We start from the raw sequence: 144,179 nt of genomic DNA on the forward strand, positions 1-144,179 counted from the left end.
TGCATAATTGGCCTGTGGGATTTTTAAAAAGAGGTAGGGAACAAGGAAGTAGTGTTGACTTAATGATGGGTTCCATGTCAGGTGTTGAATCTGACTCTTTCTGGTTGATTTCTGACTCTTAGCCTGGGAACAAGAGCTCCTGGCTTCTGTCCCCTGACCATCCCATTTACTCGCTGAAGCTTTTCTGAGTGGATTCAAGCCAGTGGTGTTCTGGCGCCAGCTCTCACCAGCTTGCGAGAGGCAACTGGACACATCTCTCACTGACTCCACACTCAGGGGCAACCCATCAGTAGTTTGAGATCGGCCATGTTGGGGATATTTACATAACAGAAATTGCTACAAATCAGGAATTTTTCTTTCTTCCCAGGGAGCCAGTTATTACACAGTTATCACTGTACAGCGTGGTTCAAACCCAAGTGCCTCGAGGGGCTAGAAAAGTCCTCTGAGTGACGAGGACAGGTCTTCCGGTAACAACAGGAACACAGTTGGGAGCGATGGGCACCGTGACAATTGGTGAGCACACATACTGTGTTAAGAGCAGCAGTAAATACTCTTCTTCCAGCCTATGTTACAGGGCAGAGAGGTCAGCCCCACACTGCCAGCAATTCCAATTTTTCAAGAGGAACTGGAGATCAAGGTCTTTGTGTGAAATCTCCAAATGATGAAGATTAAAGATAGTTTGGAACCAATTCAAGATTTGGAAAAAAAAAAAAATCCCTCTTCAATCCAGGCAAAACCTGCGGGCTGGCTCTCCTGGACCTTGGGGTCAGCAGTTTGCCATCTTGGCTCTCTGGACCCTCTGTTTCCTGCTCTTATTCCCTGGGTTAGATCTCTGATGCTGAGGGGCCAGTATCCCATCTGAATGAAAAGCAAACTTGCATTCCTCGTGAACTGAAAGAACAAGGGAATTTCAGATCTGAGAGTATCCAGGTGGCTTCCTGTGATTCTACTCTGACTCCTGTCTTGTTTCTAGTCCACGTGCCATGAAGCTAGAGAAGAGGATGTCAGGCCCAAATGTGCTTCTAACGTTTTACGATATTTTCCTGGCACGTTTTATGACAATACCCAGCGCTCGTGCACCTGTGTGTGAGGAGAGCATGTCTTCCATTTTGGCATCAGCCTCTTAACTGTTCCACTGGAAGGCATGTTGGCACTCTACTCTACAACTCACTCCCTGCCTAGAATAGGGTGGGAAATTGGGCTAATTATTGGTTTTCTCTTCCTGTTTTTATCCCCACTCTCTTCTACAGACAGGCAAACTGAAGCTTGAGTAGCTAATAAAAGATTTTACTGAATGGGGAATAACTCTCACGTTTGGACTCAGTGGATGGGGGCGGGGAGGGAAGAGTGAGGATGGAAACAACTAATGAGTGCCTACTGTATGTCAGGCATCATGTCAGGCACTGAATCTCCATCGCAACGTTCTTGTCCTCCCCTTTTTACATATAAGGAAGCGACTCCAAAGAGGTAGATGACTTGGTGGGATTCAAATTCAGGTACGCTTGATTCTAAAAGCTTTGGTTCTTTTGAGTGCATCATGCCACCTCCCCGAGGAGAGCTAGATGCTGTGGTCAAGACAACGAGATAATCACTTCTGTTTGTTCTCGTGAAAAAATACTAGTGGATAGTTCTGCTACCTTGCTTTAGAATAAAGACAGATAACCTGGGATGTTCCTGGTGGTTCTAGGGAGCTGTGGGGGACCTGGGGGGATCCTACAGTAAGCTCTCTCAGCCAAGGCAGTCTAAAGCGATTAAAGTTTCCATAGCAATAGAGCTTCCAAAAAGGCAGCTTCTATCCCACCATGTTGCATTTTTCTATGCACAATATAACACTTGGACATATTATATCTCCAGTTTGTTTTAATGACATCCCCGGTTAACAAGTTTTACACACCTTTTTAAGACTACTCAAAAATGTAGTTACACGATATGAAACAAATCTTTGATCAGAAGTGGGATGCTCTGTCCTTTTGACTCATTCATCGTAATTGTGGGCACCCTACAATTTTGGATGAAGGAATGCACCCCTTTTTGTTTTTTGGATATTTACTATAATCCTGCACACTATGATGAGCTTACCTTGGGTTTTAAAATAAATATGTTCCATGAAATTTTCTATAAGCCAAATCTTGCCTTTTTGATGGCCTTTATGATAAACCTGGAAGTGTGTTCCTTGGAAGTGTTTCACTTAAAATATTTCCACGAATACCTTAAAATCACTTAAAAGGAAAATCATTTCTATAAAAACATTGTCAGATACAATACAAAGCACCAATAAAAAAATACCTTGGGTTCTTTTTGTGGGATACAAGCATAAATGGAAAATGACAGCTTAACTAACAATAATACACTGAACCAAAAAAAAAAAAACCCATAACTACTTCTATTAACTCGGTTTCTGAGATTCTATAAAGCTACTCTCTCTGTTCGCTTCTGTGGTTTTCTAAAATTCTAGGAAACAGAATTGTTTTTACTGGTGGTATCATTCAGGATTGGCCAGGTTATGCTGCAAAAATAAGCAACCTTCAAATCCCAGAAGCTTAATTCACAAAGTTCCATTTTTTTAAAGATTTTTATTTATTTATTCATGAGAGGCAGAGGCAGAAGGAGAAGTACGCTCCCAGTGGAGCAGGGAGCCCGATGCAGGACTCGATCCCAGGACCCTGGGATCACAGCCTGAGCTGAAGGCAGATGCTTAACCGACTGAGCCACCCAGGCGTCCAACATAAAGTTCCATTTATTACTCACTTCAGATATCCAAAGTGAGTCCGTTGCGGGCTGTATTCATCTTAGTCACTCAAAAACCCGGGCTTCATTTGAATACATGTATTCAGGATTCCTGTGGTGGTGGGAAAGGAATGGGGTACATCATGCATTGGCTCTTAAAGTTTCCACCCAGAAGTGACACATCACTTTTGCTAAGATTTCAATGGCCAAAGCAAATCAGATGGCCACACTTAACCCCGAATAGGGAAGAGGGGTAAAGTTCGACCATGAACCTGAAAGGAGGAAAGCTGGAAATATCAGATGAACCACACCAATGACAACCAATTTTGTATTCTAGCACTTTTTAGAAATGACTAGCAGAAAGAAAATACAATACAGAGACAAAAATTTAGTAACAAACAAGCATATAGGCAAGTAATAAAGAGGCTCATATTAAAATATGGCTTAAGGGCCCTAAAAGGTTTGTAGAGTGATTTGTCAACTTTTAAACATTGAAATAAGTATCCAATTAATACAAACTCTAGGTCAGTCTGATTTTCTGTATAAAGACACAAACCTATACCATAATACACTTCTCATCAATCTTTATGGGTCTTGCCATTGTTTGGAAAGGTAATCAAATAACCTGAGTTTTCCAAGTTCAAATGGGACAAGAAGCATTTAAAAGGCTAAAATTTGTATTATCAGAACAGTGTTCAGTATTCATCATTCTGAATACCTCTACTTTCACATTCATTTCTGCCATTTGTGACAACACGGATGGACCTTGAGGGCATTATGCTAAGTGAAATAAGTCAGAGAGAGAAAGAAAAATACTGTATAATCTCAATTCTATGTGGAATCTAAAAAAAAAGCCAAATTCAGAAACAGAGTAGAATGGTGGTTGCCAGGGACCTATGGGTGGGGGAAATGGGGAGATGTTGGTTAAAGGGTACAAACTTCCAGTTATAAGATGAACAAGTTCTGGGGGTGTATTGTACAACATGGTGACTCTAGTTAATAATATTGTATGATATACTTGAAAGTTGCTAAGAGAGCTCTTAAATGTTCTTACCACATACAAAATTTGAGATTATGTGAGCTGATGGATGTGTTAACTAACCTTATTATGATAATCATTTCACAGTATATAAATATATCAAATTCTCATGTTGCCCACCTTAAACTTATACAGTGTTATATGTCAGTTATATCTCAATAAAGCTGGAAAAAAATAAAATGAGTATGAGTTCTTCAATACACAGTATTGTGACACACGCTAGCAACAAACACTGGAAACCAAAATCAAAAACACAATAACATTATGTTGTACACCTGGAAATAATGTGACATTGTATGTCAACTATACTTCAATCAATAAATTAAAAAAAAATCACAATAACATTTACAGTTACTCCAAAGAAAATAAGATATGTAGGTATGAACCGAACAAAACACGTATAGGATCTATAAGCCGGAAACTACAAAGCATGATGAATGAAATTAAAGAAGACCTAAGAAATGGAGAGACACTGTGTTCATGGATTGGAAAGATGGAACACATGAAAATTGACAATTCTCGCCAAATTCATCTATAAATATAAAACAATTTTGATCCAAAGATGAGCACGTTTTTTATAGACATAGATAAGCTTATACAAAAATTATACAGGAAGGTACAGGACCCAGAAGAGCTAAAACAGTCTTCACAAAGAAGAAAAAAGTGGGAGGAACCACTCTACTTGATATTAAAGCCTCTATGTGACTACAGTAATTAAGGACATGTGTTGTTGGTGGAGCACAGACACATAGATCAATGGAACAGAATAGAGAAACCAGAAATAGAGCCACACCAATATGCCAATCTGATATTTGACTAAGGTGTAAAAGCAATTCAATGGCAGGAAGATATTTTTTCAACAAATCATGCTGGAGCAATTGGTATCCATAGGCAAAAAAAAGTGAACCTTGATCTAAGTCTCACACCTGTGTAAAAATTAACACAAAATGGTTCATAGATTTAAATGTAAAACTTAAGGGGCACCTGGCTGGCTCAGGCAGAAGAGCGTGTGCCTCTTGACCTGGGGGTCGTGAGTTTGAGCCCCACATTGAGTGTAGAGAGTAAAGGAATAAACTTTTTTTTTAAATGTAAAACCTAAAACTATAACACTTTTAGAAGAAAAATATTTTTGTATCTGACATAGGGCTAGGCAAATAGTTCTTAGACTTAACATAAAAACACTATTCATAGAAAGAAAAATTAATAAATTGAACCTCATCGAAATTAAAACCTTCTGTTCTGTGAAAGCCCATATGAAGAGGATGAGAAAAGAAACTGCAGACTGGGAGAAAATATTTGCAAATCACGTATGCAACAAAGGACTAATATCTAGAATATATAAAGAACTCTCAAAATTCAACTGTGAGAAAACATTCCAAAGAAAAAATGCGCAAAAGCCAATGAAGAGACAGTTCCCAGAAGAGGATACATAGATGTCAAATAAATACATGAAAAGATGGGAGATACCATTAGATATTAGGACAATGTAAAATACAACCACAATGAGCTATCTCAATACACCTATCCGAATGGCTAAAATTAAAAAATAATGGCAACAGTGAATGTTGACAAGAATGCAGAAAAACTGGATTTCTCATGCATTGCTGGTGGGAATATCAATAGTACGGCCACTTTGAAAAGCATTTGGCAGTCCTTAACGAAACTAAACATGCACTCACCATACAACCCAGGAACGGCACTGTTGGGCCTTTATCCCTGGGAAATGAAAAGTTATGTTCGTGCAAAATCTGGAGACCTATGTGCACAGCAGCTTGATCTGTAACTGCCCCAATCTGGAATGAACCCAGATGCCTTGCAGTCGGTGAATGGTTGAACAGGCTATGGTATGTCCGTACCGAGGAATATTAATTAGCCATAAAAAAGGAATGAATTATTAACATATGCCACAACTTGGATGGGTCTCCAGAGAATTATGATGAATTAAAAAGAAGCCAGTCTCAGAAGGTTACATACCCCGCATGATTCCGTGTAATACTCCTAAATGACAAGATTACAGAGATGGAGAACAGCTTAGGGGTTGCCAGGGAGTAGGAAGACAGGGAGAGAAGCTAGGTGGGACTATAAAAGAGGAACACTGGGAATCTTTGTGGTGCTGGCGTTGTTCAGTACTTTGACTGTGGCAGTGGCCACATGAACCAACACGTGATAAAATTTCATAGAACTATACACACCGGCAAATGGGTGCATGTAAAACTGGTAAAATTGGAAGAAAGTGGATGGATTGTATCGATATTATACTACAGCTATGAGACATGTTACCACTGGGGGGTGAAGGGTATTTGGGAATTCCTCCAAATTATTTCTTACAATTGTAAATCTACAATTATCTCCAAATAAAAAAAGAAGGGAGTATGACATGATCCGTGCTCTAATCCCCATTTAATAGGAAGAAATAAGGCATGGAAATAATCCTCAGTTTAGTTTAAATAAGGCCTGGTAGGAAGTGGAGGTTTGGCCTCACCCAAATTAGAGTTCCCAATTCAGAAATCAAGACCAACTAATACAAGGACCACCATCATTTACATGAGTGAAGAACCTTTCAGAAAATCCCAGCAGCTCCCTTATATAGTTGCCAAGTGTATAAGAGATCCTGAGCAAAAACTGCCCAGTTCAAAAGAACCATTTGATCACAGCAAATTGTTTTAAGCTTTTTTTTAATTGTTTTAAGCTTTTAAGCCACTAGGTTTTGGGATGGTTTATTATGCGGTAATCAGAATATTACATCAGGCAGGGGAGCGAGTGGTAGTAGCCAAATACATGAGTTGTAAATTTCAGTGAGTCTACTCATTTTCAATGCTAGGATCCATGTTCGTCCCAGGCTGTTGTTCCTGGAACCCATTTTCCTGAATACATACTCTCTAGGCAAGTTGGCAGTGATGATGGGGACTGGGGAACGCAGATACAAAGGAAATTGAACAACCAGTTCTTGCCTTGAAGAACTCACAGTCTTGCGAGACAAAACATCAGCACATTAAATGGCATGAGAACAGTTATAAGGCAACAAATCAGCAAGTTCAAACTAATATACTACAGCACAAATTGAATGCATGTGGCAGTGTATGGCTACCCAAACAGCGGAATGGAGCTAGACATTTTGGACCCTGAAGGCAACACTTTAGAAGGGCCCCTTTTCCTTCCTTAACGGTGAAATAAACATCTCCAGCAATGCAGGGGCTAGTTGGTTGATATTAACACTTCTGAAGAAAGAAGAAGGAGGTAATTTCCAGAGACAGTTATTCTTGTTTTACTTTTCCTTTGTTCTGTGTTCCCGATACGATACGTGATTTTGGGGCAAGCTACAATTTCCCTGAGCATCAATTTCCTCATCTCTAGGCTGGAGGTAACAATCAGAGAGTAGTGGGTTGAAAGTCAGGAAACCTGACATGGAATCTCAAATCTGTCATTTACTACCTGCATGACCTTGGATACATCACCTCCCTCCACCCCATCCATTTCCTCTTCTGTGACATGAAGATGTTGAGCTCCATGGTCCAGAAGATCCCTACCGACTGACTCTAACACTTGAGGCCACAGATAGTTCATAGTTGGTGGTGAGGGGTTAAAACAGTAATGATGATGTATACGAAAGTAATCCATAAGCCATAAAGATATATAGGTGTTAGAAATAACAATATGATACAGTTCCGTGTTAAAAAAAAAAAAAATCCCTGTAGCTCTCCTCCAAATTTAGGGGCTTAAAATATAAATAGGTACTGTATGTCAAGGCAGCATTTTGGGGCCCTTAGAGGATTTTGAGAATTCTTTGTAACTACCTCTCATCAAATAAACACAACTTTGCACTAGTCTGTCTCAGGCTCACCAAGGCATCCCCAGGGCTATTGTGATTTCAAGGCTGGGTTCTTGGCCCAACTCAGAATCCTAGGGACTGCTAGAACAGTAATAGCTGTGGTGGGCCACTCCAAATTTTCTTCAAGACCCTGAACAGTTAGTAAAGGCCCCTTGCATGAGGCGCGGGGGCCCTCTCTGTGGGAGAAAGCAGATTTCTAAATCGTCCCCTCTCCCTCCACACAGACACCCGTCTCCACCCTGCCTTTAAGGACACCAACACTTTGCCACTTTTCCAGCCGCGGTGGGGATTGGGAAACGCCCCGAAATGATAAGCAGCTTGCTGGGGCGTAATTTGCGAGGCCAGCTCCTCCAGCGTCCCGCGCACGGGCTCAGGGCCGGACCAGGTGCACCCAGAGGGCCCCTGTGCCGGAGGACAGGGGTTGCGGGCTTCCAGATAGCGAGGTCGGAGGGTAGCCGGGGTCTCCAGGGCCCGCGCGAGTGGTGGGGAGCTCCTAGGTGCATTCCAGCGCAGAGGGGGAGGAGGGGCCGGAGGAGAGGTGCGGTCCCTTTAAGACCCCAACGCTGGCTTAGCCAGAGGAGGGGGGGTGCAGTGGGGGCGCTGCGTGATGGGAAAGTCGCCGGCTGAGCCTCACACTTTCTCCCGATTTCTTAACTTTCGGGCCCGCGGAGCAGGAGTAAAGGCGCTGTGCCGGGGCGGAGACCCGGCTGCGGGCTTGCGGCGGCTGCGCGCCCGTGGACTTCCCGCCTGCGCCGGGCGGCCGGCCTCTCGGGCCAAGTGGGGAGCGGGCGGCGGGCGGGCAGGTGGCCCCGGGCCGCCGCGCCCGCGCCTTGGCTCTGCCCCCGGGAGCCGAGCGAGCCGCTGTTCCCTCGTGGTGTGAGGGCGGTGATGTTTTTCCTCCCACCCACTTTGGAGTCCCCCCTCCCCCTTCGCGCGCACTCTAGCTCTCGCCACAACCTGCGAGCCCCAGACCTCGGAGGAGCGCCCCGGGGAGCTCGGAGCGCGTGCACGCGTGGAAGACGGAGCAGGCCAGTGGCCAGGTCAGTGAGCAGTGCCCGATGCCCGCTCCCTCTACCTTCCTTTCCAGCCTTTGCACAGGTGGGGTGTCTTCTGTTGGCCCGAGCCGCCCCTGGACGGTCCCCCGGGGCGCCCCGAACTCCCCCGACCTGCCACCCCAACTTGCTCTCGGGTCCAGCAGCCAGCGGCCGGGCTGGAGGTGGGCTCCCAGGCGCAGGACCCCGGGCAGGTTAGGGACCTCGGATTCGAACTCACCACTTGCCACTCCCCGCTTGGCCTGCTTATCTCCAGGCTCTGGCGCCTGGGGAAGGCCACTTGGCCAGCCACCTAACGGCTTCTGCAGTCCCCTTCCTTACTGCCTGTGTCCCGAGAGCCTTTTTTTCTCGCTTGCTGCAGCGCCCTGGACCGGCGGGAGATTAATATGGGCTAAAGTTAATGAAACAGGGTGGACGGGGGCGAGAGGCTCCTCTAGCCCCTGGACATCTGTCTCATTTTCCGGCCCAGACCACTGGGGTCAGAGCCTGAGACGCTAGGCTCAGGAAGCAACGCAGCACTGCCAGAGCTTAGGGCCTGGAAAGCCTGCCTTCCAGAAGCTCCCGGGCCGGCCCTGCCACTAACTCTATGGGAATGGGCTGTTGAGTCCTCTGGGCTCCAGGGGGCCCATTTTGAAGGTGGAGTTGCTGTGGGGAATAAAATGAAATGATGGCTAGCAAGGTGTTTTGAAAGCCAAATGCAAAGCATTGTTTCTCAGTCATAAGCAGTAGTGAAGGCATTGCCTCTGACGAGAGACACCCTGGGCTAGAACTGCCAGTTTTTTGGTGGCTTCCCACCACCGGTGAACTGAGCTTTTCTTGTTGGGTGGTGGAGTGGGGAGAGGATCTCAGTGGATGGACGCGGTCACTGAGACCCCCAGTGTCTTCTTGTTGTTTGTCCCAAAGAGAAGCACTACCCTCCCCCCGGGGTGGGGGGCTGTCCCACAGAAGACAGTGAATGTGAGTTTACAAGGTCAGTCAAGCCTCTCGGGAGGAATAAAGAGACACTGTGGGCCGTGAAGCACTGGCTGACATGCTCATCCCTTAGCCTGCCTTTGGGAAAGTCTCTCTGGTTCTCTTCTACCCAGGAGACGTCTTCTGAGAAGGTCTGGACTTCTGACACTTGATGACCCAGATTGCCTTGTGGTTCCGACGGGCAAGGAGCCTTCGGTCCCTTTGCTAGATGCAAATGAACTGTGAATGTTTGTTTCATGGAGGCACCTGAATGGATACACTTCTTTAGGTTCTGACATGTTTCTTGTTCTTTTGTTTTTTTTTTTTTTTAAAGATTTTATTTATTTTTTTGACAGAGAGAGACACAGCGAAAGAGGGAACACAAGCAGGGGGAGTGGGAGAGGGAGAAGCAGGCTTCCCGTGGAGCAGGGAGCCCGATGCAGGGCTCAATCCCAAGACCCTGGGATCATGACCTGAGCCGAAGGCAGACACTTAAAAACTGAGCCACCCAGGCGCCCCTTCTTGTTCTCTTGTAAACCGCCCCCTCCCCAGGGTTGCAGGATTTTGTGTTCTTACTTGCTTTCTTGGGGGTGGGGAGCCTGGATCCCCCCAGACAGGTCTGTGGCTACATTTCTAAGTAACCTGTAGGAGAGTCAGTGCAAGTTCAATGGCACAACAGCCCGAGTGAAGCAGAGAGTTAATGCAGAAATAACTCCAGTTAACTGGGTCAAAGTATAATTTGAAAAATTAAGGACAGTTTGGCTCTTTGCAAGTATAAGAGTCGGCATGTTTGCTGAGCAATGCTCACTTAGGTTTATTGCTGCAGTCCCAACAAATGTCTTGAAACCACCTCCCTCCCCCAAAAGAAAAAGTTAAAGGGATCAGGCAACATTGAACCGGGAGGAGTCCTGGGGAGGGAATTCTTCTCAGTTTATATTTCTGCACAGAATACAAAGACAGGACTTCAGATCTTGTAAATCAAAAGTGAATATTTATAAAGCGATTCATTTTCTGATGTTCTCCATCACAGCCTGGGAGGCCACACAGATGACAGGAACGCCAAAAGAGATTAATTGCTCTCTCGTCACCAACTTTTCTATTTGCTCATAACATTAGTTGGGACCCAAGAAAAGCAAAAAAAATTCTGAGAGCCGTTTTCTTGCCAGCTTGAGTTATGAAGCAATGCTACTGTTCACCGAATCGCCCAACCATTGTACAAGAAAAACAACCCTGTTGGTTCTTGCATGGGGAGACCCAAAAACTGTGGTTTCAGAAATACCCCCTGAGATCCATATGTGATTGTGATAAATTGGATTTCAGCGGTTAGAAAATCTTTCTCATTCGAAGGCTTGGGGGATAAGCTTATTAAAGTAGGCTCAGAAAGAACCTCCTGGGGTGGGCAGCTGTGTTAAACCGTTCATGGAAATGATTTGCTTCAAGGGGGACCTGGTAGCTCTCAGAGGACAGAGACGTGCTGAGTGATTGAAGCTGGACCACAAGCTCACAGAGGGGACCAAGATGTCAGAACCAAGGCCTTTGGGAGGCTAGGAACATGTCCTATGAGAATTTGGCCCTTGTTTAAGGAGCAGGAAGGGGCTCCTGGGTGGCTCAGTCGGTTAAGCGACTGCCTTCAGCTCGGGTCATGATCCCAGGGTCTTGGGATCGAGCCCCACATCGGGCTCCCAGCTCAGCGGGGAGCCTGCTTCTCCCTCTCCCCTTGCTCCAACCCCCTGCTCATGCTCTCTCTCTGTCAAATAAGTAAATAAAATCTTAAAAAAAATACGGAGCAGGAAGGAGGTAGAGAAGGCAGACGGGTGCTGCAAATCATGGCACAAGTTATTCTGTATTTTCTACTTCGGTTACATAGCCATAATTTCAAACAATGGCTTTCAATTTGTCTGGATAAGTTCATAGCATTTCAAGTAGGAGCTGTGGCATCCCCATCGCGGCCCAAAGACAGTTCAGTTCTCCAGAATGATCATCTTGCATTTCTGCCAGCTCTTTATACTCAGTATTTAGGTTGGCCCCTCAGAAAAGATCAATGCATTTAATTCCCATTGGGGTTAACCCCGGATTGAAAGGTGGTGTTTCTCAGACATTTACATACTTTCAAATCATCCACTGGAAGGGTTTTATGGACTCTAAAATCTATGGAAATGACCCGTGGCTGGACCTGAGCAAGCTTTCTGTGTTTTAAGGCTCAAAAGGTTTAAGATTTCCACCCCTTAGACTAGAAATGCAAGTCTCATACTTTGAAGAATTGTAGTTGCTTTGATGGTCTTCTGCATGGTGGTGCAGTGTGAACACATTATCTATTTAAATTGGCCTAATGTCCCTCAAAAATGGCCCACTAGAAGTTTCTGTTTCGCAGTGGACTTCACATGAGAGCAATATGTCTGAACCGTTAAGGTGTTTACTTGTGTCCATTTGCTAATTATATCCATCTTTTCCAACATAAGTAACCCAACTGCACATCTTTATAGATCTCATAGAAGACACAGGAGAAACATTGACCAATTTACGCCTCATCCCTGAAGGATTAATAAATAGCAGTAGTCTTGAAGCTAAGATGAGTTAACTTGCATTTCAGAAATTGTTTGGGTCCCATGCCTATTATTTTTATCTTGGTTGCCAGAGGAGTCGTTTTGCAAACCCATTTCCCTTTTCTCCCAAAGAAAATCTCTTGGGAAATCAACTCTAATTCTGTTAGAAGGGATGATTTCAAAATTTATTTTTATTTTCCTATTACTTGCCTGTAAGGATTTTAGCCTTAGCATTGGATAGGAATGCATGTTCATCTGCTTGAATTTTCCCCCTTAATCTTTGCAAGACAGGAGAGGCAAGTGCTCTTTCTTACACAGGAAAGCAGTGCTTACCCTTACGTAAATCCTCTAGCATTTTTCCCCCCTGACAAGTTAAAAGCGTAAGCATCGGTGATCTCCCATCAGTTTCAGACGACCTAAGTCTTTTCTCCTGCTTTCTTCCCAGCAGCTTGAATACACCGGGCCCTGAAAGTTTTGAGCAGCCTTTTGCAGCGGTGAAGATGAGAAAAAAGTGGAAAATGGGAGGCATGAAATATATCTTCTCCTTGTTGCTGTTCTTTCTTTTCCTAGAAGGAAGCAAAACAGAACAAGTAAAACGTAAGTGTCTTGAGTTTAACAAACAAGATACTTTCTTGTAATTTCTTTGAAAATGTGGTTATAATCCGTAGGGATTGTGATTTAGCCCAAATGTGGCCATACCATTATTCTAAGAGAAGAAAGTGAATGTTACTGGTTTATGCATGAGTTGATAAAAGAATGAGTGCTCTGAATCGGGCCAACTAAATTTGGGGCTGTTTTTCTGATTATCATATAGTTTTCATCTCCTAGAACACATGACACATTAGCCTATTTTCCTTTTCCTGTTCTAAGCTGTACAAATCTCATTCCATTTTACGTAACTCTAGAAATATCTGACAGATGAGCTGGATTTTTTCCCAAATTTCAGACTCTTCAGCAAAGGTTTTCAGTTTATGTAAAAGAATAACACAGAAAAGAAAAAAAGAAAACGAAAAAGAAAAAGTAAGGCAGGCTCTGCCTATTCCCTTATGCCGCAAAACGAAGAAAGAGAAAAACCTTCACATGAACTGGATTCAGATGAAAAATCCTTTGAGGAAATTGAGATTCCAGGGACCGTGAGCAAATCGGATGCCGTTTATTGAAAGAACGTCCCCGCAAAGCCAGGGAATATTTCTAGAAAGTCAGCGATCCGTGTGATGGGCTAACACATTGGAGAAAGCCGAGTGGCAGGAAGGGGGTATAATTAACCCTCCTGGCTGCCACGTTTGGGAGATTTATGCGTAACCATTGACATCGCTGCTCTTGTTAGGGGCTTTCTGCTGAAAGTCCGAGCCTCACCTTCTTGGGGCCACTTGCAGCCCTCTCTGGGGTAGACGCTTGCTCTAAATTGGAAGGAGAAACCACTGCTTTGGTTCCCGTCTTTGGCTGCATCAAAAGAAGCACAAAATGGAGCTGGGCCAAGAGGGGCATTCTCTGCTCCACTGAACTTATTCATGAGAAGGAACTGTGAAAATCTTCCTGGTAGGGGCTGCCGCAGCACATGAAGCCCATCACCGCAACATTTATCTCCTTTATCAGCGCAAGTTGACTATAGCCGGCATGAGGCTTGCTGACAGGGAAAACGGTGCCAAATCCATTCCACCATGACGTGTATTTCTGTCCCACTACACTTTTCATAGTCCTCTCTGTCTTCTTCCCGGGAGAAGGGGTGCTTTTGATTAGGCTTCTGAGCGTGAGTGACCTGTGGTGTTATCTAGCATGATGGGGACACGTGAGGAAGTTTGGCGGGGCCCAGGTATCGGCTAGGAAACTCTGCATCAGTTTCTCTCTTGTCAGAAAGCTCTCCTTTAAGTGGCCGTGATAGAAAAGTTGTCCATTCATCTTCAGCTCTGCTTACAACCCAGCTGGGCCTAAGATCCTTGCTCTCTTATGACCTGTTAACTGATGGCGTCATAGGGGAAGCTTGCAACTCTTGGAAGGCCATCTCTTCTGGGAAGTCTTCCATATGTATGAAGACTTGAGGAATACTGTCCGTGTAACCTTGAGCTTACTTGACAAACCAAAGAAAAATCAGACTTCAAAAATATTTATAGGCCCCACACTATCACTTTCTAATGGGTTCTGCTGCCTATGAATTTGTCCCAAGCCCTTTTGATACTCAGTTGGTGTCAAAATGATTACATAATAGATGGCTTAGGGCCCCAGTTCTCTTCTCGTGTTTCAGCTTTACAGTCAGATGATGCGGCTAAGGGCATGGTCATCCCCTGAATGAGCCGCTCAGGATCATTCTGTGTGGCCACGCCCAAGCTAACTGTCTCGAGGACATGGGCTAAGTTATCTCCACTAAAGGGGAAATCTCAGAGCATGTGCCCTCTGTACATTGCCTTGATACACACACACACACACACACACACACACACACACACACACACACACACGCACAATGCATGCAAGGAGATTTGTACTGTAGCTCTAACAATGAGAAGTCAGAAGCAGTGGAAACGTCAGTCCATTGGGGGAATGGTTACATAAACGATCTGTGTAATGTACTATCATGCTACCATTAAAAACATTGCATATTACAAATCTGAGAGCCCTGTGAAATGCTTACCTCCTTTTTAAACTTCATAAATTTTAAAATTAGTAATAGTCATCATACAAAACAATCTGAAAGTATCTGGGCTTTATAAGAATGTGTGTCCCTCAGCTACCAACCCCCTTCCCAGGGGAAGCTATTACTAATAGTTTGCTATGTGTTCTTCCAAACTCTTCCCTCTGTGTCCTAAAAACACACATACATGTTTGTAAGTTTTTTTTTCTTTTACGAAGATGGAGTATGATATGTATTTTTCTGTAACTTTTATTCAGATAGGTGTCTGGGACATCCTTCCATGTCAGAGCCTTGCCATATAACGGTACCATATTCTTTCTCATGCCTGGGTAGTTTCCGGTCATATAAGCATGCCATGGTTTAATTAACCAGTCGCGAGTTGTATATATTGAGGTTGCTTCCAGTTTTTGCTGTTACAACTAAGGCATTGATGAACACCTTCGGGCACTTAGGCAAGTATTTGTGAGGAATCGTTTGGTCAGTGTGGATGTTCACTTTTCACCTTGGTAAGCACTGTCAAATTATCCTTCAAAATGAGTTGTGTTCATTTCTACTTCCACTGGCTATGTATGAGTGTCCTTCTCTAACTCCTTCACCAAAAATATAATTAATCTTTGTATCTGGGGCCCATTTAATAGTGGGAATCATATTTCAGTTTTGCTGTGATATTTTCCTATTACCGGCGTATCTCTGCCATTCGTTTTCAAGCCAATTGTATTTCTTCAGTGACTGGCCTATTTTGCAGTTAGGTTGCTTGTCTTGGTGGTCGGTACAAACTTACCTATTAACATTTTGTTATTTTGAACCTTGTTAGTGACCTTTTGTGTTTAAAATATTATTTTCCCCGTCTGCCAGTTCCTTTAAACTTTAAGTTGGATTTGCCCATAGAGAGGTTTTAAATGTTGGTGTCATCAGATCTGTTATTTATTTCCTTTATGACTTCTGAATTTCTTCTTCTTCCTAAGGAGGTCCTTATCACTCACTCTGTTATATTTTCTTCTGCTTCCATTATGTCAGGTTTTACCCATAGTTCTTTATTCCATCTGAAATTTATAGTCGTGTGTGGTGTGCAGTGGGGAGCTAATTTTTTTTAATCTGTGGGTGGTAGGCTCATGACTTCTTTTTGCTCATCTCTGTGCCTCTGTTTATTCGGGAGTTTCCACAATTGGCAAGTATGACTCTTAAAACAGGGATAAAAATCTGGGAAAACTCCGGGTAACGTGTTAAATGTAAAGGTAATAAACCCTCCTGTCTCTCCTTGCTGCCTGATGCCATTTTACACAAGGCAGCCAAGGGTTTTGACCCTTCATGGGTTGGTTTCAGTATAAGCTCCTTTGTCAATGCAGACCCTCTGTAGCCTGCTTGCTCTCCTGTCTTGGGCGTCAGGGTGGAAGGAGGGGGCATCATGCCCTTTGGTCAAAGATGCTCACTCAATTGATGTAGAATCGGAAGAGTTCTGGAGAAAAGGCCATATTTGCAAAAAGCCGTTTTCACAAGGAAAAGGAGGGCTGGATGCTGCCACTCGCTAGTAGCTAATTAGCCATAGTTATGTTGCTCTCTCAGGAGACAAGACAGGTTCTGGAACCCAGGAAATCCTGATGGCTCATTGCAATGGATGACGGAGCTGTGTGTGGCTTATAGAAAAGTCTGTTACTGTCCAGAATCAGCAAGGTTTGAGGTCCATAGTGGGGGGAGGGGGAGTCTTTCTGTAACTCCATTATGCTCTGTTGTTAAAGTTGTAGTCAAAGAGGCCAGGAAGCTCTTTTGAAGTTCAAAGGAGCGTAACATTCAGCGCATGATAATTCATGCAAATATGGGACAGGCAAACTGAAGAGTTTGCCTCTTTTGGCAGTTCTAACGTGGGTAATGAACGATCCATCAAAGTGAGGTGGAAGGAATGAGATGTGGGGAATATTCAGTTATGTATTTCCAAAGGACCAGCCTGGGCCAGGTCTGGCAGAGGTTCTGGGGAGAGGGATTGTCCATGTATTTCATGGAGTCCATTCCTCCTGTATAAGGCGAGTTAGCTGGATCTTCTAAGGGACTAGAATCTCACTCATTTTGTCTCTTCAGGAGAAAAGCTTCCGGTGTTCATATCTGGCTGAAAATGAGCCTGTTATGGAGCCTACCGTGAGCTTCTCTATTGTGAAAACCAACCAGAGAGGCTTGAGTTTTCCTCTTCTAGGTTCTCGCTTGGACATTTGATGTGATTATTGGATGGTAGAAAGAAGCAAGCAAAAGAGTAGATCTCTTCTCTTAGAGGCTCTTAATAGGTGGAAGTTGACAAAAGGGAGAACATCTTAACTTTGGATACCTTAATGCTTTGCAAAGTACATTCTTTTTTTTAAGATTTTATTTATTTGAGAGAGAGAGCACATATGAATGGGGAGAGGGGCAGAGGCAGAGGGAGAAACAGATTCCCCGCTGAGCAGGGAGCCTGATGCAGGACTCGATCCCAGGACCCTGAGATCATGACCTGAGCTGAAGGCAGACACTTAACCCACTGAGCCACTCAGGCACCCCCCCCAAAAGTACATTCTTATTTTTTATGTTGGGGGTGCCAGTGGGGTTGGGTGTGGAGGCTCTGGAGTCAGCTTAGATCCAAACCCCAGGTCTTCAAATTCAATGTTCTGTTCACGACCCGTTTGCTTCTAGCAATTCTCTGGGGGGAAGCCAGTTCATACTCTTGAATAGAAGCCCATTCCTTTGCTCATGGCAGCCACTTACCACATAAGGGGTGATCCAAGTGAGTGAATAAAGAACTTTGTAACCAGAATTCCTAAGAGAGGCAGTATACTATTGGGGAGTTAAAAGGGACTAACACCAACATTATTCAGGAACCTGAAGAAGCTAAGCCAAAGGAAATTTGTGAGGAAGGTTAAAAATATGTGCCTCTATGTCCATGCTTCTTAGATTTCCCTGACTTCTCAGTGGGAGTGGAATGTCCTCAGAGTCTAATGGAAAGAGGACTGTGCTTTAAGTCAGGCGACCTGGTTTCTGATCAGTTCTGTTGCTTGCTGTGTGGTATTGGTTGAGTCATTCATGCTCTCTGAGCAAAGGATTCTCTACTTATAAGCTGAGAATTCTTGCTTTCTGGATGGCAAAGTAAAGGACACTGGAGTAGGCACCGAGGATGTGGGAGGAGAGAAAATGAGGCTCTGGCTTTGGGTACTTGGAGCACACCTGGACTTTTATCACTGTCCCAAGGTCATTGCAAAGAGCATTTATTCCTTTAAGATTTATAGCCTGCCTGCTTGAAAAACAAACTGAGGGTTCTAGAGGGGAGGGGGTGGGGGGGATGGGTTAGCCTGGTGATGGGTATTAAAGAGGGCACGTTCTGCGTGGAGCACTGGGTGTTATGCACAAACAATGAATCTTGGAACACTACACCAAAACAAATGATGTAATATATGGTGATTAACATAACAATAAAAAATTTTAAAAAAAAGATTAGATACAGGTTACATATGAAAGAATAGCTGCAAGCTAACATTTTTAAAGATGAAATAAAATAGAGCACCTCTGAAGAAAGTGGGAAGTGTAGATGTTTTTAACACCTGGTTTGGTGCGCTATAGCATTCACACTCTAAATTTGGCTTGCGCTTCCGAAAAGACAAAAAGAGGGAGTTTGGGGTGGCTGGCGAGAGAAAATTACAGTTTCATCTACAGAGATTATTCCTACCTCCCACCCATTCAGGCAGTATTGATCATGGGATGTTTGAATAAGGCACATTTGGGAAGTACAAGGATACCATCTGTAACCTTGGTTTCAGAGAAGAAAGAAGAATGGCCTTTCTTTATTGACTCTGTAAAGGAAGAGGGCAAGTAGTAAATTATAACTCAATAAAAGTCTTTCCATAAGTGTGAGGGCACTGTGGTCCAGATCCTTTTAACTTCGGATGATCTAGACGTAGACTAGATTGTCGGTTATCAGACACCCTAAGCAAGCTTTATATTAACATGATGGGTTTTTTTTTCTGATTTTAAAATAGATGCTAAAATAAAAAGCTAAGTCACCTCCAAAAAATAATAATAAAATAAAATAGATGCTCATTGTTAAACATTCAGAAGACCCAGAAAAACATAACAAAAACACAGGCGCCTGGGTGGCTCCATTGGTGAAGCATCTGCCTTCGGCTCAGGTCATGATCCCAGGGTCCTGGGATCGAGCCCCGCATCAGGCTCCCTGCTCGGCCGGGAGCCTGCTTCTCCCTCTCTCTCTGCCCCTCCCCCTGCTCATGCTCACTAGTCTTTTTTTCCATGCTCAGCTATACATACATGTTATCATACATATACATTATTTTACAAAAATGAAGCCCTGCCTTAGAACCAATTTGGTTCACAATTGATTCTCGAAAATGCACCTGCAATGGTGATGGATCCCATGTTGTTTGAAGCAAAAGCTGGATTTTTTTCGATATCTGTTGCAGGGCATGCAAAGTTGATCCTGCTGTGAAAAAAGTTCAAGAGCACATCTTGAACTCTTGACCAAATGGAAAGCAAACCTCCTTTAGCAGAGACTTGCGCCGCCGAGGTGCTGATAGGAAGAACAACTTGTTTGTTCAAACAAGAGCTTTGATTTTTACCCAAAGTCCTGTGCCAGATGACATGTAAGAGATGATTTTAGCCAGAAAAATACTCAGGCCAAGCAGCCTTTCTGTGAAAGGATCTCCACGTGGCCTCATGGTAAGGACTGAGGAGAATACTGCCAACTCCCAGTTATCCATGCTAGTGGGGCGGGGGGGCTAGAAGAGCGCAATAAATTGAGATTTCATGGAAAATCTTCAGTTCTTATCTGAGCCAATGGTGTGGCCTTGCTCATTGTCAAACCTCTTTGAAATATGGACTCTTTTCTTCTCGTTGAGTTTGCCCACCTGCTGGTAGAAAATTGACACAGCCACGAGGTGCAGATAGTGGGAGGGTCATGATGGGTAGAGGCTGCTCAATATATATGAATTTGAATTAATTTGAGGCAAATGATCTAAATAGGAATAAGGCAAATCAACTCCAGATACACAGGAATAAGCTGGTTATACAGGCTGGGGAATTGGACTTCTTCCTGGCATCCATAACCTGGAAATGAAGTCTTGAAGCCCTGAGGAAATCTGATAGAGACTTCAATCCCAGGAACCCAATTGCCAGAGAAATAGGAGACTTTTTCTTCTGTAACTATATCTTGTCTTGCCCTTCTTCCGCTCCGCTTCAAGTTTGATAAACGACAGAAGTATTTATGCTTTCATTTTTTCTGCCTTATTATAGTCCATAATAGCCTTTTAAAAAATAATTAAAAAGGAACTCGTGTACTTGATTTGTCTGCTCATATAATGAACAGCAAAGATTCATCGCTCTTTTCACTGACTGTATGTGTTATAATAAAGTAAATATTATTGTAATACTTGCATGATGATGTGTCTACAGTAATAGCTCTTATCAAAAACAGTTCCTAAGAATGTTTTCTTGCTTTTAGACTGGCGATGAAGTTATTGACCTTTTGACCTAGTCCTGGGTGCTAGACAGTAACAATCAGGGAAAACATTGATGGCATAGTGACGCATCTCTGTTTACTTTTAATCATCATTATTTCTGTTAACAGGGGCCCCTAAAGTAGCAGGGATCGCCACGTCTAATTAGGGCCAGCCGCACCATTTGAAGATTAGCTATGACAATGCAGGTTGAAGCTCCATCTCAAATGTTAGTTGCAGTTCCTTTGGGACCAAGTTCTGCTCGCAGATACCATTAGTTAGTGGTAAGTCATGCATTCTCCAGCTGGTATCTGTCAGCTACTGGCAAGTGATAAGCTTACTTTTCCTTGCCTGTATCTTCTAGAAGTTGGCGAGTCATCGTTGTTTTAATAAAATCAGCTCACATGTGCTTCTTGTCCAAGTGATATACTGGGACTTTAGGTGTGGTCAATTATGCTGTGCAACTCATTAAATTCTCCCCTGGGTTAATGCCAAAAACTTTGTAAAATTGAGACTTCTAAGCATGTGCTGAAATTGACTTTACCACAGCTTCTTAAAATTGATCATTGTTCAGTGTACTCATCGAGAAATCCACGGTAATTGTGCCAACCACTCAATCCTAGACACCCGTGGTAAAACATGTCTTAAGGATTATAGCGTTTGCTTCCATTATGTGTTTGAAAAAAAATCAGAGTCGGTAATTGCAGAAGCTTTGTTTAGTAACTCCGGTGGCATCACAGTTTCACTCCGTGTCTGCCTCCATTTCCTGAGTTTGCTTCTTCCAAGAGTTTGTGGATATCTAGCTGGGGCATAATTGGCCAAATCCTATATTGCTGAGATGATGAAACACTATTATGTTTGCAGTTAGGACCACGTTTCTATCAGAAGTTAGTGTTTGAGTAAGATTTTCATCAAGAAGCATAGTTTGCCAGCCACTGGTACCATAATATGGAAGAAAGGCCATGTGAGTATTATCAGGTTTTGAGAGAATGAAAAAGAACTTCCAGCTCGGCTAATCTGTCTTCCCAACTAGATTTCAAACCCATTGACAGCATGGGTACTATTTTTTTTTTTTTTGCCTTGTAAACACATTTAAAAAATTATTTTTTTTAGAGATTTTACTTATTTATTTGTCAGAGAGACAGAGAGTGAGAGGGAAAGAGGCAAGCAGAAGGAGAGGCAGGCTTCTCGTTGAGCAAGGGGCCTGATACATGAAAATGATAACATAAAATAACATAACATAAAATGATAACACCAACTCAAAAAGATATATGCACCCCTAAGTTTATTGCAGCACTATTTACAATAACCAAGATACGGAAGCAACCCAAGTGTAGATGAATGGATAAAGAAGATGTGGGATACACACATGCATACGTGCGCGCCACACACACACAGCAGAATATTGCTCATCAATCAAAAAGAATGAGATCTTGCCATTTGCAACAACATGGATGGAGCTAGAGGGCATTATGCTAAGTGAAATAAGTCAGCAGAGAAAGACAAATACCATGTGATTTCACTCATGTGTACTCTAAAAAGCAAAGCAAGAGTGGGTACTATTTTATACTTTGTGCCTTTATCACAGTGATAGATACACAAAATGCATAATAAAGCCTACCAGATGTACCATTTTATACCGTCTATTTGGTGATGACTTGACTTTACTTTGAACAACTGATTCTTTAAAAGGTAATCGAAGCTGCTTCAACGGTGTCGCAGAAGGGTAACTTGAGAAATGTTAGGCAAGAATGTGTGGAAGCCTTTTATTTTCCAATTTCTCAAAGTTGGTGACCTGTACCTTACAACTATATAGCTGGAAAAGCTAGAATCCTCTGGTGGTTACAGCCCTTGGGTCTGAAGTCAGACTACTTAGGTTTGAATCCCAGCTCCATACCCTGACCAGTCATGTCAGCTTGGGTACGTTACCAAATCTCCCTCTGCCTCAAATTCCTTATCTGAAAATGGGACTAATAGTGGAACCTACCTTACGGGGCTGTCGTGGGCATTTAGTGAATTCGTGTATGTGAAACCCTTAGAACCGAGCCTGGCTTATAGGAAAGTGTTCAACAAATACTAATTGCTCTTTTTGTTATTGTTGAGAATGCTTTGACCATTCTCATCTGGCTCTGTTGTGTAGGGCCTGGTTACCTGGCTGCTTTTTATGCTTACCAGCTACCTCTTAGACTTCGAGCCACATTTAGAGCAAGAAAATTCAGATTGTTTAATTTTCATACTTTGTCTAATAACTCTTTTTAGAGACTGACTTTGGGGCAAATGGAATCTATTGAGTGAAACGAGTCATTTTGGGTAGATCTGTGGATTTCATGAATATGGGGTGCTCAGATATATTGAAAAGATCCATTTAATAATAGTGCCTGTGAAATCGCCTACCTTAAAGATATTTCAGAAATGAGATGGCAACTTGCTTAATAGCAATATATAATGGATACTCTCCTTGTGGCATAAGTATATACTGTTTCTTTGGAAACAGACATTCTTGCAAGTTAAAACTTTTTAATAATTTGGATGCGAGTTTTAAAAAATATGTAAAGACACCTGAAACCCACACTTTGATAGCTTGTCTTATTTTAGTGGCTCCTTAGTCTTTCAGGGGTCTTAATCTTGGATTTATCACATTTTTTTTTCCATATAGTAAGGGGTAAATCACCCGACCATGCAGACGGCATAGCTGATAGTGAGAGCTCATCCAATTTCATATTTTAAGTAGGTAGATTTAATGTCAATCTCTTAGGGAGCTAATTCAAGCAAGTACAGTAATTTAGGATCAAATGCATAATACACAAAGTTCCATCTTACTTTTCAATGTGGATTTAAATCAACAAACTTCTAGCTTAGCTACATTTGTGTCTTAGTGGCTGCAGACTTATATGAGTAGAATTATTTATGCTAGTCTAATAATGTCACTTGAATAGCCCCCTTTGTGGATTTGATTCTAAGTGTATACCCAGATACTTTCTGAAGTGTCTAGATAAGTTATATATGTGAAATGCAAATCACCTAGGTATTTGAGAGTGAGATTATAAATTTACTGTAGAGAAATGGTCACTCGCCTCTCACATGTGGAAAGTAGCCAAAGGTACCTCATTTAGATGTTTGTTTTGGGAAATTCAGTATCATTTCTCATCAGTTAAAGATGCTGGGATTGTTAGAATATTTAAAATATTTCCTACTCCATTCTAGAATATTGTGGATCAGGAGTCTTAATTTGTGTCTATACCAAGAAAATTTTATTTCTAAGACTTGGCTGAAAAGCACACAAGTTCTGCCTAAAAAGTAATTTTGATTTTCTGAGTTCTTTCAGTTAACACATGATTTTGAACACCTACTCTGAGCTCAGAAATGTAGATTAATATAACAATGTTAACAAAAATAGTAATATAACAAAATAAAAATACTTATTAAAATTGAATATATATTCAAGCTTCCTGATAAAGAAAAATACTAGTTCTGTTTTCCACTACCAAATTGGCAATTTTATCTTATTTTTTATTAAATTTTTAATTATAATTCCAGTATAGTTAACGTATAGTATTATATTAGTTTTAGGAGTGTAATAAGTGATTCACCAATTCTATACATTACTCGGTGCTCATCATAAGTGTACTCTTTAATCCCCTTCACCCATTCCCCCACACACCTCCCTTCCCGTGACCATCAGTTTCTTCCCTATAGTAAGAATCTGTTTCTTGATTTGACTCTCTCTCTCTTTTTTTTCCCTTTGCTCATTTGTTTTGTTTCTTAAATTTCACATATGAGTGAAATCACACTGTATTTGTCTTTCTCTGACTGACTTGTTTTGCTTAGCATCATACTCTCTAGCTCTATCCATGTTGTTGCAAATGGCAAAATTTCATTCTTTGTCATGGCTGAATAATATCCCATCGTGTGTGTGTGTGTGTGTGTGTGTGTGTGTGTGTGTGTGTGTGTGTGTATCACAAACTCTTGGACCTACACCAGATAAAAATCTTCTGTACAGTGAGGGAAACAATCAGCAAAACTAAAGGCAACCTACTGAATGGGGGAAGACATTTGCAAATGACATATCTGATAAAGGCTTAGTATATATAAAGAACTGATAAAACTCAACACCCAAAAAACAATCTAATTAAAAAGTGGGCAGAAGACATGAACAGACATTTCTGCAGAGAAGACATCCAGATGGCCAACAGACACATGAAATGATGCTCAACATTATTCATCAACAGAGAAATGCAAACCAAAGCTACAGTGGCACCTCATACCTGTCAGAATGCCAAAAATCAAGAACATAAGAAACAAGTGTTGGCAAGGATGTGGAGAGAAAGAAACCCTCGCATGTTGTTGGTGGGAATGCAAACTGGTGCAGCCACTGTGGAAAACAATATGGAGGTTCCTCAAATAGTTAAAAATAGAACTACCCTACAGTCCAGTAATCACACTACTGGGTATTTATCCAAAGAATACAAAAACACTAATTTAAAAGGATACACGCACCCATATGTTTATTTCAGAATTATTTACAATAGCCAAATTATGGAAGCATCCCAAGTGTCCAAATTGGCAAAGTTTTACACAAATTATCCAGTGTTGGGCATTCTCACCTACTGCAAATGGAAAGGCAAATTAGTACAGTTTTTCAGGAAGGCTGTTTGACAGTACAGTTCAAGAATTTGAATGCATTCAAAATCTTTGACTAATCAATCTACTTATAAGAACTTATATAAAGAAAATAGCCAATGTTGCATATAAAACTTTATACACTAGGATATTTATTTTAAAAAAATTTGTTTTAAAAAAAGGAAATGAAAAAAACCTGATACCCCCCAAATAGGGGATTGGTTAATAAATTATGGTTCCACTGTTTTGGTGTAGAATCACACCACTAAGCATGAAGTATAAGGGCATACTTAAGGGCACAAAAATATTCATGATATGTTAATTTTAGGATGTAGTTTAAAAAAATAAGTGTACTATATGCTGTTAACTTTTTGATAAAACCTTTATACAATGCATAGAAAATGCGTAGAAAAAAACTGGAAAGAGCTTCTGGTTTCTGGTCTGACATGTAAAGAGCTTAGAAGTTGTCACTTCCATTGTCACACAGAAAAAGCTGAAGGAACAACTCTTAAATCAGTTAGAAAATTGAGGTCACAGGGCAAACTGCCCTATGTTCTTTTTTTTTCTTAATATTTTATTTATTTATTTGACAGAGAGAGACACAGCAAGAGAGGGAACACACGCAGGGGGAGTGGGAGAGGGAGAAGCAGTCTTCCCGTAGAGCAGGAAGCCTGATGTGGGGCTCGATCCCAGGACCCTGGGATCGTGACCTGAGCCGAAGGCAGACGCTTTACGACTGAGCCACCCAGGCACCCCTGCCCTATGTTCTTTACTCTGAAATCTGGAAAGCCTGGTGGATACAGTCACCACTTCTGGGTCCTGGTAGGAGCAAGGATATTGCTGGAGAAGGAGTATGTATTAGCTTGAGAGAAAAACTTTTTTTTTTTTTTTTGCAAGTTTTACCTCCAGGGGCCCCATGAGGTTCTCAGGATGAAGACTGGGGAAATAATTCCTTCCTGCTCCAGGCACCGGAGGGGAAAAAGTAATCATTCTGAAATAAGCCCAAAGCTCTTTGTTCTCCTTAATTAAGGCCTGCCCTCAAGGGAAATGATTTTACCAGAACTTACCTGATTTGCATTTTATTGGAGTCTAACCAACTGAGGAGAAAGGAAATACCCAACTCCACTAGCCTTCCTGTCTACACTGGTGGAGGAGGGCAAACGTAATTAGCACATTTGAAGGTCACAGCTCAGAGGCGAAAACTCACTAAAAGACTGAGAACTAATCATATGATGATAGAATGCTTCTCCCTCCAACCCCTGCCACAATTTACCACCACATCGATAGGGCCCTTGTGTAATAACAGGAGATTACAACTGAAAAAACTGCACACCTCAGATACTATTATTTAAGAAAGAGTATCTAGGGAAGCCCAGAACAACAGGAAGGAAATAAACAAGGACATTAGAGCAGATTTTAGCTCTGACATCATAGCTACAACAGTGAGTACAAGTAGCCTAATTCCTAGGTAAGTTAACATAAAACTTCTTGCTGAAGGCTTATTTACCTTAGTTTCTTTTATCCAATGCATCATGTCCAATTTTCAACAAAAAAGTAAAAGGCAGGCTGAAAGGCAAAAAAACACAGTCTGAAGACACAAATCAAGCATCGGAACCAGATTCAGTTTATAGAAAGTATTTTGGAATTATCAGACTGGGAATTTGTAATAACAATGAGTAGTATGCTTAGGACTCTAATAGGGAAAGTGGATAATATGCCAATTATGTGGGGAATGTAAACAGGGAGATGGAAACTCTTAAGAAAGAATCAAACGGAAATGTGAGAAGTCAGAAACGCTGTAACAGAGGGGTACCTGAGTGACTCAGTTGGTTGAGTGTCCAACTCTTGTTGTCAGGGTTGTGAGATCAAGTACCCTGTTGGGCTCCACACTCAATGGGGAGTCTTCTTGTGATTCTTTCTCTCCCTCTCCCTCGGTCCTCCCCCCTCTCAAGTAAATAAATAAATTTTTAAAAAAATGTGGGGGCGCCTGTGTGGCTCAGTCAGTTCATGATCTTGGGGTCCTGAGATCGAGCCCCGTGTTGGGCCCCTGCTCAGCAGGAGTCTACTTCTCCCTCTCCCTTTGCCCCTCCCCCTGCTCGTACACTCCCTTTCTCTCTCTCTTTCTCAAAGCAATAAATAAAAATCTTAAAAAAATAAAAAATAAAAAAAGTGAATGGTCTATACACACGAATTAAAAGAGACTAGTGTAGTAGGTTAAAAAAAAGAAAAAAAAAGACCCAGCTATATGTTGTCTACAAGAAACCCACTTTAAATATAAAGGTCCATATAGATTAAAAGTAAAGGAATGGAGAAAGATATAGCATGCTGACACTAATCAAAAGTAAGTGGGAATAGCTATATTAATTTCAGACAAAGCAGACTTTCAGAGCAAGGAAAATTATGTGTATGCACCTAACAGGGCATCAAAGTATGTGAGGCAAAAACTATTAGAGCTGCAAGGAGAAACAGACAAATCCACTATTATCGTTGGAGACTTTTACACCTCTCTATAATAATTAACAGATCCAGAAGACAGAAAATCAGTGAGGATATAATTAAACTGAACAACACCATCAATCAACCAGATCTCATTGACTTCTATAGAATATTTCATCTAAAAACAGCAGAATACACATTCTTCTCAAGCTCACGTGAATCATCCACCAAGATGGACCACATTCATGGGTCATAAAACACACCTTATGAAATTAAAAATAATAGAAACTATATAGCGTATCCTCTCAGACCACACTGGAATGAAACTAGAACTCAATAACAGAAAGATAGCTGTAAAATCCCCAAATATTTAGAGATTAAATAATACAGTTTAAAATAGCACATGGGTTAGGGTGCCTGGGTGGCTCAGGCAGTTGAGCTTCTGACTCTTGGGTTCCGTTCAGGTCACAATTTCCTGGTCATGGGATTGAGCCCCATGTCAGGCTCTGTGGTCAGTGCAGTCTGCTTCAGATTCTCTCTCCTTCTCCCTCCCCCTCTGCTCCTCTCTGCGTGCATACTCTCTCTCAAATAAATAAATAAATAAATAAATAAATAAATAAATAAATAAAATCTTTTAAAAATAACATATGAGTCAAAGAAATCTCAAGAGAAATTTTAAAATATTTTGAATTATATGAAAATAAAGATAGAACTTGTTCTATCAAAATTCACAGGATGCAGCAAAAGCAGTGCTTAGGGGAAATTTATAGCATAGAATGAAGATATTAGAAGAAGAAAGATCTACTGTCAACAGTCTTGAGTTTCACCTTAAGAAACTAGAAAACTAGGGGTGCCTGGGTGGCTCAGTAGGTTAGGCATCTGCCTTCAGCTCAGATCATGATCCCAGGGTCCTGGGATGGAGCCCTGCATTGGGCTCCCTGCTCAGCAGAAAGCCTGCTTCTCCCTCTCCCTCACTGCTCCCCCAGCTTGTGCTCTCTCTCTGTCAAATAAATAAACAAAACATCTTAAAAAAAGAAACTAGAAAACAGGAGCAAATCAAATCCAAAGTAAGCAAAAGAAAATAAATTTTAAAAAACTAAAGCAGAAATCAATGAAAGTGAAACCAGGGAAACAATAGAGAAAAATCAATGACACCAAAACTGATTCCTTGAAGAGATCCATAGAATAAACCTCTAGCCAGGTTAATTAAGAAAAAAGGGAGAAGACACAATTATTAATATCAGAAATGAAAGAAAAGCCATCATCACTATTGACCCATTGATATCAAAAGGATAATAAAGGAATATAATGAACAATTCTGTGTCCACAAATTTGATGACTTAGAAATAATGGACCAATACCTTGAAAGATAAAATTCAACAAAACTCACACAAGAAGAAATAGACAGTCTGAATAGCTTATATCTATTAAAGAAATTGAATCAATAATTCATAACCCTCCAAAACAGAAAGTACCAGGCCCAGAGGATGAACTGGTGAAATTGACCAAACATTTAAGGAAGAAATAATACTGACACTCTTCAGTCTGTTTTAGAAGATAGAAGCAGAAAGAATACTACCTAACTCATTCTATGAGGCCAACATTACCCTGATACCAAAACCAGAAAGAGATGTTACAAGAAAGGAAAACTACAGATCAGTATCTCTAATGCAATAATCCTCAGCAAAATATTAGCAAATTGAATCCAACAATGTATGAAAAAGCCACAAATTATGGAATTTATTCCAGGCATGCAAGGCTGTTCCAGCATTCAAAAATCAATTAATGTAATCCATCACATCAACAGGCTAAAGAAGAAAAACCATATGATTATAGCAATAGATGCATAAGAAGATTTGACAAAATCCAACACTATCCAGCAAACTAGGAATAGAGGGGAATTTCTTCAACTTCATGAAGAACATCTACAAAAAAATCTATAACTAACACCACACTCAATGGAGAGAAACTAGGTGCTTTCCCCCTAAGATCAGGAACAAGGCAATGATGTCTCCTTTGACCACTCCAATTCAACATTGTACTTGAAGTCATAGCTAATGCAGTAAGATGGGAAATGGAAACAATGGTGTAAATGTTGGGAAGGAAGAAATAAAACTACCTTTGTTTACAGATGACATGATTATCTGTGTAAAAAGTTCTAAAGAATCAATTAAAAAACCGTCCCCAAATTAATAAGCAATTATAGCAAGGTTGAAGGATACAAGGTTAATATATAAAAGTCAATTGCTTTCCTATGTACCAGCAATGAACAATTGGAATTTGTAATTAAAAACACAATGCCGTTTACATTAGCACCAAAAAGAAATGAAATTACTTAGGTATAAATCTAGCAGAATGTGTACAAGATCTCTGTAAGGAAAACTACAAAATTCTCAGGAAAGGAATCAAATAAATGGAAAAGATATTCCATGCTCATGGATAGGAAGACCCAATATTATCAAGATACCAGTTCTCCCCAACTTGATCTATAGATTCAATATAATACCAATCAAAATCCCAGCAATTTACTTTGTGTAAATAAACAAAGTGATTCTAAAGTTGCCATGAAAAGGTAAAAGACCCAGAATTTCCAACACAACATTGAAGAACAATAAAGTTGGAGGACTGACACTACCCAACTTCGAGACTTGCTATAAAGCTACAGTAATCATGACTGTGGTGTTGTTGAAAGAAGAGACAAATAGATCAATGGAACACAATAGAGAGCCCAGAAATAGACCCATACAAGCATAGCAAACTGATCTCGACAAAAGGAGCAGTGACATTTCATTGGAAAAAGGATAATCTTTTCAACAAATAGTGCCAGAACAACTAGACATCCACATGCAAAAAAAAAAAAAAAAAAAAGAATGTAGACACCGACCTTAAACCTTTCACAAAAATAACTCGAAATGGATCAAAGGTCTGAATATAAAATACATACGTATAAAACTTCTAAAAGATAACATAGGAGAAAATCTAGGTGACCTCGGGTTTGGTCATGAGCTTTTAGATACAACACCAAAAGCACGCTCCATGAAAGAAAAAATTGATAAATTGGACTTCATTAAAAGTAAAAACTTCTGCTCTGCAAAAGACACTGTTGAGCGACTGAAAGGACAAGCCACAGACTGAGGGAAAATATTTGCAAAATGCGTACCTGATAGAGGACTTGTATCCAAAATATACAAAGAGCTCTTAAATCTCACACAAGAAAGAAAAGGAAATGACCAACCTAATTAATAAGTAGGCCAAGAGCTAAACAGACACCTCACCAAAGAAGATATCAGGGTGGCAAATAAGTACATGAAGAGATGCTCCGCATCCTATGTCATTAGGGAATTATAAATTAAATCAACACACCTATTTAGAATGGCTGAGACTGGAAATACAGAAGACACCAAATCCTGGTGAGGATGTGGGGCAACAGGAACTGTCATCCGTTGCTGGTGGGAATGTAAAATTGTATAGTCATGTTGGAAGACAGTTTGGAAGTTTCCTACAAAGCTAAACATTGCCATACTATGTCATCCATAGGCATTATTATCTAAGTGAGTTGAAAACATGTCCACACGAAACCTGCATGCAAGCATTTATAGCAGTTTTATTCACCATTTCCAATAATCAGAAGCCACCAAGATGTCCCTCAATAGGTAAATTGATAAATAAGCTGTACGTCCATACAACAGAATATTACTCAGTGACAAAATAAATGAGCTGTCAAGCAATGAAAAGACGTGGAGGAACCTTAAATGCATAGTTCTAAGTGAAAGAAGCAAGTTTAAAAAGACGTCACACACTATGATTCTAACGATATGACATCTTGAAAAGACAAAAGTATAAAGACAGTAAAAAAAAAAAAATCAGTGGTTTTCAGCAGTTAAGGAGAGAGAAAAGGGAGGGGATGAACAGGCAGAAAACGGGATATTTAGGGCACTGAAATGATTCTGTATGATACTGTGAAGGTGGATATATATCATTATACATTTGTCATAACAAAGTGCATGCTCATGTGCTTTAGTTAATGTTAATATCTCACTAGTGATTCATTAATTGTAACAAATGTACCACACTTACCATAAGATGTTAATAAACAAGGGAATTGGGGGTGAGGTCAAGAGAGGATATATGAGAACTCTGTACTGTCTGCTCGATTTTTTTGCAAACCTCAAACTGCTGTAAGAAACAAAGTCTATTAATTTAAAAAAAGGGAAAAAAAATGGGAGTGACCTTACTGGAATGTTAAAAGTGATTATCCTCTGGGAGGGGAATTATCTGTGATTTTTCTTTCCTCTATTTTTTTTTTTTTTATGTTTTATTAAGGTATAGTTTACATGCGACAAAATTCACCCTTTTTGTAGGGTACAGTTCTGTGAGTTTTGACAGAAGCATTCTGTCACATAGGCATTGCCATAATCAAGATACAAAAATGACTCCATCTCCCAACAGATTCCCTCTGTGCCCCTTTGTAGTTAAACTTCTTCCCTTGGAAACTATGGATCTGTTTTCTGTCCCTATCGTTTTGCCTTTTCCAGAATGAAAAGAAGTAGAATCATACCATATGTGGACTTTGAGTCTGGCTTTCCTCATTTAGTGTAATGCCTTTGAGATTCATCTATGTTTGTGTGCCTCCGACTTTCATTTCTTTTTATTGCTAATATTCCATTGTGTGGGTGTTTATAGATTCATCAGCTGAAGGACATTCAAGGTGTTTTTAGGTTTTGTAGACCATGAAAAGAGCCATTCTAAACATGTAGGTACAGGTTTTTGTGTGAATATGGGTTTTTTTTTCAGTTATGATGATCATTTTATTGATGTAGATTTGATTAATAATATTTCACCAACCACTTTTTTAAACCTGCATCAGCTGACTAAAGTGCCAGGGTTCTCATGAACTGCATATATGTTCTTGTTTCTCTCAGGAAAATACCTAGGAGTGAGATTGTTGGGTTGTATAGTAAGTGTTCTGTGTAACTTTATAAGAAACTGCCCCCTTGTTTCCAGCATGGCTGTTACTATTTTGCATTTCCACCAGCAAATACAGGAAAGTTCCTGTTGCTTCACATCCTCACCAGCACTTAGTATGGTTAGGTTTTTTGAGTTTAGCCATTCTGATAGGTGGGTAGTGATATCTCATCATGGTTTCAGTGTGTGTTTCCCTGCTGATTAATTATATGTTTGATACCTGTATATCTTCCTTGGTAAAGTGTCTATTCAAATTGTATCCCTGTTTTAAAAATTGGATCATTTCTTTCCTTATCCTTAAGTTTTGAGATTTCTTTATGTATTCTGGATAAAATCTTTTATCAGAAAGAGGATGTGCAAATAATTTCTCTCATCCCTTAGCTTTACTTTTTATTCTCTGTACTCTTTTTTAAAAATATTTTATTGATTTATTTGAGAAATAAAGAGAGCAAAAGCAGGGGGAGGGACAGAGGAAAAGAGACAATCAGGTTCCCTTCTGAGCAGGGAGCCTAACGAGGCGCTCGATCCTAGGACCCTGAGATCATGACCTGAGCCGAAGGCAGACACTTCAACCGATTGAGCCACCCAGGTACCCCTTTACCACTCTTTCAAAGGCAGAAGTCCTTAATTTTGAAGTCCTTAATTTTGGCGAGGTCCTATTTTATATTTCTTTTATGGACTGTGGTTTTGGTGTCATATCTCAGAAGTCTTTGCCTAACCCAATATCACCAAGATAGCCTTCAATGTTTTCTTCTAGAAGTTTTAAAATATTAGTTTACATGGAAGTCTATGATCCATCTTGAATTAATTTTTGTATGTGGTCTGAGTGACAGATTCATTTTAGTTCATGTTTTGTATATGACTATTCAAATGTTCCAGCAGCATTTGTTGAAAAGAATACTGTTTCTCCTTTGAATGGTCTTTGCACCTTTGTTGAAAATCAATTGACTACGTTTATGTGTGGGTCTGTTTTTCGACTCATCATTCTGTTCTGTTGATATGTTTGTCTAACCTTTTGCCAAAAACACATTGCCTTGAAAACTATAATTTTACATTAAGTCATGAAATCACTTTGTATATGTCCTCCCAAATCTTTCTTTGTCAGACTGTTTTGGCTCTTCTACTCCTTTACATTTTCATATGAACTTTTGAATGAGAGTACCAATTTCTATAAAATATCCCGCTAGTATTTGGTTTTGGGTTTCATTGAATCTATAAGTCACTTTGGGGGGAACTGACATCTTCACAATATTGTGACTTCCAGTCCACAAACAAGGCATACCTGTCCATTTTTTAGGACTCCTTTGGTTTCTTTTGTCATAGTTTTGTAGGTTTCTGATTAGAGATCTGGCATACATTTTGTTAGATACCTCAGTGTGTCTATGTTTAGGGGGAGCTATTGCAAAAGGTACTTTTTCAAATTCCAGTTTTTTTTCAGATAAATATTCTTTTTTTTAATGTTATGTTAACCACCATACATTACATCATTAGTTTTTGATGTAGTGTTCCATGATTCATTGTTTGCGTATAACAGCCAGTGCTCCATGCAGTACGTGCCCTCTTTAATACCCATCACCAGGCTAACCCATCCCCCCACCCTCCTCCCCTCCGGAACCCTCAGTTTGTTTCTCAGAGTCCATAGTCTCTCATGGTTCGTCTCCCCCTCTGATTTCCTCCCCCTTCATTTTTCCCTTCCCGCTATCTTCTTCCTTTTTTTTTTTTTTTAAACATATAATGTATTATTTGTTTCAGGGGTACAGGTCTGTGATTCAACAGTCTTACGCAATTCACAGCGCTCACCATAGCACATACCCTCCCCAATGTCTATCACCCAGCCACCCCATCCCTCCCACCCCCCTCAAATTCCAATTTCTGATTGTTCTTTGTAGAATATATAAACGTGATCAGCTTTTTTATATTGACCTTGTATTCTGTAATCTTGCTTAAATTCTCTTACTATTTTTACTAACTCTAAATCGATTCTTTGGGATTTTTCTTTGTAGACAGTCATACCATCTATAAATAGAACAGTTTTGTGTTTTATTCTCTAATATGTACGCCTTTTCCTTCTTTTTCTTACCTGATTCCACTGGCTAGGATCTCCAAGGTGGTGGAGCAGACATCCTTCCATAACTCCCCATCTTAGGGAGAAAGCATTGTCTTTTTCCATTAAGTATAATGTTAACTGTAGGTTTTTTTGAAGATGCCCTTAATTAGGTTGAGGAAGGTCTTTTTCTACTTTGCTGAGAGTTTCTGTCACAAATGGATGTAGAATTTTGTCAAGTGTTTTTTTTTGGCATCTGTTGCGATGATTACATGATTCTTCTTGTCCAGTTTGTTGATATGGTGAATTATGTTGACTGAACTGTGAATGTTGAATTAGCCTTTAATTTTCAGGATAAATCCCACTTGCTCATAAAGTATCATCCTTTTTATATATCGTTGGGTTTAATTTACTGGAATTTTATTGAGAATGTTTGTATCTATGTTCAGGAGGGATATTGGTCTACAGTTTTATTTTTATTCTTGTAATACCTTTAATCTTGTTTTCATGTCAGGGTCATGCCTACATCAATGATTTAGTTGGGAAGTGACCCCTCTTTTTCATTTTTTTCTGAAATGTTTGGTAGAATGTTTGATAGAATTGACCAGTGAAGCCATCTGGCCCTGGAGTTTTCTTTGTGACAAAATTTTTAACTACAAATTCAAGTTCTTTAAAAGACATAAGAGGGGCGCCTGGATGGCTTAGTCAGTTAAGCCTCTGACTCTTGATTTCAGCTCAGGTCGTGATCTCAGGATCCTGAAATCAAGCCTCGCATTGGGCTATGCACTCAGTGGGGAGTCTGCTTGAGATTCTTTCTCTCGCTCTACCCCTCCCCTTGCTCTCTCTCTCTCAAATAAATAAATCAAAAAAAGGATATAGGAATATTCAGGTTATCTATCTCTTCTAGATTGAGCTTTGGTAATTTGTGTCATTCAAGGAATTAATCCGTTTCATCTAGGTTGCTAACTTAGATGGCATAAAGTTATTCATAATATTCCTTTTTTTTATCCTTTTTTAGAATGCTCTCTGTTGTCCCTAATATTGGGAATTCTCATCTTCTCTCTTTTTATCTTTGCTAGTTTTGTAAGAAGTTTATCAATTTTATTGATTTTATTTAAAAACCAGATTTGGTCTCACTGATTTTTTTCTGTTGATTTTCTGTCTTCGATTTCACTGACTTCTTTATTATTCCTTTCTTCTGTTTGCTTTTGGTTTATTTTGCTCTACTTTTTCTAGTGTCTTGGTTTGAGACTTTTCTCCCTTTTTAATGTAGGTATTTTAGTGATATAAATTTCCCTTTAAGTACTTCTTTAGCCAAATCCCACTGATTTTGATATGCTGTGTTTTTATTTTCATTTAGTACAAACTATTTTTTAATTTCCCTTTTGATTTTTTCCTTCAACCCACAGGCTATTTGTAAGTTACCAGTATATTACAAGTGGTTGTCTCCTGCTGGAATTGTGTATAATGTTTTTCATATTTATACATTTATGTTTTTATTTTGTTCTTTTTGGAACTTTGTGAATGTTTTCCAGTTTTCTACATTAAGTATAAATTACTTTTCTAAAAAGAAAATAATTAACATAAAATAATGCTCTACATTTTGTAGTACTTTATAATTTACAAAGAATTTCGATTAATCCTCCAAACTCTGCTTGGGAAACAGATAATCTATATTTCATAGGTGTTGAAAACTGAGACTGACAGTTTATTTTTTTATTTTTATTTTTTATGTTTTAATTTTTTATCATTGTTTTGAGGGGGAGGGGCAGAGGGAGAGGGAGAGAGAGAATCTTAAGCAGACTCCACTCTGAGTGCAGAGCCCGATGTGGGGCTTGATCCCACAACCCTGAGATCATGACCTGAGCTGAAATCAGGAGTCCAGTGCTTAACCGACTGAGCCACCCATGCACCCCTATTTTTAAATTTTTTTTAGATTGACAGTTTCAATGATTAGCTCAGTGCCACACAGCTAGAGTTGGTTAGGATTCAAACCCAGATTTCCTGACTCCCAGTTCATCATTCTGAAGAAGTTGGAAATCAAGCTTTGAAAAGTAAATTGGAATTTATCTTGCAGGTCGCTGGAAAAAATCACCGTGGGTCTTTGAAGCAGTGAGTGACTTGAGACAATGATCTCAGTGTAGTTTTAATCTGAATCTCTGATTACTAGTGAGGTTGAACATCTTTTCATGTTTGTTGCCTGTTTCCCATTTCTTCTTCCCTCAAATTGTTATTCATGTCCTGGATAAATAGATATTTTTTTCTGTTGGGATTGGTTGGTATTTTACTTATTAATTTAAATGATGAGAAAAGGTTCCCGATTCTAATACTTTATTGGTTGGAAATATCTTCTCCCTTGGGGCACATGGGTGGCTCAGTCAGTTAAGTGTCTGCCTTCAGCTGAGGTCATGATCCCAGAGTCCTGGGACCGAGTCCCATGTTGGGCTCCCTGCTCAGCGGGAAGTCTGCTTCTCCCTCTGACCCTACCCCCTCTCATTCTCTCTCTTTCATTCTCTCTCTCAAATAAATAAATAAAATCTTTAAAAGTATATATATCTTCTCCCAGTTTCTTGCTTATCTGCCTTTTCTTTCTTTTAAAATTTTGATCATCAGGGAAATGTGTACTGGAGAGTGGGGGAGACTAGTGTGTTTGCTACAAGAAGAGTCCTAGTTTGCTTTGACCTTGTGTGATTGGGAAGCAGTGGATAGATGAGGATGGGATTCAAAGGCGAATCACATGGTTTGGAGATTCATTTACCAGTCGTTTGCTAATTGATTACATTTCTTGGCCACGGTGTGGTGTGCTAGGCCATGTGATAAACAGAATAAATGTTGCCTGATTTTGAGGAACTTTTACTTTGATGGAGAAATAAGATGTGTAAAGGAATGCAAGTAACATAGTATGTGCTCAAGGAACTGTGGCACAAGATAAGCTGTGGTTATCAAAATTTCTGTTCATCAAAGGGGAAGGAGGCATTCCTTTTGAGCAAATTGGGAGTCGTTTACAGAAGAACAAGTCTGTAAGTTGAGGAGAACAAGGACTGTGGGTAGTTTTGCTCACCATCTTATTCCCAGCAGTCAGCAGAGTGCCTGACCAATAGTAAGTGCCCAAATATTTGTTTCATGATTGAATGATATTAGCACGCATGGGCAAAAGCCATTTATAGGAACTTAACACAATGCGTCTAGTTCATTACTGCTACACCACCCCCCGGGCAGCTCGGAGAAAGATCAGCATTTCAGACCTTAGCTTGCATTTCCACAGCAAGGGAGCACAGCCTTTTCCAGAAGGACACACGACGTGCACCCTTATCTTACCATTGTTAACAGAGCAGTCACCAAGACTTTGGCTTCACTCAGGCAAAGCTGGGTTTGACTCTCCTGTCAGTTACTTACTGGTTATATGACTTGATTTCCCTCATCTGTGAAACGAGACTCACAGTGGTGTCTACCGTACTGGGTCATTGTAGGATCGAATAAGCACAGCATGTGAAACACAGCCCGTAGTAGGTTCTGGAAACATTCCCTATGCCTCTGCTCTTGATGTAACACAAAAACAGATGGAAAGTGCAATTGCCTTTGGATTTGATGACTTTGTCTGTGGGGCCTAACAGGCATATTCTCCATCTCCTTCCTCACAGATTCAGAGACATACTGTGTGTTTCAAGACAAGAAGTACAGAGTGGGCGAGAGATGGCATCCTTACCTGGAACCTTATGGGTTGGTTTACTGTGTCAACTGCATCTGCTCAGAGGTACAATGTGACACCCAGTTTGCTCCTCGGCATGCAGAGGTGCTTCCGGTGCCCAGATGGCTGGGAAGCAGGGGTGGTGAAAGCCTAAGAGAAGATAGGAAGCAGCTTGTCAGGAGAAATAAATGTCTCCTGACTCTTTTCCTCTTGTTGCCATTTGGCTTGGGGGATCTCTAAGTATTTGCTATGGACAGATATTTATGGTCTCCTAGCCAAATGATATGGGCCATGGTGGGGAGAAGGTAAAAAAGTTTGATAGCAGGAGTAGGGAAACAGAGCTCAAAGTAATGCCTGGATTATGGACAAAATCGTTTTTGAAGATCATTTTCAAGGCTGGCCTTTAGAGAAGAGATTAGGACAGATAATACAGTGGTTGATTGAGAGAGCATATTTGATGTATGGGCCAGTAGCAGTAATTAGCATTGAGGCTGCAGAACCTTGGCCTGTCCCTGGTAACCATTACAGTTCTCTTGGCTTGGCCTTGACTCCTGACCAGACATTCAGAGGGGTGTTTGGACACCTTAAATGCCATCTTTGCAATAGGCAAAGCAGGTACTCTCATCTTCTTTCCATGGCCTTGACCCAGGACCACAGCTGTGTTCCATCTTTCTGAATAAGCCTCTACTGTCTTATACTAGGCCTTGGCTTTTCAATTTCTGCTCTATTGCCACTCAGGGACAGGTTATTCCTTGTTGTGGGGGCTGTCCTGTACATTGTAGGATGTTTACCCCATCCCTGGTCTCTACCCACTAGACACCAACAACACCAATTCCAGTTGTGACAACCAAAAATGACCTGAGACATGGTCCAGGTTGCTTGGGAACAAAATGACCCCTGGTGGAGAACCACTTGGGTAAGGAGGCCTTGTACCAGGCCTTGAGAATGGAGAACTCCGAGCATATGGAAAGAATTTTCAAGACCAGCCTCTCACTTGAGACCTTGTGGAAGAACTTGTAATTCCTCCTTAGTGCCTAGGTAGTATAGAAGCAGTCACTTGCAAGCCAGATTCTTTTGCCATTTAAGTAGAAGTTGGGCTTTTAGAATTCTAAGCACGTGGAAACCTAACCTTCAGGCAGTAGGAAGTCATGTTAAGAGACTACTGGGCTCTGGAGTTAAGACAGACCATGTTTCCGACCCTGGCTCTGCCACCTGTAAGCTGTGTTACATTGGACAAGTTACCTGAACTCTCTGAGATCCCTTCAGCTTCTTTTTCTTTAAACGGGATGATGATACTATGTATTTCACAGGATTGTGGGAAGGATTAAATTCACTAATAGGTTTCAGTCACCTAAAACTGTGCTCGGTCACAGCCAACATTCAAGAGATGTTAACTGCTGTCAGGGCGATCATCATCGCTATTGTTATGGTTATTATTTTTATTCATCTGTTAACTCTAGAACAGAATTCAGTTTAAGGTTTTAAGGAGGCATTGGTGTAGGCCTCAGCCAGAAGGAGTGGTTTCTGATGTGCTTGGGTGATTTCACTTCAAGATGATACCACCTGGCTCTGCGGAGCGTGACACATAAGGAGGCTGTGTGGTGTTTCCAAATGCAACACTCCAAAAACGTATTCTAGAAAGTCCACGAGAAAAGAAAGAGGTTTTATGGTAGGGTGATTCAGATTTGGATAAAAGAAGCCTGCCTCTTTCAATGGCTGGGGCAGGTATTAAATAGAGCATCTGGGTACTGATTAGCTCCCTGGTATGACATGATTGCGTCAGATTCTTGACGCAACACATTGGAAATGGACAGCTAACCCTTGGGGGCTGAGTTTTGCCATCTGCAGGGCAGTGAAAATGTTAATACGATCCGAGTACCGACAGCTCCAGTGCTAGGCATCTTCTCATTCCCCACCCTCTTTTTCATCCTCTTGCCCCACAAGAGCGTGATAGATACAAGTCACCCTTGCTTGGAATGAATTATGGATGGAAATGCTAATGCAAAATTGATTTCCAAAGGCTTCCTTTGATCTAACAATGGTTGAGAGCTGTCAGAGCTAGGGGTCCTGTAATTGTAAGTGGGGCAGGGACCCAGTCACCCCCGCCCAGGCATGCTAGGTAATCAGCTCAATTCCAAAGCTTAGCTTGTTTTCAGAAAGCTTATGACTGAAACAGGAAGTGAGGAGAGAAGGCGCCCGCCCAGCCCGCTGGTCCAAGGCAGAGTTACATGGAATCCAGGACCCATGTGCCAGTGATGTCTCCTTGCCCAGGGGTGGCTAGCTGCTCAGGGGACCGCATCGCTCGTTATCCCTTCCCTCCCGTGGCATTGGGCAGGTGATCCTGTAATTAGACTAGGCTCCCGTCGATGTGCAGCTGGAGCCGGAAGTGGTGGAAACACCACAAAGGCAGGCCAGGAGGAGCCTTCCACAGTTGGCGGGAAGCTTTGAAAACCAGAGCAAGAGTGACCTGAGCTTTTGAAAAATATGCCAGTAAGCAGTGAACCAACCCAGCAGAGGTGCTAGTGATGAGAAAAGGGAAGAAAGTGGTGATTCCATTCAGCTACTTGGGAATGTGTCATTCACTGTCTGGGTGAGTCCCGGCATGACTGTTTGCCAAAGGGGCATGAGCGCAGGTGACCTTTGAGAGACCTTAATTTTTTTTCATGGTTGCCTCTTCTCTTCCAGAATGGGAATGTGCTCTGCAGCCGAGTCAGATGTCCAAGCCTCCATTGCCTGTCCCCTGTGCATATTCCTCATCTGTGCTGCCCACGCTGCCCAGGTAAACCAGATTGCCTCTTTCTTTCCCAGCTGCGGCTCTCCTTCCTCCCGCTTCCCCCCAACCCACTCCATCTGCCTAATTCCCCAGAAGGGAAACTTCCAGACAGAAATAACAATAGGACACTTTTAGGCAGCCCACACTGGCCCCTAAATACTGTTTATAGCCCAAGCGGGGCATATTCTAGGCTCTAATAATAAGTTATTGGGTACCCAGTAACAGATTTTCATTGGGCTTTTAATCATGTGAATGTGGATGTCAGTTGGGGGAAGGGAATTGTGGCCCAGAGAGTTTGTGCCATAAACAGCCTCTTCCTGCCATGGGCACTGGGCACGTGTCTTAAGCAATTAGTGCTGGGATTGCATAAATCAAAGGAGCTGAACCAGTGAGGTTTATGACAGTATAAAGCTGCCTGCCCGCTGAATTGTCACCTCCTCCAGACTGCACAGTTATTATGTACACATTGTTAAGAGCAAATCTAAGGGGAAGGCGGGCAGAGACTTTTTCACAAGGCTGTTAGGACGTCTACTTTGAGGGTTTGCGGCTAGGGTGTTTGTCTGAGGCAGGGGCTCACTCAGTGACACTTTGTTCATGTCTGACTGGGGCCTAGCTCCCACGCCAGGGGCATACAAGCGTGGAATGATGAAGAGAATGCCTGTGGGCTGGACAGCAGTCCTGGGAAAAGCTAAGTGACTGCCTCAGGATCTAGGCAGTAGAAGCCTTGTAGTCCTGTAAGCTGATCCTGTTTCTCTCTAGGATGGAGGTTCTGGAGTCAGAGTCCATGGGTGGGCTTTATGGGGTCAGTGAACCCTTTAAAATTGTTTTGTTCTTGGTGTAACTACGTATACATGTAAATTCCTTTAGAGAGGATCCATAGCTTTATTGGTATTTGTGGAGGGGGTGTACCTGACCCTAAAAACGTGAAGAACCACTATTCTAGGGCATAGGTGGTGCTTTTTTTAAGTAGTAAGGAAACTCCAGAACTTAGAAGAGAGAAACCAAAAGTGTTCAGGCAGCAATGGTAGGAATGGGGCTAAGAATACGGTTCAGTGAAAATTCAGTTAACATTTCAGTTATAGGAATGGAGGTGTTTAATGGAGAAGAAGCCCCCAAACCATTTTGGTCACTACCTTTGTGAACTATACCTTCCTGCATCAGTAAAGACACTCTGATGAACACAGGGGAGTCTTTCTCAGATGGCAAAAGATGATGTCATGTCACACGTTTATCATTTTGAATATTGGTGATGATAATATATGCTTCAAGGTGTAAGAGACTGACTTGGCGTAAGATCGACCTCAAAGTTGGCTTTTGGAATAAATCCCCAAATGAGGCTTACTATTTTTATATGCCTTTCTTTGCTGCTTCTACTTAAACTGGATTACGAAGGAAGGATTTGGTAGATGGGAGCAAAATTTCTGGTTAAAAAGGCCAATCTGGAGATTTTTTTCCCCATCTTTTCCCCCGGAAGTCTCCAAAAGTGGTTTAATGCCATAGGAATTTATCTAAACCATGTAGACATTGTTTGTCCCTGGGAAGGAAGTTGAGGCATGACCCAGACATGAAGCACAGCGTAGAAAAGCGTAGAGTGCAATATGGCTATCACCTACCCCAGCTACAGAATAGGAAACAAGTATTGAGAAAAATGGAAAGTATAAGCCAGCAGTTCCTTTGGGTGAAAAATAAAGTGATAAAGGAATTGAGATGATAAATAGCAGAAAAGAGAAAATTGTCTTTAAAAGACTTAAAAAGCCCATTTTATGGAGTATAGAAATAAGCCGTTAATTTTCCTTTCCTTCTTGTCCTTGCGGGTCACTCCTTGTGAGTTCATTTTCCTTCTTGTTAACTATAACCTTTACCAGTTCTTTCTGTGAGGAGTGGTACCAAAGTTCCCTAGTCCTTATTTGCAAAAATGTCTTTATTTTGTCCTCATCCTTGAGTGAAAATTTGGCTGGGCATAAAATTATCGGTGCATGCTTGTTTTCCCTTAGCACTTAGAAGAAACTAACAAATAGTCTGTGGACTTCCTCCGTTTGTGGATAAGAAATCTACTGTTTGATTATAGTTCTTTTGTAGGTAACTTGTTTTCTCCTTCTTTTAGCTTTTAAGATTTCCTTTTTCTTTGGTGCACATGATGAAGTATATCGATGTGTGATTTATTTTCATTTAACCTGCTCAGTACATGATTTCTTTCAGCCAAAGGACTCAAATTTTTCTTCAGTTTTACTCATTGTTTTTCTGAAAATTACATCTTACCCTTCTTTTTTCTTCATTCTCAAAGTTGCCTTTGGCATATGGTTTTGCAGATCACTTAATTTATCTTCTGTCTCCCTGTTTTTTTAAGATTTATTTATTTTAGAAAGAGAGAGGTGGGGAGCGTGGCGGGGAGGGGCAGAGGGAGAGAGAAACTTAAGCAGACTCCATGCTGAGCGTGGAGCTTGATACGGGGCTTGATCTCATGACCCTGAGATCACGACCTGAGCTGAAACCAAGCATCAGATGCTTAACCGACTGCACCACGCAGGTGCCCCTATCCTCCGCGTCTCTTAATGCTTCCTTTATTTTTTCCATCTTGGTACACTCCCTGTAATGATATATTACTTCAGTTTTGTCCTCCAATTCATGAATTCTTTCTCAAGTTTTCTCATGCCTCCTATTTAGGCCATCTGTTTGGCTCTGTTTGTTCTTTTATTTTCAATAACTGTATTTCCTCCCAAGTTTTTGGATTACATTTTAAAATATCTACATATTGCTCTTTTATAAGCCTGTGTTTCTTGGGATCTTATTATTTTCTTTATTTCTTTAAGGTATTGAAGTATTTATTTAGAGTCCATTTTGGACTGTTTCAATGTCTATATATTTTTCAGGTGTGAATTCTACTTTTACTGGTTTCTTGACAGCTTTTCTTGATTCTGAGTTTTCCCTTGTTTTCTAAAATCTTTGTTTAAAAGCTCATTATCTGTGTGTAGGGGGGTTTCTCTTGCATATGCCCTTCCTTCCTGGGGAAAATGTTGTTCCAGGCCATGTAGGTCACTTCACTCTTAACCGGGTCATATATTAGTGTCTCAGCTTGGGCTCCCTCATGTCTGGATGGTCGATTTCTACCTCTGTTTTCTTGTACAGTGCTAGTCCCTGATAATGATCTTGGACTGGGACCTCAGCTGCAGCTGCCTACCTTGGGAAGCAGTCCATTTGAGGGCAGGAACCACCTCAGGTGGGCAGAGCTATGTCAGCCCCTGTTTACGTGTGAGGAGTGTGGCCCTAGTCCCCACCTTTACATGAGAAGCCACTCAGAGGCCACAGTTCTTGCCCGGCTGTCTGCATCCAGTCCCAGGCGCCAGTGGACCATATATGGCTTTTGGCCCCCATTTATCACTATACTTTTCCTTCTGTGTTTTATTCCCCAAGGAGTCTCCTTTTGTTTCTGAGCCTGATTTTGGCAGTTTTAAAGACATTTATTTATTTACTCACTCACCCATGTGTTTATTTATATCTTTTTTATATAACTGAGTTTTCCATTTCATCCCTCATTCGTCGGTGGGAAAAGAGCAGGGAGTTCTCACATGTGCTCCCCCTGCCATATTGAACTGGAATGCAGACCAGCTATTCTTTCTGTTGAAGAGAAAACAAGAGTAAACAGGTTTAAACCTTCAACCATAGCAGAGAAGAATGGAGTTTGGTAAAAGGATGAACTTTGGGACACAGTGGCTGTTCAGTCCTAGTATCAAGGACTAAAGAGAATTTTAGTCTCTGTGCGGCATATTTCTATAAGTAAAAAGGTACCCTCCCATCTGAGATAGAGTTGTCACAGTTCTGCTCTGAGACTGGGCAATGGCTGGGATGACTCCTCTGTATTCCTTCCACCCCAGTGGTTATTAGGCATGAGGAAACTCATGCCTTCAGGGCCACCGGAATGTTTGGTCAAAGGAAGGGGCTCTGATTTTCCGTCTTAACCCAATGGAAGGCACCATGATGAAAATGTCCTCATTTAAAAATAGGAGATTTATAGCCAAGACGATGAGCAGGTTCTGTATCAAAAAGGAAAAACAAACAAGGAAGCCATACACCCAAGGTGTGGGCTCTAGATACTTTCCTGTAGCAGTGTTGACTTCAGGGAGCATTCACGTGGATAGAGATTGATTCAGTGGGAGGATCTGGCGGGACATGCCATTGGCGGAGACAGAGGAGCCATGACCCCCCATTTACTTCTGTGTTTCCCCTGTTTCTTGCTCTCTAAACTCCCCACCCCGGAAAATTCCAAAGTTCCCACTCATATTGGAGGTGGTCTCCTGCAGCTCCTGCTGAACCGTGGCAATCAAAGTTTGCAGACTGCTTTTCCAGAATTACCAGAGAGAAATCCATACTGATTCCCATTAAGAGAAAATGAAAATGTTTTTTCATCAGTACTTCCTCGAGTGTCCATGGCGGAGGTCACGTCTCGGTCCCATATGACAGGATGCTCTACAGAGCCCAAAGAGGCCGGTGCTACATGGAGGTTAGAACATTCTTAATGGCAAAGTCAAGACTGCACAGAAGTCAGAAGGGTCACTAAATCCACCCCAGTCTATAAGCAGGACTCTCTATAGTTGAGAGTAGACTCTCCCATGATAATGGGAGATATATAGGAATGAAATTCCATATCTTCTCTTTTGGGGAAGTGGAGTGGTAAAGAGGGGAGGAGAAGACTCATAGTGACCAGGAGCCTAAATCATGATATTACCTAAGTTGTTTTTTTTTTTTAGTAGGCTCCATACCCAGGATGGAGCCCAACATGGGGCTCAACTCATGACCTTGAGATCAAGACCTGAGCTGAAATCAAGAGTCAGATGCTCGGCCGACTGAGCCAACTAGGTGCCCCTACCTAAGATTTTTTTAATGGCCATTCTTAATGAATTTGCTACTCGGAATTCACAAATTTGTGTTCCCTTGGGGGGTATTCCAGCATTCTTGGGTCATTAAAGAGCTATTATGAAATTGCCAAGGGACGCCTGGGTGGCTCAGTCGGTTAAGCGTCTGCCTTCGGCTCAGGTCATGATCCCAGGGTCCTGGGATCGAGTCCCGCATTGCGCTCCCTGCTCGGCGGGGAGCCTGCTTCTCCCTCTGCCTCTGCCTCTCTCTCTCTCTGTCTCTCATGAATAAATAAATAAAAAATCTTTAAAAAAAAAAAAGAAATTGCCAAAATATCTGATTTGATCTCTTACCAGCAACCTAATCTACAGCATTTCCTTTTGGCTAGGTGTGAACAAATTTAGTTCTATGAAATGGTCTTAAGGGGTAGTGATTGTGTGGTTTTGCCAAGAGAGGCACCCCTCACCACAGTCTTTTGAATTCAAGGGAGGTTAAAGAAATGACCTCTCCAGTGATGCACCCTAGTCTATGTGTTCCTGTAAGGAGAAGCTAGAAGCTCAATGCCATTTGTCTCTTGACAGTAGTTGGGTTGTGAGCTAGCTGGCAAATACACACATTTCTTATCTAATACGATATATGCATTTCTTAATTTTAAAGAAATTTTTTGTAAGTTTTTATTAAAAGTCCAGTTAGTTAACACATGGTGTAATATGAGTTTCGGGTGTACAATATAGTGATTTAACACTTACATACAGCACCCCGTGCTCATCACAACAAGTGCTCTCCCTCATCCCCATCACCCATTTAACCAGTCCTCCCACTTACCTCCCCTCTGGTGACCATCAGTTTGTTCTCTATCGTTAAGAGTCTGTTTCGTGGTCTTCCTCTCTTCCCTTCCCTGCCATGTTTGTTTTGTTTCTTAAATTCCACATATGAGTGAAATCATATGGTATTTGTCTTTCTCTGACTAACTTGTTTTGCTTAGCATAATATTCTCTAGCTCCATCCACATTGTTGCAAATGGAAAGATTTCATTCTTTTTTATGCCCGAGTAATAGTCCATTATATATATATATATATATCTCCCATCTTCTTTATCCATCGATCAGTTGATGGCCATTTGGGCTCTTTCTGTAGTTCAGCTGTTGTTGATAGTGTGGCCATAAACATCAGGGTGCATGTATCCCTTCAGATCTGTATTTTTGTATCCTTTGGGTAAATACCTAGTAGTGCAATTGCTGGATGGTAGGGCAGTTCTATTTTTAGCTTTTTGAGGAAACTTCATACTATTTTCCAGAGTGGCTGCAATATATTCATTTCTGAAAATCCTCATATTCTGCAAAATTATACACTGAAAAATAACAAGGCTTAAGGAACAAACAAGATTGGAGAAAATAACTGGAAACTTAACATAATTTTGTAACCAGAGTACTAACAAAAGAATTATACTAATAAAGGGGCATCTGGGTGACTCAGTCAGTTAAGCATCTGCCTTCAGCTCAGATCATGGTCCCAAGGTCCTGGGTTGGAGCCCTGAGTCTGGCTCCCTGCTCAGTGGGGAGCCTGCTTCTCCCTCTTCCTCTGCCCCAACCCCCCACTTGTGCTCTCTCTCACTCTGTGCTCTCTCTCTCTAAAATAAATAATAAGTAAAATCTTTTAAAAAAAAGAACTAGCCTGATTTAAAAAGGCACCTTAGATTTCTAATAAATAAAAGAAAATTACAGTAAGTATAGACTTCACCTTTTAAAATGGTGACACTAGCTTGAGGGAAGAGGGATTAGGGAAGGGTTGAAGCTGCTGAGTTGTAGAGACAAGAGAAAAATGCCCAGAGATCAGAGGGAATCGTGTTGTAAGCACTTACAAGGCAGAGCATATGGCCAAACCGAGCCAAGACAGAGAATGGGGGGCGAATGGGAATTGGAGAGAGTAGTGTTTTTTCATGGTTTGCTGATTTAAGCTGTGTTCATGTACTTGGCCTTCAGCTGCTGTCCCTCAATGGTGCAATGTATTAATGTGCTAGGAAAACTCATGCAAGAACCAATGCAGTTTCTAGTTTATGCCAATAGCATTCTCTTTTCTACCACTTGCATCCAAACAAGTTAGGATTACACGAATCTATACCACAGCGGAAATAGCCTCTGTAAGATGAGGTAGATTTATGGCATTTAGCCTTCGACAATTTCCAGTGACAGTTGCTGGTCACTCGATCACTCTGATTCTGTTGTTTGGTCTTTAATTGCTGACCTATCTGCATGTTGTGTTCCCATTCCTGTTCTATGACTCTGTGGCCATGTCTGTGACTTCCACTGTTACAACAATGAAGTAAACAGGCCTGTTTTGTTCCCTCTGGTGTTTTTTTTTTTTTTTTTTTTTAAAGCAAAAGTTCAAGGGGGATTTCTTTAATTTCTGTTGTGGTAAAGTACATATAACCTAACATTTCTGATTTTAGAGTGTATGCCTCCGTGGCATTAAGAACATTCACAATGTTGGGCAACCATCACCACTAATGTAGTTCCTGAAATTTTTCACCACCCCAAAAGGAAACCCTGTGGCCATTAAACCATCACTATCCCCCCCCGACCAGCCCCCGGTTACCACTAATCTGCTTTCTGTTTCTATGGATCTGCCCTCTTCCGGACGTTTCATGTAAATGGAATCATACAGTATGTGGCCTTTTGCGTTTGGCTTCTTTCACTCAGCATAATATTTTCTAGATTTATTCATGGTGTAGCATGTATTTGTACTTCATTCTTTTTCAGGGCTACATAATATTCCAGTGTATGGATCTGCCACAGTTTGTTTATTCATTCAGTAGCTCAGGGACATTTGGGTTGTTTCCACCTTTTGGCTGTTGTGAATAGCACTGCTGTGAACATTCCTCTACAGGTTTTTCTGTGTCATGTGTTTTCAATTATTTGGGGTATATACCTAGGAGTGGGATTTCTGAGTCGTGTGGAAATTAGGTGTGAAACTGACTGAGGAATCTCGTCCAGATTTCAGAGCCACCCCATTTTCTTTTGGTTCATCTCTTTGAGTAACTGCTGATGGCCATCCTTATGGCTGCTGAGTGCTGCTCTTGCTGTCATCTGTGTTTGATCGCCATTGCTCTCTTCTCTCTCTCTTTTTTAAAGATTTTATTTATTTGAGAGAGAGAGAGAGAGAGCATGAATGGGGGAAGGGGCAGAGGGAGAAGGAGAAGCAGGCTCCTTGCTGTGCGGGGAGCCCCACTCAGAGCTTGATCTCGAGATCCTGGGATCACGACCTGAGCCCAAGGCAGAGGCTTAACTTACTGAGCCACCCAGGCGCCCTTCTCTCTTCTTTTGTTCTTTTCTGAATTTTCCATTCACCTCCCCCTTTGATTTTATTGAAAAGGGTCAATTCCTTTTAAACAGCAAAGTAATAGCCAACCGTGATACTCTTCTTCCTTTACGGAGACTATGATAATGATAGTATGCAGGGTGATCAGCAGGGGCCCATTTCCTTGCCTGCAAAAGACTGATGTGTTTTCAAAAAACTCTTTCTGGCTCCAGAGCTATCCAAAACCCTGAGGATTCTAGAATATTAGTCTCCAGATAGCAGGAGTTCTTACTTGATTATTATTATTGTTAGTATTCTTACACCGATTGTTGAGAGGTATCCACAGAGATATTCACTGTTGACCACTAGCCCCTCCATGTCTACACTGGCTGCTCTCCTACATCTTAGACCCTTTCACTGTCTTCCACACTTTATTTCTATTCTTTTCCTCATACACTTGGTACTTGAACACTGTACAGAGGAAACAGTGGGGCACCTGAGTGGCTCAGTCAGGTAAGCCCCCGACTCTTGATTACGGTTCAGGTCACGATCGCAGGGTTGTGAGATTGAGCCCTGCACTGGGCTCTGCGCTCAGTGCAGAGTCTGCTTGTCCGTCTCCCTCTGCTCCTCCCCCCAACTCCCACTCTCTCTCTCTCTCTCTCTCTCTCTCTCTCTCTCTCTCTTAAATAAATAAATAAATAGAAAAAGAATGTGACTTCCTGTTAGCATGTTAGAAGCTCTTATGTCATGTAAGAACAAGACTTTTGGGAAAACTTCGTCTTTGCTTCATGGTAGAGTAGAACCCCTCTATTTTTTTTCAATGGACATTAAGCAAAACTGGCCCCACACAAAGGTTAAGAAGGTGGCCCTTCATCGAGGGATACAGAGAAGCCCCATTTGTCCCAAATAAATCTTTCATTTGTTTTCTGTATTTAAGAAACCTCCACCATTGGGGCGCCTGGGTGGCTCAGTCAGTTAAGTGTCTGCCTTCAGCTCAGGTCATGATCCCAGGGTCCTGGGATCGAGTCCCGCATCGGGCTCCCTGCTCAGCAGGGAATCTGTTTCTCCCCCTCCTTCCCGCTCATGCTCTCTCTCCCTATCTCTGTCTCTCGCAAATAAATAAATAAATAAAATATTTATAAAAAAGAAACCTGCACCATTACAGTCACTCTTCCAGGTTAAAGCAGTGTTTTCCAAAGTTTGTTGCAAGGAACACAATTTTATGGGACAATAATAGGGTTTACTAAGGAAAACATTGATAGAGGCAGATAAATGAGAGTTTCTGGGCAAATAAACTTTCTGGATTAGAGAACGTTAAACAGGTTGCTTTTAATGCAGGACTTCTCTGAGCCTTTAATATGTTAATATACATTATGAGTCTATAAGACTGGGGTATGGACTGGGGTATGGGATGCAATATTTTTCAAACTCATTCAGCTGTTTTTTTTTGTAAGGCACTTTGAAGAACTGTGTTTTTTAGTATATGTTTTAAGAAGTCTTGGATTATGCCATTCAGTTTCCAGAAGGTATTTATATTATAGCAATAAGTCATTAGTATAAGGAGTATCTTAGTTTGGAGAAGTTCATTAAGGGTATCAGGCCCTTTTAGAACAAGACCCCAAACTAGTGTCACTCAAACTTTTGTGTGCCAAAGGACCACCTTGGGAGATTTGATAAAATGCAGACTCCCAGGCCTTATACTAAAAATTCTGATTCAGTTGAGCTGCAGTGGATATTCTGCGCTTTAAACAAGCACCTCAGTTCATTCTGAGGCAGTTGGACTGGGGACTGCACTTGGGTCCCAGGGAGGATCTTGATAAAGGAGGTCAAGATCACTGCCTACAGAGAGCAATGCTGGGCAAGACCTTGGAGGAAAGGACCCTGTGCATATGCACAGGGCCAGGAGCAACACAACAACATGGTTTCTCTGATAATGGGGAACGTAAGTACCCCAGAAACGTACTTTGCCTACGTGACACTTTCCCAGGACCAACCCTAAAGTTACATGTGCATACTGTTCTGTCTGGCCAGCCCCCCTGCTTTCCCAGAGCTCCCACCTAAAGCCTTCCTCTTCTGCCGCCTTCCACATTCAGTGCCCCTGGCTCTCCTGTCCAGAGAGAAGGACCCTCCGTGGGGAGCTCCCCCCCCCCGCCCCGCCCATTGTCCATGACTTGTTGTTGGCAAGAAATGAATGGCATTTCTGGGAATTAGCCCAGGAATTTCTCTGATAAACAAATGAAACTCTCAAAGGGAAAAGCAATCAACATAGTTTGAAATAAAATCAGTGTTTTCAAGCTTAGTCTGTTTTCAACTTTGTTTGAAATCAGAGTCACATCTAGGGTATTTTAAGGAAAGGCTTAGGAAAATGCCCTTTAGTGAGCGCTCTTCCTGGTGGCGGGGCTGACTCGTACATAAACCGGGGTCTGCTTTCTGAGTAAGCAGAGCAGGTGATTATTATCTTGATTTCCCGTCACCTGCGGTTCCAAGACCTGTCCAGCCAGCAGGGCAACAGCCTCTGCCTCTCCTTCCCCATTTCCCTGCCAAGTTGCTTGACACCGAAAATGCTATCATTATTACAGCTTCATCGTCTTTATTTTTTTAATTAAAAAAATATTTTAGAGAGAGAGAGAGATAAGCGGGGGAGGGGCAGAGGGAGAGAGAAAGAGAGAATCTTAAGCAGGCCGCACACGTAGTGCGGAGCCGGACGCGGGGTTTGATCTCATGACCCCGAGATCATGACCTGAGCTGAAATCGAGAGTCAGACGATTAATGGGTTGAATCACCCAGGCACCCCATTTCATCTTCTTAATTCAGGCTCTGATTCCTGTTTATCTATCTTTGAAAGTGGTGACTTAACTGTTACTAACCTTTTCAATTTCATCTGCACAGAGGATCTAGAGAGCAGAATTTGATGGTAGAGAGTGTGGGTGGGTGGGTGGGGGGAGATCCCGAGGCCACTAGCCTAGGAGCCCAGAGGAGTTTTGGGGTGTGGAGGTTGAAGGGGTCGTCTGGAGAGTCAGGCTCTATGTTTTCCACAGTGCTTCAGGGTGCCCAGCCTCTCAGTAATATCAAGGATAAGTTCTTTATTTGTGGCAGAGGACACAGTAGTTTCTAGGATGAGTTGCCAGCTCTCAAGGTTTTCACTTTGGGGTTGCTAATTTAAAACCAATATGTTCTAGAAGTAACCAAATATCCTTGCTATCTGCTGCCTAGAGCCAAAGGGTTCACTCCAGGGTTTTGGATGCAAAATAACTATAACCCAAAAGGTTTACCAGATTATTTGCAGCCACTAAGATAAATAACAGTCTTTATTAAAATGATTTTCATCTGATTTTTGTATTTAGAGTTTTACACCATCAGCTATTCCCTAAAAGTGATTTTGGAAACTGGCAGACTTAGGGTGTCAGTTACTGAAATCCTTTCCAAAATCCACCTCCTCACAGGACTCCATTTTTGGCCATCAAAATAGGCTATTGTATAAATGTCTTGATGTGTTGTCGCTTGTCTTTGCCACACATATGCTAAGACCCAGAGAGTGGGAGGTGGTTCAGCAGTGGATGTGTGGCTGCTGAAACCGTTTTTTTTTTTTTTTTTAGGGTTGTACTCCCTGGATGGGAGAGAAGCTATGAAGTATATGTACTGTGTCTTTAAAGAAAGGGATAAAATAAAGTTATGGGCAGGACAGGGAGGAAGAAGGTTGGTTGGATTTTTTTTTTTTTAATTGGAAAGAAAGGGTAAGACATCAAACTTGGGAGTAGAGGTTACTTTTAAAACATCAAGATAAGGTAAGTGTCCCTGCAAGCTTGATTTTTCTTTCCTTTAGCAAACTCCTGCAGATTTGATTTTTTTTTCACAATTGCAAGATCATGCCCTCAGGGATCTAAGGCCAAATCAGAGTCCACACTTACCATCATACCTTTTGTATGGTGTATTTATGATTCTAATAGGACAGAAATGGGGATTGAGAGGGAGGGGCAGGGAAATCTGGCTTGCTTTCTTCCTTGCTTTTTCTGTTTCCCTTTCTCTCTCTTCCCTGCCTCTCTCCCTCCCTCCCTCCCTTCTTTCCTTTCTTCTTTCTTAATGTCTTTTTATTTAAAAAAAATTTTATTGTAGCCTGGGTGACTCAGTCAGCTAAGCGACCGGCTCCTGATTTTGGCTCAGGTCATGATCTCAGGGTCCTGGGATTGAGCCCTGTATTGGGGTGTTGGGGTCTGCCTCTGCCCCTTCCCCCCATTCATGGTCTCTCTTTCTCTCTCTCTCTCTCAAATCTCTCTCTCTCAAATAAATAAATCTTTAAAAAATTTTTATTGTAGTAAAATATACATAACAATGTACCATTTTAACCAAGTCTTTAAGATTGATTTATTTATTTTTGAGAGAGAGAGAGAGAGAGAGAGAGAGAGAGAATGAGTGGCAGGAGGGGGCAGGGGCAGACAGAGAGGGAGAATATCAAGCATACTTCCCCCACCCCCCGAGCAGAGAACCCGAAATGGGGCTCGATCTCAGGACCCTGAGATCATGACCTGAGCTGAAATCCAGAGTTGGACGCTTAACTGAACAAGCCACCCGGGTGCCCCTACCATTTTAACCACTTTTAAGTATATAGTTTTGTGGCCTTATGTACATTTATGTTGTTATGCAACCATCACCCCCATCCATCTCAGGGATGTTTCCGTCTTCCCGGAGTGAAACTCTGTCCCTCATGAAACAAATCTGCATTCCCCCCCTCCCTCAGTCCCTGGCAACCATCATTCTTCTCTCTGTCTCTATGAATTCGACTGCTCCAGGTACCTCCTGTAAGAGGAATCACACAGTATATTTCCTCCTGGGACTGTCGCCTTTCCCTTAGGGCAGTGTCTTCAAGGTCCATCCATGCTGGTGGTGTGTCTCCTTCTTTTCCAAATGGGGAAGTAGGCCGAGAAGAAATTTCGGAAGGGGCTGGTGGTACAGAGGAGCAGCTGAAGTCGGGAGGCAACCGAGAAGCATCTAGCAAATGTCAGCTTTCAGAGTACTTTCCCTCAGCTGAGGAAGACTCCAGAGACCACAGATTCTTGAGCAATGACAGCCGTGACAAGCGGGAACTGGTGATAATGACTGCATGAAGGCCTGGGGTTTTGAAAGACAGACATAGTCCTTATTAGCGTTTCCTAGGGAACTTCAGACCGTGTTATCTGTTAGCAGCTGAGGACTGGCAGGTTTGGTCAGCTTTTAGAGAAATCCATAGGGGTAGAACTGTGTCCCTGTTTCTCTTTATCTGGAGAAGTGCCTTTCCAAAAGCACCTCCTCTGAGATTGCTCTCTGAGGGAAATCACATCTGGAGCCATTTGGTGTGGTTTTATTGGAAAGATTATTAAAGGATCAGAGTATCAAACCTGAGAGGCAATGTTGGAGGAAAAGGGTAATTACTGAGCCCCGTGAAAGAAGGACTGAAGGGACTTCAACAATCTTCTGAAACAGAAATGGGTCCTCCTAGAGGATGGTGATCAGCTTTCTCCTTCCACCTCCAAAGGTGGGGAGTGGGCAGAAATGGGCTTTAGCATAGGAAAGTTATGTACCAGGAAGCACAGTTGACCATGGAACAATGAACTTGAGCAGGGGCAAGGGGGGCTGATGCCCCACAGCTGAAAATCTGTGTATAACTTTCAACTCCCCCCACCCCGCAACTGAACTACAAAGGGACTACTGTTGAGCCGAAGCCTTACTGAGAACATGAACAGTCAATTGATACATATTTGTGTGTTACATGTATTATATACTATATTCTTGCAATACAGGAAGCTAGAGAAAAGAAAATGTGTATTAAGAAAATCACAAGAGGGGTGCCTGTGTGGCTCAGTCGGTTAAGCGTCCAACTCTTGGTCTCATTTCAGGCCTTGATCTCAGGGTTGTGAGTTCAAGCCCCACGTTGGGCTCCATGCTGGGCGTGGAGCCTACTTAAAAAAAAATCACAAGGAAGAGAAAATACATGTATGGTGCTCTACCATATTTACTGGAGAAATATCTGCATATAAGTGGACCTCATAGTTCAAACCAGTGTTGTTCAAAGGCCAACTCTATTTCTAGGCATGGATAAGGGGAGCAGAAGTCTTTTAAGATTTTATTTATTTATTAGAGAGAGAGAGCGTGAACGAGAGAGTGAGAGCATGAGCAGGGGGGAGGGTCAGAGGGAGAAGCAGACTCCCTGCTGAGCAGGGAGCCCGACTCGGGGCTTGATCTCAGGACCCCAGGATCATGACCTGAGCCAAAGGCAGACGCTTAACCAACTGAGCCACCCAGATGCCCCAGCATAATGTATTTTTACACGACACTACATTTTCATTTGTTTTGGGATGATTATGATTGGAGACAAATGGTGACCCAAAAACCTTTAAATGTTACAGTTAAGCATAGGATTGTGTTCATGCATATGGTTTTTTGGGACCTGTGATTTTTGTTTAATTGTTTACATTATTTTCATCTCCTTGGTGTTTGGTTTGGTTTCCTTTGGTCCGGTTTGGTCTTTTTCTTTTTCTTCCCCCACCCCAACAAAGCAGATCAGTACCAAAGCCTGGACAAAGGGTGTGTCCTCTGTCCTCTGGGTATGCCCTTGGAATTAATCAGAAGGCATTTGGGGGCATTTGGGATGTTGTCCTCTGAACCACATAGTGCAGGGGTATGAGGACATCTAGATGAAGCCATGTGGCTTCAGGTCTGTGTCACTGACCAGATGGCCCATTTGGCTTTCAGAATCAAGACCACATGTGGGAAGGAGGGAGAGCTTTGGTTCTGTGGGGATCCACATTCCCTCCCCCCACCCCATGAGGCTGAACTGTGGAAGGCACAGGGCCAGAAAGGAGATGGGGTCTTACCCTGCTTTTCCCCCAATTCACTGTGGAACGTGCACAGAGCTGGCTGGCCTCCTGGTGCCCGTTTTCTCAACTTGTAAAATAAGAGTGATAATTCCTCCCTTCCACTAAGGTTCGCATTGACAGTTGATGTGGGAAATTGCTTTGGAAAGTATAAAGAGGTGTAAGCAAGGCGGTAACAGGCAGGGAAAAGAAGGAATTTGAACCCCAAGTCCCCAGATTGCATCATGAATAGGGAATGTGGGCAAAGACTGAAACCCAGGCATTTTGGTACATGTTCCCATAGATCCCCGTGACAGCAGCCCCATAAACAGGCACTGACCATATGTCTCCAGCCTTAGGGAAAAGTTGTGGGGGGTCTAAAGGAAACAGGTGACAGGTTTAATGAGTATCAGGCAGAAGGCGTAAAATAAATGGCATCACCTCTGCTTTTTTTTAAAAAAAGATTTATTTATTTATTTGAGAGAGAGCTCGAGGTGGTGGGGGGAGGGCAGAGGGAGAGGCAGAGAATCCTCAAGCCCCAACACAGGGCTCGGTCCCAGGACCCCGGGGACACAACCGGAACTGAAATCCAGAGTCGGCCACTTAACAGACTGAGCCACCCAGGCGCCCCTCTGCCTTTCCTTTCCATTTCCTTCTGATTCGATTTTTGGAGGTGCCCCAAGTGAGCGTGCTGCTCAGTAATGCTGATGTTCCCAAAGCAGAGTGAGCACTTAGCAGGGACATGGGGTCATGCCCAGAATGCCTTGGGAGACAAGGTAACAATCTCTGGGCTGCCGTGAAAGCTTGACTAGGTTTCTTTCTTTTTTTTTTTTTTTCTTTTGGCTAGGCCTGCCCCTGCCCCTGCCCCCTGCCTCCAGTCATAAAAAACGTTGATCAGGATTCTCTGCTCTGTACTGTTGAGTGCTGATTAGGCTGCCATAATTCCTGTTAGCAGGCCAGGAGTGTTCTTGTCCCTACTCTCTTGCAAATTGGTGTTCCGGCTGGAGCACAGCTGACCCTGTTGCAGGGGGCCCCTCAGACCACCAGTGTCAGGGAAAAGAGCTATTGCCACAGTGTCGCTTCCCAATCCGGGAGGATCAGCGCCTCCCCACCCTTCTCCCAGGGCTTTGGAAATCTTGGAGAACCATTTTGATCATGACAGTGATTGGGGAATGTCCTTGGCGTTTAGTAGGCAGGAACCAGGGATGCTAAATGTTCCACAGTGAGCAGGAACACAATGCAACGAAGATGTGTCCCGTCTGAATACCAGTGGTGACCCTATTGAGAGACACTGGAGAGCAGCCTTATTCAGAGAAGCCCAGGGAAGGGAGTCTCCTCCCAACCCGAAGCTGGTGATTTGTGTCCACTCACTCACTCATTCATTCGTTCCTGTCACAAACGTTTACTGAGTACAGGCTTTGGGCCAGGTCCCATGAATGGTGCTGAGGTTTCAGTCCCTGCCTCCAAGAGCCCACAGGCTAGTCAGGGAGACAGGCCTAACGAGATGGCTACAACATAATGTGATGAGTACTTCAGTGGAGGTGTGGACAGGGTTAGGCAGGCAGAGAGGGGAGGAAGAGAGACACTCTCCAAGAGCCAGGAGGCAGGCTCCTCAGAGAGAAGTCAGTACTCAAGCTGAGTTCTGACAGACAAATAGAGCTCGTCCAGGTGGAGGAAGAGGAAGGGGAGGGCACGTGCAGAGGCACATGTGGGACAGGGCCTGGGGTGGGTGTGGGCCATGAGGGAGGGAGGAGGCTTAAAAGATCAGGTTGGTGGGGACCCAGTCTCAAACAGCCTCGCATGTCCTACAGTTAGACATTATTTTGTAGAGCCAGCCCTCTGCAGACATCCGGGGTAGATGAAGTTTGTCTCTAGTCCTCCCAGATATCTTTTTGCACCCTCTTTCCTCTCTCTCAGTTCCCCATATCCTCACGTCTGTCCCCGCCCCTCAGTGGTCACACAGCTCAGACAGTCACTAACACCTGAGGAGAACAAGGGGCGCTCGCTCTGCAGCACTGAAAGAACTCACGACCCATAGAATTCTAGACGGCAGTGGGAGAGACTTCCGGGAAGAAGACTTTGAAGAACGAAGCACTGAGGAGATAGGGCAGACGGGCCTTCCTCATGAATGTGAGAGCGCGTGAGGCGCGCGTGTGAGCGGGTGTGAGGGGGACAGTCAGAGTTCCCACCTTGAAGGACCGGTGTGATTAAGACCCGAGCCAGGCCCATAGCCCGCTCTCAACAGATGCAAGCTCCTTTGCTATTTTCAAGCGCAGAGCCCCACCATTCAGTCTGGGGGGTGAGAACATGCTGGCCAGGAGGGAGATGAGGCTTCGATGCCAAGGCTTACTGGCTCTATCTGGCTGGTTTCAAATCTGAGCCTTAGCTAGGCCACATCCACGCCCCAGGAGCAACGTAATCGCTTAGGACGTGGCTTTGCAAAATGTAAATTTTCTCCAGTGGAACCACGGCGTTATTCTACCGTGTATGTTCGGGTTTGCCATCTTCATCTCCCCTCTTGGCACACGCAGGTGGTGCAGACCTGCCTTGGAGGCCCAGGTCCGCGGTCTGTCCTCATGTGTGGGAACGCAAAATGGAAGAACCCCAGCACTTAGGGCCGGAGCCAGGGAGATGCATTAGAAAGAAATTAACTTGGGAGGGGCTGGATGAAGGAACACAAGTCTTAGCTGGAGAAGGGAAGCAGCAAAAGGGGGGGTGGTTTGGGACAGGATTCGTAAAGATCATCCAGCTGCCCCCAAACTGAACTTACAATGTTTTCTGTGTTCCCTTTGGAAGGCGGGTTGGCTTGTCCAGCATTCAGTGGAAACTTGTTGATTGACACTGAGTTGGGCACAAGTTCAGTGTGAGTGTGCCTTCAGCTATTTATTTGATTTTTTAAAATATTGCACCCTTTGCAGTTACGAGCGGTCCGTTTCTCCTGGCACCCCAGGGGCAGCGAATTTGCTTGTTAAAATAGCAGCCGTTCCCACTATCTGTGTGAGGACACTGTCCTCCCTGCCCCCATTCAGAGGAGTGGGGCATGAGGTTGTTGGACAAAAATTAAATTCTCCTCTCCCCACCAAAAGAAGCGGAGACTCCTCCTCTGAGTCAAAGGTTTGCCGAAGTGCCCTCGCTCTGCAAGCCTCCAAGTCGGCCCACCGCCCCCCCCCCAACCATCCCGGCTCAGACACACGTGACCGTCACAAACACAGTCTTACCACCCTCACACTCACACCCACACCCATCCCATGAGCTAGAGGAACCCTGGGGAGCCCTTGTGCCTGTCTTGCTCTTCTTTTGTTTTGCCTTCCTTCATTTGCTTTGTTTTGATTTGCAATCAGTCTTTGGGATTACACAGGATAACTTTTTTTGTGATGTTATTAATAGTGCTGCAGAGGGAGCATGTAAGGACTTTATCCTCCGTCCTGGCCAAATAATAAATACAGTGCTGACGGATCAATCAAACTGGTCCTTGTCAGGCTTTGCATCCCATACCTCTTGGGCCCATAGCCCAGGGAGCTCTAAAAGCTGCACGCATTGTTGGATGATCTAGATTATTCATAGGCCTGTTTGAAAGGGAATTTTTCATGAGAGGACTGGATGGCTATTGGCTTTCCTAGAGGCCCTGGGAAAAGATCAAAGGAGCGGAGTCGGGGAGGAAGTGTGGAGCAGCTGAGCTCTCCGAGGGAGGCAATAATGGGGGCCAGAGCACAGCCCCGCCATCTGGGAATGGCAGCCTTGGTCACAGCTGGACGTCCATGATGAGGCCAGGCCTAGAAGGCACGGAGGGGAAGTTCTGTGTTCCCAGGTTATCTTTGGCGTGAGGTTGTCTATACCAGTGCTGTCCAGCAGAACTTTTTGCAATGATGGAACTTATTCTATATCTGCACTGTCCAGGATGACAGCCACCAGCCCACGTGGCCGTTGGGCTCCTGGAATGTGACTGGTGTGATTGAGGAACTGCATTGAAAATTTTCTTTAATGTCGGTTAATTTTAAACGTACACAGACACACGGAATTGGCGCCTACCATTGTGGAGAGTGTGGCTCTGTGTCATTCATTGGATACTTTCCTGTTGCATTGCTTTTGAATTTTGTCTCTTCTACCTGTCGGCTCAGCATCTTGCAGTTAGGTCATAAAGTTCTTGAGGACAGGAATGACAAATCCTACAACCACAGAAAATCACATCTTGAAGAGATTTTTCTTCTTTTTTTGTCCAGCTCCCTCCACTCACATTTGTCAAATGGAGAGATGGAGAAAGACTATAATTTACCTGAAACCACAGCGTTCATTCCAAGTAGCTGAGCCTGGAACCTGGGGCTCCCTGCCTCCTGGACTATGCTTCTGCCTCATCTCCCTTGCAGATGAGTTTCAAAAAAAGGCGATACCTCTCTTCTTTTCCACTCTCTTCACTACTGATGACTGAGATTAATGCCCTGATATGTGGATATGATTTGGACCCCGAGTCTGTCTTTATCTCCTGATGTGCCAAGGCACAATGTAGGCACTGGATGAATCAAGTGTTCGTGGAACGAATTAATTCTCTAAGACTTCCTGGTGTCTGTTCCTTTTTAGGTTATATTTTTAAAGAAAATCTGTTTCCGTCTCCTTCAGGGTGTTTGAGTCGGCTAGTGCTCATGCGGTCTTAGCCTAGGGAGGCGGGGCCTCTGCTCTGCGGACATGGCCATGGCCCATGCAGGTACTCCCTTATAGACCAGGGAACCTTTGGAAGCAAACTGGCAGGCCCGATGAAAATGCTATAGCACTTTGTGCTCTGGGACCTATCTGTATTCCGAATTCTCTAGACCTGATGGTAACCGGGAACATCAGGCCCATAACTCCCCCTTCTCCACTTTTCTCTGGGAAACACAATCACCTAGAACTCAGGGTACCCCCAGCAGGACTTGGGAGCCCTATCTTACTGGTCACCTTAGGAATTGAGAGGAAACAGCCGGGCCACAGTGCTGACTTCAGAATCGACGGCTACAAGGAGACCATTCAACTCATTGGTCCAAGAAAAGTATGCATTTTCCTCTTTTCCTCTCTCTGTTTCCCACCCTAGGCCTTTGTCCCCAACCCGGAGCCAACCAGCAGTAACTCCAAAATAGCTGATTTGAAGCAAAACCTGTTAACAGCCACCAAAGGCTGAGTTGTAGCCAAGCAGCTGGCTCCTCCAGGCGGCCCTGCCAAGAGCCAGGCTGAAGCAAAGAAGCAAATGGCCTGCATCCCATCTGGAGTGAAATGGCCAGCTCGTTTGTTGGTACCACCTAATGGAGGAGCGATCTGGTACTGAGATAGAAGGCTTCCAGGGACCCGCCCAGCCCTAAAAATCTTAAGCCCAAGAATAGTCATTGGATGCCAAGGACACTGGAGAAAATCTTTGGAGCATGTAGAAGGGCCAAGCCAATTGGAGTGCCTGCTAAGCCAGTCCAGGATTCCTAGCATTCCAGCCACGCCATATACACCCCCACCCCCCAGAAGGCAGCCAGTGGCCACAGTGGTGGCTAACGTCCATCCAGCAGGCTGAGACCCTCATTGGACCCTCTGAGAGCCTGTTCCCTTGCTTAGGGTCGGCCTGCTTGCTCTGTGCTGAGTTCAGGGAGGTGGACGGACCGTACCGCCCAGTTTAGCCTAAGAATCTCATTTGCCATAGAATCTCCAGGCAGTGAATCATTTCGAGCAGGCGCTTAAGCAACTTTCCACTGAGTCATCCTGAGGACTGTCAGGTTCACTAATCCTGACATACACTGTGTATATCCTTTGTTCAGACCGTCCCCATCCTGATACTGGGACAGAGGGGTTGGTAAACAACAGAGCTTTGAAGATGTGCTTATTGGAACTCATGGTGGCAGAGCTCCCTCTGCCTATCTCCAAGAAGGCCTGAAGCACTGATTAAAGTCCTGCTAGGACCAACTCTTGATCGGTGCATGCCCTTGGCTACACAGCTACCAGGCGTGTGTACTCTGTACTCTAAGGGGCAAGTGCGTGTTGGATTTCTTTTCCAGACACTCCATGGATCGCTTTCCACTTGGCTTCTTCTAGACCAGAGGTCAGGAATTTTCTTTATTTCTGTAAAGGTCCAGGGAATAAATATTTTAGGCTTCTCAGGCCAATTGGTCTCTGTTGCAGCAACTCTTCCATTGTCATGTTGAAGGCAGCCATAGACAGGATGTAAATGAGCAGTCATGTCTGCGTTCCAATAAAACTTTATTTACAAAAACAAACTGCAGGTCAGCTTTGGCCCATGACCCCTCTTCTGGACATAATGGGCTGAGTCAGATTAGTCAGCAAGACCTGTTATCGGCTGCTAGAGTGTTTATGAGCATCAGTCTGGGGAAGGCATGACCCTTACCCTCAATTCATTTTGGGGGAAGAGATGTAAAAATTGTGGGAGTATTTTCCATCTTTCCCATTCTGAATATGAAAGCCCATTATTCGTCAAATGTTGGATACCCTGTAACAATCAGAATAGGCTACATTATGACACAGTCGCTACCTACAAATCTCAGTAGCTTCAAACAAAGTTTGATTCCTTACTCAGGCTGCCTGTGCGCCTCAGATTAGGGCATGTCTTTCTCATCCGGGGACCCTGGGCTGACTGAGCATTGCCATCTGGAATTTAGTTCCAGTGGCAGGGGAAGGGAACATAGCAAATTTGGCCCTGGCTCTTAGAGACTTCTGTCCAGAAGTGACACAGATTACTTCGGCTCATGTCACTGGCCAGAGCAAGTCACACGGCCATGTTTTGACTTTCAGGGGATAGGGAAGCGCAATGCTATCATGTGTCTGAAAGGAGCAGAACAAGAATATTGATGAATAGCTCTAATGACTACCACACGTTCTAAGAACTTTTTTTTTTTCAGGTTTCTTTTTCATATCTGTTCTTGCCCAGCCCTTAGGTTATCTGTTTCTTTGCCCGACCCTGCCTGGCTTTCTTTTAATGCAATACTATAGGTTAAAGCAAAACTTGTGGCCCATGGTTTTGGAGGAAGGAACGTATTCATGAGGACAAAAGAATTAGTCAGGATAAGCTAATTGCTCTCAAATCCCAATATCGCAGTGGCTGAACACCACAGAGGTAGGAGGCTATGGGGAGGGAGGTCTCTGCTCCATGTAACCCTGATCCTGTTCAGAGTAGTGGCCTCAGCATCCTCTAGGGCCTTGGAGTCCTCCATGGGATCATCTGCGTGGCCTTCAGTCTAGGGGAAAGAACGGAGGGTTGTCAATTAGGTTTTGCAGGTCAGTCTTCGAAGACGTTTATGTCACTTCTCACCACATTCCGTTGACTGGAGTGCATTCCGATCGTCCCACCTACCTGCATGTGAGGCCGCGAAATGCAGTGTAGCTGGGTTTTGGGGGCAGGGGTGGGGTGGAGAGAAAGAAAGTGGGTTTGGTGAGCACACAGCATTGTGTATACTGCTGTATACTTGTCTTAAGCAAGGGTGACTTTTCCTAGGAAGGGCTCGAGCTGCCGAGTCTCCGACTGAGCTCTTTACCAACACCCTCTCAATATTGAAATGTTTGCCCCTCACAGAGCATCGTAGGCTTTGGTGGAGTGAGATACTAGCCTTGCCCTCAGAGAACTTGTATTATAAATAAAGGTAAAGGCAACACCCCCCCCCCATCTCATATTTTGCATTGTATTTCATACGGCCTCGACTTGTAGGTGAAGGCAGTTATATCCTTGCTGGTACAGAGGCTTTGAATGTGTGTCCTAGCGGAAGAAAAGTAAAAAAGATGACATTCAGTGAAATGATGATCAGTGACTTGGGCAACTCCTTCTGAATCCTAGACTGGTTCTAAATCACTCAGAAACTAAAAGGCAGGCATTAAAAGGGGAGCTTTTTGCCCTGGCTATCAGGGTACTCAATCCTTTAATGCTCACATTCAATAATTATGATAACTCTATGAGTTGGTATTTTTTTTAAAGATGTTTAAAATTTATTTGAGAGAGAGTGAGCAAGAGAGAGAGAGAGAGAGAGAGAGAGAGAGAGAGAGCGAGCACAAGCAGGGGGAGGGGCAGAGGGAGAGGGAGAAGCAGACTCCCTGCTGAGCATTGAGCATGACCTGGGGCTCAATCCTAAGACCCCGAGATCACGACCTGAGCCGAAGGCAGACGCTTAACTGGCTGAGGCACCCAGGTGCCCCTGGTTGCTATTTCTTACAGTTACTTCATGGTTCATGTTTTTTCTATTTCAGTTTTTTAACTACTTCATGGTATATGCCTCTTCTTACAGAAAGAAAGAGGTAAAGGTATTTTTTCCTCATTTTATTTAATGCTGAGTTTGAAGATTAATATTTGTGAGGGAGATTTTCGGTGTGTATCGCGGCCTCAGAGCAGTTGATATTACTTGGTGGTTTTGGAGAAGAACCTCAGGTCAAAGAAGGGCTCAACTCTCTAAGCCAAAGGAGGACATCACTCCTTCGAGGGCAGCTGGAGCTTTTGTGTCCAACCCACAGCTCTTGGTCAGAATGGAGAAGGCCCTTTCAAGTTCCTTTTCTCCCTGGCTTTATATTGAATATTTATGGGTCAGATCATTTGTTTTTATGATTTCCTCTAGTCCAGAGTTTCACAACCTCTTTGGGGGCCAGGGAATTCTTTGTTGTCAATCACCGTCCTGGGCACTGGAGGATGGTTAGCAGCATCCCTGACCTCTACCCACTAGAAGCCAGTAGCGCCCTCCCCTACTTGTGACAGCAAAAAAGTGTCTCCAGACACTGCCAGATGCCCTCTGGGGGAAAAATTGCCCTCGGCTGAGAATCATTGCTGTAGTCTGAAAGTATTTGTGATCTTGCACGGATACCCTCACTTCCCCCAGGATCCTGGTCTTTAATTAAAGGTATTTTGCCATTTCTCATAGAGAGGGCAGTGGGAGACAAAGGTTAAGGGTGGCAGGGAGCACAGTTCTAAGATTGCCTGCATTTCTGCTCCCATGGGGCAGAGATTGAGGCGGTGTGGAACAAACATCACATGCATATGTCCAGAACTGGGAAGACAAAAACCCTTCTCAATCCTCATGAACCTGTGAGAAGCTGACTCCATTTCTAGGGTATTACCGGAAGTTTGGAAGAAGTTGGGTTCTAGAACCCAAAGCCCTAAAGCACTGCCTCTCCAACTTTAGTATGCCTGCGAATCACTGGGACACTTGTTGAAATGCAAATGTGGAGTTGGTAGGGCTGGGTGGGGGTCTGAGATTCTGCATTTCTAACCGGCTCTCCGGTGACCCTAATGCTGCTGGTCCCCCTACCACACTTTGAGTAGAGGGTGGGTGACCTGTGAGAAGCAGAGCTGGCCATTGATGCCATTTTCTGGTTCTGTAGAGGGCACTGTTCTGTTCCCAGATTATTTCATTGGCCGGGTAACTAAGAAGGTAATCAATCTGCAGTTTTTAAAGGTCCCCTCTTTCTACCACTCTTAAGAAAGCACAGCCCAGGTTTGTAGCCTCCCCCTCCCACTTTGGCACACTGGCCCTGACCCTTTGAGGTTCATAGGAGGTGAGGTGGCTACGGGCTTCTTTTCGATCCTCATATTTGATCCTCCTCTGTGCCAGAGAGAGAGAGAGAGAGAGAGGGCCAGCACGAACGAGGCAGGGGGTTCTTTTCAAAGAGGGGATCTTTGGAAAAGCAATTTGAGCGTCAGACAGAATTTTGTGTGGGTGGCTATTTTAGCCAAGCTGTGCTTTCAAATAACGCAGTGTTGATCTGGAGAGCAATAGAATGTAGCCCCACTTCCGGGGCCAGATGCCACCTTGCTTCCGGTTCCAGTTCAATCACTTCCTTACTTTAGCGTTCTCACCTGTAAAGGGAGATAATAGCAACTCCTGCCTCCTGGGGTGGCATTTGGGAGAACAGAGCTAATGCAGATGAACATGTACAGTTCTGAACATGGAGCCCGCTCAGTGGAAGCACAAGTCAGTAAATTCCAGTTGCTAATGATATTGATGCTGCCGCTGTCGTTACTGGAACCATGGCTGGCAGATCCTTTTCTGCCTCTGAAGTGTCTGCACATATCACACTCCTCTCTCGGTGACATCTGTCATGACTGCTCAGTGGTTCCCAAGTTGCGCTGGGCCAGGGTGTGAACTTTGAAACCACTCCTACCAGAGACCCTGGGGTCCTCTTGAAAATGAAGGGACTCCCCCCCGCCTTTTGAGAATCACTGGCCCAAGCCAATGATCGAACCTCATAATGGATTTCCAGTCCTGGTAAATCCAAAGGTGGCAGCAAACCTTATTTACTTGCTTAATCTCTGACCCTCTACAACCACCATTACCCATAATCGCTTCACTCTAAAGTGGGGGGGGGCAGGGGCCCTCCCATGGGCATCTGGCTGTCAAAAGAAGAATCCCAGTATCCAGCTGGAAATTTGCAAGGATCTTTGACATTTCTTGACTATTCACGCCTCCATTTCCTGAGGAAGGGTCGCCATCCCATGGCAAGCAGGGGTGCAGTTCTGTTGAATCTGGGTTCCCTAAACACTTCCTTTTCATTCTCCATATTGTACGCTCTTACCTATGTTACCCTTGGCCCAGCAGGGACTTTGGCTTCCATACTTAAAGGGTCTCCTATGAGGGGGAAACAGGATACTCTCTCTTTTCCTCTGGTACTTCCATGACAAGGCAGATGAACGGCCTCTTTTGGTCTCCAGGAAGAGGTGGACTGACTTTTCCTCACAGCACTCTGACTTGCTTCAGCAGCCTGGAACCTTCGTCTGCCACCACCTTCCCTCAGCCTCTGCCAGTGGCCTCCAGGGACCACTTTCTGAAGCCTGCCACTAACACTTTTCCAAATACAACAAAACGCGTGTTTGGGGATACATTTTTCTCAGTTAATCCTCAAGTACTGAATGCCTCTTTTCTTCCTTGAGTATGTAATATGATAACAATGGGTTCTTTCTCCAGCCTCCTGACAGGTCCTGCCTCCCACCCCACAGTCTCTCCTCCAGTCATCCTAGACTGGCCTCTCAGAAATATTCATCTCACCAAATAACTTCATTGTGGAAATCATTGGCTTCTTCTCCTCTACAGGAAAAATCCAAACTCCTGAGCTTGACTTCTTTCCTCCCTGGTGCCTGATGTCACTGGGTCGTTGTTGCGAGTGTCAAACTGTATGGTTCAAGTCAACAGTATTTCATTGGGGCGTGTTTTCTCTTGTCTTACAGGGCTCACTAATGGAAGGAAGAAAGGAAAGGAAAAAGAAAAGGCTCAGGAAATGTCACACAGCTATCTAGGGAGAAACACGTTAGGTCTTAGCAGAAGGTTGAGTGACTGAGGGTTGGGAGCAGGGGCCTGAATTCAGTAGTGCCTGGTGTCCACGAGATGGCAGATATCCAGGTCCTCAAAATAACTAGTTATAAGTCTTCCCGGGATGTTCATAACTATTCCCTCGATAATAAAAAGAAGGTACAGTGTTTCAGTAAAATCAGTCAGAGAAAATGTGGGGTTGTAGTGAAACAGGGTCCTTTACTATGGGACTTTGGATATCCGTTCACACGCTGGAAGGGATATTGTGAGCCTAGACTATGGATCTTCTGCCAACTTTATTTGAAGCACAGAATTTTGTTTGCACAGAGCATCTTGCAGACTAGTAGTGCTCTGCAGAGCGGACTTGGGAAATGCTGGTGTAGGCAATACAAAGGAATGCTTGACTACGCTCCCCACTGTCTCAGCCAGATGCCTCACATTGTTTCTGTAAATGCTGTTTGAGGGTAGTGACTAATTTGTCCATTTCAAAGGGTCATTGACCTTCAAAAAAAAAAAAAACCCAAAAAACAAAAAACCTAATTCCCAAAGGATAGTAATAGTAGAACTCATTCTTAATTTATTTAGGGAAAAGAGGGGGACAGCAGTGAGTGACATGTTGCCACAAAACCTGTCATTAACAATTCGGTGTCATGCAGAAGAGTTGATTTCACATTCCCATTTCTACACCATTGGGTAATTAGAAAAATTTTTAAAAATCCATAGAAGAGTAGTGTAGGAATAAGAGCAACCTATCAGAGCCACTGAAGAAGGGGGTTCTTGTTGGGATACATAATTCAAGTTCAGATGAAGACTTGGGATTTGGGACTTGGCCCCTGAAAATAGGTTTTGTTTGATCTTTTCCCCAGTTGTTGGACTGGATTTTAGTGGGCTTCCCTCGCCCTCATGTTTTGTGGCTCTACGTAAAATTAAGTCTGAGTCCTTGCTTTGGCACTACTTAACAGGGTCCCTTTGGCAACTCTGGGCCCCTATCAGCATCTGTTGAGAGAGGAGGCCATTTCTACTTTCCTCGTGGTGATATACATGGGAAACTCTAGAAGGCTTACGTAATGAGACTGGAATAGTCCATGAGCTGAATAGTAGAGCTGATGATAAAGCTGTTCAGTAAAGTGGGAGAAGACATTTTGACAGTACAGAACATAGAGGTTCCCTCTAAAGATTGGATTATGGAAAGCTTTCTGCAGCACACAGAAAGCTGAAAAGGAGCAGGTGGGGCCCTAGAACCCTAGATCCTGGACTGCATTGCCAGCAGAGTTCCCGTGCTGCTAAAGTGAAACCCACAGGGTCTTCCCTTTATCTTAAGCTAGCAGAGGCACCTCTTTGGGGTCAGGGAACATTTTGAGAAGCTGATGGAACCCATGGACCCTCTTCTTGGTAGAATGCACATACCCCCATACATTCAAAATTCTGCAACTTCCTTCAGAATCCCTATCAAGAGTCATGCTTCTAGCTCTCCAGCTCTCTGGGACTTAAGTGAAGAACAACCTTGCCCCTGGTTGGGCACATATTATGTCTTAACGGAATTAATAATAGGCTCACAGCCTGTGAGCTTATATTACAATGTGAATGTTTGTGCCTCTGTTCCAGGGCTGGAGCCAGCAGGAGATGGAGAAGTCAAGACGTAAGTCTTGCCTCCTTTGTTCTTGTTGATCACTTAGCAAACAGTACACTTGTTGTCAGGTGTTAGACTGTAGGGTACAGACAAACAGACCATCAGAGCTGGTACAGAAAATCAGAATGTGTGGAATGGACAGTGAGGGCTGGATAAAATATGAAGAAGCAAAGGGTAGTCTGTGGGGGTGTTTGGGTCTAGCATGAGCCAGCTCAAAGTTGCCGTGGAGCACAGTGGGGCCAAGGACCGGCTGGTCCGAAGTAGAGCATGCTTGAGCCAAGGGGATGGATCTTTGCGATGTGCTTCATTACCCTGGCTGGGTCATGCCATGAGGCTGCTCCCCACCTAGAGCTTCAAGCCTTGGACGCTTGCCCACAGACAGGTGACTGACACCGCAAGGCTAGAATTGCTATCTGAAAGGCAGCAAATCACACACCGAGATGCCTTTTCGGAGTTGGCCGAACCATTCATAATGAGATGTAGTAAGCTCTGGACCCTGGACCATGGGAGCAGACTCAGGGAAAATTCTCTTTTTGCCTTCAGATGGAATGCACTTGGTAAGCTGGAGATAATCTGAATCGACGGGCTATGTTGGGTATAGCTTCCTGTCTCCCCGAACCTTTTCAAAAAAACGTAATCTTGTACATTCTCACTACATCCCTGTGCAGTAGAAGCAAATGAAATGATTGCCCCCGACAAATATCGACACCTACTCACAAATGCAAGCAAGTTCTTGATACCGAGGCCCAGAGATGCAGACTGAATGGAGCAAGTCAGTGGTACCAGCCAGCAAGAAGGCCTGTGCCCTGCCTTTCCCGCCCCCACCCCCACCCCCAGATCTGATGCCCGGGCTGCCAGCAGTGCTTGCTGCGGAGAGACGTGGTCTTCTCTGGCTCAAACCCTCTCCTCAAGCCATCCTTCCCGGCATCTGTCCGACAAGAGGGCATATCCAGGCAGGGTCAGCTACTGACTGCCAACAGCTGAAACATTAAGGGAAGTGGGATGAAAAACAGCCCACAGATGGGTTCCGGGTGAGGAGGAAAGAAGCAGGATTATACCAGGGTGTGAGCTTTCAGCACTTTCTTCCACTCTGCTCTCCAGCTGGACCGGCAGATGACGGTTTCCTCTCACTCGGCACCTTCTTGCTTGGGACAGAGTGTTATGTCTGTGTGTTGAGCTGCAGAGTGATCTCCTGAATCTGCTGCAAGAATTTCCTGGCCTGGGCCCCCACTGTGGGGGGGGGGGGCCGGGGGCGCGAGTAGGGAGGCCACTAGTCTTGCCGAAGGTGTGGGCCTGAACTCAGTCTTCTTGAAGATTCCGAGCGGGGAAATCCTCCCTGCCATTGGCCCCCTCCTTTCGCTCGGCTGTCTGGCAGACCTTCCCCGTCTCCCTAGGTGGGTACCCTGTGGCATGGCCACAGGACACCAGACAAAACTATGACTTGGGACTGACCTCCCCATCCTACCCCACCCCCACCCCTTTGTGGGTTCTCCTTTTCTATTTCATTTACCTTTCCTTCTTTGCCTGCCTCCCTATCAGCTCACACAGCACCTTCTATTTGTCCAGGCCCCGTCCCACTCCGATACTCAGCCCCTGGTGTCCGTGCTGTAGGATGTTTAGTGGCTTCATTTTATTGGTAACAGCTTTATTGAGATATAATTCACATACCATTTACGCTCTTAAAGTGTACGGTTTAGTTGGGTTTAGTGTCGTCACAAGATACTACCACCATCACCACTGTCCACTTCCAGAATATTTTCCTCATCCCCCAAAAGAAGCCTCATACCCACTGGCAGTCACCCCCACCTCCTCACCTCCCCCCAGCTCCTGGCGTCCACTGATCTACTTTCTGTCTCTATGGATTGGCTATTCTGGCCATTTCATAAAGTGGGAACATACATTATGTGACCGGCTTTATTCCTCAGTCTAATGTTTTCAAGGGCGATCTATTCTTTTATTTTAAATTTTTATTGTTATGTTAATCACCATACATTACATCATTGGTTTTTGATGTCGTGTTCCATGATTCATTGTTTGTGCATAACACCCAGTGCTCCACGCAGAACGTGCCCTCTTTAATACCCATCACCAGGCTAACCCATCCCCCTACCCCCCTCCCCTCTAGGACCCTCAGTTTGTTTTTCAGAGTCCATCATGGGTGATCTATTCTAATTGAATAATATTGCACTGTTAATGGATATACCGATCCTTTTATCCACTGCTGGACACTTGGTTTGTTCTCACCTTTTGGCCATTGTGAATAATGCTGCTGTGAAGATTCACGTACCAGATCTGTTTGAGTCCCAGCTTTGACTCCTCTTAGGTACATGCCTAACAGTGGAATTACTGGTTCAGGTGGTAACTTTATATTGAACTTGGTGGAACTGCCAGACTGTTTTCCATTTTACACCATTTGACCTTTTTACATTCCCGCCAGCAGTGGATGAGGCTTCCATCTTTTCCACATCCTCACCAACACTTGGTGTTATTATTATTATTTTTTTTTTATGATGGCCATCCTTGGTGGGTGCGAAGTGGTAGCATACTGTGGTTTTTTTGTTTCCTGCCCCGAGGCCTTACTCTTCACTGGGGGACTCCTTTCCAGTCTTTGATACTCTCTAGTGTGAACTCATTAAACCTCTGGGAAAGGTAAAGCCCTTTTCTAACTAATGCTTGAACCTGGGGCCATGTCAGACACTCGGGCGGAGCAAAAGGGAAGAGAGTTTAGGGACAGAGTGGACTTGCCACCTTTGGAAGCTCTGCTGTAGTGGGAAGGGTCTGCGCCACCAGTCAGCCCAGAGCAGGGTCATAAAAGGATTCTTGGTGAATGTGATGGCTCAGAGGTGACTGTCTAGTCACCACTCAGAATCTGGCCATTTTTGAGAAGTTCTACAGGGCAGTGGAAAACAGTTGTCTTAGCTTGGGTCACTGGAACAAAAATACCAGAGATTGAGTGGCTTCAACAACAAACATTTAGTTCTCACAGTTCTGGTGGCTGGGAAGTCCAAGATCAAAGTGCCAAGGCAGATGTGGTGTCTGGTGAGACCCCACTTCTTGGCTTACAGCCAGCCACCTTCATGCTGTTCCCTCACATGCTGAGAACAGAGATCATCTCCTTCCTGTCTCTTCTGATAAGGGCACTAATCCCATTCGGGAGGGCTCTGCCATCTTGACCTAACCCCTTCCAAAGGCCCCACCTCCTTTTTTGTCTTCTCTTTCAAGTTTGTATTTAAATTCCAGTTAGTTAGCATACAGTGCAATATTTGCTTCACGTATACAATTTAGTGATTCAGCACTTCCGTGCAATACCTGGTGCTCATCACAGCAAGTGCGCTCCTTCATCCCCAATACCTGTTTCCCCCTTCCCCCCACCCACCTCCCCTCTGGTAACCATGAGCGTGTTCCCTGTAGTTAAGACTCTGTTTCTTTTTTTTTTTTAATTTAATTTTATTATGTCGTGTTAGTCACCATACAGTACGACGTTAGTTTTTGATGTAGTGTTCCATGATTCATTGTTTGCGTATAACACCCAGTGCTCCATGAAATACGTGCCCTCCTTAATACCTATCACTGGGCTAACCCATCCCCCCACACCCCCCTCCCCTCTGAAACCCTCAGTTTGTTTCCCGGAGTCCATAGTCTCTCATAGTTCGTAAGACTCTGTTTCTTGGTTTGCCTCTCTTACTCTTTTTTCTCTATGCTCCTTTGTTTTGTTTCTGAAATTCCACATTGGAGTGAAATCATACGATATTTGTCTCTGACTGATTTCGCTTAGCATTATATTCTCTAGCTGCATGCACGTTGTTGCAAATGGCAAGATTTTGTTCATTTTGATGGCTGAATAATATTCCATTGTATACATGTACCACTTTTTTACCCATTCATCAGTCAATGGACATTGGGGTTCTTTCCATAGTTTGGCTATTGTGGATATTGCTGCTATAAACATCAGGGTGCACGTATCCCTTTGAACCTGTATTTTCATATCCTTTGGGTAAATACCTAGTAGTGCAATTGCTAGAGCATAGGGTAGTTCTAGGTTTTAACTTTTTGAGGAACCTCCATACTGTTTTCCAGAGTGGCTGCACCAGCTTGCATTCCCACCAACAGTGTAAGAGGGTTCCCCTTTCTCTGCATCTTCGCCAACATCTGTTATTTCCTGTGTTATTCATTTTAGCCATTCTGACCCGTGTGAGGTGATTATCTCATTGTAGTTTTGATTTGTATTTCCCTGATAATGAGTGATAGTGAGCATCTTTTCATGTGTCTGTTAGCCATCTGTATGTCTTCTTTTTTAAAAGATTTTATTTATTTGGGGGACACCTGGGTGGCTCAGTCGTTGGGCATCTGTCTTCTGCTCGGGTCATGATCCCGGGGTCCTGGGATCAAGTCCCACATCGGGCTCCCTGTTCAGCAGGAAGCCTGCTTCTCCCTCTCCCACTCCCCCTGCTCGTGTTCCCTCTCTCACTGTTTCTCTCTATGTCAAATAAATAAATAATCTTTAAAAAAAAGATTTTATTTATTTGAGAGAGAGAGAGAGGGAGGGAGGGAGAGAGAGAGAGTGAGCACACATGAGCAGGGGGAGGGGCAGAGGAAGAGGAAGAAGCAGACTCCTCGCTGAGCAGAGAGCCCGACATGGGGGCTCCTGAGCCAAAGGCAGACACTTAACCAACTGAGCCACCCAGGTGCCCCATCTTCTTCTTTTTTTTTTTTTAAGATTTTATTTATTTATTTGGGAGGGTAGAGAGTGCAAGCAGGGTGAGGGGCAGAGGGAGAGGGAGAGAGAGAATCTCAAGCAGACTCCATGCTGAGCACAGAGCCTAATGCGGGCCTCAGTCTCATGACCCTAAGATAATGACCTGAGCCAAAATCAAGAGTTGGATGCTTAACCGACTGAGCCATGCAGGCGCCCTCTTCTTTGGAAGAATCTCTATTCATGTCTTCTGCAAAGGCCCTACCTCCTACTACCATCATACTGGAGATTAGCTTTTTAACATATGAATCTGTGGGGCTGGGAGGACACAAACATTCAGTCTAATGCAGGCACCCGCCATAAAGATTAGGCAGCCCCACATCTCTTACCTTAGCAACCTACTTCCTGCCTTCCAGAAATTCTGTCTTTTATAGCTAATAGTAAGATAACAATAGCAGTATTTACTAAACATTAATACGCACCCAGTCCTGTGGCAAGCACATTATGCATCTCATCTTGTTAGTTCCTCGCAACAACCTATGAGGTAGGTCCTGTATCAGCTCCATTTTATAGATGGAGGAACCGAGGCTCAGTAAGGTGAAGTGATTTGCTCAGCTAATACGTGGTAACTAATTAATAGTGGAGCTGGAATTTGGACCCAAATGGGAAACTCAGAAGTCAGGCCACTCCTCCCAGTAGGACAGATCTTGGAGGCTCTATTTTCAGTCATCTCCCCCACATAAGCCCTAAGTTCTGGAAGGTTTCATACCCCTTGCCTCATGCTCTACAGCTTCATTATGGATAAAGCATCAGGGGCCCATGTAACAATTTCATTATCTACAAAAATAACCTGTTTTCAAACGTTGTCTTCCATTAGCACCTTGGTATGAAATAATGAGATGAGTCCCAAGCCTCCCTACCAAGACCTCAAGGTGGTGGGCCAGAGAAGAGTTCAGTTTTTATGGAGGACAGTTTGGGGAAGATCTGGAAATCTTAGGTCTCTACTCCATGAAAGCAGGTACAGTTAAGTCACCACTTACAGAGGCCCAGGGCAAAGAGAGGCAAGAGGGTTTGGAGCACTGAAAGGAAGAAATCTAAATGGTAGGCATCCCTTGTGTGGCTGCTGGACCCATTTGAAGCAGTACCTTTGCTCTTAGCAAGCCTCCCAGAGAAAAACTCACCTGAACCCACATGGCCTCGGAAGCTGAGCACTATTCCTTTTTGGAAGGGGACTAGACACAGCCACTGTTTAGGATGCACTCATTCTGCAGGATTTTTTGCATGCTTGCTTTATGCAGCACCCAGCTGTCCCTCCCTCCACTACAGCAGCATTCCTTGGAGGAGCATAAGTGGTTTCCCACGAGCACCCTTAGTCGTCTGCTTTCTTCCCATCTGGGCCAAGGCCTAAAAACCGGCCTAAATTTACACACTTTAAAACAATTTGTTTTAGAAAGCGCTGTACCAGCTCCCACTTTCCGCAGAGGTGTTGAGTAGAGTCGGGAGGAGAGAACAATCTCGTTGTGGTCGGACTGGGAACACAGAGTCCTAGCTAGAATCTGTCCCACGAGTAGGAGTAGAGAGCTGTGACCAGCTTGGTAGGATTGATTTTCTATGGTTGGAAGGGGCCTGAAATAGTCACCTAGTCTAGCCTTTGGCCTTAAGTAGAATTTTTTTTTTTTCCCCAACAGAAACTCTTCAAACTGAATTTTGGAATGAGAAATACAGTGAAGGATTACTTTCTAGTGTCTAACCTGCCTTGTTCGTGATGCAGGTGACATTTCTTCCTGTTGGACATAGTTTGGCAATTGGCGATAATCTGACCTCCCTCCCAACCTCAACCTCTTTACAAGCTATCTAAATATGTTAACAATTAACATCTTTTAATGCCAGCCCCTCCAACGAGAGCAGGATTCTCCTTGAAGTCAGGGACATGTCGTATTTACCTCTGTAGCTCTAACCTAGCATGGTACCAACTATTTTCAAGGTAGGCTTGAGGACCTGTTTGTGCTGGGTATAGTCAAAGATCCCCATAAGTAGATGTTGAATGAAGAAGGAAAAAAAAAAAAAAAGAAGGAAAATAATCTCTCAACTGTCTTTATCCCCAGAACACCTACCATACACATAAGCACAAAGCAATCACCATTTAATTAACTGTCCAGTTATCCATGGAAACAAGGAGGTCCCTCTATGTTCTTCTGTGGGCCTTCTTTCTATACCGACACGACTTACCATTTGCTGTGCGCATTGTTGTGTACCAGATACTTTGGGGCTTTAAAATAAATGCTCTCTAAGCCTCACAGCCGTGTAAGGTAGATAACATACTCATTTTGAAGATGAGGAAACCAAGGTGCAAAGAGATCAAGTAGCCTTCCCGAGGTCACAGATCAAAGACATGTCAAAGCCGGGATTTGTACATAATGTTCGCAGACCCCAGAGACCAGGCTCGATTCTTTTTGTTTGCATCGATCTGAGACAGAGCTGAAAACACTGCTTACCAGCAGCACCCTATCTCAGGACTTCCTTCCTTGCCCTTTGGCCTTTTCCTTCTCGTGATTCTGAGATCTAGGGTCAAACCCTTTGGACAATACAGTTCTGTGTTGGGGTGTGTGTGTGTGTGTGTGTGTGTGTGTGTGTGTGTGTGTGTGTGTGTGTGTGTGTGTGTATCTCATTGTAGTTAAAGGGAAGACAACTTCTTACTTCAAGCCTGCTATCTTCATCTCTAAATTCCCTCTCTACCACACCTCCAACATGGTCTGCAGATGTGCTGGGACCACACCAGTAGAAAGACAGACAACCAGACTGGAAACATTAGCACCAGGCTCAGCCATCGAGTCAAGTAGGAACCCGAGTAACAGTAGCAATGGGCAAGAGAAGGGAGGGACTTGGAGTCCAGGAGATTGGCAACTGATCCCTGGGAGCTCTGGAGAGGTTTGCATTTCTCTCATAAACACTGGGAGCTGATTTGTCTCCTGACATACAAGCAGCCTTTCTGACTTGCCAAGAAGTGGCCTGCTAAGGAAATAGAAATTTGGGGGTAGGGAGAGTAGAGAAGTCAGCAGCCAGCACGAGGACTTCGGGTTCTGGAGGGTGGGAAGAAGGCCAGTGCCAGGAGGGGAGAGAATGGTGTACCAAAGGAAGTGGGATAGGACCACAGACTTCTTGGTAACATTTGCCAGTTTCTCTGAAGAGCAAAAAACAAAGCATAACAAACTTGTGGCAAAGTTATTCATACTGAGATGTTCTGGACAGTGTGTAACCTCTCACAGAAATACTGGGGTTATAAAATCTGATTGCAAAAGGGCAACCATTTACCCCAAAGAAATGGACTTCTAGTGATGGCATTTTAGGCACCAGTGAGATGGAAGGCAGGGAGAGAGATTGAGGATAGGGGGAGTGTTTTTCCCAGCTCCCCAGAAGTCATAGTTCTGCTACACGTGAGACCATCCCTAATGGGGGGTGGGGGGCACGGAAGGAACAGTTTCTTTCCCAGCACAACTGGAGTCACGTGGCTTCGCGCTTGTCTGCTGACCCCACGATGTCTTTGTCCCAACTCCTCCTCAGAGTAGGATTCCCCTGAGGGGCCCTGAGGCCAGCTTTGCTTTGGACTGATTTTCTGCCCGTGTTCAGCCAGGAATACCAAATGTGTTCCAAGGATAGTTGGTTAGGAGCCCAGCCACCTTGGAAAATCTAGGAAGGGAGAGCGTAGAGTACCAGGTGGCCTTCCTTGCTTCTGTGGTGCCCCACGTGCTGTGTTGGCCTTCTAAAGATGCAAGAGGAGATTTGAGTCCCATGTCCCACTTCTTTTTTATGAAGCAACTACCCATTTTTATTTGATAAAACTGCAGATTACAAGTCACTTCTCCAACTTACTTATTTATTTCTGAGAGCGTGTATTCTTTACTTTGCGTTATAAATTAGGAATGTAAGGGCCTTGTTGTTCCACTTTACTGTGCAGCTAACATTTGTGTCCATGCCCATTTAATTAATTTATTATGATGATGATTTGGGGTTTTTATGGTTTTTATCCACTAAGTTTGGGGGTGCCTTTTTTCATATATATTTTTTTTATTTTAATTCCAGTGTAGTTAATATACAGTGCTGTATTTGCTTCAGGTGTACAATATAGTGATTCAATACTTCCATACATCCCATTCTTAGATAGAAAAATTGGGGCCCAAAGGGAAAAGTGGGTACCCAGGCTGGGATTTTTGACTCCGTGATCCTACCTCCCAGTTTAAAAAAAACAACTCTTTCCTTTAGTACAAACTGTATATGTCTAAGATGTACAACATGCTGATTTGATATACATATGTATATGTATTGAAATGATTACTAGAGTCAAGCTAATTAGCATCATCTCTTCACATAGTTACCATTTACTTTGTGGGGAGAACACCTGAAATCTGCTCTCTGAGCAAATGTCCGGGATACAACCTAGTATTATTAATAATACTCATCATGCTGTACATTAGATCTCTAGACATTTATTCATCTTATGTAACTGCAACTTTATACCCTTTGACCAGCATCTCCCCATTTCCCCCACCCCCGGGCCCTGGTAACCACCGTTCTACCCTCTGCTTCTATATATTTGATGTGTTTTTAGATTTCACAAAAAGTGAGACCATGCAATTTTTTTTTTCTGTATCTGGCTTATTTCACTTAGCATAATGTTCTCCAGGGTCATCCATGTTGTTGCAAGTGGCGAGATGTTTTTTTTTAAGGTTGAATACTATTCCGTTGTATATATGTACCACGGTTTCTTTATCAGCTCATTGACTGACTGACACTTAGGCTGTTTCTTTACCTTGGCTATTGTGAATAATGCCACGACGAGCTTGGGATGCAGTAAACACGGGAGCACAGATATCTCTTCCAGGTATGGATTTCCGTTCCTTTCCGTCTGCCAATGTTTAACACCCACTCTGTAAAAAGAGCACAAACTTCGAGACAGGAAAACTCTATTTCTGAGTTGGCTTTCCTGTTGAGTACCTGGGTGGCATGGGCCAAATCTTTTGGGATGTCAGTAGCCTCATTTCTGTAATTCTCTTACCACTCTGTTAGGGCTATTAAAAGAATGAAATAAGAATAAATGGAAAGAAATTAAGATAAATTTATTGTGTAAAACTAGCAGTAAGCATGCTCATAATCGGTTTCTTTTTCTTTGATTCTGTTTTGTCTTTCTCTCTTTCGCGTTCTCCCTATCTCCTGTTGAGTAGATTAATAGACTCGATGCCAGGCTACTCTGACGACTGTTGCAAGAAAGACTCTCAAGGTCATGATTCCACTGGAAAACCTCTCCCTGCAGTTGCTTCCCCGTTGATCCCTTGGTAGAAGGCCCATTTCAAAAATCAATCCACATTCTTCTGAGGCAAAATAATTCCAACCTTCTTTTTCTTCTTTTGGCATTCCAAAGATCTGTCAACTCCTGCGAGAGTCATGGTAGATATTCTTTTGTAGGTCATCCCAGTTTTCCTTCACCACAAAATCCTGAGATTTGGTATAATTAGAGCCCAGGGGGGTGAATGGGCCTGCCCCTGTCCCTTCTCCAGTGAGTTTCACTCCTGTCTACCAGCTGCAGCTGTCTGGTTGTGTGTGCTTGTGGGCGGAAGCAGGGACTTAGGGTCAACTGGTATGAGTTAAACATTCACTAGGAGCTAAGTCTTTTTCTTTTTCTTTTTTTTTCTTTTAAGATGTATTTATTTATTTGAGAAAGAGAGAGCGTGCAAGCAGGGGGAGGGGCAGAGGGAGAGGGAGAGAAAATCTCAAGCAGACTCCCTGCTGAGGGTGGAGCCCAACGTGGGGCTTGATCTCACAACCCTCAGATCCTGACCTGAGCCAAAAGCAAGAGTCAGATGCTTAACCGACGGAGCCACCCAGGCGCCCCTAAGGCTTTTTCTTAAGGAACTACTTTTGTATCCTGTAAGGAGTCATTAGTAAGTAGTTAACACCCAAGGAGTAAGGTACTCAGAAATTGCAGCTAGATCCATTTATATAGCAGAGCATAGAATTGCGTTAGTTATGCAAATCGCTGAAGCCAAAATAAGTGTGAAAGCGGTTTCCTGGGTATTGTAGGCCAAAACATTCTAGAGGGACAACACAGCCTTCATGTTCCACTGGTTTAGGTTTTTAAATTAAATAGTCCCTTCCCGTGTTACAGATTTGATGTGATTAACACCCTCCTTGATAGTGGCCAGGATGGAAGATTCTAGAATCAGTCAGACATCAGTTCAGATGTTGGTGCTACCGTAGCTCACAAATTGTGCCACCTGGGACAAGACAGTTAGTTTCTTAAGCCTTAGTTTCCCCATCAGCAAAATGGGCATAACCGTGTCCATTTCAGAATGTTACTAGTAAAAGCCAATGCAATCATGTATGGAAAAGCATTCACCACTGTGCCTTGCATATCAATTAGGGCTCAGTAAATGTTAGCTATTATTATTATTATTATTATTACTATTATTACCATTAGCCTTTATCATTTTCACCTACATCCTAAGAATCATTTCATTCTGTTTTTTTTTCAAAAAGCGGAAGATTTATACGATCTGAAGAGAAACCAGAGTATCATTCTGTTTTTTTAAACAGATGTATTGAGGTATAATTAACCCATAAGATGGACTCATTTGCATTATACTTTTGCCTGATGGGAAAGAAAGGATGGTCTAACTGTCTAAGCCTTCCCCTAATGAAACACACCACTCCCCTGATTTCCCTTCTTCCACTGTTCTACAAAGGGCACTTTCCAAGCCCCGTTTATATCTGTTGTGCATTTGCACATCAGTGATGAGTTTAATCTGGGGGCTTGTTCATTGCTGGGTGTGTGTGTGCAAGTACATGAGGGTGTACACGCGTGCATGTACACCATGCATTTGCAGGAAGCCCAGTAAAAAGACATCTTGAGACCATTCCTTAGAGTCAGCTCACCAAGCGCATTGGTGCATTGATTTCTTGCTACAGGGCAACCCTGCATTAGATGCCACAGAGAAGAGAGACTCTGTAAGGCAGCATCCCGGTCCTTAAAAAGCGATACCTTACACATGTGTACATAAGTTGACAGAAAGAAGATGGAGTTTGGGGTCATCACTTACTACATCCAGGACTTTGGAAAAGTCAACCTCAGAGGCTTGTTACCCTCAAGTGAAAAATGGAGTTAAGGATCTGCCTTACCTGGTTGATAGGGTTGTTGTGAGGCTCTCTTGTAATAATGTATGTGAAATCTCTTCCTAAATTGTTGGCTAGGTGACCACGAGTCACAAATGGGAGTTACAGTAACATTCAAGTGCCGGATTGTGCACTTCAGAAATCACATGTCTGGAGAGAGCCAGGTTGTGGGCTGGAGCTATTAGGGAATGCTTCGTAGAGGAAAAGGGACTTTTCCTGAGCCTTCAAAATCAGACAGGACATCAGCAGGTGGAAACGAGTGGGAGGGGAATGATGATCTTGGTGGTGGAATTAAAAATAAGCAAAGACTTTGTGTGTCAACTATATTTCATAAAAAAAAAAAAAAAGGCAAGGACTCCAGAGGCTGGAATAAGCATACAAGCGCACGCCAAGTGATATAAAACATGGGAGGGGGTGAAGTTACCAAGGTAGTTATAATAGATGGTTCCTCTTCTGAAAGGACTCCCTCTTTCCGGGCAAGTTAACACATTATTCGCCTGGTCTCTTAGCTCCGTGGAGGCAGGAGCCCTTATCCTTCTCTGATCTCTCTCTAGTGCCCATCACAGTACCTGGCACATAATAGGCGCTCAATAAATGCTCAACAAATGCAAGAATAGATGGATGGTCATGTCCATTGCCGTCCTTGTCTGGTTGCTTTATCAGCCACTGAATCAGGGATTATCTTTTAACTCCTTCTACACGGTACAGCCCCATCTGCTGTCGGGATTTATGAAATTCTTTGCAGTGATGCCAATACTCGGTGTGGTTTTTCTCCACCCTGTCCCAGAAGACTCCCTACCCCCGGCAAACAATAAGGTGACCAGCAAGTCGTGTGAGTACAACGGGACCACTTACCAACACGGTGAGCTGTTCGTGGCTGAAGGGCTCTTTCAGAACCGGCAACCCAATCAGTGCACCCAGTGCAGCTGTTCGGTAAGACCTGGCGTCCTAATGTCCCTGCTGGCCCTACCCCAACACCAGAGCTCCTCCTGTGTTTACACCTTTACTTGGAGCCGACACTGTAAGGTGTTTGGAAGGAAGACGAATTGCATTTATTTTTTTTTTAAAGATTGATTTATTTGAGAGACAGAGCAAGCGGGGAGAGGGGCGGAGGGAGAGGGAAAGAATCTCAAGCCGAACTCCCTGCTGAGCATGGAGCCCAATGCGGGGCTCGATCTCACGACCCCTAAGGTCATGACCCGAGCTGAAAGCAAGAGTTGGACACTCAACCGACTCAACCACCCAGGATGCCCCAAGACAAATTGCATTTAAATCCTAAGCCTCCCTGTCAATCCAGACTCCCTGATTTTCGCGAACCCTGAACAGCCCTGACCTGTGTGAAGGAAATCAGACCCAATCATATCCTGGTCTTTATTAAAGCTTTAGGACTGCTTAAATGGACAAACATGTGCTGATGGTCTTGATCTGTCCTCTCTTTTAAAATAGTCACCCCAGCAAAGCCTTTATCAGAAGGACTCAACTATCTGAAGCCTTGGGGATGCCATGAGCAGAAAAGCAATCAATGCCATCTAAGGCCACTCAGTCCAATTCACAAGAAAATGGGGCTATCTCTTGGCTCCCATCTCTGGTGTATCCTCCCAACCAGTTTTCCCCTGATGCCCTGCAGTGAGAACTGTCTCAGCAAAACATGGTTATTCCTCTGATGTTACTTGTCAGAAGAACTGTATATACCTTAGGTATAAAGTATATTGATTATATCTTCATGGAATTGTGCAGTGCAGAGAATGTAAGAGGTAGAACCAGAAAATGGAAGAAAATGGCTGTTTCAACTCAAGTGTGAGGGAATGCAGTTTGACGTAGGAACTTTTTTGCCTGTAAGGGCATTAAACACTGGATTGCTGAAGGAAGTTCTAGAATCTCCTCCCTTAGGGACTTTTAGTAAAAATATGGTATCTCAGTAGTTTAGGAGAATTTGGTTGTGGCCTTCCCTTCCTAATGACTTTTCAGGGACCCTTCTAGCCCCAGAATAATATGCTTCTAAGAACAAGGTTTAGGGGCGCCTGGGTGGCTTAGTCGGCTAAGCGTCTGCCTTCGGCTTGGGTCATGATCTCGGGCTCCTAGGATCGAGCCCCATGTCAGGGCTCCCTGCTCAGTGGGGAGTCTGCTTCCTCCTCTCCTTCTGCCCCTCCCACTGGCCATGCTCTCTCTCTCTCTCAAATGAATGAATAAAATATTTTTTAAGAAAAGAACAAGGTTTAAGGAATGATGTTTGGCACATAGAACTTTAGGGAGAGGAAAGTATGTAAAGACAGACATAGCAGGTAAATTTGCTCTTCTCCCTTGCCTTGTGCTGAACTGAACTGTCCATTCAGATCATTTGTATAGTTTTGTATTACCCCAGAGAACTTGTCTCCCCGGTTTGGAGTGTTATAAAAGGTGGCTCTCATGCAAATCTGCATTCCCTGAAATCCCAATATCCAGCTGGGTTGTGATGGGGACCAGAGGATATAACGAACAGAAAAGAGAGGAGCAAGACCATATTTGGGGGTTTGGCAGGCCGATGGCGTCCCTTACACGGACTGCTTTTGTACCATCTTTGACCAGGAGGTCCAAAGAGGAGGGCCAACTCTTCAGTAACATGGTCTCTGGCATGGAGAAAGAGTGAACCAAAAAAAATAAAGCATAATGACATTTAGGAAGTGTCTAGAACTAACCATGGGAGAACACTGGGAAGAAGAGGAATGTTTGGATTCCCTACTCATCCCAGGTGCTCTTGACCTTCAATTCTGTTTCTCCTTCGCAGGAGGGGAATGTGTACTGTGGTCTCAAGACGTGCCCCAAGTTAACCTGTGCGTTCCCAGTCTCTGTTCCGGATTCCTGTTGCCGGGTGTGCAGAGGTATGTGTCCCATAGCCCGAGACAGAGGGGTGCTGCCGTTCTGGAGAGCAGGACTTAGAAGAGAGGGAAATGCCTGGCCAGTGTCGTAAGCAAGGGAATTTTCTATGGTGGCCTCAGGTTTTAGCCGGGGTTGGGGGGGGCGGGGAGGGCAGTGCATTCGCAAAAGGGAGGAAGGAAACACTGATTTTAAGGGCCACCAGCTGAAAGAAACTGCCCTGGCGTGTGGCAGGAGAGAAAGAGTGAGTGTCATCTACTGAGAAAGTGAGTATCTGTGTCGCTTCTCCCTTAATTCCTTCTAACCAGGCCTCGATGTGACTGTATTGTGAAACGCAGGCCATTTCCACGCACAGCCTTAACAGGAAGAATGGGCCTTGCAAAGCCCTGATCTGACCATTTTGGACACCGGGCAGGGCAAATTTAGGTAGCTTCTTTAAAGCCCTACGGTCAAATGGTGACAAACGCAGGAAAAGCAAAATGGAGGGCAGAAGGCATCGTCTTCTCAAATTCTATCCAAAATGGCATCAGTGTCTTCTCAAGCGAGTGTTTTCTTATTTGCTTTCCATTATCTTTGGTAATGGTGCCTTTTTTTTTTTTCCCTGTAAGATCAAACATAATCACCTTTCATTTCTCCTTTATTGCCTCTTCTCAAATTACTAAAGCTGTCAGCTGTCTTCTATATCCCTCTCCTTTCTGGCTTGCCCTCCAGTAGTAGTCTAATTTTGTCTTCTTTCCTTCCATCCAATCAACATATTTATTGAGCATCTACTGTAGGCTCAGCCCTGTGCTAGAAGCTAGATACATACTGGTAAGTAGAATAAACATACCGGGTACTGCCAGACTATATAGCATCTTTACGCAAGTTACAGAGAGAACCCTTTTACTTAAGAGACTTTACTGCCATTTGCCAGAAAATCCTTGTGAATGCACCCCCTTCGGTGCAGCACATTTGTGCAGTACACACCCTCTACAACCATATGTGGCATACATAGCAGCGAAGATTGGTTCTTTGCTCTTATGGAACTCATATTCTACCAGAGAAGACCAATGATAAACAAACAAGTAAATAGAAATCGAAACAATGTAAGTACTATGAAGAAAATAAAGGACTAAGATAGAAAATAAGAGTGAACAGCATTTAGATGGAGCAGTTGGGAAGGCCTCTCTGAGGTGACATTTATGCTCAGACTTGACAGAAGAAAAAGAGCCATCCATTCAAAGCTCCTGTGGGGAGAGGAGAGCATTCCAGGCAGAAAGAAAAGAAAATTCAGGGGCCTCAGGCAAGGAAGAGCTCAGAGCATTTGAAGCATCTGAGGATCACTGTAGCTGACTGTAGTGACTGTAGTCAACACTGGCTGGAGATGAGGCTGGAGAAGTGAACAGGGGTCAGACCATGTAGGACCTTCAAGGCCATGGGATAGAGTTTGTATTTCAGTTTCTAAGTACCTTGGGAGGCCACTGGAAGGTTGTGAAAAGGGCATGACACAAACCAGTGGATGTCTTGGAAGATCTCAGTGGCTGCTGTGTCCACACTTGATTGGAGGGAGGCAGCAAAGCAAGGAGAGAGGCCAGGAAGAAGGTGAGCGCAGTAGCCTATGTCACGTGGGAGGGCAGGTGCCTGGTTTAGGGGCATAGTAGACAGTAGTGGTTCAGACTGGAGCCTCTGGAACCAGGCAGCCTCGGCTCTAAGCCCAGTCCTGCTACTTTCTAGCTGGATAATCATGAGCAGTGAGTTCACCCTTGCTAACAATCTTTAAAGGGAGGATGATGTTAGCACCTACTTCCAAGTGCTTGTGAGGTTTAAATGAGATCATGCAGGAAAAGGACCTATGCACCACGTCTTGCGTAGGGTGAGGACTCAAGAATGAGAAACAGACCAATATGAAACATATTGAGAGCATTGCTTCTTGACCAGGGGTGCATATTGGAATTCCCTTGATAGATTTATGTCCAGGCTAGGGGTGGAAGGTGAGGGAGGTTATTCCAATGTGCAGCCAAAGTTGAGAGCCACTGAGTTAGAGGGGAAAAAAAAGATAGGATTTGCTAATAGGAGATGGGTAGTTGACTCCTATACATTACTGCTAGCTTAATCTTGCAAAAAGACAGCCTTAACCATACTACGCCTCTACCTAGAAATCTTTGCACTGGGGCACGTGGCTGGCTCGGTCACTAGAGCATGTGACTCTTGATCTTGGGGTCATGAGTTCAAGCTTCATGTTGGACATAGAGCTTACTTTAAGAAAAAAATTGTGCTGACACATATTGTACTTACTAATGCCAGTCAGGTTTTTTGTTTTTTGTTTTTTTTTTTTTTGAGCTAGAGAAAGTGCAAGCATGCAAGCAGCGGGTGGGGAGGGGCAGAGGGGGAGAGAGAGAGAATCCCAGGCAGGCTCCACACTCAGCGTGGAGCCCAAGTGGGGCTCGATCTCACGACCCTGAGATCATGACCTGAGCCGAAATCAAGATTTGGCTGCTTAACCGACTGAGCCGCCCAGGCACCCCGCCAGTCACAGTTCTAAATACTTTATCGACATGAACTCATTTACTCCCATGATGACCCTGTGTGATGAGTATGATGAGTATCCCCATTTTATGGATGATGAAACTGAGGTAGAGAGAGATTAACAGCCTTGTCCAAGGTGATGTAGCTAGTGAGTCCAGACTCCAGGCTCTCCCCCACTTCACTCTGCCCCTGAAAAGAATGGCTCCCTGTTGCCAGGAATACACGTCAGTCCCCTGCCTCAGACAGTGAAGGCCTCCCACACCGTAGCTTCAGTTACCTTTCTAGGCCCACATTCTTCCATTCACACACATCAGATTCTACTCACAGTATCCCTGTGCTCTCCTGCCTTCGCGCCTTCGCTCTCCCCCCTCAAGGTTTCTCCAACTGTAGTGCGCTTCAGAATCACTCGGAGAACTTCCAGAGCCTCAGACAACAATTGCAAGATTGTGACTCAACGGCTTTGGGGTGGGGTCCCGGGATGTGCATGTCGGCAGACCCCATTGTCCACTCGGAGGCAGGTGGTCCGTAGACTCTGCTTTGCGAATCCATTCCTGAGACCACATAGATGACGGGAGGCAGCCCCGAACAGTGGTTTCTGTTTGAGTTTAGTGCACTTAAACTGAGCATATTAAAAGTCCGAAATCTGAAAGCAGTAGAAAAGTAACAGATATCACTCTCTGAATGGTCGGAGCCTCTACTTCCGACCATACGGCAACCAACTTTGGGGTGAATGAGTGACAGCCATTTCATGATAAGGAACTGGGAGGTCAAGGGAACAAAGTGGCTGCCTAAGTAAGAACTGCGCATGTACAGCAAGATCTTAGAGGAGGGAACATGGCCTCTTTCTGGAAAATACTTTTCCTTCCATCTCTGTCTGTGGAAATCCTACAGGTTTCTCAAGATGTAGTTCAAACACGGCCTCCTCAGATTCTGACACAGGCAGTCCTCTGGCCGCATTATGGTAAATACTAGATGGAAGGCCTTTCTCTCTTCTCTGCCTTCCCACTGCCATCCCTCATTTCTCCACCCGGAATTCCTGCTTATCCAAAGGCCAGCCCAACTACCACCTATTCCATGAAGCATTTTGTTTTTCTAATCCTGTAGGTTAGGAGGAAACCTTCCTCCTTTCTGAGACTCCTCAGCCCTTACTGGGTGATGTTCCTGTAACATTAATCACTGTGTTATTTTTTTTTTTAAGATTATTTATTTATTTATTTATTTGAAAGAGAGAGAATGAGAGAGAGAGAGAGAGAGAGAGAGAGAGCACATGAGAGGGGGAAGGTCAGAGGGAGAAACAGACTCCCTGCCGAGCAGGAAGCCCGATGCGGGACTTGATCCAAGGACCCTGGGATCATGACCTGAGCTGAAGGCAGTCGCTTAACCAACTGAGCCACCCAGGTGCCCCAACTTTTTTTTTAATTATGTGTACCCATTGTCTTACCCTCCCTACCAATTCTGAGCTCCTTCAGGCAGGAACTATTTCTGGTTCATCTCTTCTTACCCCTCCCCAGCTCTAGGTACAGAGTAGGCACTCTTTGAATGAATACACACTAGCTTAGAAATACTGCCAAAATTACAGTTTGAATTAGATGCAACTAACATATATTATTGCTGTCTCTTCTGCCTCTGAATTACTGATAGACTGTGGTAGGGGTGGTGCTGGCTGTCCATTGGTTCATGGTCATTTCTGATCTCCAGGTGGTTTTTCCTCCCCCATTGCCCTTCAGGACACTATAAGTAATATTTCTTTGAGGAAGAAATGACCTTGGGGTGCCTGGGTCGTTCAGTGGTTTAAGCGTCTGCCTTCGGCTCAGGTCATGATCCCAGGGTCCTTGGATGGAGTCCCACATCGGGCTCTCTGCTCAGCAGGGAGTCTGCTTCTCCCTCTCCCACTCCCCCTGCTTGTGCTCTCTCTCTCTCTGTCAAATAAATAAATAAAATCTTTTAAAAAAAAAAAGAAAGGAAGAAATGACCTTGTTCTGAGTACCAGTGTATGCTCATCCCTTTTCATATGCTCTTTCTAGTGGTCTTCACAAGTCAGTGTGGATTTAGCCACAGCCTGATTTGGTTTGTGCTCCAAGAAGGCCCTGAATCTTTCTCTCCTGCTTTCTCACAGTGCGTGTCTGTACATCAATACAGCTGTGACATTTAAGCCAGAAGAGATGGGTATTTTGTTCCTCATCTCCCTACCCACCTTTGCCCCAACGTCACTTGAGTCTGCTCCGAAGGGAAGAGAGCCTGTACGGAGCAGACGCATACACGCGGTTGCTCACATAACCAACAAGGTGCTATAATCCGCTTGTCAGGCTGAGATTATTTTGTTTGGGGGAAAAGGATACGGTGAGAAATCTAAACTGAAGAACAATTCATAAGAGAAAGGAAATTGCCAAAAGACATGTTATTGCCTCTGAGAGACGGTGTGGGGCAGCGGACGTAGGCTCTGAAGGCAGAAGGACTCAGATTTGGTGTTACGGAGCTCCCAGCTACTAGTAATGTTACCTCGGGCAAGCTGCTTGCCCCCACAGAGCCTTGTTTTTTTTTCAGCTCTGAAAATGGAGATTATAGTACCTATCGCCCATGGAAAGGTTGTAAAAATTAACCAAGATGACGTGAAGAGCTAGGGGAAAGTCTTATACAGAGTTGTTGCTTCATATGAGACAATGATTATATTTCATATAATATTATTGTATGTATTGGCCCGGGGTTAAGTATGATTGCACCCTCTCCTCTCTCTCTGATAGTCTTGCCTTTTTTTCTTTACTTAATCTCCACACATAGAACATCATTTCTCATCCCTCTTGTGGTAACAGATCCTGGGACTCACCATCTTCTCGACTCGTCTCCTGTCACAATTTAACTTTCTTTCCTTTTATGATGCCCTCAGAAGCAACACATAAAAGCGAGCTCTGCCTGATCATGCGCTGTCCCTTCACACACCTGCCAATTCGCGAAGTTCTTTCTCCGCCATCTCTCCTCCAGCCTCAATAAACCCTTCTCTTTCATCTTTCCCTGTGAAGGCTCAATCCTCCACTTTCACAAAATTGATGCCTTTCTCTCTGCCCCTAATTTCTTTACATCTTTCAGTTGTGTAGAATGTGATTGAATCTCCTTTAAAGTGCTAATTTTGGAAGCACCTCATTATTTATTTTTTCTGCTGAAACGATGTTTCTACAAAGGTCTATCTTGCATAAGCATATTACTCCTACAGCAGGGAATGCAGACACACTTCTCCCCTATGCTGACCACCCTACTTGCAGGCAAAATACTGCAGAAGAAATAACCTTTTGAGTGCTGAACTTGCAGACGTGCACATAAAGGGCCCCATTGACACAGGCTCTCTGCACCATCCCCAGACACGGGTGCGCGCCTCTCTTCCTGGGTCACATGGCAGTCTGAGCCATGGACTGGATCTCAACCCCAGCCTCGGGGATTTAGACCCGTCCTTGAGGCTGGGGTGGTCAGGAGAACATTGGCAGGGGGCATGTCCTTGCTGGCACTTGAGCAAACCTCATCTGGACTGGAAGTGGCACGCAAACAGCCACTGGAACCTGAAGGGAAACTTGATCAGAAGAAAATTCTCACACAACTGCCACATTCTGGGCAGGCAAGCCTCAAACCCAAACCCACCCCCAACTTCCCCATCTACCGCTTATCATTTCTGCTTCCCGTCTCCTGCCTACCTTGCCAAAGCAAAGGGGAAGGCTATGTACTTGGACTCTAGACAAGGGAGAGGTTTGGGGGATAGGCTCTTCGCTGTATTGAGAGCCAAGCCCATGTAGACAGTGTACATACGTCACACTTACTCTGTGCCAGGCTGTGGTCTAAGTACTTACGTGCGTAATACCTTGTTTAAGCCTCCCAACAAAGTTAGAACTGTTATTAGCCCCATTTTATGGATGAGGAGACTGAGGCGGAGAAGCTACATGATTGGCCCAAGGATATGTGGCAGTGAGTGGCAGAGCTAGAATTCGAACCTTGTCAGCCTGGCTCTAGAGTCCCAAGCTCTTACACTCCCTGGTGGGAGCCATTCATGGGAACGTGACAAGGGACCTCTCCTAGGGCAAGGGCGTAGAGGGGGAGAGAGAACATGCGTGACACGTTGGCACAGGCAGCTAATCCTAGAAGAGTAACCATACTGCCCGGCTCTTCCCATCGTGGCCTCAACCTACCCACTCGCAACCACAGGGGAACACCTTTGTCCCACCGCTCTCTCCTTATAGGCTGAAAGAATGGAAATGTCTACCTTCTTTCACCCAGCAGACATTTCTGGAGCAACCCCCGAGTACCGAGCGCTGTGCTGGTGCTGGAGATAAAATGGTGAACGAAACAAACAAGGGACCTGCCCTTGCGGAGTGTAGTGGGGAAGACACATTTATCAAATAATGACATGAGTAGATATGAAATGGCAACTGTGCCAGGTGCTACAGGGAAAGGGGTTGGACAAGCGACTAATGAAGAGGGGTAGACCTCGTGAGGGAGGTGAAAGAAGATTCCTAGGGCTGTCCCTCCAGCCTCAATGCACACCACGTTTCTCTTGCTCCCTGCACCCCAGGGCAAGGGAGGTAGGACTCAAAGGTTAGGGACATAGCCAATGACAGTCTTACATTCCCAGGATCCCTGACTTCTGATCTCCCCATGAAGCTGGCCACCTCGGGCTGCAGGAGCCTATGACTGTTCTTCCTCCATTGTACACGCACATACTACTCGAGTCCAGGCTTTTCTTCTTATGCAACTACTTGATCGTGTTGGTCAGTGCCTACCATGTCTTACCACATTATCCAGTGTCTTCAGATTGTTTTTAAAGGTGCTCTATAAAGCAAGCTGACCCTTCCTTAACCTATTACTCATCCTCGTTTGTCTGACACCAACCCACACACACCTTCTACTCCAGGCTGCCTGTTCTCTTTGTCCTCAAATATGCCATGTTCCTTCCCACTTTCACTCCTGTTATGTGCCTCTCTTAGCTCTTACCCCCCACCACCACCCAAGCTTGGAATAGCTTCCCTCCTCTCTTCTGCAGATTACGATCCTACCCATCTTTCAAGAGCCCAGCCTGAGTCGCACCCATTCTAAAGAGCCCGACCTGATAACTGTAGTCCTCCTTGAGCTCCTTCTTGGACCACTTTCAGGGCTCAGTCTGGTTTATAGAGCCCAGCATTTAAATGTTTTCTTGTATTGTTCATTGTTTCATGGGTCTTCGCTCCTTAACTGAGAAAGGAACACTTTCTTCCTCTGTGTCCCCTAGCATAGAATTAAGCATAGCTTATGGTGGATTTATTAAAAAGAAAGAGAGCTACAGCTCTGAAAACTCTTGACAGCACTCCACGTACAGTCCTAGCTAGGGAGGCAGGAGAGATGACTGAACTCCCAACGTACACAACCCAAGCTCATTTATCCAACACGTTTGCAAAGAGTTGAAGGAGAAAATTGAATCTCTTTTTATGAAATTGAGCTACTTCTATGAACTTCCACAAGGTAACTGAAAACTGGAAGCAACTGTTTAAAAGCAGTTTGTCAGTACTCAAGACAAGTGCCCTTTTACCTAAGACTCTTGATTTCTCTTTCCAATAAAACAGCAAAATTACACCTGAAATGCTATCTTGGCTGGAACCCAGAGATCTTGAGGGAAGTGGTGCACAAGGTAGTTCATTTTTTTTAACATCATAAAAATCTACCCAAGTTTTCAAAGTTCTCAAAATCAAACAAAACTGGAGAAAATAACAGCACCTCCAAATGTAGACGCTCATGTCTCAGTCTAGCATTGTTTTTGCTTTTGTCCGCATTTCCTGCAGAAACACTACCATCGCTGGGTCATAATGATAAGGAAGGAAACATCGTTAGTGAGCCACACTTCTCAAAAAAAATATCAAAATGAACTCCATCACTTATGGTTTTTGAGGTGCTGTGCTCTCACCTAAACTTCGAAATGTGCTGAAACACCCTGATCTTTTCAGAGTGATAGAAGAGTCTGACCACCACTACTGAGCCCTGTCCTCAGGTGACCCGTTCATGTTCATGAAGGTGGGACCATCCGAGAGATATCCCCCCCAGGCCTTCCTCTCTTCTTCTAAATCCCCACCAGAACCTTTCTTTTTCCATAGAAACTTTCCAGCTTTCTTTTGTTCTCTCTCCATCCCCTGTGCTCAGAATTCACCCCCACGTGCTTGCTGATGCGCCCAGCCCTCCCACCCACCGTGCTCATCGTGTTCCTTCTTGGCGTGTCTCTTAGGTCTAGAATGTTTCTTCTTAGAAAGCCCTTCAGACCACGGATAAGACCGCATTGACTTTCATACTGAGCTTAACAAACGAATAGCCCCGATTCCTGATTGGCCATGTGGAAGAAATGCCCCCATCCTGCTCTGGGATTGGGGGTTTTTTCATGTCTATAGTTGTCTGGTTTTACAAGGAAAATAAGGAATCGCCAGCGAAGCATGTCAGAGCAAGTATTTCTTCACAGGTTAAAGCCACTCTTCCTCCAGCCCTGTCCTTTTAAGTACTCCAAGGGATGCCATGACTGCCTGTGTCCATTATTCTCACTGGAATAGTCTTCATGTGTCTAGACCCGGGTATTTCTAGAAATTAGTCTGATTTGTCAACTGACAGCCTAAAGAGAGGGGAAAAGAAATGTGAGTGAGAGGAGCCATGTCAGGCAGGGGAGGTCAGATTTGAATATTACCTCTGTCACACAACAGTAAGAACTTAACAAGTCCAAGTCTCCATAGCCCGGGTGAAGTGGACAGTGGATACCAGGATCCAGTTATTCAAGCAAATCACTGGAAGGACTATATCCACTTACTCCTTGGCTTTAGCCATTAAAACCAGCCCCGTGTCCCCTAGTCCCGCCAGACATCCCAGTCCTTTTTGGATATAGGGCCAGGGGGCTAGTGCAGTATTTGTGGACTGAAGGACCTTAAACCGACTGCTTTCCATTCATTCCCAGGTTTACCAGCAGTAAACGTTGCTAGATCTCTGAGCTTCCCTTCTCCATCGGCTTGTTGTTTTCCATGTATGGATGTGGTAGCTTGGGACTCTCTTTATTTTGGGTACTTGGACTTTGACCACTCCACTTTGGGACTATAAAATTGCACTCTCTCCCAATGAAGCAGATATCTGTCCTCTTCAGCCTCATTTTAAACCAAGAGAGAACGAGGGATTTCACTGAAACTCAACCACCTCTCTGACAAAGAGGACAGTAAGGAGACGGCTAGCATAATGATGAGAGAATCTCAGCCAGTTCAGAAGGAATGAGCTGAAAGCATTCTCGTGGCCATTGTTTTTTTGTTTGTTTTTTGTTTTTTGTTTTTTGTTTTCTGCATCCAGGATCCTGGCTTTCCGAATGGAATGATTTCAAAATGAAAGGACTCCCTTTCCTATGCGCAGGCGTAAATGTTTTTCTTACTGCTAGGCTTCATTTGTTTGTTTAATCCGGAGCCGATTGCCTTGTTAGACACCTCGCATGCTCACGGGAGTCCTTAAGTTGGGTTTTCCCCATGGGAAGCTACTCTCGAGGAGAAGGAGGACGAAGTGGAGGGAAAAGATGAGAAGAAGAGGGGGAATGACACTTGGTGGGCCAGGCCCCGTTCTAAGCTCTTTGCGCACACTAACCCATTTCATCCCCACCACCCTCCGGCCTAGGTTGTTATCGTCTCCATTTTAGCAATAAGGAAACTAAGGCTCAGAGGGGTTCATCACGTGCCTGAAGTCACCCAGGCAAGAAGGAGCAGAGCCAGGGTTTGGACCCAGGCAGTCTAGCGGGCATGGGCTGTTCTCTTAGCCATGACTGTCCTGTTGCCTCTCAACTTGGGGATACGGAGCAACTCTGGGGACTCTGAACTCTGAGGCCACTGGGGGGAACAGACTTCGTGACAACTCTGTTCCCCGGGGCCAGGTATGGTAACGCTTCCAGCAGATTTATGGGGATGACCCAAAGACCCCATTTCTAACTGTCAACTTGGATCTACGTAGCCACTGAAAGAGCAGAGTGTGGGTTGTGGGTACCATCCAGCTAATAGCTTCTCTGTTGCCTCCCCAGGATTTGCTCTCGCAAACACACGCGTCTCCCATAATGCTCTTTTTAAAAAGTATGTATTTCTGATTTTTCTGGATAAATGCGTTTGTACTCTTCTTCAGATTTGGCTAGCTACTCTTGGCAGGAGCTCCCCCTGGTCTGTGTCTTAGTGTTTCTCAAGCACATAGTTTGTTGAAAATTCTAAGAGCTTGTATTGACAGCCCCAAGAATAAAGTGCTCTATTTGACAGCAAAGTATTTTCTAGAAAACATGACTATCTACAAAACACTGGGGGACTTCTCGCAGTACTATATATCGTTGTTGTTAGCTCCAAGGTCTACCAGCGGGGAATCCTTCTACCCAGGTTCTTCAAAGCTTCGCTCAAATTTCAGCATGCTTGCTCCCTCTCAACAGAATTTATAGAATTGGATGTTTGGCAGAGGCCCCCCAAGTCATCTGCTTCCACTCTGTCTTTCCTCTCCAGCTTGAGTATTCTCTCCTGGCTATCAAGTGGCCCACCCCAGAACCTGGCACACAGTAGGTCTCAGAGATAGGACAATCGCTTTCTTCCTCTCCGCACTCTCCTGATTTCCCTCAAAAGCCCTTTCACTACTTGCCCTGATTCTGCTGATTTCGACACGTTCCTCTGGAAGTACAGAGATCACTTTCCCTTGTCACAGGGATCACTCCCCACTCCCCCCAACCCCTCCCCGGTCTCGGGGATTCATTTCCTTTCCATGTGCCTTATGATTAGAGCGACTGCGTATCTTCTCATCCAAACCAAGACACTTTTGAAAGTGAGAGGGCCATCTTAGTAATTATGCCTGCCAGAAAAAGAGGCGTGAAACTGGGTTGTCCCAGATCCATCGGGACCTATGGGACACGCTATTTATGATGTTATGTGTGGTTCAGATGTGGCCACATGCTGGCGTAGTTTTGCTTTCTGAGGCTTATCTTTATGGATATCTAATAATCTCATTGTACACTTAGTCCTTTTGAGAGGACAGGGTTTACTTCTGTGACTTACTCAAGCTAGCCAGAGATTAATGGAAGCAATGGGAGTTATAAACAGTCTGAATTGTAGCCTAGCTTTTGACCATTTTTCAAATGCTTGTTCCCCATTTCTCTCATTACCAGAAAGCCAAGCCATTTTAGCTCCATAGGGTACCACTCAGAATATAATTGAGGTTTGAATAAACAACACATGTGGCTTTTAAGGTTAAACGAATATTGTTTGACATACAGTACACTAGAGTTGTTTTTCATTTTGGTTTTAAAAATTGGTTAAAATTACATCTTGTTGCTTCTCGGAATTAACTAGAATCCATCTGTCTCCATTAGAATCAGTGTTTTTTTGTTTTGTTTTGTTTTTGTTTTTTGTTTTTTAAATAAAGCCTTGGCTGAAAAAAGAAGCTCCCTTTTGAGATAATTTGTCCAGAAAATCAGGAGAGAGAGAAAAAAAAAAAGGCAACAGAACAGGTTTTAGGGTACTGGTGCTAATTTTTTTTTCTTTGTTGTATTTTGTCCCTTAGATATATCTTCAATATATCTAAACTATAGTGTCTGAGATGGTAAATGGACAGACCTATAATCAGCTCTCCAGACAGATTTGGCCCAGGTCACAGCTGAACAAAATGTGAATGCCGAAGAAGATTCTTCCAGTTTAACTATGGTTCAAATTATATAGAATGACTCCTTGCATACAGAACATTCCAGCTTAGCGAATGCCATTTCGATGACGTCAAAAGCTCAAAGGCAACCGATATAGTAGTCATTCTTACTTGAGAAGATATATACAGAAGTAATGGCTCCAGGAGTTTATAATTGAGGTGAAATCATTCCAATTGATCCCTGCCTATGAGTGCTTAGGTGTTGTGACACGTTCCTCTGAACTTGGGTTGCAGGACATTAGCCATCCGCTCCCGTGCCATCTCACCTCTCTGCTCACTTAACAGGGACTACCTGCTTTGGGATTCTGCCTGGACTCTAAGTATTTCAAGACACTGTCTAAAAGCCCGTTCAAGACTCTAGGGTCTAAATGCAATAAATGGAACTTCTCAGAGGGTCATGCTAAGTAAACCTTCCATGTCAGTACCAACCATTAAATCTATGTTTGCAAAGGGCGTGTTTGGTGAGGAAAGCTCTTCTAGCATTTTTCTTTTGTGATTGTTCTCTTTGGGCTACTTAGATTAGGCTCGAAAACACATCCTATAGCTTTTCCGTTGTGTTCTGCCGTTTGCTGGTGAATCTCTTCTGGTTTCCCGTCTTCTCTCTGGTCCCCTATTTTCATCTGGCTCACGACAAAGCTTAGACTCACCACTGCCAGCGAAAAGGGACCAAGTACATTTAAGTTCATCCCTACTCATTCACTGTCAAGGGCAGTGCCATTTCCCAGCTGTTCAAATTTGCAAGGCTAGCATCCTTTCATTTTAAATGTTTTTAAAGATTTATTTATTTACTTGAGAGAGGGAGAGAGAGAGAGAGCAGGGGAGAGGGGCAGAAGGAGAGGGAGAGAGAATCCTCAAGCAGACTCCCCTCTGAGCATGGAGCCCAGCAGATGCAGGGCTCGATCCCAGGACCCTGAGATCATGACCTGAGCTGAAATCGAGAGTCAGATGTTCAACCAGCCGAGCCACCCAGGGGCCCTCCCGCCACCACCCCCACCTTAGCCTCCTTTCACACTGTATGCTCTTTTGCCATCCTCCTCTGTTATCAGATCTCCCGTTGGGATCTTATCATGGCCTTTTTATCTGAAGTAGTCTGGTTTGCCCCTTCTCCATGATTGCAGAGATTCTCAGGGCCTGTCACATGTTACTACAACAGCCTCTTGTTTGGCCTCCCAGATTCCAGGTGCTCCCCAGGTAGGGGACACTCCATCACCAGGAGAAGCTGCCACAAATCACCATCTTTTACTGTAGGAACCTCTACATAAAAATTGGTTGCAAGATAAATGTGAATTCTTTAGCCTCTTTCTGAAGTCTATACAGCAATTATTTACCACCCTTATTTACATCAACAACCAGTCTCCCTCCCTCCTTACCTCTCTCTTCACCCACTCCCCCCCTTCCTTTCTTTCTCTCCACCATCCCCATTTCTCTTGTTTGACATCTGAACTTTCTACTCCAGCCACACCTTGCTGGCTGTCTCCAGTGTGTTCCTCACTGTTTCCAAAGCTCTGCTCCTTTGCAAATGCCATTCCCTTCGGTCAGGCTCCCCTCTGCCCACATCACCGTATGTTTATGCCCTATAGTGTCTACTTCTAAAGACATGACTGATTCTTTTAGGAAGCTTTCCATGATTATATCTTAACTGATCACTCACCTAGTCCATATCTCCCAAGTGCATCTTTTTTTAAAGATTTTATTTATTTGAGAGAGAGAATGAGAGAACATGAGAGAGGGGAGGGGCAGAGGGAGAAGCAGACTCCCCACTGAGCGGGGAACCTGACGTGGGGCTCGATCCGGGGACTCTGGGATCATGACCTGAGCAGAAGGCAGATGCTTAACCGACTGAGCCACCCGGCACCCCTCTCCCAAGCACATCTTGACCACGCATTATTTTTTTTTCCATGAGATGATCTTTACATCATGAAGAGTTAAAGCCATAACTTCGTTACATATCACTACCTGATAATATTGCTATCAAAGGAATTTTGGGGTATTTTGCAAGTCCTAAAACCCAATGATATTACCTAATTTTCCCTCATAGTACTACCACCTCCTTGAACCCGTAACATGTTACTATGTCCAAGCAGATTTTGAAAGCTCGAGGGATAAATTCAAATAGAAAATTCTTAACGCTGATACTTTCTGGAATTTCCCGTTATCCCGTGAAATACGTGGTTTCACTGATACCAAGAGTAAGACCAAGCCCTTCCCATCAGCTCGCTTGGTCATCGATAACACAAGGTAATAACCTAGGAAATTGTCCTGTGGTTTGTGATCTTTAATCGGCTGAGGAATATCACTGTCTGTGCTGTGTTGTTCTGAAGGCTAAAAGTAGGATCTTCCTCCTACTAGCAGTACTCTGACAATGAGGCAATGATAGGTGTTCACTGTTCAGAGACTAGAACACACAGACCCAAAAGAAGGAATCTCAGGCAAAAACAGAGGAGTACATCTTGGGTATCAGTTACGTAAACATTCCAGCCACCAGAAGTTTTACCTTAACTTTCAGACCAGGTCATAACTTCTCAGAGACGTAAGGGTGAATTTAACAAATTATGACAGACCTAATCCTCGAAACTCTCATTTTTGAAGTGTAGTTTAAACACAAGTTATGTACGACCTGTGAAATACTTAACTGTCACTGGAATAAAATAAGCAAAGGTGAGGCTGATGGCTATATCACAGTGGAAAGTTATTATTTTCCCTTTTGTTTCCCAAATTTTGTCCAGTGTGAATGGATGGGCTCTTTCAAAAAGTGTCAACTTTCTTCAGAGTTGTTTTTGAAAAATGAGGCAGACCCAGAGAGAAATTTCTCAGGGTCACTTTGTGAGGGACAGCCATTTTTTTTTTTTTCCGGGAGGGAGACAGAGACAGAGACAGAGACAGAGAGACGGGGGAGTGGCAGAGAGAGAATCTTAAGCAGGCTTCACACACAGCGTGGAGCCTGGTGCGGGGCTCCATTTCACGACCCTGAGATCATAACCTGAGCCGAAATCAAGAGTCAGACACCCAACCGACTGAGCCACCCAGGTGCCCGGAAGGATAGCCATCTTAACAACAGTTAAAAGTCTGGAGAAATTTGGGATCATAGAACCAAAAACGTGGCTAGGTCACAAGGGTGATGGTTTTCCCTTCTATGTATGTATGACTCTTTCTTTATTTTATAATAAACAGGGGATGGAGAATTGTCGTGGGAACATTCTGATGGTGATATCTTCCGGCAACCTGCCAACAGAGAAGCAGTAAGTGTGAATAGTTCAAATAATTCAACCCTCCACAGCACCAGGCCAAACTTTCCTCTCTCCATGGCTATTATCCCAGCAACTCCATAAAAGGGCCCATTTCTAACACCATTGCTCTTTCCCTTTACTCAGAAAATTAAATGGCATTATCACCAACCTCTAGCCATTTAAGTACACTGTATAATTGGTAACTAGGGCCAGGACATGAACACAAAGAAATCACAGCCCCAGCCCTTAGGTACCCCCACATAGATCAGAAATTGTTAGCCTTTCGGGATGGCTTGCCAAATCTTTGTCTTCTGGAAAGAAGACAGGTCACTACCTCTGTCCTTGGTAGTGAGGACCTTCGGTGGGACTGTAAGGTAGGTCCGCCCATCCTTTCGGCAGAGGTACTGTGGACAGGTCTCCATAAAGCCTTTCCTAAGCCTTAGGCTCTCAGTCATACAGCTGCAAGAGAGAAAAGGTAGCAGGCTGCATACTCCTTCCCCACCCTGCATTATCTCATTCCCATTCTCAGGGCTAACCTCACAGAAAGCCTCTCTGTGTATAGCAACAGCATCTCTTGTCCCTGTGTATTTCAAAGTAACTGACAAAATGCCATCCCTCTCTCAAAAACGTATGTCGAAGTACAGCCGTACCTCAAATGTCTTAAAATCTGAAAAGGAGATGTTCTAGTTCAAGGAATCTATCATACTGAAGGATTTATGAAAATGTACAAAATGTACAAAGGCGTCCACAGTACATACACGGGCATTCACTGGACCCCTGTATAAAAAAGTGTATGGGGCATTCAATGCAGCATTATTTTCCTAAGAGCAAAACAAATGGAAGGAACCCAAACATAAGCAACAGGGGCTTGGTTGAATACACCCAATCTGTGGGGCCTGGTGCTGTTGTTAAAAAGAATGCAGGACGTCGAAGAGTACTCGAATGGAGGGATCCCCAAGATACGTTATTTGAACAAAGCAAGGTGCACGATACAACTTCTACTATCATTTCCTTATGTAAAACTTGTGTGTGTGTGCATGAATGTGAATGCATACGGAAAGATCTGGAAGGTCATATACCAACACATTACGAGTGGTAATCTCAGGGGTGGAAGTGGGTAGGGGGAAAGGGAGGGCATGATTTTTTACTCTCTCTGTTCTGTATCATTGGATGCTTTCCAATGAGCATCAATTCGTTTTGCAGTATATAACATTTGAATGATTTTTTTAAACCTGTGGAATTAGTTCTCAATAAGGACTGTATAGAAGGCCAGAGCCTAGGGAATTATGGGGCAAAACCAAGGATAGGGAAGGTGTGAGGAAGGTGTTGGTGGGGACATAATAAAATGGCCAATATGAACCTCCCAGCACTGCTTCTGACTTGCATGCCCCCAGATCACCAACACACCCTCAGCAGCGAGTTGAAGTGATGTCTGTGTGCTTTATTCTCGGGTCCTGTCATTTTCTAGATGCTGCCATTTCTGAAGGCGTGTGGAAGGATTGTGGGTGGGGTGGAGAACAATACTCTGGATATCTCAAAACAAGCAGCACTCCTGCAAGAGAGGATGGGCTTCCCAGTTTGTGGGTTCATATGGACCCCGAGGGTGGGTGAAGTAGAGGATGGGGATTCAGGAGGGCACCTGTTGTGAAGAGCGCCAGGTGTTGTAAGGAAGTGTGAATTCACTATGTTTGTACACCTGAAACTCCTATTGTGCTGTAGGTTCACTCACTGGAATTTAAATAAAAACGTAAAAAAAAAAAAAAAAACTAAGAAGAATTTTTGCCATCGAGCTCTATCTGCTTTATAGGAAGTGAGATTCCTTCCATATCCCGACAGATGATGCCAGTCTCCGTCTTCTGTGTTGTGAATTTCCTCCTTTTGTCCGCCCTCATTTTTTATTGTGGTAGGACGTTGAGAATGACTAAATTTGCAGCCATCAACCACATGCCCTTCTCACCGAATTTGGGTCTCAGACACCTTCAGTTGGGTGTCAGCGCTAAGCATTGTGGCCAGCTCGGCGGTCCTGCTGGTGAGACCATTGATCCGCCATTCTTCTTGACTTCATTTTATGCTGCCTCCAACCCCACCCTTGTCTTTCAGTCTCGTCCTTCTTCCGAAACTGCTGGCAATGGGGCTGAACTTAATCCCGTACTTTCTGTAGCAAAAGAGGTCAGGTACAGAATGCAGGGCCTTGAAATAGTTAGTGATTTTCAGAGGAGTTCAAGACCTATCTTTAGAAACAAACATATGGGCCCAGTAGACCAAAATGTCCAGATGGTTCCACTTTATTACAAATAAATATTTTCCTTTGTTCCAAAAGGGGTAGATATTGTGGGATGTGATTTGAATAATAAATAGCAACTGTAGTAATAGAAAAATATGTACCTGGCACATAGTTGGCACCCAAGAACTACGAGTTGAAGGAATGGGTATTGCAGGTGGGGTGAAATGTGTGTGAGGGGCTTTTTGTGAATGTTAATGCACGGGAATTTGTCCCACATCAGAGAGAAATGTTTCAAACTCGTTGCTGGCTCTTGACCAGCCAAAAATGAGAAGGTAGGAGAAGCCCTTCTGAATATCTTTTGCAGGCCCAACTTTCTGTATGGGATCAAAAATGGCAGCCCTAACAACACATTGCCAATCTGGTAGACTGTCACTTTAATAGAGCGTTCATATTTACAGGGAACCCTTGAAAACCTCAGTTCAATAGGAACACAGGTGATTGCTTTATTTTGCCAAGTGGGTTGAAAACCATCCCTTTACCAAGTTTTATGAAGTGTGCAGGAAGGACAACCAGTGGCTCAATTATGGCTCCTTTGTAAAAACCTGAAATGGTTTCTGTTTGGTTTCTAGATCACAATTTCACATGCAATGGTCCTAGTACCATGGGTGTGTGTGTGTGCGCGTGTGTGTGTGTGTGTTATAGGGAGGGAGAAGTAGACGCAGGGTGGAAAGCCAAAACATGAAAACAAGCAGAATTTTGTTTTGGATGACAGCCAAGCTCTGATTTTACCCCCAAAAGATTATTCAGAGATTTACCATTAGAAAAGTGAAAACTTTAAGGATAGAAACAATAGGAAACAGATAGAAATCCATGTCTCACTCACATTGTCAGAACAATGGTTTGGGAAGGAAACTGGCACAGGTGTCTCCCAGACAGGGATGGTCCCAGGGGGCTGTAAAATGCTCATGGCTGTGTGGATTACAACACATTCTGAAAACATTTTTTATTTTTATTTTTTCATTTTTTAAAAGATTTTATTTATTTATTTAACAGAAAGAGAGAGAGAGAGAGAGAGAGAGTACAGGCAGCGGGAGCAGCAGAGGGAGAAACAGGTTCCCCGCTGAGCGGGGAGCCCGATGTGGGGCTTGATCCCAGGACCCTGAGATCATGACCTGAGCTGAAGGCAGATGCTTAACCGACTGAGCCACCCGGGCGCCCCGTTGAAGACATTTTGTAAATTAACTTTTTATTTTGTGATAACTTTAGATTCACAGCCATGAAGGCACTTCGAAGGCTTTTCCTGAACTGTCCTGTTTTCCTGTCTCTGCCAATAAAACCCTTCCATCTTAGACCTTAGGACATGTAAGGAAGAAATTCCTGGGGAACTTTCTACAATAATGGGGGTTTTCCAACGACCAGAAGTGTGTGAGAACCACCTCAAAAGCCTGAGATAGGGGCGCCTGGCTGGTTCAGTTGGAGGAGCTCGTGACTCTTGATCTCCGGGTCGTGAGTTTGAGCCTCGTGTTGGGTGTAGAGATTACTTAGATAGATAGATAGATAGATAGATAGATAGATAGATAGATAGATAGATAGATAGATCCTTAAAAAAAGCCTGAGAGAATTATCAGCACTTCAAGTCAGGAAATCAAATAATGCCAAAATATTGAGCAGAATAAAACAAAGCATAGCTACATGGCCATTTCTACCTGACTAGTCTTGACCTGCTCTCTCAAGCAGGCTGTTCACAGCTGGGTTTGAAGATAAGCTCCAGTTTCACTCCAAGGCATTAATGTCTTTTTCTCCCTTGCTGTAAGGTACAAGGTCAGAATGGTCCCTGGTAAGCCTCTTTCATTCCTTTGTTTAGGGGAACAACTCTAAAAGAGCCATTACCCTCGATCAAAATCACACATCATCCCCCGCCCCCGGTTGTGAAAACTGTAGTGGCCTTTGCTATCTTTTTTTTTTAATTTTATTTATTTATTTGACAGAGAGGGAGAGAGAGAGAGAGACAGCACAGGAGGGGGAACACCAGGCGGAGAGGGAGAAGCAGGCTCCCTGCAGAGCGGGGAGCCCGATGCGGAACTCGAACCCAGGACCCTGGGATCATGACCTGAGCTGAAGGCAGATGCTTAATGAACTGAGCTACCCAGGCACCCCTGGACCTTGCTATCTTAGCAAACATGTTTTTATGATTTATTTATTTATTTGAGGTGGGGAGGGACAGAGGGAGAAACTCTCAGATTCTCCAGTGAGCACAGAGCCCAATGCAGGGCTCGATCCCAAGACCCTGAGTTCATGACCTGAGCCGAAACCAAGAGTTGAACACTTAACCGACTGAGCCACCCAGCTGCCCCTATCTTGGCAGACTTTGATATTTTCTTCAGAGCAGCTTTTAGCCAAATATTTGCAGCCTACTGAGCTTGACCACACATTCCCTCTCCCGCTTTATCCTTCCTTTCCTCCTCTTCTTCCTGTTCATCTTCCTCCCGCCCCCCACCTCCTCACTCTACTGCCATCTCCAAAAACTCGATCTTCACCGTCATCCGAAATAAAACCCTGCCTGGCCTCAGTTTCTCTGTCTGTAAAACAAAAGCTTTAAACAAGGCGAGGTTCTGGGGGGCTGATCAAAATCCTTGAGGTTTTTTGGTTTTTTTTTTGTGTTTTTTTGTTTTTTGGAGTTTTTGTTGTTGTTCTTTGTTTTTGGTTTTGGTTTTGGTGGTGGTTTTGGATCTTTTTTTCCGCCCTTACCGTATGTCCAGGGTCTGAGTGCCTGGTACCAAAGAACAGCTTTTCACTTTGTTCGCTCCCTCATGAATCAGAACTTCTTGTACTTGCTGCTGATCCTGCGTCAGTGGCCTTTTCTCCTGCAAATTCTAGCCCCGTTGAACTCCCTCCCTTTAGCATCATCGGTAGGACACCCACCAGCCAAACCGTCCTCTCTGCGCTCCTTTGGCAAAACTTTGCCAAACTCCAGAAAGGACAGAACAATCTGTAATGGTCTTTGTGGAATGCAAGTGAAAAAGACATATGAGCCATTGTGGGAACGAAAAATATTTGCACTGAGAATCCCATCTGTGTACGTGATAATAAATTGATGCAAATTCTTATTTATGTGAGATTTTCTAGCAATGCATCGGCATGGTGACTCTTCTTAGATTTAGAGGGTTATGTTCTCTTTCTCTTCCTCCGGCTTCTGTTCTCTCTCCCCTTCTCCCACCAATGCCTCCCCCCACCCAAGAGAGTAATGATAATTCCCAAAGCTAAATTTGCAACATGTGTGTCTGTGGAACATAACTGTAATAAATGTTTTATGGGCTGGTGGGGTTAGAGGATCTCATAACTACCTTCCAAGGTCCCCTGCCATTTCTAACACTGAATATAAGGATCTTCCTAATGGCCTGCAAAAGATTTTTCAGTGGGTCACCCCTCCTTTACCCCAACAGTTGCCCCTAAAACACAATGTTATTTATTTGGCTTTTCGATTTAGCGTCTTGTCTTCATTCATTCCATCTTCCTCTGCCTTTATGCTCCCCAGTTCCTGGGAGAGGGGTGGTAGCAGAATGGTGGGCTCATCATGTGTCGAACCCTTGCCAAGAGAGCAATGGTTGCATCATTTGGACTACAAGACTCTAAGCTTTTATTAGGGACCACAGCATGCATTCATTCATTCGTTCGTTCATGCCATTGGCTGCATTGAGACTCTCAGTGCTTTTTTTTTTTAAGATTGTGTTTATTTATTTGAGAGAGACACAGCGAGAAAGGGAACACAAGCAGGGGGAGTGGGAGAGGGAGAAGCAGGCTTCCCGCTGGGCGGGGAGCCCGATGCGGGGCTTGATCCCAGGACCCTGGGACCATGACCTGAGCCGAAGGCAGATGCTTAACGACTGGGCCACCCAGGCGCCTCTGAGTCTCAGTGCATCTTATCGTGACTATCCCTGGGTCCCATCTCTTCCTCCTATCCAGTTCACCCTATACATAATCAAGGATCACTGCTTGGAAACATAGTTCTCTTTCCCTGCTTAAAAAAAAAAAAATCCTTCAAAGGCTCCCACACCCTCACCTCTGTCGCCTACTGAATCAAGTCCTCACCCCTTATTAGCCTGTCATTTCAAGTGCTCCATGATCGGGCTGCAACCCGCTTTTGGAATGTTATCCTTCAACTGTTCCCTTTTATGGACTCTATTTTCTTTGCTACACCTTCTCAACTTGGAAATGGCTGCCTGGAATATTCCCCATCAACTCTGCCTGTCCGCCCTTCATGGCCCAGGTCACAAACCCTCCCCAGACAGTTCTCTTTCTCTTCCTACTTCGCATAGCAATTTCTACTTCCCCCATGGTCTCTGTCCCACTCTGCCTGGCCTTGCAGGTTAGTACCTTAACTCTTAACACGTAAGGTTCTTGGGGGCAGGAAGGACACTTTATTTCCCTTTTTTTTTTTTTTTTTTTTGGCTGTTTGCTCCTTCCGAGGTTTGTCTGTGAAGCTTGCCCAGTCTTCTGCAAGGAGAGAGAGAAATCTCAGCGTGCTGTCAAGGCTGTTCCTACTTCATATCCCTATGTGGTTACCGGTGTGGGTGGACACGTAGTTAATTTAAGATCAGAGAGCTCAGATCATCGCTACAAGTCATCAAACGGCTTCGATGTGTGTGTCATTCCCTTCCTGCCCTCTGGTGGCTTTGGGGGACTGAGTTTTTCCTTGTCGTTTTACAGAGACATTCCTACCACCGCTCTCATTACGACCCTCCACCAAGCCGACAGGCTGGAGGTCTGCCCCGCTTTCCTGGGGCCAGAAGCCACCGAGGAGCTCTTATGGATTCCCAGCAAGCATCGGGCACCATTGTGCAGATTGTCATCAACAACAAACACAAGCACGGACAAGGTAAGGGGCACGCTCCCTTGGTACCACTTCCGCAGCAGGACTTCTGCTGCCCGCCACCCCTGTCTTTGGTGGGCTGGACCTGGAAAGGGCCCTGTGTCCTGTGCATATCAGACCGACACACGAGCAACACTTACCATCAAGCCTCCAAGCGAGTGTGGACAAGCGACTCCAAGAGACTGTCAGGACTTCCCTAAACACAGCCCAAAGAGCTTAGTTTCTACTTCAGGTGTATCTGTCTTTATTTAGGACAAAAGGCAAGAAAGCGGTGAACCTGATGCAGCCCCCAGCGTTTGTCCGCAGTTGCCTTAGGGGGTCGCAGGTCATTGGGGAAAGCTCCTTGGATCGTTAACGGAAAGAGAGGTGGTTTGTTTTCCGGTTGGGCACCCGATATTCACAGGTACTCAGCACCAGACGCTTTTGAAACTCTTAACCCCGCACCTTAGAAATAGCAATTCTCATACCTCAGGGCACCCGGGATTCTCCCCTGGCCCCTTCCTAAAGATGCGTATTCCGGGCCCCACACTCAGAGATTCTAATTCACATGAGGCGATTGTCATTAGAAATGAGTAATCCAGTAAGAAATCCAGAAACCTCCTGGCCGCACACCAGGAGGACTGATCAGGTTCACAGGGGGGAGGAGAAATTCAATCAAACAATTGACTGCTTCTTACTTTTTTAGGCATCCTGTCAACCAGCTCTTCAGAGCAAGAGCTCAGCTGGTTCCCTTTTATGAAACCACAAACATGTTTTGTTTCCTTTAAAGGAGAAACAAATCAAAGCCAGTTCCCTGAACGGGTTAAAAGTAATAAATTATTAAACCAAATGATTGAATAACACGGGTGAAAAACAATCCGTTACAAAGAACTCCTACTATAAATCTCAACAAAGCTGGTCAAACCAAAGCTAGTTGATCACATCTGTTACGAGTTAGATGTAAATTTCAGATTACAGATAAAAAACATTGAATCGCTTTTGAAACTAACAGGTTTAAAAGAAGAACATACAAAATAAAACTCTTAATAAAAAGTGGTGACATATTAGAAGAATTGGAAATATTTACTATCGATCTGGGTTTGATTTGAAATGTATTATTTTTAAATTCCAAGGCATTCTGATATGAATTTATGAAATGCGGAGGTGTAGGAGGTGAAGATGCAGTTTGATTTTCAATCCTAAATTGTCTCCAATAGATTCCATTTGCTCTGAAAGTATTTCAAAGCCTTAAAGAAACCTGTGGGGTAATGGACTTTGAAAACCCTAAATCCCATAATTTCCACAGGCCTCTTCATTTCAGGGCAGAGGCTGATCCCTTGATTTTCTCTGTGTCATACAAAAGGCCCAGCTGGTTTACATTTTTTTCATTGCTCCCATTGATTTGGATGCAGTGGTTCTTTCCTGACCTATTATAGTTCACTGGAGAATCACTTGCCCCCACCCTCATCTCTCAATGCCTCACCTGGATGATACAGAATCATCTCGAGTGTCTGTTGGTGGGGAGAAGGCTGCATTTCCCTCTAGAGCATTGACCTCTCACTCCTGCATCTCAGAGTGCAGGCTCTCACCCAGTCTAGATTGTTCTCTTAGTCCAGATGTTTAGGGGAGAGGGAACCCGGCTATATAACACTGGGGGTCCTATCTGTCCTCCTTAGCTTTCCTGCTAACAGACATGCCCCTCTGAGAGGCATGCGCCTGGTCCCCTGCTTGAGTCAAAGAGGAGAAGTGATAGGACTCCACCATTTTGAACTTGACTCCGGCCTAAATTTGCTTGAAGCAGACTATGTACCCACTTGATCACATTGTCTAGAAGGGAAGAGAGAGGCAGGGTGGGGGCAGGAGAGAGAACAACACATCTGGCCGGTCTTGTCACGTGATTCCATCCCCAGCCCTGAACCTCACCGTCCACATGTCAAGTCCCTGTTCTATCTCCCTGTAAGTTTGAGAAATTCTCTCATTTAGGTTCTCGGGTTCTTGGAAATCTTTGCACGGATTGACCTGCTAGAGCGCCTAGGACTCTAGCAGTACTTGCAAAGGACAGGAAAAGGCAGCCAACATCATCCATATTTCCAAATGTGACCCAGTGGACTTGATGAGAAAGAAATAGCCCAATGATTCATCCTTCTGAGTCCATTGTCTTGCGGCCAAGTCAGTTCCTAGAAACGCCCCAAGTGGGGCTCTTTCTCCCAGCCTAGCCCCGCCTCAAGTGATACAACCCACCCTAGAGATATTGTTGATCGGGATGCCGACAGGTCTCCCTGGGTATGATGAGGTGATGGGAATAATGAGAAACACACCCAGTCCCAGTCATGGCTTAAAATCTCCAGAATGTCTTGGCACTTTCAAAAAGGGAGAGAACTTATTCTCTGCCCTCCCCGTTTGCAACCCAGTGGAGTTCTTATCCTGGAGCCTAGCTCCATGTCTTACAGTGGGAGCCGGATATGTCTTGGTTGGTTTACATTAGAGGATGTTCCTGTGGCCCCTTCCCTTCATAGGCCCCTTGGCCTGCAGTTCTTCAGATGCTTGCTCTTTGCAAGGCGCCTTAGAAAACATGGGGCCTATGACTTCACTTCTGGCCCAACAAATGTGAGACCACCAAAGACTATCTATAGGACAGGCAGTGATTCACTGCTGTGGAATCTCTACAGCCACTGTGAGGTGGGGGCCAGAGGACATTGCCTGAAGATTAGAGGCACGGAAGGCTCTTGCCTTCATGATCCTTTCCCTCTTGATCTCATATTAGCGCCTTCCTTCCCATGCCAGATGGGAGGCCAGCGCCATTAACTCCATACCTCTCTGTGTTGGTGGATCAGACTCTCGTAGCATGTGATATTCTGAAAGGATTTGCTTTCAGGATCTGGAAATACTGGCCCTTTGGGAAGAGCAATAGTTTCTGCCTCTAGCCTCCCTGGGCAGCCAACGTCTCTGGGAAATTTTCATGCCAAGGAGCCTATCCACTTGGGCCATAGAGATCTTTTGTGAAACTGCAGGTATTAACACTAAATTCTACTAGCGGTTCCTTATCAGGTACCCAGGGCAGAGGGAACTCTGCTTTCATCCACTGATACATTCCTCCACTTTCAGAAATATTTTTTGATGGCTCACCATGGCCTGGGTACTTGTGAGCATCCAGAGGCCACTGCTAAAGGACCTGAGTAGTTGGTGGTGGTAGAACAGGAACTGAGATTGTTCTTTGGTTTGGCGGGGGGGGGGGGGGGGGTGGTTTTTGTTTTTGGTTACAGAGGCTGCTATGTCAACGTACATCCAACAGCCATGAAAAGGACAAAGGATGTTTGATGTCTTAAGGGTTTCAGGGCTTGGGTTCTGAGCACAAGGGCCTGTTTCAGCTCTCTAGCCTTTAATTTCCAGTCCTGTGTTCTCTTCCAGTCTGTGTTTCCAATGGAAAGACCTACTCCCATGGCGAGTCCTGGCACCCAAACCTCCGGGCATTTGGCATTGTGGAGTGTGTGCTGTGCACTTGTAATGTCACCAAGCAAGAGTGTAAGAAAATCCACTGCCCCAATCGATACCCCTGCAAGTATCCTCAAAAAATAGATGGAAAGTGCTGCAAGGTGTGTCCAGGTAAAAAGGCAAAAGGTGCGTTGGTTGGAAGCCCTGCCTTTGGTTGACTGAGATCCCCACAGAGTCCTTCCCATTGTTCTTTGAGCATCAAAACCTAATCGATCTGTCACAGCGTTGTAATGATACCAGTTCTAACAATGAACTTCATTCTCCCCTCTCTTGAAGGGCTGATAAGATGGTTCCTTGGAAGAAACTTACTACTCAGAAATAGACCGGGGGTGTGCCCGTGTCTACCACACCTTTGGTCCCACGTAGCCCTAAGTGCCAGACTTCAGCCTGGCTTTTCTAAATTACAGAGAAATTGGATTATGAGGATTATACAGAAGAACAGTAGCACCCATCATTGATGTCACCGTTTAACTCATCAAACACAATCACATCCATGACCCTTTTGAGACAGGACAGGAGACAGGTGAGGTAGGGTGGAAGGATCATGGGTTCTGGGCCTGCGCGAAGTTGCCGTGTGACCTTGGAAACGTGACAAATCTGCCCTGGCCTTCATCAGCCTCATCTGTACAATGGAAAGCTTGGAACAATTAATCTCCAAGCTCCCGTCCAAAGCTACAATTTTATAATGATCTGATTGCTCTATTAAGGATAAAACTGAAGCGTATTGGGTGGCTAGTCCTGAGCCACACAAATCGATAAGAAAACCAAGGTTTGAAATTCAGGTCACTTACAGCCCATTGTCTTTTCTAGGCCAGTAGAAAATATTGAACTGATAAGAAAAAAACAAATAATTAAATAGTGGCTCTAATGCCTATGATGTAGATAAAAATATAGTCTGTAGTGTTGAGGTTGACAACATTGGGGACTGGTAATTCGTCTAATCCTGGCTCTACCACTGGTTTCCTGTGTGACCTAGAAAAAGTGACTGCACCTCTCTGAGCTTCAGTTTCCTTCTCTGCAAAACGAGAGGATTAGAGTGGATGATTTCTTAGGGCCTTTCCAGCTCCAACATTCTAGGAGTGAATGAGTGAGTCTGTTCCTTGCACATGAATTTATCTGTCATTTCTTATGCCTACGTGCAGTTTTGTAAACACAGATGAAAAGCCAAAATTTTTTCAAAGTAGGCAGAGAGCTAAATCATGTATTCCTTCAGCTGAGGCAATTCCTCATGATCAGCAGGCAACCATGAACTTAGCCAACATATACTTTTTTGAGCATCCCCACTATATAATATTCCAGTTTTGATCTCAGCCCTTCAGACCAAATCCCATTTCATTGTATGCTTAGGCCTTTAGTGATGCAGGTGATTCAAATAAGAAGTGAGCACATCAACTGAACACAGAACAAGAATGGTTACATAAATGGCGGTATAGCCATACCGTGCCATATTATGCGGCCAGCAAAAATCATCGTAGACCAAGATTTAATGACATGGAAAGATGTTTGTGACGGATCAGTTAAGTACAAAGAGCACACTACAAAACAATATGATTCCACTTGTGTTAAAAAAGAAAGTGTTTATAATACACTTAGGCCAAAACAAAAGGCTCTGGAAGGGCATACGGCAGACTGTTAATGATGGCTATCTTTGGATGATTGAACCATAGATAGTTCTCATTTTCTTCTTTTGGTTTATCTGCATTTTTCAAGTTTTCGACAACATGTATTACTTTTATAATTAGAAGAAGAAGTTATTGTTTAAAGAACTTCCCTCCAGAATCCCAACTGGCAATATGTCAAAGAGTCTGATTGACCAAACCTGTCTCTCTAGAAGAGCGGCTTTGCCACCCTGCTCGGGGGTGTGGAGATAGATACAGAACTTATGGAGCAACATGGCAGGAGACAGTCTCTGTCCCATTCTGTGTACCTGTCTCTCAGCAAGGCAGACAGGGGTGTCTGCAAATTGAGTGACGCCTGATAGTCACGTCGCCTACTAAGAGTCACCATCCGCAGACACCAGGGCACCTGTTCCAGCTCCTCAGAAACCTCAGCACATCAGGGAACACGTCCTCACTCATGCATTTGATCCGGAAGTACGTGTTACGTGCCTGCTGTCTGCAAGACACTGTTATAGGCACTGAGAGAAATGGACAAGCCAGTTAACTAAGGCCACTTGCCAGCGTCATCCTTACACCCTAGTGGGAGAAGAAAGACAATGAACACAAACAACAAGGTGATTTTAGGTTGTGACGGGTACTGTGAAGAAAGACCAAGCAGGATCAGGGGACAGTGAAGAGGGGGAGGGTGGGCACTTTCAAAAGAGTGGCCAGGGGAGGCTTCTCTGAAGAAGCGATATTTGGGTAGTCCTGAGTGATAGAAGGAGCGAGAAAGGGGAAGGTCATGACATCCTCAGCCTCTTAGAGAACAATACACGACGGAGAAAAAGGGACAAAGAATGAGGAGGGAAGATTTGTGTTGAGAAGGGAAGAGAGAGAAATAGAATTCACTGGTGGTCCAGCCAAAAGTTTCATTCTAACAAATGATTGCAGGCTCCTCCAGTCACAAGCGAGGGCCAAAATAAAGGACGGGAGTTTTCTTTCTCTCTCTTGCCCTTGTTCCGGTAGAGGCTGGCCTTGCTTTGTGCACCAGTGGTCACCTACAGGGTTGTGTATGACTTCCACTGCCTGAAGGCTCCCCAGCTCCTCTCCCACCCTCACCACACCTCCCCAATATCTGGAATTCCCATAATTACACACTTCTTTTGCTTTACAGCAGAAAACGACCCTGTTGAGACTTAAAAGTTATCTGGGCAGGGATAATATGTCACCAGTCATCTCCACCTCCATAAGGAAATGCTTTCTCAATTTCTTAGTTCTGGAGAGCTCGGGATACAAGCATTCTCAAGGGAAGTGGAAATGGCCAGAAATAACTTGAAGCATAGTGGGCTTCCTTGGAAGAAAATGAAACAAGGTGAACCTGGAACGATCGGAAGATCCGAAAGCACCTTGAGGTGGAGGGTGTGGAATGAGGAGGATGTCGCCCACTGGGTAGCTTGAAAGCCATACTTTGTTTACTCTTAATATTTTCAGACGCCAACCAGGGTTGAGTCACTGATGGATTTTGTTGTTTGTAGAGAGAGCCCTCCTGCTGAGTAAATTAAGCTCTTGGTGGGGTGGGAGGGGGGTGCGAGACGACTCTTCAGGACGCTGGGAGAACTTTTAGCACATCACAGGTATTTACAGTGCCAACATGGAGATCACGTAGCAGTTATAGCTGTAGCCAGTATTAAGTTGGTGCAAAAAAAATCTTTTAAGGTTTTATTTATTTGAGAGAGAGAGAGAGAGAGAGAGAGAGAGAGACAGCATGACCAGGGGGAGGAGCAGAGGGAGAGGAACAAGCAGACTCTAAGCTGATTGCAGGGCCCGACGTGGGACCCCATCCCATGATCATGACGTGAGCCAAAATCAGTGGGACGCTTAACCGACTGAGCCACCCAGGCACCCCTGGTGCAAAAAGTTTAACAGCATTGAAAAATGCTAGCACACGTCCCTTAATTACTAACGTATCACCAAAAAAGCCTGGCCCACCAAGTAATTAAATAAGTACAAAAGACAAAAGGAGAAAGGAAGCTTGATTCCAAGGGGACCTGCAAACTGAGAAGTCCAACCTGGAATCGTCAAGAGAAGACTGGTTTTGTCCTTACACTGCCAAAATGGTGGTGGGGGTGGGAAGGCTAATCAGGTCAGCAGGAGATGTGCAATAGCAATTTGATTCCAACCTCTGGTCCACATGCATCCAATTGGCTAACAACGAGTCCCTAACTGGAGTCACAGATCCAATGCACCCGGCACTCAGTGGTTTCATCAGATAATCTTACAGATGACTTCTTGCACATACTCCAAGTTTTGGGGTGCCCATGGCTTCTCTTTGTTGTTCCTGATTTGCGTGTACACTTTAAAGACACAGCTGAAGAGGGTGCTGATCACAAAGCCAGCAAGGAAACTTAACTCACGGATAACCATATGGGAGAAAAACTCTTTTTTTTGTTGTTGTTGTTTTTTTTTTTTTGCTTTTTGTTTTTTGTGTTTTTTTGTGTGTGTGTTTTTGTTTTCATTTTTGTTTGTTTGTTTTTGGGGGTTTTTTTGGTTGGGGGCTGAGGAAAGAGGAGGGCGGAGTGGAATGGGAAGTATGAGGGGGTTGGTATCTTTATGCCTGGAAGCTGAAATCCAACAGTTTAGTTTATACTTTAAATGATCCATAGTTGAGGGATTTGACCAGGTTTTTTTGTGTCTCCCAACCATTCATTTGGCATAGTGTACATATGACTAATCTGACATCTAGGTTTTGGCACTGGTGTTGATCTGGTATTATCGTTCCCCTTACAAACAAATCAAAGAGCATTCAGAAATGTCAAGCCAACTTGAATAGATCCTTTGGGCAAGTATATGCACATAAGTGAGTGTCATAAATGTTTTCTAAGTATACCTAAGTGATGTCAGGGAAGTTAACCAAGGCGTTCTGTCAGCCCATTTCCTGGGTCTCTGTTGGTAACACCAAGCTAAACAGACCATGATCCGGACCCAGCATGGAAAATCCTATATACCCTGAAGTGCCTCAGAGATTTGTACCCGGCCACATTCCTCTTCCTCATGAAGGTCCCCCTCCTCTGTGGCGGTGGGTGGATCCGGTTTGCTTGATGGGTCAGGGCTCTGCGGAGCTATGGATTCTGTCACCATGTAGACTTCAATGAAAGGTCATGTGTCCCTTTGTGATTTGGTAGCTGTTACAGGGCAGCCTAAACTGAGCCAGGGAAATATTGGGTGGGACTTCTATCTTCGTGAGAATGTCCTTGTTGACTGTCCATGTTGGTTGAGTGTGAGGTGTTAGGAACAGCGAGATGCCTGAATGCCTAGAAGTTCGCTTCTGGTTTTAGAAAGCCATTGCAAACCTCTGCTTGCTTCCTGATTCCAGAAGAACTTCCCGGCCAAAACTTTGACAGCAAGGGCTACTTTTGTGGAGAAGAAACAATGCCCGTGTATGAGTCTGTGTTCATGGAGGATGGGGAGACCACCAGAAAAATAGCCCTGGAGACAGAGAGACCACCTCAGGTAGAGGTCCACGTTTGGACCATACGAAAGGGTGAGCAAGACAATATTAATTCCTTATTTTTTTTTGTAAGGGGTGGAGGAACATGGAAGGAGGGGAAGACTCACCTTAATGTTGCTTCAACCTATTCCTCTGTTTGGCTCGGTTCTCCTGATTGCTCAGAAACATGACTAACACATCTGTGATTATGACCTTTAACTTCAACCATGACCTGTCCAAAAAGCTAAGCATTGACCCTTGGGGTTTGTTGTCTTTCTCACACCAACAAAGGCTGGAGGAGTGCTTCTCCACTCTGGCTGCACATCAGAATCTTCTGGGAGAGGTTTCTGTAAATACCAAATGCCTGGGCCCTACCCTCAGGGATGTCGATGGATCAGCCAGAAATGGGGCCTTGGCATAAGTGTTTGTTTTGAAGGCTCTACAGGTGAGTCTAATGTGCAGCTAAGGTCATGACCAACCAGATTAGAGCCTACCATTCTTTCCAACACGAAGCTGAACCAACATGAAAATCCATGCATGTGGTGTGAAGCTACGTCTCTCAAATCATGCTTTGTACTCTGGGGTAAGACACATTGAAAACCTCATCCCTGCCCTCGAGAGGATTTAGAGTCTCACCAAAGGGACAATCCCAGTCATTATGCCCATCCAATTCCTTTTGTGATTACTCACACTGACTGCCACAGCAAGCTACATTGTGTTCCTTGTGGCCCATAGCTCTTCAAGCCATCCTGCAGATACAAGGCTAGCGTTGATCTAGTCTGGTCAACTTTTCTAGGAATCCAAGTAAAGAGGTAAGATTTCACTTGGGAAATAATGCACGTCCTTTTTCTCCTGTTGCCTGCCTAAGGCTCAAGAGTGCTCAGACTTTATTCTGCTTCGGCATCATACAAGGAGCTGGTTCACAACACAGCTACCTGGGCCCGTCCAAGAAATGTGAATTCAGTAGGCCTTAGGGAGCACCTCCGTGTGTCCCAAACAGCCAGTGATTCTAATTCGGGTGGCACTTGGACTGTCCTTTGAGAAACAACTGCTCGAGTGTTAGTGGGGCTTCTTCCTCTCCCTTTTCCCAACTTTCTTCGCCTGAAAAAATGAGTTCCTCCCCACCCCTGAAAAAATATGCCAAAACACACATATTTCCCATCCGTGTTTATTTTTGCACTATACCTAGGAATGTTGGTTTTCCATCTCTTAACTCCCTAGCTCCTCTGGAACTGGTCACCTAGAACTAAGCCCTGTTCTGTTTGGCTTCCCTAGCAGCGGACCCACTATTTTTTTGCTCCACACCTCTCACTCCCTAGAGGCATGTGGATGTTTTTCAGCTTGCTGGTGTAGCATCTCAGTGACCTCTTATTCAGTGCTGGGCAGCCAAGGACTGTGCTTGGTGAGCAGAGAAACACCCAGGCTTCAATTACATGGCCCTCTCTAGACCTCCCGAGGATTAAGTAGGCTGGTAACTTGTTGCTCCTTAACTGCAAGGACATTTTCCGTTTGGGTGTTATTCCAATAAACACTTTTCAGGCAAAGTGGAAAGGTGGGTACCCGCCCCCCCCACTTTGACTTACCCCCTTTTCTGTAAGGGAAAGCTAAAGGAGCTGTGAACATTTCCCAAAGGAAAATATGCTTTTCAGTGAGTTTGGGAACAGGGATGGCTTCTCCGTTTACACAAACAACCTGTCTACAGTCCCACGGCTGTCTCACTGCTTGGCCAGAAGGGCAGCCCAGTGGTTTGGCAGGGACATAATCTACCTGGACCTGGGGGCAAGAGCAGAAATTTCCAATACTGCCTTTGGTGGTAGACACGCCCACCAGCACCCATGCTCGATTCCATGTGGCTTTTCCCAGGAGGGGGTCCCATGGTCAGCAACACTATCTTCCATATCTCTATCCTCTGGAGAACCAAGGGGAGGCCAGTGAGCCAAGGAAACAGATGGAGTCAATTATAACCCTTGAGCCATCCAAGTTCCTGGTTAAGCACATTACACAGCCCAGCTCGATACTCCTAAGCCCCTGTAATGAGATGATATGCTCAACCCAAGCAGAAAAAGGGGGTGGTGGTTCCAGATAGAGAGGGCCTGACCACCTGCCCCACTTTTTCACTTGGCCCCAGGCATTCTCCAGCACTTCCATATTGAGAAGATCTCCAAAAGGATGTTTGAGGAACTCCATCACTTCAAGCTGGTGACCAGGACGACCCTGAGTAAGTGGTACCTGTCTTTTTTTCCGCCTCCCTGGAAAACGCCTCCAGGCTTCCATGTAGCACAGCCCCCAATAAGGTACCTTCGCATTCTCGGTGAATGTCAGCAGGGCTCAGTGTCGACGTCGGAGGATGTTCTGTCTCTTCTCCGGGGGGTACTTAGCAGTGGAGGGGGTGTCTGAACGTTAGCTGAAAAGCTTGGACCTGAAGAAAATCCGGATGTGGTCTGAGCATAAGCTACCTCGAGTCCAGGTTTCCTGACTCTCTTTAATGAACCCTAACCCCAGAGTCTCCAGAGGGCCAGAGAAAGCTCACAAGATTCCGGGGCTGGTTGGTACCTTTGTGGAGATGTCCCGTCTGGAAGGATAAGTCCTCTGGTGGTGGGGATGAGAAAGAGAGAGAGAAAGTGAACGCATCCCAATTTAGCAAAGCTCTGTGCGACTCCTTGGAACTGCCCCCGAGTGGTCCTGTTTCTTTAAAAGCATCCAGGCACTCACTCAGGCGTACCTGCTGCTCTCCCTCTTTCTATGGAGGATGGAACCTAAGGACTAGATACTGCTAGGTATTGCGGGTGGGGGGTGAGGGTTGGGGAGCACTTCTGAAGGAATAAAAGGCCCAGAATTTCTATCCACAGGGAATGCCAATGGGCAAGACAGAACATGGAAAATGGTTTCTCTAAGAATCAATCTAGTTCTGAAGCGTTAAATACTTAAGTACTCGAAGGAAATCGGCAAGGAACAATGAGACGAGAGCCAGGCAGGCTTAGTCAAGGAGAGCTTCAGGGAGGAGGTGTGTTTTGAAAGAGAAGGGTGTGATGGGGCTGCAGGTCAGGAAATCCGTTCAGGGGGAGGGCGCAGCCTAAGAGAAGACTCAGACAGGAGCGAACAAGAAATGTGGGGGTGGACGGCCCTGGAAGAAGCCAGGGAGAAGTTCACGGAAAAGGCAAGTAGCGTGGGTAGTTGCTGCAGACTCACAAAGGGCCTAGCGAGATGGAAATGGTGCTTCGGAAAGATGTCTCTTGGCCCTCAGGCGGATTTATTACATACCTACTTTGATGAAGCCGTGTTCCAAAGAGCCCAGTATGCCATGCTGAGAAGTTGGACTTGCTTTCCAGACCCGAGAACCCCAGGGGAGGGTTTTAAGCAAGTGCACAATGCGTGCGGATCTGGTTTTTATTTATCTTTTTATTTTTTTAGAAACTAAGATATATCTCTTAATTCTTTTATAAAAGTTAACAGAAATGCAGTACATCTGTTTTTTAGAATGGGAGTGCCCACTGTGTGGAGTGAAAAGTGAACTCTCAGTGATAAGTAGCTGGTGGTACTCTGAATCAGGAAGCTCTTATACCATAAAACAACAGCAACAACAGCAACAAAAAACAACTCTTATACTATATTAGGTTGGTCACACAGGGAAGGAGAGGTCACCATGAGGGACACCTCTGAGGTTAAATCATCAGGATCGCTACAAAGAGAGAAGTGAGTTTGGAATGACTCCAGCAGTAACAACTTTATAGACTTGGTGAATAGTGTTAATTTGCTAATGGGAAACTCTGGAGAATAAGCAGGTAGTGAGGGGAAAAACCCGTTTCACTTGGAACATGTTGAGATGAAGATACTTAAAGGTCATCCAAGAAGAGTTTCTCCTATGGGCAGCAGGAAATAGGGTTGATGAAGTCACTTGTTGATTCTGAAGGAGACTGACGGACGATAAACTGAACATGAGGGAGGAGAGAATTCAAACGAGGGGTTGGGGGTCCTTACATGTGAGTAAGGAACAAAGGGGGCAGAGTCTAGGATCCGGTACCAATGATGTGACTTTTGAAATTACCAATTAATTTCAAAGAACACATTTTTGTTTCTACCGTGAGCAAGGCACTGCGCCGGGCACTGGGGGGCTTGAAAGATGGTTGAAACAAGCTCTCTGTTTCATAACAGGATTTGGGGTATATAATGGAAGTAGACAGTGTGTGCCTCCAGCTGTGTGCAGCTGAAGGAAGTGGGGACTAAGATGATCCTGCAGGGGCACCTGGGGACAAAGAAAAACAAGCCTGACCCTTTCTATCATGTGGCCATCAGATCCCGGCACCCAGCAGGGCTTCGGTAGAAGCCGGTTCCTTGCCCGACCCTTCTCTCCTTTCCCATTGAGTTGGAGAGAACAGAGAAAAGTGAACGATCCAAGGGAGACAGGAAGTGGAGACATCGAGTCCGTAAGGAAAGAGGGTCATGATCTTCTATGGCCAGGGAAAGAAAAGAGGTTGAAAATAGGTTCTGGATGAAGAGGAGCTCACTGACTTTGGACTAGGAGTTCCCCAGGTTGCAACACCATGAGAGCAGGAATGGAAAGACCAAAGAGGATACCCGGGGTGCGCAGTTTGTTACAAAGATTATTTGCCATGGCAAGGTGATAGCAGGAGAAGGAAGATCTTGCCACTTGAGGATCAGGAAACTCCGAGAAGGTATGGGTCCAGAAGAAGGATGATCTAGAGTGGTTACCAGTCAGTGCTCAGCACAGAGTGTGAACTCAAAAATGTTTGCTCAACTAGCGTGACGGAATGGGGAAGAGGCAAGTTGGTAAGGACAAGCTGGAAGTATGGGCACGTCCCTGGAGGGAGAGGAAAAAACAGGGAATGGGAGGGATAGCACAGGAAGGGATTGAGGGATGCTAAAGGGGGTGTAAAGAGCATGTGAGCATAGGAGAAAACAGAGGTGGGCCGTCGTTAGCAAAGGGTGGCATGGATAGAGAAAAGAGCAGTAAATAATCAAGTCCCCTAAACTGGTATCTGGCCCCCCAAAAGTAAGCAAAGCCTCAGTAACACACAGGTACTGCTTTATTTGACCTGGTGCCAAGTGAGCCACCTAAACAGCTCACAACCTGATAGCGGGGCATTTCACAAATGGTACATATACTGCAAAAATTCCAAGAATAATACTTAGGTTTGACTCTTGAGGCCGTTACGTATTATTCTTGGGATTCTTACAAATCCTGCGTATTGAAATGAACACTCCATGGCCCGTTTTCCATATCTGTCCCCAGAAATGTGTTTTGCGGGGCTGTTCTGAAACCACCTGAAGTTTGTATTCCGACCACCCCTCCAACTCCCCCCCCCGCCCCCGGTGAGCGAGTGGGTAAGGATCGGGTAGATTGGTTACACTCCTAATTGGCTCTGTCCTCTTATATGTCTGGGCTACTCTGTTTGCTTTGTAGGCCAGTGGAAGATATTCACCGAAGGAGAAGCTCAGATCAGCCAGATGTGTTCAAGTCGTGTGTGCAGAACAGAGCTTGAAGATTTGGTCAAGGTTTTGTACCTGGAGAGGTCTGAAAAGGGCCACTGTTAGAGAAGACAGACAGTATTGGAGAGGGTAAAGCAAGAAAACTCAAGCTGCAGCTGGACTGCGGGCTGATTTTGCTTAAGTCAACAGTACCCTAAAACCCCAAACTCAAATGCAGTTCATTATTCACGCCATGCACAGCATAACTTGCTCCTTTATGTGGAGTGGTGTGTCAGTCCTTAAACACCTCCTGCAAAGGGACTAGAAGAGTCTTGAATTATTTGTGGGAGGAGGAGGGCTAGAACACCACAACACTGCTCTAGTTTCTGGGAGAATCACATTTCTTCACAGGTTAAAGAGTAAACAAAACCCTAGGGTTTCTATCTAGAAAGTTACTCCAATGAAAGGAAACAGATGAGAATTTGCTTAGTAGGAGTTGTGTAGTACGGAGAAAATATGTGTATGAAATTATACTCTTTGAATTTTAGGATGTCTTGTGTTTTTAAGAAAATATTAACTCCCCATCCTCATCCACACACACACACACGCCTGTGTGCAAGCATGCACGTGTACGTGCGCGCGCGCGCGCACACACACACACACACACACACACACACACACACACACACTAAACTGCCGCCTTCCTTCTGAGGCAAAGCCAGCATAGACTCTCCCCTCCTTTCCCTCGCCTGGCTCCCAAGTAGCTCTGAAGTTGTGGGTACCCAGGAGGATAAAGAAGGAATTGTGAGCAGAAGGTCAGTGGTGTGGTTGCTGAAGTCACCAACTATGGTGGCAGGGTGAAGAATTAAGAACACCATTTCATGGCCACATTCACTTTGAAGCCATAAATAACTTTTCCCTAGTGATGCCACTTCTCTTTTCTCCCTGAGCCTGTGGGGCCCCCGTAAGTAAGTTAGAACTGAGTAAAATCTTCAGAAACTGAATCCACTGAAGACAAAATAATTGTCGAAGAAAATGGTGGATGGAAGTCAACAAGGAAACCTTATGTGTTTTCAAGTCAATAAGAGTCACCAACAAATAGCTCAATACTCACAGATTTTCTGATAGCCAGAGTTCTGTAGTCCAAAAATTTAGGTTAAATGATTACATTCTAGAAGCTTCTTAAAAGGGCAGTTTTCCTTCTTCTCCAATTACAGGAGTTCATTTTGACTTTGCAAAGGGGCTCAGTCCCCACAAGCTTCTGAAGGTTGGCTGTTCAGTTGGGAGAATTGTTGCTCATATGGGGAAGTGGACGTTCTGATAAGGATCTTTGTTCTAAACTTTCCTACCGATCTCATCTCATCCACCAAGCGGGGATTTACTGTCTATTCACAGCTCGATACCAGAGCAGAACTTACCGTTCTGAGGCCTGGCTTTAGACATCATCTTTGTGGCAAAACTATAAATTCTCCACAAGGATCTCAAGCCTGCCTTCTAGAGTCATCCCTTCTGAGGGGCTTGAATGAACTCTAATGAGTACTCAGAAGTATCAAGGATGCAGACATCCTGTATTTCCCACTCCATGACCATAGGAGAGAGGAACATTATTTTCCTTACAAGTCAATGACACCAAGTAAAAATCTTTATGGCGACCTGGCATAATGGAGTCTGTTCTCCTAAAAGAGATATAGGGGCGCCTCCTGGCCAGGCCTTCACCGGACAAGCCTCCTACCAATGCTTCATACATACTCTCCACAGGAAAGGGAGGGAGGACATCCAGGGCCGGGAGGCCAGAGAGCATTATTGGGGACGAGGCTGCTGAGTATCTGCGGCCTCCCTCCCAGAGGTGGCAGCATTTCCATAGTGTGGAAACAAGTAACTGGATCCTCAAGCCAAGTGGTGATTTCCCCTTCTGGATGACTCACCCCAAAGCCTTCCCACCCAGGTGTTCTCTGAACGCGCAACCATAAGGGAACACCCAGAGAGCTTCCCTAGATAGACGTCTGCCCCCAGGTGCTGGGACACACCTTTCCAAAGTGCTGTGTGAAGCCGGGGCTGGGGAGCTGTGCTAGGCCAACGGAGAAACCTTCCAGTGTTCTGTGTGGTATAGGCAGTGGGGCATGGGGAGAAGAGGCAGAGTCCCCTGTAGTTAGGAGGGGAATGGATGTGGTTCTTCTTGTGTATTTATTTGTATCATAAACACCCGGACCAACAAAGACCATAAGCACCATTTAGCAGTTATAGCCATGTTCTAGTTAACTCGTGTAAACAAGTAAGAGTAAACTTAAAGTAACAGTATTAGCCTTTTGTTCTTCTTACAGGACATGTACCTAAATAGGGTACTTATTTATGTAGTCACTGTATTTCTGGATTTTTAAGTTAATAAAACAGTTAATTTTGAAAAATCATCTGCAGGAATGCTGCGGGAGTGATTGAGTCTCTGGTCGGTGCTGACCTTGGACCAAGTAGCGGGCGATGGGTGGGCTTGGCTGTTTCACACTCAGCTCGATGCCCCCTTGCTCCCACTGTGGCAACTTCACTGAGAGTGGGGACTTTGCGGTCAGACTGCCTGTGTTTTTAATCTCAGCTCTGTACTTCCCAGCCGCGTCAGTCTCCCCATCTACAAAACGGGGATGAATATGGCGCTGTTGCCTTTTGCCTGCAATCCCACGGTGAGGCTTAATCTAGCCAGCGCACGTCAAGGGATTAGCAGACGTTCATTTATGACCATGGAAGTTCTCGAAGGGCGTGGCCAAGACACTGAAGAGATTGAGGACAGAAGGCCACTGACTTGGGTTTCAGGAGGGCCTCAATTTCAGACTGCTGCACAGGGAACAAGGGAAGAGTTTTGTCATATATGTTAATCCAAACCAAGTTGCCTCAAACCCCTAAGAGCAATTAGATGTGTGCTACCACGGAAACCCAGAGAGCCTAAGTGTCGGATATAATAAGGGCACAAAAGTGTGCACTGGGCTGAGTGACACAGAAGTCATTGGTGGTGACGTGTTGGGGGAGTGATGGGAGCAGAAGCCAGAAGTGAGTGGGGAGGTGAGGAATTGGAGACAAAAATTAGAGCCACTCCTTGGAGAAGCTTCATTACAGAAAGTAGAGAGATTACATGAAGGAAGTAGCTGGGAAAAGATATGGGGTCAAAGGAAAGTTTTGGGGTTTCTTTGGGTTTTTAAAGATTTGTGTATTTATTTCAGAGAGAGAGTGACAGAGTGTGCAAGCAGGAGGAGGGGCAGAGGGAGAAGGTAATTAGACTCCCCGCCGAGCATGGAGCCCGATCCGGGGCTAGATCCCACAACACTGAGATCAGGACCTGAGCCAAAACCAAAGGTCAGACGCTTAACCGACTGAGCCACCCAGGCGCCCTGGCAAAGTTTTTATTTCAAATATGGTAGATACTTGGCCATGTCTGAGTACTGAAGGGAGAGACCCTATGGAAAGGAAAAGATTGAGGGTAATGGGGAAAGAAGTGTTATCTTGGTGTGGGAGGTGCGTGAGAAGCCGTTTCCCCATGCTGAGCCTTGAAACCCACAATCCTTGACCTACAACCTGGCCCGAATTTTGGCCTCTGGTCGCCTACCCCTGACTGTGCATTTCGCTGTACCTAGTTCCCCTCATCTCTGTTAGCTTGCCCCCACCCCGCCCTTACAAAACCCAGCAAACCTTCCTCTGCAACGGTGGGCTCTAACTCAAGCCAGACACTCTGGCTCCCTCCAGTACTCTTCCTTTGCCCTGATCACCCGCATCCTGGCAATATGGTCTCCTAGGAGTGGCCCATGTTTATTGGTGTTTGCCCTTCTCTCCTCCTGCAGGATTTTTCCTCTCTGTAGTCTCCACACCAGGGTGATCCCGAGGAAGTCCCAGAGGTCATTTCATGTGGGCGCCACCCACTGCTTCCCTCACCACATGTCCTCTGACACTCCTCACCACTACCCGCTGGGATATGGCTGGTGGGGGCTCCTTCTGCAGGCCTGGAGGCGCCAGCATGGTGGTGGTGGTGCTCCGGAATCCCCAGTGGCACCTTATCCTGTGCACAAGTGGAGAGAATGCTCCCCTCCCTCCCCACCTGTGATGTTATATGTTGCCACCTTCCGTGAAACCAGTTTAACACATAGGCAGGGGTCTTCTTGTGCCTCAGAGTCTCTTGGACTTTTGCACCGAAACGAATCCTTCAGGTTCCATCTCCAGCCCTTTCGTTGCCAGGACGCAGAGGCTGTGCTGAGTATAAGCCTCTAAGACAGACATGAGACTGTCCTCCTAATCCCTCTTCCTTATGGTTCCTGTGTACGGCCTCTGTTCCCCACTGAATCCCTCATGCAGACTGACTTCAGAGGGCCCACCCCACCGGTCAGCCAGACAAGCTCAGACACCTCTGAAACCTCTCCATGAGAGACAGGAGTCCTTAAATGCAGAGCTCCAGCGACAGCACACAGTCTCGCAAATAGTTCATACACATTTACAACATTGTGCCTTTCTATATACTCGTCCCACCACTAGAATGTTCTTCCCTCTCCTTTGCCCAGCAGACTCCTACTCATCCTTCAAGACCAGTCGAAATGTCATCTCCTCTGCGGAGCCTTACCGGCTCCCTTCCTAGTTTGCTGCCATTTATCCTTTCTCCCTATGTACTGTATCCTCCCGCCATGCCAACTCCATTCTTCTGGAACTTAGTACCTAGTATGAAGTCCTTAGTACTAAGAAGTACTAACAAGAACTAGTACTTAGAAGTCCTTAGTACTTCTGTTCCTTTGCACCTAGCTCCCTCTGCCTGGAATATTCATCCCCTGATGTGTCCATTTAATGAACACCTACTCATCTTTTAAAAACTCACATTGCTCATCTCAGACCTGGTCCACCTCTTTCGGGCACAGTTAGTTGTGCCCTCCCCCATGCTCTTACGAAATAACAACCAAAGCACTTAGCTCATGCCGGTCTCTGGAGTACGATCTGTTGACATGCATGTTTTCTTAGTTAATCCTCAACCACCGCCCTGTGCGGTAGGTCCTATTATTAGCCCTATTTTAGAGATGAGGACATTAAGAGCACTCACCTTTTCCATGCCATTACAGTGGACCCTTTAATAACTCGGGGATTACAGGTGCCAGCCCCCCGCCACAGTCAAAAATTTGCATATAACTTTCGACTCCCCCAAAACTTGACTACTAAGAGCTTCCTGTTGACCAGAAGCCTTACCGATAACATCAAGAGTTGATTAACACATAGTATGGATGTTATATGTAAGATATACTGGATTCTTACAAGAAAGTAAGCTAGAGAAAAGGAAATGGTATTAAGAAAGGCATAAGGAAGAGAAAATACATTTGCAGTACCGTACGATGCAAAATTTGCATGTTGAAGTGGACCTGCACAGTTCAAACCCATGTTGTTCAGGAGTCAACTGCGTGCATAAAAACGACATATTTGCTCAGCCCCAGTCTCCCTGATTAGACTGGAGAGCTCTGAGAGGGCAGAGACCCGGTGCCCAGCACCTTTAGGCATTCAATAAATATTTGCCAAGTGCATGGTCAATCCAGTGAGATTCTTTCTCCGGTTGAGAAAGAAAGCAGGCCAGAGATTACTTAAATATCCAAATATCCAATCCTTCAGAACATCTCTGTCACCCCGTCTAAGAAAACCAAATAAAATCTTGGTTAACAAATACAAATGAAAAAGTGCTTGTTTGCCGTGCAAAATGATTTGCCATAAGGCTTCTTTTAAAATAGCTCACAGATAACAGATTTACACATAGATTTTTTCTTTTCTTTTTTGTGCTTAGAGCAAGATGTGCACATTTGTGGCATAGGTCTCACAGCTGTGAAGGATTCTTGCTAAGGCTTCAATATTGTGCATGACAAGTAGTATCTATATTTCTACATAGACTCTCTATATTGCAGTATAATATTTGGAATAGCCGTAGTGCATGTTACAATACTTATATCTCTATCCATGTGTGTGTGTGTGTGTGTGTGTGTGTGTGTGTGTGTGAATAATTAGATTCCAACATGGTGTGTATGGAGCTTTTGCAAAATGGACCATACAAGAAACCCAAGGCCTGGTTTCAAGTTACCATACACAAGAGTTCTGCGCTGCCTCCCAAGTTTAAGCAGTCCCCAATCTGGGAGTGAAGTGTTGGCCCACAAATTAGAATCCAGCATTTTCTTATAGAAACATCATTTTATTTGACGCTTGGATTCCCGGGCCAGTCCACACAAGCCTCTTGAACCCTGAACATAACCAAGTTATATATATATAGTACTAATTAGTACCTGCTTAAGCTCAGTCCTGGGGGCAAGGGTGGGTGGTGAGGAGTGAGCAGGGAGTTTCACCTTTCTGGGTGGGGCGGCGGAGAGGTGGGTGAGGAGCCGGCTGGAGGCAAAATGTCAAAGACAGAGTTTGTCCTGACAGCCTGTTTCATCACGCGCTCTCTCTCCAGTCTGGCGCTGTCATCTCGCCCTTCGCATCCGGCTATCCCAGACCCAGGCCTGCCTGGCCCCACGGAGGGGACCGCGGGCTCCACCATTAAGGACCTCCCTCGGACAACAATTAGAACCTGAATCCCTTCGGGGCGGTTGTCTGGGCATTAGAGAGGAAGCACATTGAGTCAAGTGAGTGAGAGATGCTTAACTCGCAGATACTTTCTCACTTTTAAAGACTTTATTACTCTTCATTACCCCCAAAATGAATTCCCCAATTAAAAAATTATAGGCAGAGGGCTGGAGTGAGTGAAAACCTTCTGACAATGGAGACAGTAGGAGGGAGGGGTGTGTGTGTGTGTGTGTGTGTGTGTGTGTGTGTGTGTGTTGGGGGTGAGGGGTGAGGTTTGCTCTCTGGTGGAGGGATGGGGGGAAGTAGAGAGCATCAAGTAAGCAAGCCATACTCACGTTTCTGCCTGAGTCTCTGCAGTCCCCACCCACCGCCACCTCTTGGAAACAGCACTATGCCATTCCTCCTGCTTTCAGCTTTCTCCTTTCACTTTATTATTATTATTATTATTATTATTATTATTATTATTATTATTTTCAGGGGTAAGAATCAGTGACTCATCAGTTGCATATAACCACCTAGTGCTCATTCCATCAAGTGCCCTCCTTCATGCCTGTCACCCAGTTACCCGCTCCCCCACCTGCCCCCTCCAGCGACCCTCAGTTTGTTTCCTAGAGTTAAGAGTCTCTTATGGTTTGCCTACCTCTCTGTTTTCATCTCCTTTTACTTCTCAACCTGCTACATGTCTAAAATGCCCAGGTTTGAGTTTGTTTATGGTGGGAAGTAGCAGCTTCCATGGGGGGGGGGGTGCTCTAAAAGCATTGTTGACATGCGGCCTGTGCATTAGCCCTCACAGGGCTGTGGCCATATGCTAGCCCAAAGAGGGGGCACTTAGAAGTGAATTCTGAAATTCAGCAATGTATCCGAGGAGAGAGATTGCTTCATCAGAAGGGAGTCTGGGTAAAAGAAAACACTGCAGAAGGGCTCAAGTCAGTTTTCAGTCTTGCAGTCAAGATGTTCACCTCTGTTCAAAGAATCACCAAAGTTAATAATAGAATCACATAGGAAGTTTGGAGTCAAACATAGCGAGGAGTCCGCTCCTGTCGGGGAAACAAGAGAAGACAGGGAATTAACATATGCAAACAATTCACACTTCCTTCCCTTTCTCCCTGTTTCCTACATCTCTTAAAAAAAAAAAAAAAGATGTATTTATTTATTTTAGAGAGAGGGGGTGGGCAGAGGAAGAGAATCTCTCAGGCAGACTTCCCACTAAGCACGGAGCCCGACACGGGCCTGGATCTCACAACCCATGAGATCATGACCTGAGCCGAAATCAAGAGTCGGACTCTTAACTGACTGAGCCACCCAGGTGCCCCTCTACATCTCTTAATCCCTGATTCCCTACCTGTAAAATGGGATAAGAATAGTCCCCGCTTCAAAGGGTTGCTGTGGGACTTAAATGAGATAATGTACTGTGTTCGTGAGAGTGACAGGCACGTAGCAAGTGCACAGTAAATTCCATTTTTTCAAAAAATTCAGTGAGCCATTTATCCCTGAACTCCAGTCGTTCAAAGAAAAGGGAAAGCAGCCAAAGCTTGGCTTATTTCAGGCAGAAAGTAGAACCTGAGCCTGGTTTTGAAGGAAGGACCAACATGGGGTACCTAAAAAGAAGAAGCCTTCTAGGGGTTCTGGTATAGAAAAGGAGAGGGCGTGTCCCCACAGGACTTCTGCCAGGCTTTAGTAAGAGCAAGAATCTGATTTTAGTGCCAAGGAGAGGAGGAAGAAATCTACCCACTGGAATATGGGAGTCGAGGCCACTGCTGTTCGTTTTAAAATGTCACCGCATGACTACAAGGTAGGAAAACCTGACTGACCCCCCCCCTTTTTTTTGTTCTGAAGAAATGACCTGGAGGTGGTGGTTGACCATAATTCCAATAAAAGCCCACGGTGTGACATGTGACATGGCTCTTTCCAATGTTCATTTACTCACAGGCTGTAGTCATAGAAACACTTCTGTGTCTTCACTCAGGTCTGGCACCCCCAGGGAGGGCCACGTACTAGACTTGGTTCTGGGGTTCCGGCGGTGGACAAGATAGAGCTGATATTTGCTTGCAAAGAGCTCACTGTCTACCAGGGAATAATCCTAAGGGTGGTAAGAAAGGGCAAGACCAAGGGGGCGATGAGAGTGTAGGTCATAAAGACTTGTCCTTATCATGGAAGGACAAGGAAGATTTCCCCGAGGAAATGACATTGAAGGGGAGGCTTGAAGGAGGCTGAGAGTTGGGGTTCCACACCATATTTTGTTTGCAAACAGGGCGTCCCTGCTTCGAAAGAGTTCAAACAAGCATTGGACTGAAGCACAGATTCTGCACATGACTCCCATTACCACGCAGGTGCTCCTGGCGGGGAGAGCTGGGTACCCCCTGTACGTCCTCCCCTATAAAGAAATCCCACCCATGGAAGTAGAGCGCAGAGTCCTAAGGGGATGGAACACAAGACGGAAATTTCGATGGAGGAAAGCGGTATGAATCTGAAGTCTTGCCTGAAAGCTCAGCCTGAGGTGTGACCCTCCGGAGGGGATGAGGGACCCCCAGAGGTGCTGCTGCTGTGGAGGCAGTGGGGTACCCAGGGGATTGGTGTTTGAGCACTGCCGCTGTTCAGAATTACTGGAACACGGTGATAATAAAGGTCTGACTAATTTTTAGTCAGTTCTACGGTTTTACGTGCCCTAGGAACACCGTACCTGCTCCCCTGACTGCAGCCTGGGAACTGCTCTGGCCCTCCACCTGAGTCCCCTCCTCCTTCCAGCCGCCTGTGCCATTAGGTGGCCCTCAGAAAGAGGTTGGAGAGAGGCAGACAACGAAGTTGTTAGCCCAGGTCTCGAGAGCCTTTCCCCCTGCAATTCTAAGAAAAATCCCTCTAAGAAAATTAGCGCTCTCTTGGGATATGGCCTCTTCTCAAGCAACCGAAGTCGTTGTGCCCTGACCTTATTAGTGCCAAGGAAAGTAGCCACTTAGGGCCCTGAGGTCATGTCAGGTAGAGAGAAGAATTGAGGCAATAGGCTGGTTTTCAGACAACCCAAAATCCCCTTCTGCAGGGACTGGCCAATTGTTTCCTCAAATGTCTCTTTTGCTTTGGCTAGTGGAGACCCAGTCTGAGTGTGATTACTCTCCTGGATCTGAAACAAAGACACAATCACATGGGGTGGGATTGGAAAGGACCAGATATTAACCCCAAGCCACAGGCAGGGGGATGCCTGGAGCAACAACAGGCTCAAGAAGGCTCTGATGCAATGCAATGGGGAAGGGGGAGGGCGTTTGGTTGAAAGGAAAAGGTCAGTGTGTATTTGAAGTCAGAACTGTGGCTGATGGGACGCCCTAAAGTTTTGGAAACTGAGGACAAGCTCCAAGAATATTGAGACATCCTGGCAACTTTGGAGAGGGAACCCCTCCAGAAAAACACAAGACAATTCAAGCTGATTGAATGGCTTTGGATAGAAAGTGGGACTCCGGGTTGGATGGGATGGGGAAGGTTTGCAAGCAAGTATCGGGGGAGGAGTTTCTGGGAAGGAACAAAGGGAAGGGAGAAGCTCCAAAGAAAGGGAACTCTAAAAGTCATCTGCTAACTTTGGGGGTAGATATCACTGTCTCCTTGCCCTCCCAACAGACGAAGAAGCGGGTAGATATGGTCTGGATCGCACATTTGGCAGCCCCCTCCTTCATTTTAGACCCCACCCCTAGTGCTCAGCACCCTTCTTTTTTCCCCCTCGAGTGTCTTCCAACACGCAAGAACATTTAGGGTTTGGCTCTTTGGAGTGGTACCAGCCAAACATTAATCCATCAGACTCTGACTACTGTCATCAATACAAAAAGCATTGATTTCCCCAAGCACGCGGGGCACTCCAAATGCTGAACTTCTTAGCCCCCTAGACCTGCTTGGGGCCATTTCTGATTCCCACTCTGCTTTTAGGATGAAATTGTTTCATGGGCTACCCAGAAGCAATCCAGTGAATTACGACCATTGTGTTAATGACTGCTGATCGGTTGACTCCCTACTGAGTGAAAATTTGATACCCTATGAAGAGTATTTAACTCAGTGGTTCCCTCCACTTTTTTGAGTCCACATGACTTCTTTGGTCCATCAAAACTTCCTCCGATTATCCCATGAGAGTAGCTGTACATTTTTTATCTGCTGATTAAGAAAATATATAATGAAAAAAAAGTTACTAGGAATTTAGCCACACGGTTAGAAAGGCTTTGTGCTTTATCCATCCTATCAGCCGTGTGTGTGTTTTAGAAGTAGTAGTGAAGATATGTGTAAGACAGAGTGCCTCATTCATAATAAGTTGCTGGTTAACCTGGTTGTGACCTCAGATGAGGAACCGCTGTTTTATCCAGAAGAAATGACTGAAACAGAAACTTTAATCTCTTTGCAAGTTCCATACTGAAGATACTTTTGTGCCCGCAGGGTAGGGAGGAGCCTCTCCCGCGTACCTCCCACATGTATTTTCTGTAGGAGGTCTGGGCAGGGCTAGTTAATAGCTGACAAAAGAAAAATGAAAAAATGCTCATGTTTCAGGGAGCCACCCTAAATGCTCCTTTGAATGACTTCCACAAAGACCAAGGCTGGAGGAACCTGGTGGAACATTTAGGGTTTGACTTGTTGCAGCAGAGATGGCCAAACAATAGGCCATTAATCAAAATTTGACCAATGTCACAAATACAAAAGAATCAATTTCCCCAACCAGGGCTAACAGAGAAGAGCTGCACAACTCTGAATATCCTAAAAACCACTTAATCATACACTTTAAAAGATGAATTTTATGGTATGTAAATTACATCTCAATAAAGGTGTTATTAAAAAAAAAAACTCGGGGCGCCTGGGTGGCTCAGTCATTAAGCGTCTGTTTCGGCTCAGGTTGTGATCCCGGGGTCCTGGGATCGAGCCCCGTGTCGGGCTCCCTGCTCCGCGGGAAGCCTGCTTCTCCCTCTCCCACTCCCCCTGCTTGTGTTCCCTCTCTCGCTGTGTCTCTCTCTGTCAAATAAATAAATAAAATCTTTAAAAAATTTTTTTTTAAATTAAAAAAAAATTTTTAAAAATTAAAAAAAAACTCAACCCCAAGTGTCATCAGGAGTATTGAGGTCAACACGGTTGCCATATTAAGCTCTCCATAACTGAGCCCCCGATACCTCTAATATCCAGGGACTGTAAATTTAGCCTGTCCTCAGCTCCACAGAAGGCTGATTCCTACTGATATCATCTATTCAATTTCGTATATTCCCAGGAGATGATTAAAAACATCAGGTAGTAGGGGGTGCCTGGGTGGCTGAGTGGGTTAAGCATCCGACTCTTGGTTTTGGCTCAGGTCATGACCTCAGGGTCGTGAGATCGAGCCCTGCATCAGGCTCTGCCCTCAGCCCAGCATCTGCTTGTCTCTCTCCCTCCCACTCTGACCCTCCCCTTGCTCTCACTCTTGAAGAAAGAAAAAGAAAGAAAGAAAGAAAGAAAGAAAGAAAGAAAGAAAGAAAGAAAGAAAGAAGAAAGAAAGAAAGAAAGAAAGAAAGAAAGAAAGAAAGAAAGAAAGAAAGAGAAAGAAAGAAAGAAAGAAAGTTAAAAACATCAGGTAGTGGAATGGAATGCAGTGGTTAAAACACCAGCACTGAAATCAGACAACCTGGGTCCCTGACCTTGCTGTATAACTTTGGGTAAGTCATTTCATCTCTCTGAGCTTCACCTTACTCACCTTACTGTTTTATCTTATGCCTTGTTCCTGTCCCCTAGCATTGCTTTGAGAAATAAATGAGTTAATGAACACAAAATGTTTAGCATAATAGCTAGCTAATGCAAACTGACCTAAGTCACTTGGTAATGTACATCTATGATTTGGTATGTAGTGATGGCTGGCAAAGAAATCTGAGGTGGTGAGCTCTAGCTACTCCTCTGTGTTCTCACTACAAGATTACAATAAAGACAGTCTCCGCCGAGAGTCGCCGCGGTTTCCTGCTTCAACAGTGCTTGGACGGAACCCGGCGCTCGTCCCCTACCCGGGCCGGCCGTTCGGAGCCAGGCCTCCGCCATCTCTTCGCCGCGCCCTTGGACCGCTCCAAGGCCCCCGCCGCTGCTTGCTGCCGCCTTTTCTCAGCCGCCGCCATGACGACCGCGTCCCCCTCGCAGGTGCCCCAGAACTACCACCAGGACTTGGAGGCCGCCATCAGCTGCCAGATCAACCTGGAGCTCTACGCCTCCTACGTCTACCTGTCCATGTCTTACTACTTTGACCGCGATGATGTGGCTTTGAAGATCTTCGCCAAATATTTTCTTCACCAATCTCATGAGGAGAGGGAACATGCTGAGAAACTGATGAAGCTGCAGAACCAACGAGGTGGCCGAATCTTCCTTCAGGATATCAAGAAACCAGACCGTGATGATTGGGAGAATGGGCCGAATGCAATGGAGTGTGCATTACATTTGGGGAAAAGAGCGTGAATCAGTCACTACTGGAACTGCACAAAGTGGCCACTGATAAAAGTGACCCCCATTTGTGTGACTTCACTGAGACTCATTACCTGAATGAGCAGGTGAAATCCATCAAAGAATTGGGTGACCACGTAACCAACCTGCGCAAGATGGGGGCTCCCGAATCTGGCATGGCAGAGTAACTCTTTGACAAGCACACCTTGGAAAACAGTGATAGTGAAGGCTAAGCCTTAGGCTGTCTTCCCATAGCCACAAGGGTGACTTCCCTGGTCATCAAGGCAGTGCATGCATGTTGGGGTTACCTTTACCTTTTCTATAAGTTGTACCAAAACATCTACTTAACTTTTCATTCGTACCATTCTTCAAATAAAGTAATTTGGTACCAAAAAAAAAAAAAAAAAAAGATTACAATAAAAACAAAGGCTTATATAAAATTCTGCCTTGGGGCACCTGGGTGGTTCAGTCGTTAAGCGTCTGCCTTCAGCTCAGGTCGTGATCCCGGAGTCCTGGGATTGAGCCCCGCATTGGGCTCACTGCTTAGTGGAGAGCCTGCTTCTCCCCCTGCCCCTCCCCCTGCCCATGCTCTCTCGCTCTCAAATGAATAAATAAAATATTTTTTCTTTTTTTTAAATTTTATTTTATTATGCTATGTTAATCACCATACATCATTAGTTTTTGATGTAGTGATCCATGATTCATTGTTTGCGTATAACACCCAGTGCTCCATGCAGTACGTGCCCTCTTTAATACCCATCACCAGGAATTTAAAAATAATAAAACAAAATAGAATTCTGCCTCATACAGACATTATTCATTAGCAAAGTAAGTATAGCTTATCATAAAACCTCTTCTATAAGCTTGATTAAAACAACTCTGTTGTTTTAAGTGCTCTGAGCACATCCTTATGGAAGATACAGTACATAGTTTTCTCATTAGCTTCATACAGTCAGAAATCCTCCTAAACTAACGGCAGAGCACAGGATCCTTTGGGGATCAAGTCACTAGTGTTATTCTATGGAGTATAGGGTAAAACCCTTGGAGTATTCTTATACCCTGTTCATGTGAAGATACGAGGTGTCTTCTATTGTAACTAATCCATATATATTGAATACATTTTATTTTATTTTATTTTATTTTATTTTATTTTATTTATTTAAGGGAGAGAGACAGAGCACAAGCAGAGAGAGGGGCAGAGGCAGAGGGAGAAGCAGACTGCCTGCTGAGCAGGGAGCCTGACGCAGGGCTAGGTTCCAGGACTCTTGAGGTCATGACCTGAGCTGTAGGCAGCCACTCAACCAACTGAGCCACCCAGGTGCCCCTGAATACTTTTTATTTTAGAGAGAGAGAGAGACCGTGCAAGTCTCTCCTATGTTGAATACTTTTAATTTTACAACTAAAATCCCATTTCTAGCATTCATCATAACAGTATGGCATTAGTTTCACCAATAAAAAAGATTTGATGTACAACCCGCTAGTTAGCAAAATGTCAGTTCTTGAGTAAGAGAGGAATGGCAAAAAGACTTGTGGTAGCCACCTCTGTAGTGTAATCCTCTCTAATAAATTCCTTCTGGCACTAACTGTATACTCAATTCTTTAATGAATATAGGACTATTTAAGGTCCATTTTATCTAAGTTGCCGAATTAAAGGCATAGAGTCTTTTACGGTATTCCTTTATTTTCTTTTTCATGCCTCTAGGTCCTGTGGTGAGATTCCCTTGTTCATGACTGATATTGGTCATTTGTGTCTTCCCTCTTTCTGTGTTGGTCAATCTGGCCAGAGCTTTGTCAATTTTATTGATCTTGTCAACGAACCAGCTTTGGTTTAATTGATTTTCTCATGCTTTTCTGTTAATTTCATTGATTTCTGGGCTTATTTTTTTTTTATCATTTCTTTCTTATGCTTCCTTTGGGTTTAATATGATCTTCTTTTCCTAGTTTCATAACGTGGAAGTTGGGATTACTGATTTTAGATCTTATACCTATTTCTAGGATAAGCATTAACTGCTATGAATTTCCCTCTAAGTGATGCTTCAATGGCATCCCACAGCTATGACATGTTATATCTCTATTTTCATTCACTCAGTTCAGAATATTTTTTAAAATTTCCCTTGAGAGTTCCTTTTTCACCCATCAATTGTATAGAAGTATTTTCTGTCATTTCTATTTGGAGATTTTCTAGGTATCTTTCTTATTGAATTTTAGTTTGATTCTGTTGGGATCATTGCATTATTTCTATTCTGTTAAATTTCTCAAGGTTTGTTTTGCACTCCATAATATGCTCTCTCTTGGTGTATGTTCCATATTCACCTGAAAAGGATGCATTCCCCTGTTGTTGGGTGAAGTGTTCTATAAATGGAAATTATATCAAATTGTTGATAGTGTATTCTGGTCTTTTGTGTCCTTACTGATTTTCTGTATAATTATTCTACTGGTTGTTGGGTGAAGAGTGTTGAAGTGTTCAACAGTAACTGTGGATTTGTCTATTTCTCCTTATTTTTATCAGTTTTTGCTCAGATATTTGAAGCTCTTTTGCTAGATACATACACATTTTATTTTTTCTAATTTTAAAAATTTTTTAAGGATTTAATTTTTTAATTTAAAGTCAATTAACCAACATATAGTACATCATTAGTTTTTTGTGTAGTGGTCAATGATTCATTAGTTGCATATGACACCCAGTGCTCATCACATCACGTGCCCTCTTTAATGCCCATCACCCAGTTACCCCATCCCCCACCCACCTCCCTTTCCTGGATTTTAAAATGTTATATGTTCAGGGAGAATTGTCACCTTCATAGTTATGGAATGTCTTTCAGCATCTCCAATAATATGCTTTATCTGATATTAATAACACTATTCCAGCTTTCTTTTTAGTGTTTTCATGGTATATCATATTCCATGCTTTTACTTTTTAAACTATGTATTCTTTATACTTAAAGTGGGTTTCATATAGATGGTATTACATGGATGTGTAAGTCACACTTCTCCAGAGAAACAAAACCAGTAGGATTTAAGGATATGTCTGTGTGTGTGTTATATGTGTGTCTGTATATATATATATATAAAATGATTTATATTGTATAATAAATATAATATTTATTATGAGGAATTGGCTCATGCAATTATAGAGGCTGAGAAGTCCCACAATCTACCATTTGCAAGCTGGACACTGACTAAAGCTGATGGTCTAATTCAGTCAGAGTCCAAAGACTTAAGAACCAAAGCAGCCAATGGTGTAAAACCTGGTTTGAGGATCAGACAGAGAAGATGATATAAAATGTCTCAGTTCTTTCCTCTATAATCAGGAACAAGACAAGGATGTCCACTCTCACCACTTTTATTCAACATAGTACTGGATGGCCTAGCCATAGCAATCAGACAATAAAATGAAATAAGAGGCATCCAAATTGGTAAGGAAGAAGTTGATACAGAGTTGATGCAGAGGACATGATTCTATATATAGAAAACCATAAAGACTCCACAAAAAATTATATAAGAAGTAATAATTAAGTAAAGTTGCAGGATACAAAATTAGTACATAGAAATCAGTTGCAATTCTATACACTAATATTGAAGTAGCAGAAAGAGAAATTAAGAAAACAATTATATTTATAATTGCACCAAGATGAATAAAATACTTAGGAATTAATTTAACCAAGGAGGTGAAAGACCTACGCTCTGAAAACTATAAAACACTGATGAAAGAAACTGAAGACAACACAAACAAATGGAAAGACATTCCATGCTCATGGATTGAAAGAATTAATATTTAAAATGTCCATAGTATCCAAAGCAATGTACAGATTTAATGCAATCCCTATCAAAATAGATCAAAATAGCAATAACATTTTTCACAGAACTAGAACAAATCGTCCTAAAATTTGTATAGAAACACAAAAGACCCTGAGTAGCCAAAGGAATCTTGAGAAAGAAGACCGATGCTGGAGGTATCACAATCATAGTTTGCAACACATCCTATAAATCTGTAGTAATTCAAATGGTGTGGTCCTGGCACAAAAATGGACACAAACATCAATGAAACAGAATAGCGAGCCCAAAAATAAACCCACACTTATATGGTCAATTAATCTGCAACAAAGGCAGCAAAAATATACGACGGGGAAAAGATCATCTCTTCAACAAATGATACTGGGAAAACTGGAAGGCTACATGAAAAAAAATTTCTTACACTACACACAAAAATAAACTCAAAATGCATTAAAGACCCAAACGTGAGATATGAAACCATAAAACTCCTAGAAGAAAATATAAGCAGTAACTTCTTTGACATCAGCCAGAGAAACATTTTTTCTAGATATCTCCTCAAGCAAGGGAAACAAAAGCAAAAATAAACCATAGGGGCTATATCAAAACACAAACTTTTGCACAGTGAAAGAAACCATCAGGAAAACAAAAAGGCAACCTACTGAATGGGAGAAGATATTTGGAATGATAAGGGGTTAATATCCAAAATATATAAAGAACTTATATAACTCAACACCAAAAACACCACATAATCCAATTAAAAATGTGCAGAGGACCTGAATAGACTTTTTTTTTCAAAAGAGACATACAGATAGCCCACAGACACATGAAAATATGCTCAACATTACTAATCATCAGGAAAATGCAAATCAAAACCACAATGAGATATCACCTTATACCTGTCAGAATGGCTAAAATAAAAAAGATACAACTAACAAGTGTTGGCAAGGACGTGGCAAAAAAGGAACCCTCGTGCAATGTTGATAGGAATGTAAATTTGGTGCAGCTACTGTGGAAAACAGCCCGATAGAGGTTCCTCAAAAAATTAAAAATGGAAATACCATATGATCCAGTAATTCCACTGCTGGGTATTTACCAAAAGAAAACAAATACACTAATTCCAAAAGACATATGCATTCATATGTTTATTACAACATTATTTACAATAGCCAAGATATGGAAGCAACCCAAGTGTCCATCAATAGATGAATGTATAAAGAAGTTGCGCTGCAGTGCGCGCGCGCGCGCACGCGCACACACACACACACACACACACACACACACACACACACACACACACTGGAATATTACTCAGCCATGTAAAAGGATGAAATCTTGTCATTTGCAACAACATGGATGGACCTAGAGGGTATTATGCTAAATGAAATAAATCAGACAGAGAAAGACAAATACCATATGATTTCACTTATATGTGGAATCTAAACAAAACAAATGAATAAACAAAAAGCAGAAACATACCCATAATTACAGAGAACAAACTGATGGCTGCCAGAGGGGAGGGAAGTGGGGGACAGATAAAATGGATGAAGGGGAGTGGGAGATGCACGCTTCCAGTTATGGAATGAGTAAGTCACAGGGATAAAAGATACAGCATAAGGAATACAGTCAATGGTATTGTAACAGTGTTTTATGGTGAAAGAGTTTATCTATACTTGTGGTGAGCATAGCATAACATACAGAGTTGTTGAGTCACTGTATTGTATACCAGAAACTAATGTATTCTTGAGTGTCAGCTATAATTCAATAGAAAAATAAATAAAATAAAATGTCCCAACTCAAGCAGTAAGGCAGAATAAAGAAAAAAGGAAAATTCCTCCTTCTTCCACTTTTTGTTCTATTCAGGCCCTCCTTATCAGATTGGATGACGCCCACCCACATTGGGGAGGACAATTTCCTTTACTGAGTCTACTGATTCAAATACTAATCTCAAGTGGAAACACCCTCACAGACACATCCAGAAATAATGTTTAATCTGGGCACCCTATGCCCAATCAAGTAGACACATAAGATTAACCATCACAGTTGAGCTTTGTGTTTTTATGTAATCTATCAGTCTCTGTCTTTTGGGCCATTTACATTTAATTTAATAATTGGTATGCATCGATTTAAGTCTGCAATTTTATTATCTTTTTATGTTTGTTTCCCATTCTTTACTGCTCCTGCTTTCTTTTGTATCATTTGAGTAGTTTTAGTGTTACATTTTAACTTACCTATTGAATTTTAAGTAGATCTCTATTTAATTTTAGTGGTTGCTCTGGGGATTAAAATATACATCCTTGATTTTTCACAGCTATAAGGTTATAATTAATATTTTATCACTTTCAGTAGAATGTAGAAACCTTACTGCCATATGAGTTGAGCCCTATGCACTCCCTGCTGTATGTTGTAGTCATTATTATATATATTACATTTACATACATTGGAGTCTCCATCAAATAGTGTTATAATTTTTGCTTTCCACCATCATAACAGATTTTTTTTAAACTTAAGAAGGAATAGTCTATTATATTTACATAGAAATTTATCATTTTTCTTGATCATCCTTCATTCCTGAAGATCCCAGTTTCCATCTGGTATCATTTCTTATTTACCTCAAGATTTTACATTTGGTTTTCAGCAATACTATGATGTTCCCATGCACAGGTTTATTTGTATTTATCCTACTTAAAGTTCACTGAACTACTCGAATTTTTCAACAAATTTTGGACATGTTTAGCCATTATATATTCAAATTTTTTGCCCCATTCTCTTCTCTTTTTCTAGGATTCCAATGACATTTATGTCAGAACTGTAGGTGTCATTCTATAAGTCTCTAAAACTTTATAGAGTTTTTTTCCAATATTATTTCTCTCTTTGCTTCAGATTAGAGAAATCTATTCTATCTTCAAGTTTACACATTCTTTCCCTTCTCCTTTCCATTCTGCTATTAAGCCTACCGAGTAAATTTTTATTTCATATATTTTATTTTTTTTATTCTGGTTTTTTCATTATGCCTGTAAAAAGATAACATTGTACTACATGTTGGCTAACTGAACATAATAAAAAAAGATAATGTATATTTTCTGCTGATATTTTCTATCCTATTGAGCACAAGCATATTTTTCTTCACTTCATTAAGCATAGTTGTAATAGCTGTTTTATAATCCTTGTCCACTATTTCTGACATTATGGTAATCTCTTGGTTGTTTTCCTATATCTTTTCTTCTTGAGACTGGGTGACATTTTCCTGTTTCTTCACTTGTTAAACAGTTTTTTTTTTATTTTAACCTGGATATTTGGAATGCTAGGTTGTGCAGGCTCTGAGAGTCTCATATTTTCCCCTGAAGAGTATTGATATTTTTGTGTTTGTAGTAAATCAATTTAAAAGCCAACTCTGATTATTTAGCTGGGCTGGTTTGCATCTGTCTCATATATGCATTGTTCAGTGGTAAGTTAGAAATTTGGACAGAATTTAATGCTCCTCATCTCCAGCTCTGTCCTTTCTGGAATTTCCCCCTCACTTCCCAGTGGCTGTGGTTGCCAAAAACTTTGTCCTCCAATTCTTCAGGCCGGAAGGACTGCTAACTTACTATCAGAATATTAACTGCCTCACACTGCCAGGGAAGATGGTGAAGTAGGAAGATCTTCCACTCCCTTCTTCCCATGGATACAGGTAGATAACACTCACATCAGTGTAAATAACCCAGAAAATGAACCAAAAATTGTCAGAACAGACTCTCCACAGCTAAATATAGAGGAGAGGCCACATCAAAGAGGGTAGGAAAGGCAGAAACACAGTTGGAGTTAAACAGACCAGTGGGACTATCAGCAGATGGAGAGAGGCCACAGGCACAGAGAGAGGAGAGAAACAGACCCTCACACCAGATACCCAAGGCACAGAGAACTCACATGGGGAAGATGAATCCCTATAACATTGGGCTTTGAAAACCAGAGGGGCCTAATTTCACAAGTCCTTACAATCGGCATGGCTTAACACCTGGAACTTTAAAAAATCAACAGGCTTGGCCCTGGGAGAGCAACGAGGACCATGAGAAACTGAAGCCTGACCCTAAAAAAGGACAACACAACAAACAGCCCCATGGAGATACAGCATAGAAACAGCAGTTTGAAAAATGCCTGGGGTATACAGGAGAAAGATCTGTTTACTAATCTCAGAGCACATGCTGGAGGGGCAGGGATCTTTGGGAGACTTCTCCAAGAACAAAAGAACTGGCAGGGGCCATTTTCCTCCCCTGCTATCCAGCCTAGATACATGGACCCCTGTGGGAACCAGCACAGTGCCAACACTCTCCACCTAACTTGCTAAAAGCACCCCTCACCCATGTTCTCCTGTGAAAGTGTTGAATCATTATATTGTATACCCGGAATTAATATTACATTGTATGTTAAGTAACTGGAATTTATTTTATTTTTATTTTATTTTTAAAAGATTTTATTTATTTATTTGAGACATAGAGAGAGAGCTCCAGCACAAGGGGGGGGAGGGGCAGAGGGAGAGAAGCAGACTTCTGGCTGAGCAGGGAGCCCAATGCGGGGCTTGATCCCAGGACCCTGAGATCATGACCTGAGCCGAAGGCAGACGCTTGACTGACTGAGCCACCCAGGCACCCCAACTAACTGGAATTTAAATAAAAACTTGAAAAAATTACTTTGCAGGTAAATGGACTAAGTGCTTAAATCAAAAGACATAGGATGATGAAATGGATTTTATTTATTTATTTTTAAAGATTTTATTTATTTATTTGAGAGAGAGAGAATGAGAGACAGAGAACACGAGAGGGAAGAGGGTCAGAGAGAGAAGCAGACTCCCCACTGAGCAGGGAGCCTGACGTGGGACTCAGTCCCGGGACTCCAGGATCATGACCTGAGCCGAAGGCAGTTGCTTAACCAACTGAGCCACCCAGGCGCCCTGAAATGGATTTTAAAAAGCAAGATCCATCTATAGTGTGTCTACAAGAGACTCATTTCAAACCTAAAGGTACATGCAGGTTGAAAGTGAAGGGATAGAAAAGCATTTATCATGCAAATGGGAGTAAATGAAAACCAGGGTAGCAATACTTATATTGAACAAAATAGACTTTAAAACAAAGACTGTAACAAGAGACATGGACACTATATTATCATAAAGGGAACAATCCAACAAGAAAATATGACAATTGTAAATATTTATGCACCCAACATGGGAGCAGGCATATACATAAGGCGGCTAATAACAAATGTAAAGGAAGTAATTGATAGTAATACAATAATAGTATGGGGACTTTACCATCCCACTTACATCAGTAGATAGAGCATCCAAACAGAAAATCAACAAGAAAACAGTGGCTCTGAATGACACACTGGACCAGATGGACTTAGCAGATATATGCAGAACATTCTATCCTAAAACAGCAGAATACACATTCTTTTCAAGTGCACATGGATCATTCTCCAGAATAGATCACAAATTAGCCCACAAAACAAGTCTCAACAAATTAAAAAAGACTGAAGTCAGACCATGCATCTTTTCTGACCACAATGCTGTAAAACTAGAAATCAGCCACAAGAAAAAAATCTGGAAAAAACCCACAAAAACATGGTGGCAAAATAACATGTTACTAAATAACAAATGGGTCAACCAAGAAATCAAAGAAGAAATAAAAAAAAATACATAGAGGCAAAGGAATATGAAAACACAATGGCTCAAAATCTTTGGGATACAGCAAAAGCTGTTCTAAGAGGGAAGTTTATAGCAATACAGGCCTACTTCAGGAAACAACAAAAATCTCAAACAAACAGCCTAATCTTACACCTAAAGCAACTAGAAAAGGAACAAACAAACAAACAAAATCTGGTAGACTGAAGGATATAATAAAGATTAAAGCAGAAATAAACGAAAGAGAATCTAAAGAAAACAACAGAAGAGATAAATGAAACCAGGAGTTTGTTCACTGAAAAGATCAACAAAATTGATAAAAATCTAGCCAGACTCATCAAGAAAAAAAGAGAGAGGACTCAAATAAGTGATATCAAGTCAATGAGGAGAAATAACAACCAACACCACAGAAATACAAAATATTATAAAAGAATATTATGAAAAATTATATGTGAACAAATTGGGCAACCTAGAGGAAATGGATAAATTCCTAGAAACATATAACCTCCTAAAATTGAATCAGGAAGAAATAGAAAATTTGAACAGATCAGTGAAATTGAATCCATAATCAAAAAACTCCCAACAAACAAAAGTCAAGGACCAGACAGCTTCACAGGTGAATTCTACCAAACTTTATTTTATTAATTCTTTTTATTGTGTTATGTTAGTCACCATACGGTACATTATTAGTTATTGATGTAGTGTTCAATGATTCATTATTTGCCTATAACACCCAGGACAACACATGCCTTCCTTAATACACATCACCTGGCTGCCCCATCCCCCTACCCACCTCCCCTCTGAAACCCTCAGATTGTTTCCTGGCGTCCATAGTCTCTCATGGTTCATATTCCCCTCTGATTCCCCCCCTTCAGTTTTCCCTTCCTTCCCCCAATGTCCTCCATGCTATTCCTGATGTTCCACATGTGAGTGAAACCATATGATAATTGTCTCTCTCTGCCTGACTTACTTCACTCAGCTTAATCGCCTCCAGTTCCATCCATGTTGATGCATATGGTGGGTATTCATGGAATATTACTCAGCCATCTACCAAACTTTTAAGGAAGACTTAGTACCTATTCTTCTCGAACTATTACAAAAAATAGAAAAGGAAGGAAAACTTCCAACTTCATTCTATGAGGCCAACATTACACTGACACCAAAACCAGATAAAGACACCCCCCAAAAAAGAGAACTATAGGACAATATGTCAGATGAACATAGACGCAAAAATCATCAGCAAAACATTAGCAAGCCAAGTCCAATAATATATTTTAAAAAATCATTCACCACGATCATGTGGGAATTATTCCTGGGTTGCAAGCGTGGTTCAATATTCACAAATCAATCAGTGTGATACATGACATTAATAAAAGAAAGGATAAGAACCATATGATCCTTCCAATAGATGCAGAAAAAGAATTTGACAAAGTGCAGCATCAATTCATGATAAAAACCCTCAAAAAAGTAGGTTTAGAGGGAACATGCTTTAACATCACAAAGGCCATCTATGAAAATCCCACAGTTAGCATCATATTCAATGGTAACAAACTGAGAGCTTTTCCTCTAAGATCAGCAACAAGACAGGGATGTCCACTCTCACCACTTTTATTCACCACAGTACTGGAAGTCCTAGCCACAGCAATCAGACCACGAAAAGGAATAGAAAGCATCCAATTGATATGGAAAAGTATACTTTCACTATTTGCAGATGACATGATACTACATGTAGAAAACCTGAAAACTCCACCAAAAAAGCTATGAGAAATGAATTCAGTAAGGTCACAGAAGAAAATTAATATGCAGAAATCCATTGCATTTCTATACACCAATGATGAAGCAGCAGAAAGAGAAAACAATCTTATTTGCAATTGCACCAAAAATAATAAAATATCTAGGAATAAACCTAACCAAGGAGGTGAAAGACCTATACTCTGAAAACTATAAAACACTGATGAAAGAAATTGAAGACAATACAAACAAATG

General features: G+C 43.8%; 1 protein-coding gene and 1 pseudogene across 6 annotated transcripts; both read left to right on the plus strand.

The window, feature by feature from the left end:
* The first annotated feature begins 8,483 nt into the window (after nt 1-8,483).
* CHRDL1 (chordin like 1) lies at nt 8,484-119,929 on the plus strand. 6 transcript variants are annotated; one of them, XM_088028944.1, is made up of 13 exons: nt 8,484-8,833; nt 12,587-12,738; nt 37,939-38,051; nt 40,671-40,764; nt 81,254-81,396; nt 82,743-82,745; nt 83,228-83,321; nt 98,671-98,738; nt 105,658-105,826; nt 109,208-109,417; nt 114,263-114,430; nt 116,505-116,594; nt 119,799-119,929. In XM_088028944.1, the coding sequence occupies exons 1-13, from the start codon at nt 8,484-8,486 to the stop codon at nt 119,927-119,929; spliced, it is 1,785 nt and encodes a 594-aa protein (XP_087885070.1). The 6 variants fall into 6 exon arrangements, with proteins under 6 accessions (XP_087885070.1, XP_087885071.1, XP_087885072.1 ...); XM_088028945.1 differs by lacking the exon at nt 82,743-82,745 and having other exon boundaries at nt 8,484-8,635; nt 81,251-81,396; XM_088028946.1 differs by lacking the exon at nt 82,743-82,745 and having other exon boundaries at nt 8,484-8,635; nt 12,590-12,738; nt 81,251-81,396.
* Nucleotides 119,930-128,667: 8,738 nt separating this feature from the next.
* Nucleotides 128,668-133,111, plus strand: LOC114202652 (ferritin heavy chain pseudogene; annotated as a pseudogene).
* The last annotated feature ends 11,068 nt before the right edge of the window (nt 133,112-144,179 follow it).

This window comes from Eumetopias jubatus, unplaced genomic scaffold (assembly GCF_037043125.1).
Source record: "Eumetopias jubatus isolate StellerSeaLion01/CBP00866 unplaced genomic scaffold, mEumJub1_p1.0 scaffold_11, whole genome shotgun sequence".
NCBI classification, from domain to species: domain Eukaryota; kingdom Metazoa; phylum Chordata; class Mammalia; order Carnivora; family Otariidae; genus Eumetopias; species Eumetopias jubatus.

Coding starts and splice junctions, on each gene's coding strand:
- CHRDL1 (XM_088028944.1), top strand. CDS start 8,484: ATGTTTTTCCTCCCACCCACTTTGGAGTCCCCCCTCCCCCTTCGCGCG. Junction 38,052..40,670: donor TCAACTGCATCTGCTCAGAG/GTACAATGTGAC, acceptor CTTCTCTTCCAG/AATGGGAATGTGCTCTGCAG. Junction 105,827..109,207: donor CAAACACAAGCACGGACAAG/GTAAGGGGCACG, acceptor GTTCTCTTCCAG/TCTGTGTTTCCAATGGAAAG.